Source organism: Oreochromis aureus, linkage group 6 (assembly GCF_013358895.1).
Source record: "Oreochromis aureus strain Israel breed Guangdong linkage group 6, ZZ_aureus, whole genome shotgun sequence".
Lineage (NCBI taxonomy): Eukaryota > Metazoa > Chordata > Actinopteri > Cichliformes > Cichlidae > Oreochromis > Oreochromis aureus.
Genome location: NC_052947.1, coordinates 25439988 through 25584166, shown reverse-complemented (window position 1 = coordinate 25584166; position 144179 = coordinate 25439988). Strand labels below are relative to the sequence as shown.

The following is a 144179-nucleotide window of genomic DNA, read 5'->3' as shown; positions in this document are numbered from 1 at the left end:
GACTCCAAGGTGTCCAGGTCCCATGGCTGCAAAATAAACCCAAAGTATACCCTCCATCATTGTGGTTAACAGTCGGTATTAGGTGTGTGTTCTGATATTCTTGGTTTGGTTTTCGCCAAAAATGGTGCTGTCCATGGTCAGACATCTCCAATTTGGTCTCATTCGTTTTTTCAGATGCAACATAACAAATCTAAGCTGTGCAGCCATGCCATGAAACCTTCCAAACAAGTCATATGTGCTAATTGAGACCTGTAGAAAACGTGGGTTTTAAGCTTTCTGTGGTCTGACCTTGGGGTGACTTTGCTGGGACTTCCACTGCTGGGAAAATTGTGTTAACATACTAGAATGCTCCACACAAAGTCAAAACTTCTGCTTTTATAGAGACAAGTTTTCACACCTATGAAGTTTGTTATAAATATGAATTATCTAATGCTTTAAATGGGATTTATTTACAAAATTAAAATACACTATACCATGTACTGCACAGTAAACCGATTCTTTAACTGTGGTAGACTTTGCAATAGCAAAACTTCATGCTAACCTTCACTGGGACACAGAAATAGGTCAGTTTAGACTCAGCTCTCTCTAATGCAGTTCTGTCTCTTTCTTTTGGAATTTCTGGTATTTCCAGGACTTTTTTGTTTCCGCTCTAGATTTACTCTGACAAACTACGGTAGACTTCATGAATCTGGCTGCTTTAAACACACACACACACACACACACACACACACACACACACACACACACACACACACACACACACACACACACACACACACACACACACACACACACACACACACACTATAACTAATCAACAAACACCCCCTCCCAAGCATGCTGTCACCTCAAACCCACACCTACAGTATTCCTCATTAGTGTTGTTACACTGTGTTTGAGCATGTGTTTCATTAGCTGCAATCACTTTCATTAATTAGCTTAATGAAGGGCTCTCATCAGGCTAAAGTCTCTCTCCAGGCTCTCGCTGATATGCGCCGCAGCCGTCTAAGAGGACAGAATGCGGCTGTCACCAGATGATGCAAAAAGTAACCAACCATTACCAAAAAGGAGATGTGTCTCCGTCTCATCCGCTTCTTGAGCAGCAGTAGTTTGATCAGGATTCAGAACTGATTTTTTTTTGTATTATATGTTGATTATGACTCATATTATTACACTCTGTTGCTGCACAACGAGACAGAGATGATTATTTCATGTTGGTCAGAATCCTCTGATGTGAAACTGTTTCATTAACTAAGGAGCTATGAGTCTGGAGTAGGGGAGGCCTGAAAGACAGAAATGAAACACAGAACTGCAACACAAGCAGCTTATCTGAAATATGTCTACGTTCCAAATTGTGAAAAAGGGAACTTTAATGTCATGGGATAGAACAAGTGACAAATAAGGAACAAGAGCTGTCCGAGCGCGCAAAACTCCACCAAGCCTGAACATTTCCTTCCACACCATGAGTTTAGCCCTGGGATTTAGGAGTATAACTGACGGAAAATTATGAAATCTCTAATATAACAGCGTGATATGTGCCTGTGAAATATATGACACAAAATTCACAATCTGGAAGTCTGATATAGACCGATTCTTAAGTCAGACACTTTGGTAAAATATTCATGTAAATCTGTCCTTATTTTTCGAGTTTCACTGTTAACAAGCAAACAAAGAGACAAATTAACAACCTTGGGGAAGGTAATGAAGATCACATTTAGAAGAGAAGATCAATGATTCTGTTAGTGCATTGTAAGAAAACAATACAATTTACACAGGATTTAAGAAAGTGCCAGACCACATATGAAGGTTTTTTGGAGGAATATATCTGGAGGAATGACTAATATAATATATGCCATTGTGAAACCACCTAAGGTGTCTGTTGTGCTGTTTTAGCCATCCTGACATGCTAAGTTGCTGGTAGCTCTGAGCAAACACGAAAATATATTTAGCAGTGAAAGCAGTAGATAGGATATGAACTATGCCACAGGAAATTACATCAAGCTTAGATCTTTAATAGGTTGTCTGTTGGTGTTTGTTTATGTGCAGGACTGGGTCAGCAGGGACACCGGAGCGACATCCAGAGCCCCTCTCTGGAACCCTCTTTCAACATTCACAACACAGATCCATTAGAAATGTTTGCCTCCCCCTTTTTCTCCGTGAGCGCGTGTGTGAGTGTGCCTGCGTGTGTGTGTTTGTTATCATAGTTATCAATGTAGCATCAGTTGAAGGTTACGCAGCAGGACAGGAAAGGCTATTTCCTCAGTTCCTATTTCACGTGCAGCAGTAATTGTACAATTAGACAGGATGTGATGCTTGTTTAATTTTTCTAATAACTGAGCCAGTCTAAATAGACATTTTATTATTGCTGTTATGAGGCTTGTTTTCTTCTGGAAGCATTTTCGAATTTTTTTTTAAATGTTTGGTTGTAAATAATTGTATTAAAATAAGAGCAAAACTGAAAAGATTTAAATGTGTCTTTTATTATCATAATGATAATAATGATAAAAGAAAGTATCTACAAAAACTGACGTCTCATGACTGTTTCACAAGCTGCGATGTGTTTACGTTGAAAGTTTAGCCTTGATCTTGGAAAAAAGCCGCTGACAGAAAACTCTCACGTCAAGGTCTGTTTGGGAAAGTGCTCTGGAGGTTTGAATGATTTTACAGGATCTTCACCATCAGATGGAGTTTACTCTAAAACTCAAGCTCCTCATATGAGATTGTTTTGACAGATGCCATGTCTCATGTGTATCTGTGTCATCTCATAATAATCTCCCGTGTCTGACTGCACAGGCTTCACGTTTATTATAATTTACAGCATTTCATAGTGCATTTGACAGGCTTACAGTATATGCCAGCACAATATTTACTTTCTCAAAAAAGGTGTATTTCACACGTTTATTTGTGTAGAGCTTACCAAATCCTCAAAACTTTTCTAAGTAAAAAAATCAAAGTAGGTTGCCTAATCTTGCAACCTTGGTTTGTTATATATCTGCATTTATAACTGGGTACAGGTCAGGACACAGACTAATGGTGCGTTGCATGTATTTATGATACATTGCATAATGAGTGTGAAGGAAAAGGCAACCAAAAAGACAGAACTTAACTGACCTGCTGTAGTTTTGTTAGATGTTCTGTAGAGGGCACTGTTTCTGTAACTTTTCAATGTTTAAATCACCTTGCAGGACAACCGAAGAACTGCAATTTGTCAAGCCGATCTCCTTTATGGTGACATAACAGGTCCCGTGTTCAGGGGACCAGTTATGTGACCGGTTATGAGCCCGACATGCATGAAGCCAAGCAGTCATGTAACTCGAGAACTACGAGTCTTACTTTTATGGCATGTGACGATAGGATGAGGGCTATAATCATTATGAGCCCTCATATATATGTTTGAGAGTGAGTGTGCTGAGAGTAAGTAAAAGCAAGAAAGTAAAAGGCCTCAGGAGGGAGCTACACCTCCCACCTGTTTATGCAGGTTTTATGGTGGACAATAATTTGGCCCAGACAAGCTGTCACCGTATCTCAGAAAGCGGCGAGAAGCCAACTCGGTCTTAGACCTTAGTTTTATTACATTTTTACCACAGCGTGCACAGAGCAGAGAATGCATCATTTCACTTCCCCTTCCTGCACCCTGGGAAACACACATGAGACGTGAGGATGGAAGGGCTGACAACGCCGTGTGTTTGTCCGGCTCATATTAATATCTGAGTCATACCTTACTCCTGTGTGGTCACAAGCAAGCGCGTGCATGTACAGCTTAGATACTCAGATCCAGACGACAGCATTAAGCAAATCTGTTCAAATGAGAGGCAAAATAACAATTCGATGCTTCAGTGATGCCAGTTCAACATGGTCATGAACTTAAGTGGCACCTGAAATTGCCCACACGCCTCACCTTGTTACCTTAAGTAACACTGTGAATTATGAGTCAGGCTGATATGAAATGACATCCTGAATCTTGATATTCTTGATACTGATGATATTTGTCTTTTCAGAGTTGCTGGACCAAATATGAGGCAGCTTTAGGTTCATATTTTCATTTCATGTGATGCAATGCACTTGATTTGTATTTGAGGTGTAAAGTAAGGGTAACCGGTGCATGATTACCTTCAATAGATTATTCCAAAACAATATGCTGTTGCTTCTGACATTTTCTGACTAATTCATATTAGCTCAAGGCCTGCTGATTGCCAGTTCACCCGTATCTTTCAGTGACTCATGGGAACACTCAAAAACACAACTTATTTAATGTTTTACAGTATGCTACAAATCCAAAGGCAAATGTGAGTCGCTAATCCTAACTATATTCCACGACCTTTAAAAATATTTTTAACTGACAGCACAGTGAACTTTATTAATTGATATTAATCAGTAACCCGTGAGTAATGAGCCTACTTGCTCATTCATTAGAAGACTATCTTATTTCAAGACTGAGATGTGTTTGCAGTGAACACACATTAAATAGGTCCACTCCTCCTCTCGGTACACAGAGTGAACGAAATCAAGTGGGTTTATGTAATATCAAGGTGTAAAATAAATGTTTATTCTCCGTGACTCAGCTATGCCATTTATCCCCTCCTCTCTCAAACATCAAAACAATAGAACACACCCACCCAAAGGCCCGCATGTAATGAAATCAAAAGAATGATTTCTGAAACCTCTGCATGTTCTATTCATGGTACACAAACGTATGACACATGGAGACTGTGCCTGGTGACTCCAGTATCTGTCATCAAACGCCCGCTATTGTGTTTGAATTGGGAATTGTATTAAACTGACTAATTGGTACACATGTAAGGTCCACACCCGGGTCATCGAGTTACACAAACCTGGCCAAAAATGTGTGGTGGGCCCACGCCAACATAGAATAGTTATAAATGTATTGCTCTCAAGAAGTAACAGATTCGCCTTCGTTGAACTCTTTAAAGTATTAATTAAGTATGCTTTAAAGTAGTCATTGATTGGATAATGAAGTAGCCTGAGCTGTAGTGGTTTACACAGTTGCCTAACAGGAAAAGTAGCTCTACTCTCCCTCAATCTGCTGATGTTCACATCCTCAAGTGTTGAAACAATTATTAATGTAGACCTCAGAGAGCTTTTCTCTTAAAAAGCACCCTTTTTGGATGGATCCACTTAGAAAGGGAATAAACATGTTTTTTCTTGAGCTAATAAGAAAATGCAAGCAAAGCAGAAATACTCCCTGTATATTTATTCCTTCAGCTGTGAAGGGCAGGCTGGCCTCTTCATTTCACTCCAACCAGAGTCATTACTTAGCAGCTCTTGCTCCAACCAAAGTCTCTGGTGATGTCCACAGTGACTGTGAGCTGCTGCTAAAGTGGTCAGCAGCTTTAAAGTAAACTGCAATTTTGCATCCTGATAAAAAAAATGTTGTTGTTTTATGGACAACAGATGGAAATTAGCCCTTGGCTATAATCTGGTATGTTTACATTCATGTAATTTTTTTTTACATGTATGTTCATTAACATGCACTGTCCTAAATAAAATAAAAAAAAAAAAATAAAAAATTTTCACAAAAGCTTTCATTTTTTTAGTTTGGAAATCTGATTTCTGCTTGTTTCTTTTATTTTCGTTATACTCTACCAGCCACGGCAAACTGAGTTTGGGAGAAACTATTCAGTGTAGTGTAGGGGAGAAAGAGGCAGATGAAGTACAAACAACTGTACCCATGATATAATTTTCTTATGATAAAGACATATATCTATGTTTTTTCTAATATATGATTTCAAGATCTCAAGTTTAAGAGAATTTGCTTATTGAGTGGGCCCAAACTGTGCATGGACCCATGCCCACTGGATAATCCCACCCAGGTAAGTTCATGTTTTCCATGAGCCACACAGATCTGTTAAGAAAAGACGAGGCAAAGGTGGAATCTATTATTGTTATTGTCAGTAAAATTACAATTTTTACTTTGATCTTAAGGGCAGTTTGGTTGAGAACCCATTTGGTGATCCTTGTGTGCATGTTTGATTAAATCCAGGGCTTCTATTAAATGCCTTGCTTTGGGATGAGCGTATGGGTCATTTGGCTGGATGAGCTAATAAAGAACTAAATAAATACATTTGCATTAAAACAGCTGGAATATTGTTGTTGCTAGTCTAGACTAAGCTCACTCCATGTAGTATTGGCTGGATTTATTTCAAACAGTTTTATAAGGTAATCGCATTTTGTATGAAAACTTGACATAGTTTAAAACTATGGATGGCAAAATGTAAAAACTATTGTTTAAAGGGCATAAAGCAGCAAATGTTGTCTTACAAGGTAAATAGCTCATAATGCCCTTCATGTCTTCTTGTAGTTTTGTCCTCCTGACAAAGAGAATTACAAGAGCAGTGACTAATCCTCTAAACATGCACTGTCTCACACAATGCTGCCGCAATGACTTTGTGCCAAGAGGACTTTGGAAGCCAGAGATAACGAAATATCATGGAAATGACTTGATAATGAACTTGTGATACACGGGTATGCAGCACAACTTTGAAAAAGTCAGATTACATATCAGAATGACTGATAGCATGTAAAATGAAACTTGCCCGGCCGGCTTTGACGCTTTCACATAACATAGAGAGAAACATCTTTGATGGTTTACTTTTTATTCTGAGGTAACAAAGCAAACTATGTTTTACAGATCTAATTATAGTGTTGATCTTTGATCTTGTAGGAGTTTTTCTCCTCACTTCAATACCATAGCCTTTGGTGATACGCCAGGACGGCTTGGCAACATGGCAAAACGAGGAAAGTTGCCAAAGCAAGGCAAGGTTTTATTTGTGGAGTGCCTTTTGTACACCAAGGCAGAATGAGCATACTGCAAAAAAAGAATTAATTCAACACACATGATGAGTCAATTCAAATATATGTTTATAAACCCTAAATCCTATAAAGAGTAAATAAGATTTACAATGATAATAAAAACTAGAATAAAGTATAAAGGTGAAAAAAATGAAAAAAATGTAGTGCATTGTGTAAATTAGAAATGTATAATTTTATACAATTATAATTAAAAATGACATATTATAACATAACATATTATAATAAAAAAGTTTGATAACTACATTTAAAAACAAGATAAGTAAACATAGATTAAAATAATAAGTAATAAAATGATGGCTATATAGCACCATCCAGATTTTAAAATATTACTGAAAAGCACTTGAGAACTTTTTTTAATGTTATGATTTAATAATGTACAGATGATTGAGACATTCCTAAGAACATCAGGTAGTTTCTTCCAGCGTTGTGCAGCACAGTGAGAAATTGAACTTATTAATAATTTTGAGCACTTTAGTTCCCGTGGCTCCACCATAATAATGTGCCCGCAATGTCACTGGGCTGCGTCCAGTCAGAATGAGGTGATAAATTATTTAAAGGAGACTGGAAGGTCACTAAAGCATGATCTCAGCTCATCTACACTCATATACACCCACAGGAAGGTCCACCAGGGCAGTCGTGCTGCTTAATTCAAAAAAAGATCTTCCAAACCCAGAAGTTCTGTGGCATTTATAAGAAGATGAACGCAGTAGAATAGAGGAGCAGTACAGAGATGTTAAAATTGTATTTTACAGATTTAAACATGCAAAGGATAATGAGGGTAATATGGGAAAGAAAAAGGCCTTTTAAATGAATAGAAAATTCCAAGAGTTCCTATAATACAGGTAAATTCTTAAACCAGCAGCTTCAACCGTGACACTTTACCAGTTAATCGCTTTAATTTGAACACTTTTTGTATGAAATATGGATTAATTTACATGCACATGTAGAACAATGAACACCTGTGTGTTTGAGCATCTATTTGAGTATTTTTCTTTCCACCGTTCTTTCATCAGTGAGTATCACGTCATAATTCAGCTCACAAACTCAGATCAACTTTCTACTTTTTATAAACATGCTTTTTTTGCCCTTGAATTCAGCTTCCAGTACTTATTCATGAATAGTAACAAGAAAAATAATATGCAAGAGTGAGATATTTGGTGCAATAAAATAGATCGCTGGAGGAATGTCGTAGATATTTTTACCCGTGGCCTAAGGGTCATTTTGGCCTTAAAAAGTTTCTGATGTCTGGACTTGTACATCTGTGTAGTGCGTGCTCTGTTTGATGTATTCCTGAGTGTTTAAAGGCTCATTAAAGGCTCAGCATACCTTAATTACTCAGTGTTGAGGTTTGTTAGTGCCAAATATTTGCTTTTGTAAACTGAATGACTTTTATCCTATGTAAATAGTGAACAAATAGCACCAAGGTTGTCGCTGTGTACCTGTATTGACAATAACTGTGAGATTTGACAGCTGGGATTCAGACCTAGGCTACACCTCCCTTCGCTTGTATCTTCAGCGCCATAAGATGATAAAGGACAATGACAATAATATCATTAGAGTCAAACCTGGCCACAATAATCACAAAATGATATTCTGATATTACAACAGCCCCATTCAAAACACAACATAGTGTTGAAATTAGCAGTCTGTTGGTTTGCAAGCACAGAGAGGCCTGGGGTCCGGGTAGGCTTATTGTTTCAGTCCACCTCTGACTCACATCACTGGTCTATGCACACTACATTTTTTAGTTAGCAATTTACTAGGAACCCTTTGGGTATATAATCAAATACTATAAACCTGTAGCAAATTATCACTGAGAGGTGGTAATTTATATTGCTTGCATGTTTTCGATCAAGGATTCAATTAAAAAAGATAAAAAGGAAATTAAAATCAATCTCATAAAAACAGAAAACTTGAGCACATTGAAACCAACGAGGTACAACTGGTACAAAATATGAAATCTAAGTTAGGAATAGCAGTTTGCACTCTTCGGTTACATAACATTTTATCAGTACTTTGAACTCGTCAAGGGTCGAGAGAATGATTAAGCTCCAGTGTTCTGAGGGGTATTGGATGACCATGGTAGAACTGGAAAATTCTGTTCTCAGCAAAAAATCCCAGTAAATCCTGAATTCCCAGTAGAGCGGCCGTGTAGATTAGCTCAAGATTGGTCATTGCAAATATATTGCTGAAGTAATTATTTTATAATGCAATCAAATATCACTGATCTCTAACTGCAATCTTCAAAACGGCCAAAGAGTTCAATAAAAAAAAAAAAAACCCTACAACATTCTGACAGAGTCAATAAAAAGTCAAAAGACTGAGCTAGGCAAAGATAGGGTTTATTACATGGCTGTTGCATCAGATTGCATAAGGTGTGTACAAGTGTGGTAAACGAAATTATTTCCTCTATGTAGATATTGTTAAGCACATAAGACTCTTGATGACACATTGTTTTTTCAAAACAAAAGAAATCCACAGATGAAGGAGTTCCTGATTGTTTGAAAATCTCCTTACAAAATCTAAATTCTTCTTTTCTCCCACATATTATTTTTTATTTTTATTGTCTTTTTACATTCATTAGTCTTAGGGTTTTTCAGCACCCGAAGCAGGCCAAGAGCTTATCTACTTATAGGTGCCCCACGTTCTCCATTCACATCTCTTCTTTGCTGAAGGACTCGTCAGGGTTTTTTTTAGTCCACCACAAATCATGTTCCTTGCTCCCAATTCTCCCGACCCCTTTTCTAGCCTCAATCCCTGACCTCTTTCTCACTCCACGTTCCCTCCTTCTTCCTCGTCATCGTTGTTCCTTATTCCCATCTGCAGATCTCTGTAAAAACACCTCAGTCCAAGTCCTTGTTGCGTCCATTGATCAGACCTGATTCCCAGCGCAGCACTAGAGGAGACTTCTGTCTAGGGGTCCGAGGACTCTGGGGGAGCTGAATGAAAAGGAGAACAAAAAGGTGAACAGGAGTAAATGGTGATTGCATGGTAAAAGAAGAGGCAGGCAGTAAGTTGGGAGAGTAGGAGCAGAAAAAGAAAGAGAATTCAAAAGTATGTTGGAGTGGGAGACCAAACCAAAAAGCCAACACGGGGGGGAAAAAGAGCGAAAAGATAAAAAGAAAAGGATGAATTTGCTTCCTCTTGAGGACATATCTTTGGATGAGCATCACTAGCTCTGTAAGTCAAAGGGAGGTGAATGCGACTGTGATCCAAGGCCATGTTCTGTATGACTAAGTCAACAAGTGAGGCCAATTTGCCCTGCAATCCTTCATGTATCCCTGAACTTTAATCAGGAACTAGGTCTGTGCATAAAACAGATAATCAACCAGCAGAGAGAGAAAGAGAGGGAGGGGCTATGAGGAAGTGAGAGGAAAGAGGGCAAAACGCTGCTAATGTCAGACTGAACCATGCAGCTAAACCCCAGCACATCAATGCCAAACTGAATTAAACAGCTCAAGCCACGAAGCAGCACTCCGCTTTAATCAGAGATACCAGAGTATCAAAGAGATGCAAGACCCACAAGGAAGGTAACAGAAATCAGTGGGATTGTCAATTGACTTTCCTCTTTGCCTGCTATTGACTGCTCAAGTGTACACACATACACACACTCTACAGACACTTTCCTTTCCTTCCCTCTCTCCCTGCTCTCTCTCTCTCTCTCAGTCTCAGGGCTGTTTGCCTTCATCCCTTATCTATAAAGATAAGAGCCTCACTGTGTGTTCAGTATGTTATCAGATATTTGCGTCCCATATTTGGTGCAAAAGAGATGCTGACATCCTCCCACAAGACTTTCTCCATTTGACACATTGCAGTCCAGAGCAGTTTTAAACAGACAGATGCGTGACAAATTAAAGGAAAATGGGAAAAAAGGGAAGCTGTTATGCTGTGGGAGGAATTTTGCTGGATTTATTTGACTCCACTTAGCCTCTCTGACGGAAATGATCACAGCTAATCAATAAAAAGTTGTTTTAAGATATCTTAATTTATTTCCTGATTGGATGTGGTGTAGCTGAGATCCTTAGGACATTTTATGACTTTAATTCTTGTGCAATACATTCCAAAACACACTGACACTGGTCCCGTGGCACTTGGTTGAACAGCATCGTACTACGACACTCTATGTTGGGTCTTCCTTTAATTCAGTTGCCTGAAAGCTCATCTTAATGCGACGTTGCAAGTCAAATGTAGAGACTTAGTTAACAAAGCATCATTATTTTGGAACCTGATATCTTCTTGTCTGCATTCCAGGGACACTCAGGATGGTGATTTGCCTACATTTTCATGTCCTATGCCAAGTGTACTAGACGGGTGAGGTTAAAATTTAGAGTTGAAAGTACTTAATAAAACTCACTGCGAAGTTTTTTTAAGTACCACATGGTAAAATTTATACAAACTCTAAAAATCAATAGTGTGACGGATGAGCTGTAACACTGACACACCTCTGGCCGGTTAATCTTCTCATCTTCAGCCTGGACCGGGGGCCACACAAATGACTTGCTGACTGACAGGCGTGCTGGAAGAGAAAAGAAAAGCAGATGAAGAAAGAACAGCAGTGAGGGAGAAGTGCCCCTGTGATGTTGTTTGAGCGCCGCAGTGTGAACACTGAATCAAATTAAGATTGAACATCGTGAGGCAGCAGAGAGAAATGAGAAGAGACACAGAGGATTGCAGAGGGAACAGACGGAAAGAAATCTGTACATGAACGTGGAGAAACAGAAACTAAAAGCAGGCAGCGGTAATTAAGAAACAGAAGGGCAATAAAGCCTGACGTGTAAAGCAATATGCAGCTGCACTTTGCACGACCTTCAGTTACTGTCCGGCGTGCTTTGTGGGCACACCCTGGTCAGTTTATGTCACTCATTGTTAAACCAACAATGTTTTAACTCATTCATTCTGACGTAATTACAAATCAGCCTTCATGGCAACACAACACAGACAAAAAAAACACACTGAAACATACTGTAGAGCAACGCCTCCCAGTCTTTTTTTTTCTGATGTATCACAGCCAAGCACTCCTTCAAAATGCCCTTCAAAATCATGTATCAAATGTTTGTAATTTGAATTATTTAGCACTGTTTTTTAAATCTCAGCTTGTGTTATTCATATTTTTATTCTTGGACTCTACTGGAGTAGCTTTGCATCATTCACAGTTCAAAATAATCCTTATTCTCTATCTTGATCTTTGCCCCAACAGAAGGTTTGAGCCTTCGGTTAGCAGGGCGATGCTCACTGCCAGAGCTGGGTTTGAAATGACCACATAATAGTATCCCGTTTTTAACATCATGCAGAGCTGGAGAAGGAAAAACAGAAGTTTGAACTCAAGCGTTCAGAGGAGCCTGAGATTTTGGCTCAAGTGGAAAAGCTTTAAGCTAACCTTAGCTTTTATCTTAGCTAAAGCTATAAGCTAACGTTATTAACTCAAACTATGTTTAATATGAATATCCACCAATCTAATAGTATAGATGTACGTTACAGACATATATATAGCTCAAAACTAAACTTTCTACCGAAACCCATATCTTTAAAAATATTAAAAAATACAAATATGTATAAATATATGTTTCATCTTTATTGTAACTACTGATTTCAGCTTTTTATCTGTAGCTAACTTAGCTATTTAGCAGTTGTTTTTCTCCCTTTATTTAAGCTCACTAACTTATTATTTAAACTATTTATCCCATTTTCTTAGCTGACTATTTAAACCAAGCTTATAAAGATCCCTGGATTGCTGACACAATAGCAAGTACCCCACCTGGGAATCTCTGCTGTATAATACAGGCAAACATAATTTCCCAGAGATACACTATAGCCAGCAATAGTCTACACACACGCACAAACTCTGTATCAGATTATATCCACCTTTTGAATGCTTTCGGACTTAATTCCCAGATTGGACTCTTTCAGCCAGCTCCTTTCTTCCCTGACACAATAGCGTTGAAATATGAGCCAGGTTTTTCCCTGCCTCAGCTTTTCACAATTAATATGACAGGTTAGGTGCTACATTTTTTGTGGAGTTAGAGAATTTTATTTTCTGGCTGGCCAGCTTATGGGCTCCAGTGCAAAGTTATTGCTCATAATAGCTAACAGTAGATTCGAAAGCTGTTTTGAGGTTTTCCACTGACCATAAGGAAAATGAAATAATGTGCTCACTGAGCTGTTTCAGGGGGTTTTCATCATCTAGCTGCGGATATAAAAATGACACACACACCCACGCGCAACCAGTCATACACACACACCAGCCTATGTGAGCTGGCGGGCACAAACAGAATCAATTACACCCTTACACACATGCTCATCCAGAGACCAACACAGGCCTGCACTAACCTGCTGAGGGTCCAGTTTCTCCTTTGGATGATGACCCAGGTGTGTCAGCAACGGCCAGTCCATTTAATGACAGCACAGGACTCTTTAACTCCATGCTGACTGGCCTTCCTCCCGCTCTTTCTCCCCCTCCTTGTCCTTGTGTACCACCAACACCACTACTTCCCCCATACAGACTAATCCTCTGCTTGCGAAGCTCCTTCTCCCTCTTCTGGGCCTCCTGGATATCCTCCTTCACTTTCACTAAATTGTTTGAAGAGCGCAGCTTGAAAAAGGGGTTCTCCTTGGGTACTAAATCCTCCACCTCCTCTTCCTCCTTTTCTTGTCTTTTTTCTGTAACTTTTTCATTCCCTCCTTTCTGTGACGATAAGATGTAAGGACTTCCAGAGTCGACAACAGTAATACCCTCTGGTTTGTCTTGGTGTTTCTTCTGTGTTGTGTTCTTCAGGTTGTTCTCTAAGATTATGACTTGTCGACTTGTCCCCTGTGAGATACCCGGTCCTTGAAGACTGTTTTTGGTTACACCCCGTCCTATGGGAGAGTTTGGGGTCTGTGTCGGGCTAAGTAGATCTAAACTGTGTCTCTTCTCGACACGTGTGTCTTCTGTGGTGGACACCTGTGATGAGATGTCTTCCTGCTTCTTGGGAGTTGAACCATTGCTGACAGAAGAAACCGATGGGGCCCTGCGACTGGTTGAGGCTGTAAAAGTTGAGTCACTGGGTGCCTGAAAGGTCTCAAAGATCTGTTTCTTCTCCCTTATTTGTCGGACTGTGCCTTTATCATAAAAACCTGGAATTTTCCCAAGCTTGACCAGATCCTGCTCCCTCTGGGTCTCCGTTTGAATCTCATACAGCATCTTTTTGCCAGCAAACTCTCTATCTTTGTCTTGACACCACTCAGTCTTCACAGCTACTGAATTGGAAAGAACAGTTTTTCTTAAGGGAACCTCTACATACTCTGGAGTGATGCGTAGATTTGGAAGCCCTCTGGATCTTCTCAGGCTATGTTCCCGCTCTATAGACCTTCGGATCTCCCTCTCAATGGGAGTCTCTCTGGTTACAGTTGATGGAGAGCTCTCCAAAGTGTTGGACGGGGAGAAATCAGCTGATACTCCACTGTCACTCTGGCTATCGTCACATGGGTCATTCTCCATCCTGGTGTGTTTGCTGTGCTTCAGAGACACACCACAGCTATATTTTTCTATCTCTGGCTCTTGTATTTGGACTGTTCGTGAATATCTTAACAGTCCCCCGCTGTGTTGCTGCCCAGCTGGCTTGTTCCTTTTAAGTCCGCTCTCTTTCTGCCCTTCCTCCCCACCTGTTTGCTCATTTTCTCCCTCTGTTCTTTCCCCCGCCCTGCTGTGCCTTTCTCTCACAGCAACAACGCAAGCAAAGCCTGTAGCAGGAGCAGCCCCACCCGGATTGGACGGCTCCATGGCAACGGTCGACAAAGGTGGAGATCCCTGGCCAGGCACCTGTTGTCCTGCTTCCTGGTTTACACCTCTGAGGGCAGGTTCACGTTGGTTCTTTAACAACAGCCCCTCCTGGTGTTTATCTGAGGGTTTTGCATGCAAAGCTGAGTCTGGCTCTTGATTAGTGGAAGCTAAATATAAAGGTTGGAAAGACTTGCTGTTGATATTTAATGTGTTCAGTTCCATAATATCAGTGCCCGCTTCCTCTTCTTCCTCACTTTCATCTGCAAAAGGAGGGGAACTCACAGTATGCGCGTCATCTGTAGTGTTAATGTCAGAGGGAGAAGGGTGAGCAGGTCGTAACACATTATTTTCCACTATACCGGTACTTATTCCATCTGTTACAGACGGTTTATATGTCTTCTGATCAGCTGGTTCAGTCATCTGAGATGCCTTTAGCCATTCTTGACTATTCTGGCTGTCGAAAGAAGTAATGTCTTCTGTTGGGTCTGAAATGACATCAACATCACTGATACACTCTGCCACCTCACCCTCAGGGGTGCAAAAGCCCTCGTTGTCACACTGTACTCCTGCTGATAAGGCACTCAAGGAAGGTGTAGGCGGGAAAGCTTCCTCGCATAACTCAACTTCAGGTTCCTCCTGAGTCTTTAGTCCTCCCGATAGGTTTTTAGGAACTTGCTCTGATCCCATCACTGCTTCCTCTGTCTCCCTAATTCTCGCGGCTCCTTCATTTTCCATTTTAGTCGCATCAGCCGTTTTGATTTTTGAGATAGTCTCTTTCTCCCGCCGAGTTTTGACCTGAGCGTCAGGCTCCAGGATGTCTATGTCCTCCTCGGGTTCTGCCTTGGGTGCCTTTAAGCCTTTCAGAGGGACGTTGTCACCCCTCGCCCGAGACTCATTGACCAACTCGTCAAGTAAGTTGACAGGGCACTGCTCCTGCCAGGCCGTGGGTTTTGTTGCCATGGTGACAGGTCTGCTGATGTAGAAGTGTTTGGAGCAGTCAGGTTGTTTGGCCTCCAGCCAGTCAGTCTGAAAGAACGCAAAAGAGCACAGACGGAGGAGAGGGGAATAGCAGAGTGATTAACATTGTATAGCATTGTTTATTTTATACGCTAATATTTTAGTGCATTTCAAACAACTCCTTCATATTACTGCTGCAATGAATCATTGTCTGTTTTCACTGTGCGAAACGCTAAGGGCTATACTGACATGTTTTCATTTGTATTTTCATAACTCTTTCAATCTCTGTTGAAATGCTACAGCGAACAGACAAGAAAGAACATTTTTAAATAATTGTTAAGAGGGAAAAAAACATGTTAGGACACTTGGCATTTGCATAGCAGGATTTGTTGTTTTTAAAAGAAAATGTCAGCTTCTGTTTTCCTTTCAGCCATCAGAGGTTTAAAAAAATAATGGTATAAAGGTTGTTTTTTCTTTAAAATAAATATATGTTCATTGTTATGCAAGTGGGAAACAAATGAAAGGAAAAATGGAATATACTTGAAGTGATGACATCTAAAAACAGGCCATACGAGTATGAAAATGAGGATGAATCAGACGACGCTGCAGTCCTCAGAACTCATTGCACCCATCTGCTCTCAGATTTATAGTTTTGCACAACGAATAATAAATGAAGACCATCTTTATATCATTTATGTGCACTGGAAGTTTTTATTGTATGAATCCGGACATCTGAGCAAAGATCACTAAAGCTGTTATGGGGCGCATGGCGGACCAGTATCTCTTTTAATTTGTCACTTTCTTCTGTATATGCTTAAATAACTGTGTTGGATTAGAGCACTGCAAATCCAGTTAAAGTGTACTGCATTCCTTTTCTCTCTCTTTAACGGCAGCTTTACTGCGCTTATGTTATTATATGACACGCAGGGTGTTTATAAAGCTGTGCCTGGCTTTGGCTGTAAGGTGGCAACTACTCTACTCCATGTGTAGAGCCTAACTCAAGTTTTCTGCTGAGCACACCTTTTCTTTAATCAGCTTACAGGCTGGGAAATGGCTCAGTAACACACACACACACACACACACACACACACACACACACACACACACACACACACACACACACACACACACACACACACACACACACACACACACACACAGACAATAGGATTGTCTGGAGGATATACTGACTAAAGGGGAGTCCAACTCATCCAATATCTCTTTTTCTTTAATACACACTCCTATATTTCAAACTTGCCCTGAATCAGTATTATTGCTCTTTCTTTCTTTCTTTCTTTCTTTCTTTCTTTCTTTCTTTCTTTCTTTCTTTCTTTCTTTCTTTCTTTCCCTTACACACACACACACACACACACACACACACACACACTCTGTCATCTCCTGTTCAGCTTGCGTTCTGAAAAACTCCCTTTCCCATCACTATTACCACTTCCAAGCCATTCTGACTAGGCGGGACTCCAACTGTGACTGATCATTAGGGGAATGTAGACCACAGCACTGGGGATCACTGGTCTTTGATGAACTGGGACGGACGGACAAATGAGGTACACCCCCTTCGTGTACAGATTATAAGGAGTGACAGCGTGACACGGTGGGAAGAATGGGGATCGCTGTGGCATACTGGCTGAACATGTGGATGCAACAGCAGAACAATGTAGCCTAGTGCGGGTAAATTAGGATGAGATCAGGGAGAGGAAACAGTGAGATATGAGAGATAAGACAGAAACTGGTTTGGGAAGCCAATCTCCAGCTGCGTTTGATGTATCTGGGCTAACATTATTATCAGCTTCCAGCTAAGACACACATACTAACTCAAGGTTTCTTTCTTGGTTCCGAAATGTAAAAAGATTTCAAGCCAGAACATTATTTGTTTTGTTTCATATACCAGTTTAACAAGCAGCTTATTAGCGTGTTCACTGAATGCCCTATTCAGTGCCCATTATGAAATGTACCCTGGCTGACGTCAGACCGGGTGTTTTGTAATGAGGGGGCAGTGGGATTTGGGTAACTGGCATTCCCACGGAGTTATTACTGTGCCTAAATGAGCAATAACCTCAGTCATTAACTCAGTTTATGCATGCTGCTTTTTAACTGATCAGACACAGAAACACAGGCTCAGCTGTTACCTGCACACACGACTACCAGCCTTGTTCTAGAATAACTGACAGACACTCATGAAATTCATAAAGTCAAAATAATAAGTCGCTTACTAACAGAGAGTTCCCAACACTAAGCTTCATTGTGAAATTGAGCATGAAAAGGAACATTTTGCCACGGTGAGGAAGCAATTTCTTATAATGGTTTAAACTTTGTTGCAAATCACTGCTTTAATAGTTTTATGCACCGCCAGTGTCCACTGATTTTGTTAAAACTCCAGCTGAATACCAGAAATACCGGTAGTAAAACAAGCTGCTCATTCATTCTGGGGCACGCTGATGTAATCGAACTACTCCAAGCATAAACTCTGACAATTGATTATTGGATTCTTTTTTTATTTTCAGAGGAGTCTGGCAGAATTTAACCACAGGTAAGGTTGCACATTAAACTTCATTACATAACAGACTTATGTTTTGCTCATTATATCCACAAAGGCTCTCAGAATAATCATTATCATCACTGGAAAAAAAACATCTGTGTCAGCTCAAACAAATAAACCTCCTTTTCGTGGTCAGCAGTGTCCTAAAACTGTTTAAGATCTAACGACTTTAGACAAAAATAATTTAAATGAATTTGAATAAATGCAGCCAACTTCATCCCTAGTGTTGTTGCTGTCTAATAGTTGCTGACTATGTTCTTTTAACATTTTCCAGGCATAAGTGTCACATTTGAGAAATTGATCCCAATAGGCTCAGCTGCTCCAAACTTGTGTACTATGCTTGTTTGTTTTTCCCAGTGGTAATTACTTACCCTAGAAAATATTTCATGTATGTATTTAGAGCAGTTTCCTCCTCAACAAAAAAGTACTACAGGAACTGAATATACAGCTACACATACCTGTTGCACATACCTGCCTTGAAGAAGCCCTCCAAATGCTAGATTCCTGTGTAATACACACTTCTCTTGCTTCTATTCACTGATGTGTAATCAGCAGAACAGGACTCGGTCTGCTCTCGGCTCTCACAATGCCTCCTCGTTTGTGCACACCAACACCATCAGTGCAACAATTGTGCACGCCTACATTTGTATTTCATTCACCCACATTCACTAATACGTGGACAAATATGCATGAGAGTCTGCTCAAACACATGTGCTCCAGGCTTACTCTACTGTCATGGATTTGAAAATATGTAGTAATAATCCTATTGGACTGGATTGGAGTTGGATCGCATTTGGACAATAGTGTTAAGCTATTAGCTAACAAGAGTAGGGTTGGTTAGCCTTATGAATAAATAGACTGTGGTTTGCAGAGACAGACATTTGATTCAGTTTATATAGTGCAAAATCACAACAAGAGTGGCCACAAGGTAAAGATCCTACTATAACTAATCTTTATCTTTCCATGAAGCCAGATGGCACACACCAATTAGTTAAACTGCAGGAATGACTTAAAGACAGACATTACATTTGTGCATATTGATTACATGCTGTGTGGCCAAATTTTTATGCATATTGAAGGTTTTTCCTTTCTTTGTTGTGTTGTGTTGGCTTCATTACTCAAAACAATATAAACCTATAGTTTACAGTCCCAGAAACCAATAAAACTAAGTCCCTGTCCTAATGAGGACACACATACAATCTTTCTCTCAGTATTTAGGTATGAACACACAGCAAATATCAAACCAGCACAAAGAGACTTTAAAGTGACGGCCGCAGTGATTCTGCTTTAGAAACACGAACAAGTATAAACAGAGGCTCCAGCCTGACTGCCCATCACTGCATTTGTCACCTGCTGAAGTTCAGGGTCTGGCTGCTGGGCTGGGGTCAGCATTCACTGAGCTTTATTATTGCTCTGGGTTCTGACCAAATAAGGTCGTATTGTACTGTACGTACAAAAACTCTGAGGTTACTGGATTCAGCAATAGGGAATTTAATTGTGCATCAGTTTAACTTTTCATGAAAGAACATGAAGTGACAAGCTTGTTTTAGCACTTTGCAATCTTGACAGCACACTATTATACCCTCTAGATGCTCTAAATCACTTTACCTTTAGAAATCTAAAAAAAGAGCAAGTCAAATTCTTAAAAAAGCTTCAACTGAGAGTTAATAGGCAATAAATAATAATACCAAGGTGTCCATAATAAAACAAATATTTAATCTAATCGCAACATCTCCCTCAAATGAAAAATATAACTTTTGTTTAAAGTATAACTTTTGATTAAGTTAAAAACATCCAGTCTGTAAGAAGCACTTACTAACACTGTAAGAGTAATTCCCCGTGTAACTGAATATAATGTGTCAGTGTCCTTTATGTCTTTTGAGCCACTGTCTCCTCAGCCTGAGGAGCTGCTGCTGCTGTTGGTTGGTTCTCAGGCTGTTCTGGACAAAGCTCTTTGGTAGGATCCATCACAACAGGCTCAGGCAATTGATAACACTTCAGCTGAGCTCTGAACTCTTCCAGCTCTTTCTGCTCCACCTCCCTCCTTCTGCTCAGCAGGTACAAGTCCGTAGAAATCCTCCTGCTTGACTTCACAACCCACTTCATTACCACACAGTCTGGGCAGGACGTGTGGAGGAAATACATGCTGAGGCTGAAACGACTCTGCACATCAAAGGTAAAAGTGCTGCCTTCAGCTGAGATGTTGTACCGCAGGTATTGGCATTGATCACCAAAGCGGTTGATCTGGGTGTAAGACAATGTTGAAGCTTCGCTGGAGTTGGAGAAGTACATCGTGATGCTGTCTCGACGTCTCAGAGCCTCCATAGATGGTGAGTGATTGAGACTGCCTGCGACTAGAGCCCAGCTGCCCTCGAAATGATGAGGAGCCAGCTGATCCAGAGGGTGAACCAATCTTTCACAGACTGGAGGAGCTGCCTGGCTCACACACATCAAATAGATGAGAGTGACTGCACACACAGCAACCAAGCTGTTTCTTGAAGGTTTACCCATTCTCTGGTTAAATCTTTTCTTATTTTCTTACCAAGACTGGAATTCAATTAGCAGGCTTGTCTTTTTATAACAAAAACCTGCATCAAAAAATTCCAAATTTTCAACACCGGACAGGTTCATTATCTGTTATCTAACTGTGGATTCCATTATTGTGAAATCAAAGACATTTTGAACTAGTGGAAAGTTTTGTGATTCTTATCCACATTAAATTGAATTTTGAGTGGCTATTTTTCTTGGAACATCATGTCCAGACTTGAACTTTCCACCCTTTGTCTTTGTTTGCTGTAGATATTGAGCTGAGGCTAAACATTAAAAGCAATATGCGCCAGACTGTCGGTGCTGACGAACTCTTTCACCAATTTTAAAATGCTATAAATACACATTAACAGCAGCGGTGCATGCAATCATTGGTTGGAACTTAAGATAAAAAGGGCACCACTCCTGGCACTGAGCTGAAAGTTTTTTTTAGTAACATCGACTTTTCTGTCTTCACCTTTGTGGAAGATTTTAGAAACACATGTTTGAGCGGCACAGTAAATCTTATCTACCAAAGAAAAACACATAAATATGGAAACATTAAAGAGTAAATGTTGCTAATGACGATGTTACTTTAAGTCATTGTGTTAATGTTGACAAAATAAAAAAAGATGCCTGAAAAAAAATCTGAATGTTCCACTTCTTGGTGCGTGTTGTTTTACATTCATTATTAACTAGATTATTGTGATGAATTGTGTTTTAATTATTGCATTATGCTAATGAATGAACAAATGCACCAGATGGAGAAGATGTACTGTAGGAAGTACTGAAGTTGGTGATCGCTTCATTAATTTGACAGTAGTACAAGAGGCACAAATTGTTACCAACAAAATTACCTATTTTAAGTTAAAGCGATCCTCTGTTCATGTCTGTGACTTATATGTGATCAAATCAATTTTTTTTTTTCTATTTTTAGTAATATTACATATTGCCACACAAAAGTTTGGTTAAAAATAACACTCAGATGGTTTCAGTGTAGCTGAACAGATTGGGCAGACGAACGATAGCCATAAGGCTATTGCAGAGACCTGGTTTTAAATCTGCCTGAGGCTATTTACTGCATGCCTTCCCCTGCTCTTTCTCCCAGCTTTCCTGTCTTATTTCCTTTGCCTTTTCTAAATCAAAGTTAAACAGCTCCTTCAAAGATTATTCAAACACTTGGAGTAGTTTTAAGATTTATTTTTTCTCAGCAGAGGTCATTAGAGATTCTAATAGATGCTGATGTAATTTGCCACATTTTTGTCACTGTTTCACTCTTAACCATGCAGTAGGTGAGGGATTCTCAGATCTTCATATAGTTTTTGGTGTTAAATTTTAATAAGAAGAAATGACCAAAAGTCAGATACTTATACAAATACAATATTCATTCAAAAGTGAAGTACAAGCATAAAATACCATATGACAAAAGTTAGGTAAAGGTATACTTATAGAGCCCAAGTAAATATGTCTTATATGAAAATAGCTATGATGATTAAACCAGTTTATAATAGTTTGACATGCTTACTTAACTTGTAGCCTGTTAGCGTAGCTTAGCTTAGCTTAAGAGGCAGGGACCAGTTAGCTTAACTCTGAATGAAGCTGGAATGATCTGATTACGTATTAGCAGGGATTATTATATGGAGTCTTTGCTAGTTGGGTGGAAACAAAACCCCAGCCACATAATCCCAATGTAAACATTTATTTTTAAAACACATCATTTTTTTGTACAGATTTAATTAACAAACTAAGTTATTTATTGTTCTGGTTTGCACAGTTCATTATTGAGCTACTAAACAGAGCTATGCTAGCTAGTGGGTTTCTTCTGTTTCTTTATGCTAAGCTAAACTACTACTTCATACTGTAGTTTAGGGTTTTTTTTTTTGTTGTTGTTGATTTTTAAAGGCGATGGAGATTAATAAAATATAAAACATTGTGCGGGGGAGGTTAGAAACCAGAAATGGCATATGTCATGGTCCTGGGTCAGTGACCCAGTGTTTTGAGTTTCTTGTGTCTCTGAGTTTTGTATTATGATCTCAGTTCCCTTTGTTCCCCAGTTTATTCTTTAGTCTAGTGTCTTAGTTTGGCTCTCTTGTATTCTCTTTTGTTCTCTGAGTATTTAATAGCTCCCCTCTGTGTCTTTGTTGTTGTTCTGTGTTTCTTAGTTGCTCTGTCTCCCCTAGTCTAGTTTGCGTCTGTGCTACTTCCTGTTTTACTTTGAAGGTCAATGTCTCTTGTGAGTGTATTCTACTTTGCTCCCTCGTCTCGTCAGTTCTGATTTCTCCCAGCTGTGCTCCCCTTCTGTGTCTCATTCCCCTCGTTACTTCCCAGTGTATTTTAGCCCTGTGTTTCCCTGTGTCAGTGTCGCGTTCTCCCTCATGCTGTGTGTTTCTACCTGTAGCTCCCTGTGTGTTTTGTTAGAGTCTTCCCAGTTTAGATTTTGTAGAGTTTTTGTGTTCAGCAATAAAAGCTGCCATTTTGAGTTCAGTCCAGTCTCCAGTGAGTTTGCGTTTGGGTCCAATTCCTGCCGGCACACAGCCGAATCATGACAGCATATGAAGATCTCAATATCACCAATCTAAACAACAACTGTTGCACTAAGCCCGGATTTAAATTAGTAAAATAAAAACAGGGAGTTCAACAAGTCCAACAAGATGGAAGATAAAGGTCCTTAGAATGTTTTGTATAATATGTGTGAATCTCTGTGGACAGCTTAAAAGATTCAGGAAAATGCTGGGCATTCAAGTAAAAAAACATAAAAACAACTGATAAAAGTTTGAACTTTCTGAAGAGACAGGCAAGGTAAACCTTGTTCCCTTGTTTTCTTCTCTTTTTAATTCTTGTCAAGAGAGCCAAGTATCACTAGTTATAGCTGCTTATCCTTTAGGGTCAGAGGGTAAAAAACAAATAAATACTCTTGAAATATTGTTATAGTCCACCTTGCATGCAAGAAGGCACCAGTTAAGGCTGCGAGTCCTGACATGTTTTTATAAAGACCTTAAAACTGACTTTTTAAACTCATTCCTTCTTTTATTTGGGATACGTCAGCATAATTAGAAGAAAGTACAAAAGGGTAGTCAAACAAACTAAATAAATAGTCCAAAGAGTGGTTTAGGAGTGGGGTTTCTGTTATAGCAGCAGAATTATGAGGAGTAAAAGAGCATTTGTTGTCTTGCAAATGCAAAAATACTACATTTGAAAAAATAGCATCAAGTCAAGTTTTTCCCTCTCCAGAAAAGAGCAAATCAACAGTCTTGACAGGATGTGTAGAGGAAGGACCAGGTCAAATTCAAGTACCACCTTTCTGCTGTGAAGCTGTAAGACAGATAATAGCATTTGTCATCTAAATGGCTGACATGGGTGTAGGTATAGAGTGAAGTTTCACTAGAGTTGGAGAAGTACACAATCATGCTGCTTCTGTGTTTCAGGTCTTCCAGGTCATGTGGGAGATCCATGCTAGCTGTGGTTAAAGCCCATCTTCCTGGTAGATGATGAGAATCCAGCTGATCCAAAGGCTATTCCAAGACTTCCCAGGACAGAGGAGCTGAGATGCTCACAGACATCAAACAGAGAGTGATGGAAAACAGAGGAAACATGTCTGTGTGTGCAGAAATTATACTTTTAGGTGACAATTTCTCATTTAACTGCTTTATTGTTGCCCTTAATTTTTAAGCTTTACTAATAGTGACACTGCTTTTTTTTTTCAGTTTGATATTTGCACTGCCATGTCCCGTCACACTGCTTTGTTTATCCTGGATTTAAGTAAGTACAGCTACAGATTGACAAAGTAAATAATCGTCATGTGTTCTTGGAATCTCGGGTGCAGCAACTGTGGGTTTTGTCAGAAGGGTTGGGGTTGCAAATGGACAAATGAACATAGACTTCCAGAAAATAAAGTAACGTAATAAAGTAACACCTTGCCAGTGGAGCTGTCTCCTCTTACTAATGTTATATCCTTGATGATGTATAATTATTATAAACTGTGGACACCAATCTTTGAACCTCTGGAAACTTTTTGTACCTTCATATAACATAATATTCCTTCAAAAAGGACAGTGGGTACCCATTAATTTACTTTATATTATATATTATTAACATTGTTTTTTCGTGCTACTGGAAATGGACTGGCATTAATAAAGCACATTTTGTAGTCATACTAAAAGCTTCACCTAATTCACATCTGTGCCTAAAGCTAAATTAGAATCACATATTCACCTCACATGGATGTTTTTGCATTGTGGGAAGAAATCGGAGCACCCGAGCAAGCCCATCAAGCAAGAGGAGAACAAAAGTCCTTAAAAGGTTCTGCGGCACGGCACCGTCATGCTGTTGATATACACTATATATGCAAAAATACTGGGCCACCTGCACATTACACCTGCAGAAGTTTGCAGCTAAACTACTTCCTCTTTCCCAGGATGGCCTTCTATAAGATTTTGGAGTTTGGAAATTTTTTGCCAGTTCATCTAGAAGAGCAGAAAAGCCGGGCAGTGATGTTGGTTATGGGTTTGATTTAAGAGTTATTTGTGTGCCACACACCTTCTTCCACACCAAACACATCCAACCATGCTTTTATGGACAGAAACCAAGAGGCCCAGACCAACCCCACTGTTAATATGGCCAAACGCTTTTGTACAGAGTACAAGACAGTTACACAATAAAACTTTAACTTTTAGAAAACAGGAAAACTCTAAAACTGGGTAAAAGATTAAAATTGATATTTTACCTAATTTATTATTGTATTTGTCTAAAATGTATCAGTTATGCATCATTTTTGTATCTTTTTGGCTCTCAGAAAGTAGACTTTATAATTAGTCCAACAATTAACCCTACATTCATAGAAAAACCAATGCTGTACCCTATAGTGTAAAGGCCTATTAAAAGATGAAATAGGAGAAAAAACTTCATGTGTGTGTGTTTTATTCAGATTTAATTTGTCTGATTATCAGTACAAAACTGTTGCTGCAGATTATATTTTGTGTTTGATTAAATTAAATCTACAAATGTTTTTGTCTTCCAATCAAAATGTTAAGAAATAAAAACATCACCATAGACATTAAATGATTGAAAATGCTGATTTTTACTGTAAAACTTGAACCTGTTTGCAGTTTAAAGAGTTTCACTTTAATGCCATACAGAAACACCGATAAAGAGACATTTAAAAACATATTCATACAGTGCATCATCAATTTTATCTCGACAATCTCAAATTTGAGAACAAAAATATGATAACTAATTAAAGATATCAAAAACTGCATTGGAGATTTATGCAAAGGTTCAGGAAGTATTTATCCACAAATTGATCTCATCTCAAGCTTGTTGTTCACGTTCAGTCTGAGCGCTCTGGTCTTGACAAAGCTCCTTGGTAGGGTCCAGCACAGCAGGTGGAAGCAGATTCAGGCACCTCACCTGAACTCTGTATTCCTCCAGCTCTTCTGGCTCGGCCGCCCTTCTCTTGCTGAACAGGAGCAAGCGTGCTATTTTCTTTGACTCATTGTCAAAGCGCATCACCAGACAGTCTGGACAGGATGTGAAGAGGAAGGTCAGGGTGAGGTTCACCTGCTCTCTTTCATCAAAGTTCAACGTGCTGCCTTCCAGTGCGACGCTGTAAGTCTTATGATGACACTCTCCACCGTAATAAACGCTGGGTGTATAGGAAACGTTCGAGGTGACATTAGTATTTGAGAAGTGAATGCTGCTGCTGTCTCTGAGTTTGAAGAACTTCAGGTGTGCTGGGTCACTGAAACTGCCTGCAAGTAGAGCCCATCTGCCCTCCAGATGATGAGGATCCAGGTCATTTAAAGGCCTGACCAATTCTTCGCAGGTCAGAAGAGCCGAATAGCTCACAGGCATCAACCACAGGAGAATGACAGCACACGCAGCAAGCATGGTTGTCTTTGTAGACACCTTTAGTGGTCACAGACTTGAGTTTCAATCTTGTATGCGACTGAAAGAAATGCTGCTAAAAAAGCCTGTCTTAGTTTATAATTAACCGCAAGTGACATAATACTGGAAATGTAAGAGAGCAGAGTCCTCTTTTATTTTCTGAAATTTCCTTTAAAAAAAAAATAAAAAAATTTCAGCCCACTCATGGACTCATACAATAAAGATAAAAATGAGGATAACCCAAAAACTCCTCTGTTGTTTTGTCATTGCTGTGTCTTGATAAAAAAAAAATCTGTTGGTTGTCCTGAAATAATTGCCAAAAGTTTGTCATAGTATAAAATAATGTACATGTATATATGTATATAGCCAAAAGGGTACAAAATGTGTGGTTTGAAAAATAACAGTTATTCAAAGCTTCCTTTATATACTTGTGTAAATGAAAAAGTTGGTATTTATTGGTAATATGCTTTAAAAATGCAGTTTTGACAGCTGTATTTCGTTACTCTTCCCTAAGTAAACTTGAACTGTGAGAGGATGTGGATTTGGAAACTGTTGGCAGACATTCAGGGATTAAAGAAATCCGAGTTTTCTCCGCCATGTGTTTTCCATAGTTGCATCTCCGTGCTGTTTAAATAAATAATGGTTGAAGAGAAATAGAGCCAGACACATGAGACAAAAAAAGCCAAATAAAAGACACTTAAAAATCATTTAGCAAATGCAAATATTAGGCCAGATTCCACATAATTGTTTTTTTTTTAAATTTTATTTAGGTGGTTCATTATTTTTACAGAATAAGCAAATCAAGTTCAAACATGTGCTTTTAAATGGACGACTCTCAGTGCAGATCATTTCACTCGTTTGATGGTTGGTTACGTTTTCTTTTGAGGAAGTAATTGAAAAATATCGAGACATTAACATTAACAAGATCATTAAAGAGTACAGAGTGATGCATTCCCCTTTCTTACACTTTGTCTGTCTAATCTTAGGATGTTTTACTCTGTTTTCAATGGCAACCAATGAAACCATGAAACTCTAAAGTAATCCAGTCAGTCATGAGTTTGCAGTCTGAAGGGTGATTTAAGGATTCATGTCCATAAGTAACAAGAAAAATACAGACAATCTGCATCAATTTAGTTTTTGCACATTATGTCCACATTTGTATTCATACAGCTCTTTGTCACAAGCCAGAGTGTCTTAGGCATTTTGACCTTCAGCTGGATTGCCGGATATCTTTTCAGGGCAAAGTTCCTTGGAAGGATCCATCGCGAACGGTGCAGTAATGTTCAGACATGCCGCCTGGGCCTTAAACTCCTCCATCTCCGTCTGTCCCACCTCCCTCCTCCTGCTGAACAGGTACAAACGCTGGACTTGCTTTGACTTGTCAAAACGCATCACTGCACAGTCTGAACAAGATGTATTGAGGGCAGTCACAGTGATGTTAAACTGTTCAAAGGTAAAGCCGCTGCCTTGTAGTGTGATATTAGAATGCATGTATTGACAGCTGTCGTCAGAACTGAAAACGCGCGTGAAGGATATTTTGGAGGCGTCACTGTTACCGGCAAAAATAATCCTGGCACTGTCTCTGCTCTTCAAGCTTTCCAGGTGCGCCGGATCACTCACGCTTCCTGCAACCAAGGCCCAGCTGCCCTCCAAATGGTGAAAATCCAGTTGTTCCAAAGGATGGAGCAATTTTTCACAGGCGGAAGGAGCTGCATGGCTCACAGACACCCAGCAGAGGAAAAGGATGCTATAAACAGCAAACATGTCTTATGTGTGATATGTGGCCCTCTTTATGTTGGCAGTGTTCAGATATTAACTGTCACAAGTTAGCGTCGGACTGAAAATGAGCCTGGGAAAGCAGCTCAGCTGGTTTTCATCCAGTTTTTTTTTTTGCCAGCTCTGAAGAGCAGAGTCCTTTTCTTTTGTGTGTCTGTTTATTTTGTGATTGTGAAATGAGAGTTCTGGGACTGTCTAATATTAACAGTGCTCGCCTCTCTCATGCATTACATGTGATGCAGCATTTGGTTCACTGTTGGGTCAACTGTGACTCGGCTGTTCTAGGGTTTATACATTGTGGGGAAATTCAGGGGTTTTAATGCATTTATTTTATAAAATGCAAAGATTTAAATACAATACTTGTACTATTTTCATCAGACACACTTCTCTTTTTAAACCCTCTCTTTGGGTTGATTGTCAGTACAGTTAAATACACTTTTACTCACAGCACAACTCTGGTTCCTGTCATAAATTATCCAATTTCTGTGATTAAAGATCAAAGTTAAGGCAAAAATAAAAGAAAAAAGAAAAAGAAAAAGTCCCCAAACAGCTCACCTTCTCTTTTATTGTGTGAGAATTTGCTAGCTTGCAGAAACAAGATGAAATATTGGAGCAAAATGAATCCACTCATATAAATAGACTTATAAAACAAGCATTTGAACATACATAAATTAAATTCAGTGTTAAGAATTGACAAATAATCAGATGCCTGGGGTGAGAGAAAGACCAAACCACATTTCAAACAGCTGCCAACAAAACCAAGACTTAAGACTTTTGCAGTTTAAAATTAAAAAATTTAACATAAAAATGAATATTAGCAGGTTGGGATCATGGTGGTATTGCCATCGTTTGTTGTGTAATTTTATTATTATTTTGTTATTATGTGTATTTGAAGTTAAAAGCCCCTGAAAAAAATGTTTTAAAATGATGAATGTGCCGTAACATTACTGGCTCTGAACACAATCTGTACGTGTGTTATAGCGCTGCCTTTTACCGTGTTAGACGACAGTTGATTCATGTAAATACAGAGAAGAAACAAATCAGGCTCTGAAGAGTTTTACTGATTATTCGCAGCAACTTTTGAAAAAAAAAAATCAGTCAAATATGCTGTGATGAGCTTTTACAGATGTTGGCGCTTATTTTCGGTGATGTTTTCAGTCATTGTTTTCTCCTATTGCGGATTATTAGCAGCACGGTTCCTGTTGTCACGAAGCTTAAATTAAAAGCTTAAGACGTTGCAAGAGAAAGTTTTCTTTGAAGACAGAGGCTTAAAAATGAATATACTTCTAGTTACAGATTGGTTGAAGAAAACAGATATTAACGAGATGGTTTCCATCAGTGACAGTTTAATTTGACCAAACTATTATCTCATTGTCTTTCAGTCCTTCTTTTCCTCCGCTTTTCTAGCATCTTTAGCTGTTTTCTCTTCAGGACAAAGCTCTTTGGTGGGATCCATCACAACAGGTGGAGGCATGTTCAGACACTCCACCTGAGCTCTGAACTCCTCGATCTCCCTTTGCTCCAACTGTCTCCTCCTGCTGTATAGGTAAAAATGTTGCCGGGTCCCCGATTTTACATCAAAACTCAGTAGTATGCAGTCATGACAGGATGTCTGGATGAAGGTTGTGTTGACTCTGCCGTTGTCAAAGGTGAAGGTGCTGCCCTCCAGCGAGATGTTGAAGGACATATAAGAGCATGTATCATTTAAACTCATGCTACGTCTAAAGGAGATGTTGGTTTCACTGGCGCTGGAAAACTTAGCAGTAGCACTGTCTCTAAGTCTTAAATGCTCAATCAGGGGTAGTTCACTCAGGCTGCCAGCAATCATAGCCCATGTGCCCTCCAAATGATGGTGGTCCAGCTCATTCAAAGGCCGGAGCAAAAGTTCACATGCTAGAGGCGCAGCATGGCTCACAGACATCAAGTAGACGACAGCAATGGCACACACAGCTAACATGGCTCTTTCTGACACGGTGCCGTCTCTCTGCAGGATCGTGTCGATTTGTTAAGTCTCAGTTTGTATCTAAAAAATCAGGTTGGTTAATAAATATATATCGGTTTTATAGTTGCTTAACAAACATTTACTTTCACAATACTGAAAATACCAGGGAGCAGAGTCCCTTTTTCATCTGTGGTTTCTTTGATTACACAATAAATAAAGGGGACACTAACACAGGACATTTGTCCACTGCTTTGTAAATAAGTACACCACGCTGATCTTATACAATTCATCCATCAATCAGTAATCTGTTAAAAGAAGCACAACAAGTACAATCTGTAATAACCCCCCCACCCACGATATTTATTTAGGGACATTAAATTAACATTAAGTAATAGTTGCAAATTACACAAACAGGTTTATCCAGTACCAACAAAATTACATACACTCACCAGTTACTTGATCATGCACAGGTGTTCGGCTGCTTGTACCTGCAAATATCTAATCAGCAAATCACAAGGCAGCAACATAATGCATTTAGGCATGTAGACATGGTTGAGATGAACTGCTGAAGTTCAAACTGAGCATCGTAATGGGGAAGAAAGGTGATTTAAGTGACTTTGAACATGGCGTGGTTGTTAAGAACCAGACAGGCTGGTCAAAGTATTCCACAAACTGCTTATCTGCTGGGATTTTCTCACAAAACCATTACTAACGTTATTTAGTTCTCTCAGCCAAAGTGCCTTATTGATGTTACGGAGGTCAGGGGAGGATGGCTAGACCATTTTGAAATAATAGGAAGGAAACAGTAATTCAGCAAACCACTTGTTGCAAAAAAGGTATGCAGAAGCATCTGAAGCAGGTGGCAGAAGAGCATCTTTCAACGTGCAACACATTGATAATGGGCTACAGCAGCAGAAGACCACACCAGGTCCAATCCCTGAGAGTTAAGAGCAGGAAACCGAGGCTACAATTCACAAGGGCTCACCAACACTGCAGCAACTGTGTGAGGCTTTGTTGTCACCTTGGACCAAAATCTCTGAGGAATGTTTCCAGCACCTTGCTGATCCTTTATGTGACTGTTTTTGTTGTTAATTAGCAATATATAAGTAAAACTGAGTTGAACTGAACTGAATCTATGCCACGAAGAATTAAAGCAGTTTGGGTCCTTTTTACTAGCAAAGTACTTCTAATATGTTTGTTTGGCAAACTAAATTTTATTTGATAATATTACAGGCACTTATGATGAAATGAGTCTTATGTGCTCAAAGCATCTAATTTTTCCCTTTCAAGAATGTCTTAAAGGCCCTCTGATGAAATTTTAATTTTCAGCCTTGTTAAGATCTGCATGTTTTTTTTTATATGCCAGAAAACACACCATGACCAATAAAAGTTTTTACCTTCTGTGTTAAGCACATTGAGTTTGCATGTAATGAAATGTGCTGTATGAATAAAATGAAACAAAAAAGTTAGCAGACCCAACCACGGACTGTCTCAATGACAAAATATACCATCTTGCAGTGGTACATTTTCCATCGTTTCACACACTGTCTCCACAGCGGGTGTTTCGGCTACATTATTCAACTGTCCATCTCAAACGGAAAGACAATGAAGACACAAAAATGCCTCTATGACACTGTCTTCATACAGTTCACATCACAGAAGTTGGCAAGCTTTTTTAAATTCATTTTTTATGGGCTATTTCACCTTTATTAGATAACACAGTGAAGAGTGACGGGAAAGCAGGGAAAAGAGCACGTGGGAAAACATGCAGCAAGGGCCCGAGGTTGGAATCGACACCCTTGTGACAAATGGATGCTTGCAAACGAAGCCAAACAAGGTCAAACTTTATAATAATGGCACACTATTAAACATTAATAAGAAATAAGTAAGTGCTCAATTCATCATTTATAGAGCAATACTCCTCCTTAGTATGCAGTTTATAAATACAGATATAAAAGCTTATTCTGGTTTAATAAGCTCACATATAACATGTTCATTTTATCATTTATAAAGTCTAAGTAAGCATTTATATATATTATGATTAAGGTATGATCATTTGATTAATAATAATTGATTAATTAATAGTGTGTCATTATTAAAACAAAAAAATGTCAACTCACTGTTTGATGGGAACTCCTGAGGTAAAAGTTAAGAAATGCTAGTTTTTGTGTTTTAACAGTTTTCATGTTTTTAATTAATTAATTTATTTGGGTTTTGAATTTAGAATTAAAATTTGCACCTTAAAATATCTCCTCAAACATGCCTGAGATACACCAACCTATGAATAAGAGAATAATATAGTGGTGAAGGTGATACATCTTCCAATGAGCTGAAAAACAAACACTGTATCATAGAAATAACAATCATTTATTTCAAGTTACAAAATCAAATATCAGACTTACAGCAGGTGTAATGGTTTACAATGCATGACTGTTTATTTCTCTACATTAAGGAGCATGTGTAACAGACAGAATCACTGGAATAAAGATTTTTTTAATTTTATGTTCATCCACTAAATCAGAGCGAGAATTTTCACTTTCTCTTATTCCTTCTGTCCCTCTGTTTTTTCTTCAGGCTGTGCTGCCGGATCGCTGGCAGTCTCTTCGGGACAAAGCGCCTTGGTGGGATCCATCACAGCAGGTGCAGGCATGTTGAGACACTCCACCTGAGCCCTGAACTCCTCCATCTCCTTCTGCTCCAGCTGTCTCCTCCGACTGAACAGGTAAAAATGCTGCCTTTCCCCCGACTCCATTCTCATGTGCATCAGCATGCAGTCATGGCAAGACGTATGGGCAAAGTTTGCACTGAAGTTGTCATTCTCTGTCCCGTCAAAGGTGTAACTGCTGCCATTCAGAGTGATGTTGTAGGTGTTATACTGGCACTCGTTGTGTAAGCTGATGCTGCGGGTGTAGGAAATATGAGTTTCACTGGTGTTGCTGTAGAAGTTCACAGAGGCACTGTCTCTTTGTTTAAATCGCTCCAGGAAAGGTAGGTGGCTCAAACTGCCAGCAACTAAAGCCCATTTCCCCTTCAAATGATGAAGATTGAGTCGGTCTAATGGACGGACCAACTCCTCGCAGGTCAGAGGAGCTGAATGACTCACAGCCACCAAACAAAGAAGAGAAAGCGCAGCAAAAATCATGTCGAGCTATTAGTAGGCAGTCAGTGAAATATTGTCAGTCACACTGCAGTTTCAAACCTCCTTTGGAGACGGTGATGTGTGCCGGATGGTTTTATAGTTGTTTCAGAAACATGTAGTTTCACAATACAGGAGAAAAAAGCACGGTAATTTTTCACCTGTGGTTTCCGTGATTGGAAAACTAAACAATATTTTGAAGTCCTGCCTGTGACTATTGATTGTTCACAGTGAAGTTTTACCCGCTGACTGGTTTCTCTATTCCAGTACCTGTGGTGTAACACTGTGAAGTCAAATTGTTTTTATTTACTGTTCCCAGATTCAGGCTGTCCAAACATATTGTAAGGCATGAAATGCCAGGAGTTGAATAAACAGCACATATTAACAACAGGTGGTGTGCTAATGAAAGCTGCAAACCCTTATCCTTTTTTATTGTACTTTGGCAAACTTATTCAGGTTGGGAGAGGATAAAAATCAGCTTGGTGTTGCATATTTTCTACAATTAATTGCATGCTGAAATATGGAGTTTGGAGTACATAAAAGATTCCAAATGAATAAAATTCAAAATAAGTTTGAATCTGTAAAGTCAAATTATTCAATCTTATTTCTGATTTAAAATCTAATTATTCTTGTTATGATAAATTAAGATGCTAAACTTTATTGTTTAATTTACTGAAATAAAGCACCTATTCATAATATTCTGTTACGGTACAATAAACTATGAATGATTAAAAACATGGGTGGAGGTAATGGTGCAGATATTTACTTACCCTCTGCTGCACTTCGTGTGCAACTATTTGATTTGGTCAGAAACCCCACAGTTATGCAACACTATCAGAGCCAGAGGGCAGAGTCCTCCCTCTACACGCAGATTCTCCGACATTTTTCTGAAACCGTTTCGAATTCTGATGTAATTACATAACTGGGATTTGCTTTTATTTCATCATAAAAAAAGAAAAATCCATAATTTCAGAGAATGAGCACACTGCCATCATTAACTTGTCTTTATAGGCAACATCGTTATATTCTTATGATATCTTTATTTTGTTTAAATTCAAATGTTTGTATTTATCAACAAGATGAAGAAGATGAAGCAGGTACAAACAACCCAGTGACTACGACATGGCATGCATATTTTTGTGTCTGACTGCATCACGTCTGTTTAAAGTTCTCTATTCAGTTCATGATTTGTAGGAGTTTATTTAATAAAACCTTTTTAGTTTGTAAGCATCAAAAAATGTGGGATATTCTTGTGTGTTTTGGTATCTGTAACCCAAAAATATAAGTGGTTGAACTATCCATCTAAATGAACAGACTAAGATAATAAATTATTAATGTTATCTAAAGCTGTAAGATTCTATATTTGATTTATTAAAGGCCTATTATTTCTAATTAAAATGTTTAAAATTATATACTAAATTCCCATAACTTAACAAATTAAATTAAGTATTTAATCAAAAATGACAGTCAGACCCAACAATATGAGCCAATATCAATGATCTCTGTAACACAACAAATGTTCTTTGTTAATCATTAATGATAGCCAGAGCTTTTTTTTTTTTTTTTAAGTAGTAGACTTTATTTAAGTATACTGATAATTGGTTTAGTTTTAGTTTTTAAGTTGTTCTTCTTGGGATCAAAAAAGTAACATATGTCACACAGAACAACTATACTAAAGGTATAATATCATAAAAGAACCTCATAATTTTAGTACATCCAAAGATGTACTGAAATACAACTAAGTACATGCACTTAGAATTAATTGTATAGTTATCTTGAGGTACAAGACTCATATATACTAGTTATGAAGCAAGAGTAGGATGATAATAATGTGAGGAAAAAACATTCCAAGATTGAAGTTTATTAAAATACTGTCAGTTTAATGAATGACAGTGTGTGGGCGTTTGTATATTTTTCGGTGTAGTATATTATGTCCGAGATATAAATAATGTAAGTCAGAATTAGCAATGCATATGCAATCAGTAAAAAAAGTTGCGTCATATAAATGAATATCACTAGGTGCAGTGACTCCCAAGCCAGGCGAGTGGCTCCAGCAGATCCCAGACACAACATCGGAGCTCTCTGTCCAGGAGAGCGCAGCCCTAGAAACAGCGAAGATACTGCGCAGGACCCTCAAGCTCCCAGGCCTCTGGTAGAGGACCAAGAGTGGATTTTCGCTTATTTAATATACATATATAAAGAAATGAAAGCCTGTTAGGGTTTCCAACACACAACCTTCATTTGGTTCACTTAGACAGATTTCTGTGTAGCAACAGAGCTCCTTGGTAGGATCTGTCACAGTAGGTGGAGGCACCCCACTTGAGCACTGAATTCCTCCATCTCCTTCTGCTCCAGCTCTCCTCTGGTTGAAAAAGTTAACTGACTTGTAAGTGGAGGACATGATGCCAGCAGCACAGTTTGGACAGGATGTATGAAAGAATGTTAGACTAATGATGAAGCTGTTCAGTTTCATGACGAAGAGCGGCGGCGTGTATTGTGCTCTCTGTACTGTGTTTCTCACTGAAACTTTGTCTGGTAAAGATGTTCTGGTTTTGTAGTTCAGTTTCACATATTTACCTTTGGAATACAAAAGATCCTGGATATGTTGATTTGGGAATTGTGAAACCAAAGAACCTGGATTGGGCGTTGTTTACACCGGCTGTGTTGGTCTTGGTCTTGTTTATGAATTAAAATAAACTTACACACAAAAACATAAGTGTAATGTTTTTGTGAGATTTAGTAAATTCAGTATTTAGTGTGATATTTGTAATATTTGGGGAAGAAACTGAAAATCAACATGAGTTGGACTCTTATGATTAATACGTGGATGGATGGATATATTTGCATGCATACTAATGAAAAAGCTCATTTGCACAAAATGTGCATACATTTTGGAAACATGCAGTGTGAGCAGTTAGACTTAAATGAAATTAAACTTATTAAGTAGATCAAACGCACTTCCACAGAGAAATCTACTTTTTATGATATATCTTGTGTTTATTTGTTGAGGCACCAGGTCTATGTTGTTGTGTCTCACACCTTTGCTTATTAAAAACTCTGACAGTGATCTCTTGTGTGAGCAGAGATTCTAACAAAGCAAAATTAGCTCCATCAAGCAGTAAAATAAACTGTATAAAAACTCTTAAAATGGTAAAACACTAAACCTTCATGTTGAACCTAGGCCACTATAAGTAGTTTATATTTATTCGCCCTTTCTGCAGCTTCAGTTTCACTTGACTTGATTTTGTTCTAGTTTCTGCATTTAATGTCTTACTAATTTTTATCCAGCCTGACAGATTTGGTCATAGCCCTAATTGTACAATACTTTGTACTGAGGCAAATGTAAACAAACACAACAAAAAAACAATAAGAAAGGCAGTGGAAGCAAATCTGTCTGTTGTTTTATAATAAATTACAGTCTGAGTAGGAAAAAAGTAATGTTATTTGGTTTTTCTCTACCAGGTTCACTAAAATTAAACCACAACCTGAATCTAGATGTAGAAGAAAATTCAATTCAATTAAAAAATGACTATTCAAAATGCTGCTGCCCGCCTCTTGACTGGTACCCACAGGCATGAACATGTAACACCTGTCCTGTCTTCTCTTCATTGGCTTCCTGTTCATTTCAAAGTCCTAACACTGGTTTATAAATGCCTTAATGGTCTTGCTCCCCCATACCTTTCCGAGTTACTTCAGCCTTACATTCCTTCACAGACCCTCAGATCAGCTGACCAGCTGCTGTTGGTTGTCCCAAAATCAAGGCTCAAACGTAGAGGAGAATGAGCCTTTTCAATTATGGCCATCAAACTATGAATACGCTGCCTTTAAATATTAGACAGGCATCTTCGTTTCCTGTTTTTAAAACACCTTTTTTCAATAGCGTTCAGACTGGCGTGAGTTGATGTGTTTTTTTTATGTGTTTTATTATGTTTTTATGTGAGTGTCAGTGGTTTTATCTTGTGTTTTACCCTTTTGTTTCTGTACAGCACTTTGGGCAAACCTTTTGTTTTTAAATGTGCTATATAAATAAATTGGATTTGGATTTGGATTCACCGCCATCTTCCTTGGAAACTGGGCTTCTAATCTCTGCTGAACACTTTCGTATAAAGCAGCAGGTTGACCACAATCCAGCTCCTGGCGCAGGATCCATATGTAATTGCTCTTTGAAATCCAGTCGTCAGGCAGGACAGACGTCCTGGGAGTTCTCAGCTCAGCAAGAGTTATTTTCACGTAGAAGACATGTTGCATTCCCTTACTCCAGGCGAGTCCAGAGCCTCTGACTTTGGTTTGATCCACATAAGGACCCTGCTGTTATCCATGGGACAATCCCAGGAGCTGGTACAGACACATGCAGTGAGACATGCTGAAGGGAACAAAAGGCACAGACACCGAAAAACAACAAAGACACTCTGGGCCTTCCAATTTTCTGTCCTGATTCAGTTTTTATCTCTCAATCGTCATCTTGATTTGTCTTAATGCTACCATCTATGCCTGTGAGTGACTCACTCTTCTCTGTAAAAGTTTCTGTTTTTACTTCCTCCCACACAGCCTTACCCCCCTTTCCTCACTCCCTCGTCGCCTACTTCTGGATTTAGCAGAAGGATTTAATCTGACTGCGTGGACTCCTGTTGATCTGCCTGCTACATAACCTCTCCAGAAACATCATACCCATCATCATCTGCTCTCATCACCACAGTGCCCCTTTTCTTCCTCCCACTCTTTAACATTGTCATTTGAAACCCGAGCAGGATCTGCCTCAGGAAGACCCAAATCCATTTCCATCCTCATGCTAAGAACAGTGGGTGTGATTGGCCTGTTAGCAACTGACTGATTATTCTGCCCTCGAGCAAGGTTTTCCCTACCATTGGTTAGGATGAGTTCATTCTGCTGTTTAACAAAGTGTATCAACCATTTCAAAAACAGCAACAAATAAACAAAATAAAAAGAGAAGAATTATAAAATGTTCTAAACCTTTATGCTACGTCACAAAGCAAAGAAGCAATGGCTGATTGAAGAGTTGAACACAACTCTTGGTGAATTTTGCAGTCTGAACAGAAAATTCTAGACACTGGATGATATAAATATAAATGAAAGGGTTCAATTTATTTAGCAGACTGCATTTATTGATAATATGTAGTGTGCTACTGAAAGCTGCAGCACTCATTGTTTATTGGTATTTAAGGAAGCTTCTGAAGGGCTAAAAATATTTTCAGTTTGGCACATTTTTGCAATTAGCTGGATGTTATGTTAGAACAGTTCACAGCATGTAAAAGCTTCAAACTAAATAAGAGAAGTTTACTGAATAAGAACGTCAATATTTCTTTAAAATCATATAAACTGTTATAAAATAGTGCTGAAGCCAGTTACCCTCTTCTGTACTGTGTACAACTATTTAGTTGGATCAGAACCCCCCAGTTATGCAACACTGGCAATAACAGAGGGCAGAGTCCACTCTACGGGTTCTGTGATTTTGAAATAGCAGAAATTTCTGTGAACTGTAGCAAAATCAGATTCAGTTACAGAATAGGGATACACTTTTATTCTATCATCAATAAAATAATGAAAAAGTCAAACAGTGAACTAATTTTTGTCATGAATTGATGCTGATTGAAAGCTATATTTTCACATTCTTATTCTGTCTATCTTAAAGATAAGCACACATTTTAAAAGGTGTGACCTATTGCTTACCAAATATGCGACATGAAGAACATGAAATATCATGAAACCATGTGAGAATAGACATTTTTGTTAAACTGGATGTCATTAATCTCAAGTTTCACAATTTCCCACTGCAAAACAAAACAAAACAGACTTTATCTTTGTTTGCACACTGTGCCATGTTCTGCAGGAATGATATCACTGGGAATCCACCCACTGGGAATACTGACAGGAGACTGTGAATACTTCCATGTGAACCCATAATTGCTTTAGTTTGGTTTATTTAGCTGATGCTACAGTTTCCCTCTGACTTTTTGCTCTTCCTTCTATTTACTTCTGTGTAGGACAAGGAAAAAATGATGGTATCATCATAATATGCAACATAGGTTAATTTAATTAACAGCATATGAAAATGTACTAGCGTGCTACATTTGATGCACTAGCAGTTTCAGTAGGTTAATAATATAACATTAGTACATCCAAAGATATGGAGAAATACCATTAGCTAAAGCTACTATTTTGATGCTCTTGGTTAAACAAAATACTTTGGTTAACCTCTGAGTATACTGTATATTTGTATATTTGAATACATTTTTCAGAGAGCTTCTATTTACTTCTGTGTAAAAAAAGGGCTTATCAAGGTGATTTAAAAATGATGAAGTGGTATCGTGGAGTATATGCAGAGAAAAGACTGAGAACTTCTGAGATTAAAGTTATACATTTACAATAGTGCAGTGTAAGTTCATCCCTGATATGAAAATCATTTTACAGTCTTGGTCCAGCATGGTAATTTACAAGCAAAACACAGACATTTTTTGATATGCAGTATGTCATTTGCAAGATATGAATAAATGCACTATATAATGGATCACATAGAACTCATAGCAGCATCCCCTACAAGTTTGCAACAGGTTCAACAAGCTGTTGTTGGACCTGAACTAAAATATTTTGGGTGCATACATACAAAACAGATTAAAAAAACTTGGAGAATTAGAACTATTAAAAAACAGTTTTATTGATAGCTTCCGGCAACATCATGATCATCACATTGTTATTCTTTTACAAGCAAAACACAGTCACATTTGCTATGAATAAATGCACTATATAATGGATCATTCATAGCAGCATTGAACAAGCTACCTTAAACTGATTAAAAAAAGGAGAATTAGAACTCTTTTATAGCTTCCAACCATGATCATCTTCTTCTTCTTTTTGTCCACTATTGCATTCCTTTATGGGGCTTCTTCTTGTTCTCTCCCTTTATGGGGCTTCGTTCTCTCTCGTTTGTTGGTTGGTTGTCTCTATAGGACAAAGCTCCGTTTTAGGATCCATCACAACAGGTGGAGGCATGCTGAGACACATCACTTGAGTACTGAACTCCTCTATCTCCTTCTGCTCCAGCTGTCTCCTCCGGCTAAGCAGGTAGAAGTCCACTGTGCGGTAAGTGGGGGACTTGATGTGCGTGGTGAGCACCATACAGTCTGCACAGGATGTATAAAACAAGGTTCCAGTGAGGTTGACGTTTCCCGCCTTCATGGTTAAGACGTTGCCTTCCAAAGTAAAGTCAAGGAAAAAATACTGGCATCTGCCAGCAACTCGTTGAGCTTGGATGTACGAGGAGTTCCGGATATCAACAGCTATACTGTAGTGTCTTCTTACACTGTTCTCACGTGCCCGATCTTTCAGACTGACAGCGACGAAAGACCACCTTCCGGTCAAATTTTGAATATCAAACTGTTCCAAAGGCTTGACCAACTTTTCACAGGCCAGAGGAGCTGAACGGCTCACAGACACCAAACAGAGAACTGTGAGAAGTACCGCAAACATGATGTCCGTTGCACCATGGGGTCTCACTGAAAATGTGTCTGGTAAAGAGGTTCTCCTTCTAGTTCAATTCTTTCACATTCTCAATTTTGTAGTTCTGGAAATTCCAGGATGAGTGAAAGGATTGTGTGTTGTTTACACCATGTTTGGTAAATTCAACATTCAGTCTAATGCAATATTTGAGTAACAAATGGTCAATGACCTCAAGTTGCATGCACTCTTCATTTTATCAATTGTGATAAATCTGTTTTAAATTGAGAAGAAATGGAAAAATATTAAAACCTCACTTTTGCTTTATTTAGCAGAGACTTTTGAAAGCTGTTGGGTTGGTTTAAGTACCTTTGCCAGCGTAGCTGCTTCAAGCGTAAAATTCATCATCTGCTCTCCCCATAGAGAGAATCTTAAATATGAAAATCTAGTAATAATGTTAACACGATAGAGGCTGTTCTCATATATATTGTGCAAGTTTTTTAATTGTTCAGGTTTCAGGTTATTAAAGCATAAATGAGAAGTTCTTTCTCAGATGCTCCCCTACATATTACCAAATCTAACACTGAGCTCTTGTGATTTGTGGTTTGCACCAAGTAACTGAACAACTTTGCTTTTTAAGTCATTCTTGAGTCCTCTTTACCACAGTTGGCTATAGCCAAGTAATAACACCGGTTGGGCAATATCTCGCACTGAGGAAAGTCTGTTTGAAAACATTGTGAGGAAAGAGCAATGGCGATGGAGGACTGACTGTTTTGCAATGCTATGCACAAAAGCAGTGACTAGCACTGTTACCTCCCAGCAGGAATTTCCTGGGTTTGAACGCAGCAGTTGGCTGGCTCATGTCTGTCTGGGGGTCATATGTTCTCCCTGTGCCTGAGTGGGCTCTCTCCAGGTACTCTGGCTTCTTTCTGAAGTCCAGACATGTGCATATTAGCTCAACCAATAATTCTAAATTGGCTGTAGGTGGGAATTTATTGTCTGTCTCTCTTTGTTAGCTCTGCAACTGACTAGCAACCTGTCCTAGGTGTGACATGGATGTCAAACTCATTTTATATCAATGGCCACATACAGCTCACACTGATCTAAAGTGGGCCGGACCAGTGAAACTTTGTCTTCTGCCAGTGTGAAGACTTTAAACTGCTCATTTAATCCCTGAGATATCTCTGTATAAAATGATGATACATGGTAAAGAAATGCTATAATAATAAATGAAAGAACTCTTAAATTGAAAGAAATAAGCGTGTAGGTCAGTAGACTTAATCTTGGTGTTGAAAGAAAGGGTTGGCTATAATAACAAATTATATGTAATTTATAGCTTGGACAAATGTATCCATGCACAGCACATCTGCACAGTGATGTTTGCACCTAGTTTAGAGAGGTACAGGATCCCCATGCAATAATTCTTTGAAATGTCTTTGTTGTCAGATGGAGCAGAGATTCTGGGAGCTCTCAGCTCAGCAGGACTTCTTTTCAGTTCGAGGACATGCTGCAGTCCTTTATCCAAAGACTCCAGCTTCAGTCTGGTCCATAAGAGGACCCTGCTGTCATCCATGGGACTATCCCAAGACCTGGGAGAAGCGCATGCAGTGAGACATGTTGAAGGGAACAACAGCTACTGCCAAAAGGTGATGACTAGTTCCCTTATTTCTTTCATAATAAAAAACTTCATGTGCATATATTTGGAAGACTGGTCCAGTGTGCACTCACTGTTTTGTATCCAAAATAAAAATCAATAAATACAATGTAAAAGTAAACTGTATGTAGTAATACATGCAAAGTTAAGTTTTGTGTCTTGGGATTTCTCAACCTGAATCTTAAATTCTGTTTCCTAGTGGTGTCTATATAACTAAATAAAAAACCATGAACAGAGAAAAAATGTAATACAGTCGTTTGTATTTCTTTTGCATGAAGCATTGATGATGTTTTGGGACAAATCCAGTATTTGAAGAAAAAAAAAAACTCTGAATGCAGACCAGGTTATGTTAAGAAGAGTATTGCAAATGACAGTTTAATCATTAAATCATTTAAAAAAAAAAAAAAAAAATTATACACGCTTTCTGTATACAGTATGTACATTTTCTGTTGTTATTTAAGGAAGCTTCTGAACGGTTAAAATATTTTCAGTTTGGCATATTTTTGCAATTAGCTGGATGTTATGTTAGAACAGTTCACAGCATGTAAAAGCTTCAAACTAAATAAGAGAAGTTTACTGAATAAGAACGTCAATATAGACGTACATATATTTCTTTAAAATCATATAAACTGCTATAAAATAGTGCTGAAGCCAGTTACCCTCTTCTGTACTGTGTACAACTATTTAGTTGGATCAGAACCCCCCAGTTATGCAACACTGGCAATAACAGAGGGCAGAGTCCACTCTACGGGTTCTGGGATTTTGAAATAGCAGAAATTTCTGTGAACTGTAGCAAAATCAGGTTCAGTTACAGAATAGGGATACACTTTTATTCTATCATCAATAAAATAATGAAAAAGTCAAGCATTGAACTAATTTTTGTCATGAATTGATGCTGATTGAAAGCTATATTTTCACATTCTTATTCTATCTATCTTAAAGATAAGCACACATTTTAAAAGGTGTGACCTATTGCTTACCAAATATGCGACATGAAGAACATGAAATATCATGAAACCATGTGTGGATAGACATTTTTATTAAACTGGATGTCATTAATCTCAAGTTTCACAATTTCCCACTGCAAAACAAAACAAAACAGACTTTATCTTTGTTTGCACACTGTGCCATGTTCTGCAGGAATGATATCCACACTGGGAATACTGAAGCAGACTGTGAATACTTCCATGTGAACCCATAATTGCTTTAGTTTGGTTTATTATGATGCTACAGTTTCCCACTTTGCTCTTCCCGAGGACAAGGAAAAAAAAGGTATCATCATAATACGCAACATAGGAATTTAATTAACAGCATATGAAAATGTACTAGCGTGCTACATTTGATGCACTAGCAATTTCAGTAGGTTAATAATATAACATTAGTACATCCAAAGATATGGAGAAATACCGTTAGCTAAAGCTACTATTTTGATGCTCTTGGTTAAACAAAATACTTTGATTAACCTCTGAGTATACTGTATATTTGTATATTTGAATACATTTTTCAGAGAGCTTCTATTAACTTCTGTGTAAAAGGGCTTATCAAGGTGATTTAAAAATGATGAAGTGGTATAGTGGGGTATATGCAGAGAAAAGACTGAGAACTTCTGAGATTAAAGTTATACATTTACAATAAAAATCATTTTACAGTCTTGGTCTAGCATGGTAATTTACAAACAAAAACACAGACATTTTTTGATATGCAGTATGTCATTTGCAAGATATGAATAAATGCACTATATAATGGATCACATAGAACTCATAGCAGCATCCAACAACAACAGGTTCAACAAGCTGTTGTTGGACCTTAAACATAAAAAAACAGATTAAAAAAAAGGAGAATTAGAACTCGTTTTTATAGCTTCCAACACATGATCATCAATTGTTATTCTTTTTGTCACACTATACGCTGACATTCAGCACATTGAAGCTAACTGCCTTCTTCGTCTCCTTCTTCTTCTTTCCCCTTGCTCCCTTTATGGGGCTTCTATTGTTCTCTCGTCGGTTTGTTGGTTGGTTGTCTCTATAGGACAAAGCTCCATTTTAGGATCCATCACAATAGGTGGAGGCATGCTGAGACACAGAACTTGAGCACTGAACTCCTCCATCTCCTTCTTCTCCAGCTGTCTCCTCCGGCTAAGCAGGTAGAACTCCACTGTGCGGTAAGTGGGGGACTTGATGTGCATGGTGAGCACCATACAGTCTGCACAGGATGTATAAAACAAAGTTCCAGTGAGGTTGACGTTTCCCGCCTTCATGGTTAAGATGTGGCCTTCCAAAGTAAAGTCAAGGAGATCATACTGGCATCTGCCAGCAACTCGTTCGGCTTCGATGTACGAGGAGTTGCGGATATCAACAACTATACTGTCTTTTCTTCTTACAATGTTCTCATGTGCCCGATCTTCCAGACTGACAGCGACTAAAGACCACCTTCCCGTCACATTTTGAATATCAAACTGTTCCAAAGGCTTGACCAACTTTTCACAGGCCAGAGGAGCTGAACGGCTCACAGACACCAAACAGAGAACTGTGAGAAGTATCGCAAACATGATGTCCGTTGCACCATGGGGTCTCACTGAAAATGTGTCTGGTAAAGAGGTTCTCCTTCTAGTTCAATTCTTTCACATTCTCAGTTTTGTAGTTCTGGAAATTCCAGGATGGGTGAAAGGATTGTGTGTTGTTTACACCATGTTTGGTAAATTCAATATTCAGTCTAATGCAATATTTGAGTAACAAATGGTCAATGACCTCAAGTTGCATGCACTCTTTATTTTATCAATTGTGATAAATCTGTTTTAAATTGAGAAGAAATGGAAAAATATTAAAACCTCACTTTTGCTTTATTTAGCAGAGACTTTTGAAAGCTTTTGGGTTTAAGTACCTTTGCCAGCGTAGCTGCTTCAAGCGTAAAATTCATCATCTGCTCTCCCCATAGAGAGAAAATCTTAAATATGAAAATCTAGTAATAATGTTAACACGATAGAGGCTGTTCCAATATATTGTGTGCAAGTTTTTTAATTGTTCAGGTTTCAGGTTATTAAAGCATAAATGAGAAGTTCTTTCTCAGATGCTCCCCTACATATTACCAAATCTAACACTGAGCTCTTGTGATTTGTGGTTTGCACCAAGTAACTGAACAACTTTGCTTTTTAAGTCATTCTTGAGTCCTCTTTACCAGAGTTGGCTATAGCCAAATAATAACACCGGTTGGGCAATATCTCGCACTGAGGAAAAAGTCTGTTTGAAAACATTGTGAGGAAAGAGCAATGGCGATGGAGGACTGACTGTTTCGCAATGCTATGCACAAAAGCAGTGACTAGCACTGTTACCTCCCAGCAGGAATTTCCTGGGTTTGAATGCAGCAGTTGGCTGGCTCATGTCTGTCTGGAGGTCATATGTTCTCCCTGTGCCTGAGTGGGCTCTCTCCAGGTACTCTGGCTTCTTTCTGAAGTCCAGACATGTGCATATTAGCTCAACCAATAATTCTAAATTGGCTGTAGGTGGGAATTCATTGTCTGTCTCTCTCTGTTAGCTCTGCAACTGACTAGCAACCTGTCCTAGGTGTGACATAGATGTCAAACTCATTTTATATCAATGGCCACATACAGCTCACACTGATCTAAAGTGGGCCGGACCAGTGAAACTTTGCCTTCTGCCAGTGTGAAGACTTTAAACTGCTCATTTAATCCCTGAGATATCTCTGTATAAAATGATGATACATGGTAAAGAAATGCTATAATAATAAATGAAAGAACTCTTAAATTGAAAGAAATAAGCGTGTAGGTCAGTAGACTTAATCTTGGTGTTGAAAGAAAGGGTTGGCTATAATAACAAATTATATGTAATTTATAGCTTGGACAAATGTATCCATGCACAGCACATCTGCACAGTGATGTTGTTTGCACCTAGTTTAGAGGGTACAGGATCCCCATGCAATAATTCTTTGAAATGTCTTTGTTGTCAGATGGAGCAGAGATTCTGGGAGCTCTCAGCTCAGCAGGACTTCTTTTCAGTTCGAGGACATGCTGCAGTCCTTTCTCCAAAGACTCCAGCTTCAGTCTGGTCCATAAGAGGACCCTGCTGTCATCCATGGGACTATCCCAAGACCTGGGAGAAGCGCATGCAGTGAGACATGTTGAAGGGAACAACAGCTACTGCCAAAAGGTGATGACTAGTTCCCTTATTTCTTTCATAATAAAAAGCTTCATGTGCATATATTTGGAAGACTGGTCCAGTGTGCACTCACTGTTTTGTGTCCAAAATAAAAATCAATAAATACAATGTAAAAGTAAACTGTATGTAGTAATACATGCAAAGTTAAGTTTTGTGTCTTGGGATTTCTCAACCTGAATCTTAAATTCTGTTTCCTAGTGGTGTCTATATAACTAGATAAAAAACCATGAACAGAGAAAAAATGTAATACAGTCGTTTTTGTATTTCTTTTGCATGAAGCATTGATGATGTTTTGGGACAAATCCAGTATTTGAAGAAAAAAAAAACTCTGAATGCAGACCAGGTTATGTTAAGAAGAGTATTGCAAATGACAGTTTAATCATTAAATCATTTCAAAAAATTATACACGCTTTCTGTATACAGTATGTACATTTGTAACAGAGTCATCTCAGGAATTCCAGGCCTTCCATGTTAAGAATTAAAAAAAAAAAAACCCATATGTATCATACTTTTAGGTAATATTTTTTTAACTATCAATGGAGCACACTGTTTATAAATGACACAATTTAACCAAATAGTCAGTTGGTTAAACCTGTTTAGGCTACTGTAGTGGGATTAAAAACATTTATTAAAAGGCCTAAAGCATTAACAGTCCAGCTTCAAGTCAGTAAAACAGAATATCTCCAGAACTTTATGAACCTTTCCATATCATTGCAATTTTCTAGTTACAACTCAGATTTTTAAAACTACAAAATGACTTCAGCAAATAATGTAAAATACATGAAATTGTTTTTTTTCTCTGAAGAGAATTATATCAAACTCAAAACAGTGTGGCCCAAAAAACTGTTTTTTTTTTCTTTTTAAAACTGTAGTTCCACTTTAAAACTAGTTCAGTCCATATGATTCCTCTCCTCATGTTGGAGCGAGCACACTTCCTGTTGCAGCATCAAAGCTTGAGACTGGGGATGAGGAAATTTCAAGAGGAATACTAGGAATGTTGGCAGTGGACAGTGGAGGAAAGGGAAGCAGCTTCCAGGCATTCTTATTAAACAAAAATGGATGGATGCACAAAACAAAGAGATGAGGGAAGTAATTGTTATGAACTGAGCAGCCAATGCACAGGCTGAAGGATACTGGCAGAGTGAAGAGGTTGAGAGCAAATGCATGTACACAGAGGGCATTTACATGACAGAGCAGCAGTCGCATTTTTTGGGCTTGGGTGACTCAGACGCCGCTCCCTGGCTAGCTGCGTTTGGGCTCTGTGCCTCTGCATTGGCTGGGCTGTCAGCGCCTGCTGGCTCTACCATAGTGCTGGGGGCTTTGGCGTTCAACAGAAGGGGTTCCTGTTCCCCAGGCCCTGCCTCTGTTCTTTGGTTTTCTTGGGCATCAGACAGAGGCACCTCCTGGAACTGATCAGTAAGACAGGTAGCCTCTTGTGCTTTTGATGCTGCCTCAGTTTCCTCTGGTACTGCTGCTGATTCTTCAGCTTGAACCTGTAGATCAGGACTAAGATTAGAAGGTTGTGCCTCAGTATAGACAGGCAACAAAGCCACCGCAGTGCTCTCTGGAGGACTGATTAGGGACTGCGACTGCACACAGGCTGGATCTTTCAAATCGTTGTCCTGGCCCTCAGTTTTTACATCTCTATCTTCATCTTCACCTGGATTTGCCTTTATGCTATCATCTATGTCTCCCAATGGCTCACTCTCTGGCTCTGTAAAAGTTTCTGTTTGTACATCCACCTCTGCAGCCTCCCCTCCCTCTTTTCTGGCTTCTCCTTCTGGATTTGGCAGAAGGATCTGGTCTGACTGCACGGATTCCTGTTGATCTGCCTGCGACACAACCTCTCCAGAAACATCATCCCCATCATCTGTGATGAAGATGCATTCTGCTCTCATCACCAGAGTCCCTTCTTCTTCCTCCTCTTCTTTAACATTGGTATTTGGAACCTGGACCGGATCTTCCTCAGAAACATCCAAATTCTTTCCCATCTCCACACTAACATCACTGGTTGGCCCATTAGTGAGTGACTGATTATTTTCATCTGAAGCACTAACTTCAGTGTTTTCCACACCATTGGTTACAATGACCCAATTTTCATCCAGTGGTGCCTCTTGGTTTTCCTCCGTATCATCTTCAGTTGTTTCTGAAGAAACCAACAAATACATATCAATAAAGGTCAACAAAATTCATTAAAAATGTTCTTCATTCATTAATATTGAACTGAACCTTTTACACTGATTATAAACTTTCATAATGGCTGGTGTAGAAGCAGCTTTTCAATACAATTAGAGGTTGCTTTTTACATCATTAGCTCAGTGCAGCCAATTCATGTACAACAATTAACCAAACGGTTTTCTATCCATGAATGATCCATTAGATGGAAAAATTATTGACCTGCTCCATGAAGTGCATACTAATGAAGAGAGGTATCCATTTGAATGAAGCAGAACATATTGACCATTTCAACATCAGATAAAAATACATTAAAAAAGAAAAATAATAATAATATAGATATATTTTTTTAGCTGATGTTGAAATGTCTCAACATCATTTAGATATGTGTATATATCTAAATAATAAAGGAAAATAAATATATGCTAAACCTTTTAGGCTCGGCCCTGAGGTAAAGAAGTATTAGCTTAATACAGAGTTGGACACACGAGAAAGTAAACTGAGGACTGGACTTAAACTAGATACAGTATGCCAACTAATGTTTTTGAAGCCATTTAAATTCTGCAGTCTGGACAAGAAAGTTCTAGGCACTGGATGATTTCAATATAAATGGATGGGTTGATTACATTTCACCAACTCTTTTGTCTACTTTAACAGCTTGAGTAGCATCCCAACGGACATGTCCACAAACCTGCTGAACTATAAAAATGCAAGTTATGCACTTAGGTTTCTATTAGCATATATTTAAATTCAAACCCTTATCCAACATGTGTAATTATTCATAACAGAACATATGATCTTCCTGTGCAGCATAGGTACGCGCGTGCCACTCTGTCCTTTATAATGCAAATTTCTATCAGTGTATACAACTCATATAGACAAGCACATCTGCAGGGAATTACGTGGTCTTTGAGGTGAGATAAACAGGGTCAGCACAAGCTGGTGATTAGATAAGAATTAACAAGAGGAAGAACAAAGAAAGGATAAGATTTTATCAGGCTCAGGATGATGATGGAGATTTTAATAAAAGCCTGGATGTTTCTGGATGATATTCTGTTGAGGTGAATGTCCTATGCCCACCTGATCCAGTTGAATTGTTTTCTCCATTCTGTGCAACATCACTGACCACTTCTAAGGACAAAATAATTAGTTATTAACAGACATGTAATGTGTAACTCGAGCATGCTGAACATGATGGAGCAATAATTAATCAGAATTTACAGTATAAGGTGTACTGCATCAGTTATTACACCTGTGCTTCGGATAAGCTGTCGTGTCCTGACTAAATAACGTTATTCTTTCTATAGGATGAAATCCATTCACAATCCACTGCAAGTAAAGAAAGAAAAGCTGGAAGAAGTCCCAGAATTAAAGAAATGAAATCTAACCAGTATGGACTGATGCAATTAAGTAAAAGCAGAATTAGTAGCGCAGCTGTTGACTGACAGTTGGTAGGTGCCAGAAAAGTGTGCACGCACACATTGAAAGGCTTTGGACAGAATACCATGTGAGTTAAGTGAAGGAGGCAGATGGATGACAGCAATGCCTAACTCTACATTTATACATACAAATTCTCTATGAATTTAAAATGTAACTATTTTTCAGGGTTAATTTACTGAATTTATCACTTTCTTTGATTAAAGAAGACAATGAAAAGCAAAGCACCAAATTTTAACATTTCTTAATTCCCAAAGAAATGTTCATCTACTTACCTTCTCCAGCATGTGACATTTTTACCTGTTGGGTAAAAAGGAACAGGGGACAAATTAAATGTATTGTACTCAAATGGTGACATTGTGAAGTGTTGACTTTCCAAAGTTTGCTCATTTCTACCCAACACTATAATCAGTTGAGACAAGTGCAGCTTAAACTGATCTAAACTGATTAAACTTTCCCCTTCAAATGGGCGAGATATGATGAGATTGAGACAGATGATCCGCTGTGGCAACCCCTAAAGGGAGCAGCCAAAAAAAGACGATGCACATTTTAAGTGTACTTAAAGTCAATGCTCTGTCATAAAATACAAACATTAAAAAAGCAACAACCACAATAGCGTGATAGAAAGAAATGAAGCTTTATTGCTGAACAGACTGTGGCTGTAGCCAGCAGCTGCCTGCTGGCGTCACCTCTGCTAATTCGAGTCACTGACTCTCTCAACCGTTATTGTGATGTTGATGCCCTTTGGGGCATTTCTAATGCAATTACCTAATTGCAGACCATCCAAGAAGCTCATTCTCCACTTTTAGTGACTGAAATTTTGGCATTTTAGCCTAAAACTTAGCTCTACAGCCTCATATCCAAACATAGTCACTTCTGATTCAAAAAATCTAAACGTGGCAGTAACTATAATGCTGAAGTTTATGCTGTTTAAAACCAGTGGGTGAAGTCACAGTGGCTGTTTTATATATGTAGATTATCTGTGGGAATTAAGTTTTTCATGTCACCATTTTGTGTGTCATGTTATTTTGGTTGGTTTTTTTTTGTAAGTCGAGTTTTTTTGAAGGTCACCACATGTTATTTTCTGTGGTGTGTGAACGTGCTTGTAGAATGATTGCAGTGTTAATGGCATTTATTCACATACTGACTAACTTATCATCTACTTGTTGCTGTGGCTTGAGCTTTCACCCCTGCTGAGGTGAGTCAGCACCACTCAGTCAGTGTAAAGCTAGCACAGCACTGCTGTGGGTTCAGATGTTTTGGGCCAACGTAATCATGCTGACGTGACACGGGTGGAGAGACTAGCTGATGATTTGCACTGAGATAATGATTTTATGTTTGCTGGATGAGTCATTAATAAGCTACGTCCCAGTCCTCCTCCTTTAGATTTAGCGCTCAACACAATTTATTTAGCCAGCTCCCCATAAACAAGCTGCTGCTGCAGCTGATGAGCAAAATTTATGTGGTTTCACTGTAACCAGTGAAAGTTGACCCCATCTAAAGTGCTTAACCACATCAAACATGCAAGAAGTGAAGAAAAAGTGTGAATTTGGTTTATCAGATGTACTGTACCTTTCACTCACTCCCAGTCTGGCCCACTAAAATCAAAGCCTTATTGCCTGAGCTTGTTTATAACATTTAATTTTCACAGAAGATAAGGTCAAGCATTCAAAGGTTCCTCTCCACAGCCAACATGGCTAATAGGCTGTACAAGCTAATAAAAGTGGAATCTTCTGTTTACGTCTCCTACTGATTTTAGTTGAGCTCCAAAAGCCAAGGTTAAGATATGCAAGTATGACAAACTTTACTAAAAGACCCTGGAGCAGACGGTAGACGAGGACAGACGACTTTTGTTCGACTATAAAGGCCTTCGGACGTGAGGTACACATACGCGGTCTTGGCTTGAGCTGAAACAATAATTCAAGAGTGGATCTAGTGTCGTATTGTTTACATAACGGGGTTGCTTGCATTTATAAAGTTCCTGCTTTTGAACAAGAGGTGCTACATCAAAGGTACATTAAGAGTGGAATGCATTATGCATGGCAAAAAGCCACAGACAGAGGTTGTGGGAAATTTTCTGCTTAATGGAAGATGATGGAGCAAGCTTGTTCAACACATATTCCAACCCCTTTTGTGTCCACATAGTGACTGGGTGGGTGGGTGAGTGTGTGAGTGTGTATGTGAGCACACAACTACCGCACCGTTTCACCGTCCTCTGTCCTTTTCTCCAGCTTTTCTTGCTCTTCTGCCAACTGCTTATTCTCTGACTGCGACCTGAGACGGACACAAACGTACAAAGAAAGAAGAAACACAATCAAACCTATGATAACAACATCCTCATACTCGGTAGGTCTAAAAGAACTTGGGTAAATATTACATTACCCTAACTGAATAATAGTAGGCATCACTACTACAAGCACTTTTCCCCCACATTTTAGTTTAAGGCCATGTACAACATGTGCTGGAAGACTTATTGGAAAGTGACAGAAAGCTGTGGACCTTTGGAATAATTAGAGTGGGATCTTTGTAATTTTCAGAGCTTTGACAACTTTGTCCACTACAGTTCAGAAAAATCTCTTCATGTGTGGCTCCTTCTCTGCGTGAGTTCAGTACTGGCAGGATTAAAATTCAGTTTTGCCAAAGAATACATTGTGTACAACAAAAGCAAAAAAAAGAGAGAAGAAAACTACTAGAAGTGAAACAGAAGAGGGTATTCTGTAATATACATGAAGTTTCAACTATGCAAATACAACTGAATTGTGACACTTCTCTCATTCTCTGCTTTGCCAACTGTCTCAGACAAACACAAAATGTCTTCCTTGTCTTCTAGCACTAACACACAGATGCACACACACAAAATCCCACAAACTGTGGATGTACTTTTCAATGTGCTCTTCTATATCCCCGGCCTGGTCGCTCCATGGAGGGGAGTGAAGGCTCTCAGTGTCCAGAGAGGTCGGGGACAAGGGAGCTCCTTCCATTAACCACTGCTCTCTCAGCGACTTCCTCTATGGGAACAAAGAAGGGGTGAAGGAGATGAAGGGGGAAAGAAACAGTGAACCAACTTTCATTAGTATTGTAGTTCATTAATGTAATTATATTATTGATGTGTTTAGAGGGTAATAATATGGAGAAATAGACTGCAAATATGATTATATCTCAGATCATTTTCAGTCATATTTTTAAGCAGCATTGCAAATCAATAGGTAAACTGGCTTATTAGCAGCACTGGAGGCCTGCCAACACTCAGTTTTTTCATGTTTTCTCCTGTATTTTACGACTTCCAGCATTATCATGCACTTTGCCAAACCATCCATGAAACACAGTCTACACCACAGACATAATAAAAGAGGGACGTGGCTCCAAGACTTATCGTTGCATAGAGGTTTATGGGAAAACAGCCCTCTGCCCCCTTGGTCTGTGACCTCAGTAAACACTTTCCTGATGACTTTACTGGACTCAAACACTGTTTCAGGTCACATTAAATAGAACATTATTCATTTTATAAATTATAGTAATTTTAAGACTCAGACAGGAGGATTATAAAGGGTACTGCTGATTAGTTAACAATATGTCACTCTCAAGTGGTTAGCCAGTAAACATGCAGCTTCATATCCATCGTGTCTAATTTCAAAATCCCACAATGAAAATGGTCAGGTTTCGTAACAGGACAAACCAGCAGCTGAAATCATGGTGACTACATCCTTTAAAAAAACAAACTGTCTATTGTCTATGCACACAATCAACACACTGTATATAATTTCAACTCTTCTGCCACCTTAAGCTACCAACACAAGACTTGACGCAAGAGGTGTGTGCACAACTACTAACTGTGTAGGAAGATCTTTTAGATGCTTAACAACTTTTACTTCAAAGGTACGGTAACAAAATGATGAAACAAATAAATGTGACTTGGGGCAAATGTTTGAATCAGTAAAGTTGAAAAGCTTTCTAATACTGTACTACTGGATTTTTAGCATGATTTTTAAAGAAAACATGGTATCCAAACAGTCAAATTATTGACAGGTTTGAAGAGCTCTGTGATATTTTTGTGCATTTGTTGACTATTTCATTTGGTAGAAACCAAGAGATTTTTTTCTTTTTTGCTATTTGTTAGCACAGGGGAACAGAGCTGTATGAATTTGTCTTCTGTCTTTTATTTTTAATTATTCTGATTTATTATGTTTTGTATACATATAGATATGAAAAAATATTCTTACTAATGTGATTATATATCAAAGCTGTTATAAAAGAGGTCTTTTGTTGATTTTGTTTATGTCTGGCGTGTTACCATTAAGGTGTATAAACATTGCGTGTGAAATATTAAATATATAAATTAAACAGAAAGTGCAGCTGATCAATCCCTTCAGCAACTAAATATCAACAGCAGTCCACATATAAGTTTAACAGCACAGTCAGAATGTTTAACAAATGAGTTAGCACACAGCTACTAGCCTACTTAGCACGAGGCTAACCTGGGCTAGTAGAAATTAACCATAAATAGATTAATAGACTAAAAGAACATTAAGAAAACAGCTTCAGAAAATGAAATATCTGCAGATAGCGGTTCAGCAAGGTTATTTAGAGTAGATAAATTATATCTGGAATGTAGTAAAAGCAATAGAGTTAAGCTAGCTTACTGTTAGGTTACTCTTACCGTGCTGTAGAGTTATGGAACCGAGCTAGCATATTGCTAGTAGTGGTTGCTACCAGCAACAAAATGTTTAACTGAAACTCAAGACCTCTGAACTAACTGCAGGTAGCAGTATAATAAAACAGGAAAACAGTGCAGTAATATTTCATTAACACTTGGGGCAATATATTTACTCTTGTGCAATTTATTTGAGTATCTAAATGCTCTACAATACCATATAATAGGATATTAATATAATAATATTTATAAACGTAGCGGTATGCTACATTAATCCTTGAAGGAAAAAAAAGAGGGCAGTGAGGGGTGGATGTAAGCCAATATGCCTACCCATATTGTATTTGCTAAACAGAGAATAGCAGATTTTACACATTATACACCTTGCCTTTAAAAAAGCTAACCAAGGAGCTCAGAGCCAGCCACAAGTCAGTAGCCTCAGTATGAGAATTTGTTTTTCATTTTAAAAAAAGTGCTGTGCTGGTTTTGTTTGCTTAGGTGGAATATGTCAGTTAATTATTTATGCCTCTGTACAGTAGCATAGCGCTTTATTTTCAGTTGTCTAAGTCAGAGAAGATCCTGTAACTTACTGCAGTTTGGGGACATTTAAAATGTAATCTTTTTTTTTCTACTAAAACTAACATTTCGATAATAAACAGATTTTGTTGATATATATACTATATATTTTGAAATCGGCAAAGTCAATATTGCCATATTATACTTAGAGAGAAAAAAAGGAAATCCCAGTTGGCCAAGAAAATTGCAATTTGTGAATCTCTGCTTAACATGCCTCCAGGCACCTGCTTGAGCAGTTAATCGAAGCATTACATCAAATAACCTTAATTTGAAAGCACATATCTGATAAAAACTGCTCAAACCTAACCTCGAAATAAAGCATGGCATATAGAAGGCATAGATTTCTATTCAGTGTCATGTCTCTCTATTAAAATGTCTGGTCAGATCAATTCCCGCTGACACCAGTTGAGCTCTTTCTCAGCGATATCTCTCACTCTGTAATACGAGGTGATGTCTGCAAGCTTCTCAGAAACCACTCTGTTTCAGATTATTGGCCCATGTGTTCAAAATTTGGCCACCGTTGGCCAGTAGTTTCCTACTCAAAAGCAAACGTCACAATCCCATCTCTGTGTTTTCTCCTGCTGCGCAGGACAAGCCTGGCTCTGTTTCCCTCCCTGTGCCTTTGGCTAGCTGGGCAGGCCCCTCTAAACTTCTCTGCAGGTCAGGAACTGCATATAAGCTGCTGCTCCCACTTATCACATCCTTGCATCTAACCAGAGGTTAGAGTCAATGTCAAAGCTAATGAATGTGCTAAAAGCTGTAACGATAATAACTCCTGCGAGACGGCAATACAATCATGTAAGATTAATCGCTGAAGCCTCTTGCAAATAGACTTTTGATCTCAAAAACGCACATTTGGAGCACTCTGCACAAATTCACAGGCACACGCAATAGTCTGTTACAGGATTTCTACTGGCACACACATGCATACCTGCATGCACACAAACGCTTTCTGCACAAATTTCACAAAATTTGAGGAATGTGCCCCAGGGCAGCATAACACAGTGGAGTAGGAAGTTGGAACACCAGTGTGGAAATGATGTGAAAACAATAGAGCAGCTCTGTAACTATGTGAGTGTGTAAACACACACATAAAAACTGATTTCAACAAAGGAAGGCTTGCCGCTAACCCTGTGAGAGAGTGGCAGGGCGAGGAAATGTGCAAGTCTGTACTTACAGCTCATCCGTGTGTCTATGTGTGAGATACTGAATGTGAAAAGGAAATAAATTTGGAGGCAATCTGCTTGTTAACAAGCTGGAATGAGCCTACGGAGGATTTTAGCTGAGTGAAATTAAGGCTGTGTCTCTCTGTGTGAGTAAGTGTGTAAATGAATGAGACAGGTTAGCTCATTCCGAATATGTGTGTGTCAGACCTTGAACTGCCGTAGTCTGAGCTTCTCATCCTCCTTCTCTCTTCTGGATCTGTCCTGCTCTTCCTGCAACCGACGCTTCTCCTGCAAAAAAGAAGAGGAGGAATGCGAAATATGGCAAGGAAAGAGAATAAATATGGACATACTTAGAGAGTTTAGAAGAACTGACGTGCAGGAAGATGATTTGGAGAAACATGCAACAAAAACTAAAAGGTATGAAGAAAGAGTAAATAACACATCAGAAATAAAGAAAGGTGAGAAGCAGCCATGAAGAAGAAGTTAATGGAGAGGAGAAGTGAAATGAGGACACCTGTCTAACCACCCATCATGTCACAGGACACTGTCACTGTGAACATTAGGTGTACTCTATTTTACATAACGCTCAAAGCAGCTGTTCCCTGGCAAACTGGTGTTGTTTTCGTGGGACCGGGGACAGACTGGCTCAGCACGCAGCACACTCATTAAAATATTTAAGAGTTAAGGACAGCTCTAAGAGCACGGTCTCTTCACCCTCTTTTTTTCTGTGTATGCAGAGAGATGTGGATATGTGTGTCTGGACTCACAGCAATGGCCTCAATGCGCTGTTTGTATTTCTCAGCCTCATCCATCTCGGCACCTGGGACAAAAACAAGACGGGATAGGATCGAAGGTTAAAAATCAGAGGTTAAACAAATATGAGGCGAGTCAGCTGGACGCATTTATGCTCAAAATGTACCTTATTCACTGAATTGAGAGAATGAGCTTCAGCACTTATTTTGGACGAATGCTCTGGATTCCTATTATGCGTTTCCTTTTGTTGAGATGTCCATTTTATGCAGTTTTTGGCGAGTTTTTTGTGTTCTTGCAAAAAATGTCTCTGGCCTGAAGCAGTATTTCATAAACTTTTTTCAAACTTTTCTCAATAATGTTCCCCCTTTGAATTGTCTTCTCTTAGGGAAGTAAGCTCTCAGCAGCTCAAAGCATTTTCTAGTAGAAAAAAAGAAGACGCCTGCATAATATGTCTGTCTCCTTAAATGTCATCGAACATAAAAAGACTTAAAATACAACTCATTAGCTGTTTAAATCCATCACTAAGTTAATGATAAACAGCATTTTGATGACTTTATTTTCGCTGTGTTGTAACATTAGAACCATAAAAACCATTTGTTTTTCTTCCCCTATCTGGTTTAGAAACTGGCTGGCTAATGACAGTTACAAAGTGCATCGGAAACAGAAATACTGAATATAAAAATGTGGTTTATCAAACATTTTTCTATCAACTTACAACATTTTTGTTCATTTTTGTTTAAAAAAGCATGCATAGCTGATAGATTTTAAATCAACAGAAAAAATCAGAAGACCCCTTGGCTCTATTTAAACTAACACTAGGGGTTCTAGTACCCCCAGTTGAGAAACACTGGTTTGAAGAGTGTATAAAGATGAGAATCAAACAACATTTCTGCATTGGTCCCCAACTCTTGGAGTGCAGTTGAGTCTTCTACATCAGAGGACACAGCAGCAGCTAATGAGCGGTAACAAAAATCAAAGGCAGGAATTTAGCCTTTGCTATTTGTGAAGTATGCAGCTGGACTAGCATTGGTATGTATCCTCATTAACAGACCCAATATGACTCACGATCATCCCCCAAAAATGTCTTTCCAGTACCCCCATTAAGCTTTTTGTTTTTGTCATGACGCAGCCTCAGGCATCTGCAAGAAGATAAGCACAGACAATATTTGTTTTCCCTTGCAGCTGACACTCTGTGGGACAATATTTGAGTTACCCCAAACTAGGAGCAGAGCCACACATAGCAACCAGCTCACGGCAACTCAGTCATTACTGACTTCCTGCCATCACAAGCCTTAACTCTCCATATTTTGCTCTCCACAGAGTGAAACTCTTAAAATAAAATTTAAAAATAAAGTTACCTTCCTAGGAGAAAAACAACACGTATTTCTGACCCGCATGTAATTCAGCACTGACTAGGTTCCATAAAAATATAGAAAACATAATTAAAACAGTTATTGGAAATTGACGTTTTTTTTCCCCACACAACGACAGCAACATTTTGCCTGTCACCGTCAATCCTGTGTGGTATGCTAGGAGTGCTGTCCTACACCAGTAAACATTTAGCCACCAGGGTAACTGAGATGTCACATTGGGACAGATCTGACTAATGCAGGGAGCCGTTTCTATACCAAATGCCACGCTGTCACAACTACTGCTGCTAATCGCCATCACAGCGCTTTGAAGCGCAAAATATGTGCTTACCAATGCACAACATGCACTCGCAAAACACTTTCCAGATGCATAACCTGTAAAACCTCATAAAGATGGTAATAAGCACACCAACAGGAAGGTTACATTTCAGAGATGATGCCAGATTTTAGACTAAAATACAACTTTATCCTGGCACATCAAATTCAATAAAATGAAAGAAGCTGCCAGAATAAGCCTTGACACATCAACTCTTGGATGCATTGCTTGTTTTTCCCCCAAATGCCCTCCCCATCCTGATGCACGCACACTGCAAACGAGGCCTCTGTTTTTTTCTTCCCAGAAGGCAACCTAGCGCTTTAGCTTATGTTGCTCCTAAAATATGGTAGATCTTTCAGGGCTTATCATAGCAAGAAACTTTCTCTTACCAACACCTGAAGGATTCCTTTTGGCACCCTCCAGGTGTGGGGAAGGTAGTGGTGGTGGAGGGGGGGACTCAAATAAAACATATGAAAATGTGCATGCACTTTGTATGGAGAGGGGAAACAGAGAAAGATTAAAAAAAAAGGAGGAAGGAGAAAAATTTTGATGAGGAGACGACCTCTAGCATGGCTCTCATTATTCTGCAGTTCTCTAAAATATGCACAAAGTAAAAGCATCAGCAGAAAGACATGTGAAAATATATACATATGCTATATATACAGAGACAACATAGAATGCAGCCTTCAAGAGCAAAAGAGCAAAAGAGGTAGAAAGCGACAAAATCTTATTGTGCCAGGGTTTTGAATGACTGAAGGTGCAGTGACAGCTTACAGTATAACCCTCCGTGGGGAGCGGCGGCTTGTGTCTCATCAGGGCTCCAGGAGAGCGCCTAGAATAGCAGCCAGAGATAAACAAGCAAACACAAACAAGAGCTTTGATGAGGAGGTATTGAGGAGCTCCCCGTAGACACACAGACTTCGATAATTAGACATGATACAAGAGGGTAGAGAAGGGAAGGCTGACAAAGTCAAAAAGTTAAGAGACTGGGAAAGTCAAGCTGGCTGAAGCAACAGAAAGATGAAAGGGGACTGAGGTGCAAATGTAGCAACTGCTTAAGGATTGTGATTTCCTTTTGTCACTGCTAAATGTGACTGACCTGTAACACAAAGAGGCAGAGAGCAAACACTGTAGGAGTCTGAGAGAAAACAAAGGATTTAGGAGAACAGATCCTGATTGTCATCAAACTCAGGTCAGTCGGTTTGCAGCTAAACCAAAGAATCAATTTGTAATCTGGAATTTTAAAGGCCTGGAAACATCCAACATCTGGAGAACTGATTTCCATGCCCTCTGGTGAGGAGCATTTCAAAACCAATCAGTCAACCTAAGTCAATTTTGTTAATACAGCTCCAAATCAAATCCAAAGTGCAAACACTGACACTGTCTAACTCTAGAACCTTAAAGCAAATGTGCTACAAGCATATTTTAAAAGGATAAAAAACAGCACAATGTGCATGATGGGAAGATGTGTAGGTGATGTTAGAACAGACAGAAATGGTCAAACAAAAACAAAAATCAGGTTTGTGGGGACAGCAGTCTAAGCAGAAACAACCTGACTTCCTCCTCCCTTGCCATCTCTTCCAGGAGGACACCAAAGGTTTTTCCAAGTAGGCTGAGAGACATAATCTCTCCAGCAAGTCCTGGGCCTGCCCCAGGGCCTCCTCCTTGTAGGAAATGCCTGAAGCATTTCACCCAGGAGGTGGCCAGGAGTCATCCTAGTCAGATGCTTGAAGCTCCACATGGGGGATATTGGCTCGAACCCCTCTTGAATGACCAAGCTCCTCACCATGTCTCTAAGGGACACCCTGCCACCTTTGGGAGGAAACTCATTTCTGCCACTTGTATCTATTATCTCATTCTTTCAGTCTGACCCAGAGCTCATGGCCATAGGTGAATGTAGGGACATAGATCGACCAGCAAATCAACAGCTTCACTTCACCACAGCTACAGCGTCCACATCACTGCTAACACCAAACCAATTTTCAGTCTCCAGTTCCACTCTCTACTCACTTATGACCAAGACCCCAAGATACTGAAACTCCTCCACTTGGTAGAGCTATTTATTACCAACCCCTAACTGGGTAATCCACTCTTTTCTGACTGAGAACCATGGCTTCAGACTTGGAGGTGCTAATCTTTATCCCGTCCTCATTCACACTCGAATGCAGACCATCCAAGTACAAACTGAAAAGTCAAGTCAACAAAACTTTAGATGCCATAATTCACTCGAAGTTCCTCAGCAATAACCCACACCCCCCAAATTAGGAGTCATATGAATATGAAATCTTTTTTTTTTTTAAAAACTATGAATCTTTTCACCTCAACTGTGAATATTAACACAACTCCCACAATCATATTCTGGCATTAAGAAAGCCCAGCAGCGCATAAATGTGTGGGACTTCAGGGCCTTTGTTAATTCAGCCTAAATCCAATACATCCCAGAAGCAGACAGCGGCAATTAAATCATGTGGTCATAATCATAGTTTTGCCACTACAGCATTTAATTACAGATAATGCTTCACCTGTAACACCTGTTACATGCCAGCTTAGATCAGTCCCATTAAACCAGATTTGGTTTTGAATGCTGTAATTTGCGTCCAACACAAAGCTTGCCAATTGAAGCTATCTGCTGTCAGTGGTATGACCCTCTACCACACACACACACACACACACACACACACACACACACACACACACACACTCACACACAGTAGTCTGTGTGTGTCTAGCAATGCTGAGATATCATTAACAATAACACTTTGGCCAGTGAGCCAAGGCAGTGTGAATGTGAGCCGACATAAACAATACAAGGACAGATTGAGGAGCAGAATTCAGCCATCAATAACTTTGTTCTTCAAAGTTCTAGATGTCGTAGTGCTTTCCCCTCTGTGACATATAAAAATGGCTGGTATAGAAAAGATCTCTCTTGAGAAATTTAAGGGTCAACTATCCACTATCAGAAATAAACGGCAGCTTCAAGGGATGCAACCATATATTTGCTTAGCGCCAGTTGACACATTCATGCTGCCTTCCATCAGCCTGTTGGCAAAAAAACCCCATTCACATAGGGATGCAGATCATTTTTATCCATTACTTTCTGGTTTTATATGTCCTGTGCATTTCACAGTCTGTGAAAGCATCAATTCATAAACTGAATTGTTTAGTTTAAATGTAATATCTTTGGATTTTTCAACCTTAAGTCAAGTATTAAAATGTCACAGTGGCCTTTAGGAAAGTGGGAAGGCCCTTCTTGGACACTTCAATGAACTGTTAATTGATGTGTTCATTGGAAGGCTGAGGAAGTCGAGTTGCGTCACCGTCATTCAGCATTACCCCAGCAGGGTTTCTTTACAAACATTCCTCCTGCCCTGGTGCAAAAGAATGCGGCGCATATTTGCCGTGCATGCATGTGTATGTAACAATGTATATTTGCCTAGTGGGGAGTCATGAAGTCTGTATACCAAGTGCTTGTGTAGTGACATTAGCTCTGTGGGAACAGATGGAGGAACAGTAGGGTGTCTGCAATGCAAACTATAAGTATTATAGAATTACAGCTCGCAGTTTGTGCTGTTCTCTGATCCACACCGACGGGGAGTGCACAATTGACTGCATATGAGACTGAAAAATGGGAAAGTTGGGTAGTGTTATTTCTAAAAGGCAAGGCACTTAATCAAAAGACCAGAACAACTTCCCTACAAACTTTGATGTTCAGCTAAATCACAGGGCGAATGTAAAGAAAAGTCTGAGAAAATACCACAAAAACCGAAACATTAGCATTTTATTTTTCGACCGCTTTAAAAAGAAAGTCTCTAAAAAATCTGCGTGGGATGCAATCAGCACAGTCAGTGTTACCTGATAGTCAGTCCTCACATACATCAATGCCTCATGTTGGTCTCTATTAGGTGTAATACAACCTATAGTGGTAGGAAAGATGCAATGTCTATATGAGCTTGCTACACAGGTGTCATAGAAATCTAAAGGATGTTTTTGAACTGAGAACCTCATTTAAAAATAATAAATGTCTCAAACACGAGAGCAGCAACTGCAGTGAAGCATGAAAACTGAACTTTTGGTATGAGACTAATAAGATTGTGACATGGTGCACTTTGAGTCCAGACATTGCTACATTGGGATAAATGATTGACAAAGCTCCTGTGATGAACAACTGGCTTAAACAGGAGCACTCTAACACCCTAAATATATTGTGGGGAAATTGCATCAATTTAGTCAAAAACTGAGATTGGGCTTTAGGTTAGGAAGCCTAAAATACTTTCACACATATAGGGGAGGACAGTGAGCAGAGGGAGTCACTGAAAGGCCACCCATTTACATTTTGATTGTGGGTGAGGATGAAATCATGCTGCTGACAGAAATGCAGAGAAGCAGGGTGGCCAGCACCGCAAGTTTCTGCTCCATTTTTTTTAAAGCTCCTTTCACAGTTCATGTTATAATGACGCTAAGAATACCCCCTCATTAAACTGCTTTTCCTGGTTCAACCCGAAGCAAACAAAGAGGGTTGACGACTAACACAGCAGTGTAGGTGTGCAGGATGGCGTCCTGCTATGCTGGTTCCCTGTTTCACACAGATGTTGAATCAGCTCTGTGACTGGCTCTGTTACAGGCTTAAAGGCAACAATAACCACATAAAAAATGCATAATGGCAATGTATGACTACGTGAAAGGGGCTTTGAAGAGATGTGGGGATGGAGGTGGGAGATCAAAAAAATAAAAATGATATAAAAGAAGGCGCCGACTGAGAGGAGTGGGGAGCAGATAAGCGTGCGGTATCGTGTGTCCTCAATTACTATAAGCTTATCTAAGTACTAACAGTGTTAGCTTTTTTTCTTTCATAAAAGAAAAGATTTCATACACTGAAATCAAGTATAAAGTTTATTGCATCAGCTTGAGGCTCATTTACAATATTGCTTCTAAATGTCCTGTTTGTGTTTCTGTTCAGTATTGCTGTAGTTCTTTTCAGCCTTGGGGAACAGAGTATTCAACTGTAGCATTTAAACTGCAGAAACGAATAGTCAAAGGGGACAGGAGCAAAAAAAGGTTCAAAAACACACTGGGACTAAAAGTTCAATCTGGAAAGTTTCACATTTTCTAATCTGTGAAACAAAGAGAGACAAACAAAGTATTTCAAGGCCACCACAAGTTCAAAATATCCTTCCACCAAAGTGCTTGGGAACAGGAAGAGTGAAAACATCATCCTTCGGCAGGAGAGCATGCAATCTCACCGACCCTGATCTCTGAACCGATGCATCCTCTGCTTTCGTCACCGGCTCTTGCTCAGGAAGAGGCAGATTTAAAGAGCCTGGAAACTTACTGTAAAACAAATTAGCAGACTGAACTTCATTTGGAGACGAGTCAGTCAAAGAAGCAATTATTCTTTATCTTGAGGGATGGACAGAGCAAACTGTAGTAAAGTGCTTTTTCATCAGCTATTGACTTTTGGTTGCTTTACAGACCCAGCAGCAGAAATTACTTATTGGAGATGGACATCCTGCATATCTAGATGGAAATAAATCTGACACGCAGTGGGAAGGTGTATTTATGTGGGTAATGTGTGTGTGTGTGTGTGTGTGTGCTGTACATGAGTGGGTGGTATGAGTGGAATTTGTGTAGCTTGGATGGTTCTGCCTCAAAAGCACACGGCCAACATCCTCTGATTGACAGTCCAGGTCAGGAAAATGAAAACACCACATTCCACTGCTCTGTGTGCGTGCACGCGTGTGTGTCATTGTGTGTGTGTGTCTGTGTGTGTGTGTGTGTGTGTGTGTGTGTGTGTGTGTGTGTGTGTGTGTCTGCACATCACAAAAACCAAAAAAAATTTAATGTGCAATTTGTGTGTTCATTCTAAATCACAGAGCTAACAGTGTAGTAGACATTGGAGCATGTTGAGGATTATCAGAATCAACAGCAGACATCACAGAACCACTCCTAGTCATTCATCCACTTCATAACTCCAACTACAACCTAGCATCTACGTAACAAAGAGGATAAAACAATTTGTGAATATAAAAGCACAGAGAAAATCATCCACCTACGAATCTCAGATTTATCAGAGGGTTACCTTTGCAGATGCGAACAGTAAGCTTGCACAAGTCATCACAAGGGAACGCATTTGCTTGAAAGCATCAAAGGACTCACTGCAGGAGGATATCAAAAGACATGTTCCAGTGGCTAAGACTAAAGTGAGTTTAATGCACTGACAATCTGACTAAACAGTGTTGAGAGAGGAGACAGTGATGGAACAAAAGCACCTCCAAGGAGCAAATCTCTTTGCTCTCATTTGGTCTCGTAAGTTTTACAGCAGTGAAAAAGATTCAGCGGGATCAATAGGATCCTGTCAGGTGATACACTCACAAGTGCATGTGTGCGCACAAACACACACACACACACACACACACACATAATAGAGTCTCTGTTGAGCAGGTAGTGGGCTGGTCTTCGTCCTGCCCGCAGTATCCTGCTCCAACATAGCACACACCCACAGAACTCCATTTGGGGTTGTACCTCAAAGCAAGTTCAAAGATATGTTTTTGTGATCTTGCTTCACTAAACCTCATTTCTGCAGTAAGGGCTAATAGAAACGTGCTTATAACATTTGAATGAGTGAAGTTGTCAGCTTACAAATAGTCACAAGTCAGGACAGGTCTACTGGCAGCAGAGCAGACACATTTTACAAAGTGCAAACTATATATATATATATGTGTGTGTGTGTGTATATATTAAAATATGACAAGGTTAAACACGTTACATGCTAAAAACAGCAGCATTGCTCCAGCCCTAGCAGCACTGTGTGAATGTGTGTGTTTTAGGAAAAGTGTTCAGAGCATGATTGTAATATTAAACTGTCTGGAAGCAGGTAAAGAACAAATAAACAATTCTAACCAGCAAGAAAACCTACGCTTATACAAAAGGTCAACAACTACAAAGTGTTGGACATGAAAAGATGGAAACAGATAAGCCACATCTGTGAGAAGAAGAACAACGGCAAGGGTTTAAAAATACTTGCAGTGAGTGGTTAAAAAGAAATTTATAGATTGCATGAAAAAAGGGCTGACTCTGCTGGAATCTATATTTCTCATTGATGCTCACCAGGAAAGACAAAGATTTTAAACAGCCTCTGAAATCTATACACCTCACTGTCTCACATGCAGGGCTGCAGGATATTCTCAGAAGAAATGAATGATGATGTAATTTTCAGAGAGGTAACTGGTCAATTGGAAGTGATTTTCATATGTGCTGGTCTCTTATCTTGAACGTAACCTGTTCCCGGGCAGATTAGGTGGGCAGAAAGTGAATCACATTCCTAATCCTAGGCTGAATCATGAACTCCGGCTGTGATTCTCTTTCACAACTGGAGTTTGGTTCATTTGGTCTGAAGCAGGGAGAAAAAGTTACACACTGTAACCTATTAGACCTGGAATGTCAGTGCTACATGGATCCATGTACAGAAATGAAGCCAACGCGAATGATGGCAGGCTCTTTCTTTGTGGAAGGGTTAGTTTCTTTTGTGTCACCAATAGCTCAGAAAGGTACAGGAATTACTTATTGGGAACAATTTTAGTCAAGACTGCAGCTTGACTGAATAGTGTCATCCTGTATCTACCAAAATTATCTACCAGGTCTGCCTTGCTGTGCCTACTGACATATTCTGTGCTGTTAAACTACAGTTTGTGCAGCCATTATGTCTTCGGGCAAACACACAGATGGCTGAAAGAATACTAAATACCGTATATGGCTACCTACTGCTTGATGCTGCCCTCTGAGTGGTTCTCAAGATGGGCAAGCTTCTGATCACTAGCTGTGTCAAACTCACCATCTGCCACACACATTTAAAATATTAAGTCTAGATGGATTTGGGGTGAGAAAAATCAGTTCCACAGCCATTAGGCTGAGCAACTGATCAAAAGCGACAGCATGGCGAGGCCTTTGTTAAGACCTTGTCATCCACTCATCAAATCAGCAGAGGGGCTGCAGAGATTAACACGGTCATCCAGAACATACATATGTATGACGAAGCTGAAGAATAATGCACGACGCAGCTCGGATGAGTCATCGTGGCTTACTGAGTATGATTAACATGCAGGATTATCTGTTTTATCCAAACGTGAAGAAGTCAGATTGCTGTAAGAGTCTAACTGTACGCACTTTAGAGAATGGCTCAGTTTTAGAAGTGTCAGTGTGTGGAAACACCTCTGTGATCTGAAGGTTTGTGTGAAGTCAGCTCAGGCAGTCTTAATGTAATTAAGAGCTAACACGGGATTATTATTTTGTACTGAAGATTCCGTAATGTTCACAAAGATTATATTTAAATTTGGACTAGATTAAGGGAAAATTTCAGTATTTTTTTAGGTCTTCTGTAAAATCACTGAATCTCTTCATGCCTTAAATTATGGTATGTTGGGTTGGACATCTCTAAGGAAAGATAACATTATACAGTGGATCGACTTTGTGATTGGGTTTTTAAAAAAATAAAATAACTGCATTTTATTTATCATCCATGATACACTCAACACTTCCCCTAAGCCACCACTGACAGTCATTAACTTTTGAGAACGGTGACTATATGAATGAAAACTGAACTGAACCTAAACTAAGCTAAAAATGTTAAATTTGACCTTTTGAACATTGAACAAATTATGTTTAATATACAGTTTTTGCTACTATTTGTGCCAATGACAGAAAAGGTGTTAGCGTTTTCATCTCAATGAATGAAGGCTTGCTTAAGTTTGAGTGATGTGAAATTTGTCATCAGAGGATCACTGCCTTCAAATTTGTTGTGCTACCATTGCAGCAAGTACTCCAGATGTACTCCTAAGGGACTTGAAAAAGTGAACAATGGTAACTGCTCATCCGTGGTGCCTGTAGCTGTTTGTGTGCATCCACAAGTGAGCATAATCCCAGCCTCAAGCTTCAATTAAAACAAAACCAGTAGTTAAACTTTTAGTTTTACAGCTGGTTTTGTTTGGTTTAATGTAGTCGATGACAGTGCAACTTAGTCACTGCTTTGAAAAACACAGCTATGAGAGCATGATGAGTTTAAGTAGCAAAAGTGGCCATCTAAAACCACCCAAGGTGTGCCTTTATCCACATCTTCTTAGCTGTGTGACAGCTTGCAATTAAGCCCACGCACTTCCAAACACTACAGCCACTGTCCCACTGCAGGGCCAGCAGAAACTGCAAAGAAATGCAACACGCTGTACAGCATGTGGATCTACTAAAATATCCTCATTAATATCACTAAAGGTTTCAGCCGTGTTTCCCCGGCCTAGGTGAAACCTATCGAATTGACACGGAAGATGTTTGCACTTTACCAAAATTACCATCATGAAAGCACTGGCTAATAGCTGGGTTACCACCCAGCTTCTTGTTTGCATATAGACTAAGTCATGACCCTGCATGACAGTTATAAAGTGTCACCCTTAAACTGTAAGATGCGTAATCACTGTGCTTTCAGTGTTTTGGTATGCACAAATTCTGTGCACAGGTAGTCAAGGTACATATTAGTTTTCCCGATAAGTAGGAAACCACTGGTTTTTAACCCTGAGGTGGAATGCACCGAGTGGGTGGTGTTACACTCAGATGAGTGAAGATTATATGTTAGATGAGGCTTCACAGGAAAGCGAGAGAGGGTAACTCAATGTCATTACAGTCATTATAACCTTTTACAGTATATTTCACTTTGGTACATGGTGCCACTGTCATTGCAAGACGTATACTGTCTACATAATAGCTCTAGAAGTGTAAACTTGAAATGAATCTGTAATTTTAAAAGGACTAAAACCTCCTAACTTGGAGGAGCAGGGCGAGCTTCAGAAATGAAAAAAGTAAGGGGAGATTAAAGAAAGCATAAAAGAGAGATGAGACGGAGACATAAAAAGAAGTAGAGAGGTTAAAACAAGCGGGAGAACAAGAATTAGAGGAAGTGAAGTTAAGAGGGGGATCAGAGTTTCAGACACCTGTTCTGACAAGTCCTGACAAGACACTTGAGGCAGTAACACCACTTTTAACAGTCTACCCGCACACATTAAGTTCACACTAAGACTCTTTATAACGCCCCTGTCTTCATTCTGTGCAGACACATTCACAACAAAGCTAGAATAAAACTAGGAATGTGATAGTAATTTCACCTGCAATAGTGCACTAACAGTTAAAACTGCAAAACTGTCATTTTTCCTAGAAATACAAAAGTGACATTCACATTGTAAGTACATTATTGAATATCCTGAAATAACCTTTGATGATATCCTGTGATAACCGCTCTATTCCATAATAAATATTGTACTAAAACTGAGTTTTAAACTTGACACAAGCTTATATACTGAAACTGTTCACCAAGCATAAATTTAGTTTGGAAAACATACTGGGTACTTTTGACTATTCATTCATTAGAACCTGATAAAACCACATTGGGTTTGAAAATACAATTACTCTTGTTTTGTTTAGACTTTATTTAGGAGCTGATGTGAAAAGGAGGCTTCAACAAGGCTTGGACAGACTGGGCTTGTTCTTTTCAAAGAGCACTTTAGAAGCCTAGTGCACTGGCAAAATGTCACCAAAATGAAGGAGAAGACTCTTTTCTCCCCAGCCCAAAGTGGCTCTGCTTCCTCTGCTCAATGATGCACGCAGGCAGTGAGGATGTTCATTTATATTGCTGCCTTCAGGTTATCTGTTCGCGCCGCTTTGTGGTTTAATCATTCACCACTCTGTGCATTAGGAAACTGTCGACTGTGTTAACGGAAAGCAGGTTGTGACAGGTGGCATTCATGCAGCAGAATCTAATAAACAAAGGCTGCGAACAAATTCTGAATTAAATACTAATCAATTTTAAAATGTATTTCTTGGCTAGCGTACTGATGATGCAGACTGGCACAGGACTTAGTTTATTTTCAAGTCAGCACAGAAAAGTCTGGGAGTAGGACTGAGCGAGTACAGTGAAACACATCTAATGAGAGTTATCAATGATTTGACCTCTTTTTGGTTACTAAGACTTATGATTGTGTTATTTTAGGATGTTCTACTCAAGTATTTTCAGACTTTCTATTCCCACACAATTCTTGTCCTAAGTACTCTCTTTGCACTTTAGGCAAGAGTGTGTTAGACATGTATTGGCTTGCTTCTGTGATCTGTCTGCCTGTGTGCCGGATTAGTGTGTGTGTGTGTCAGGCAGGTTTGGAGAGGAATGCAGGACTGTTGTAATCCAGTCTCGGTTCATTTTCGCTATTGTCACTGAGTCAAAAGCCTGTAGGCCTGTTTGCCACAGGGCCCCATAGCTCAGTCATGACTACAGACATATTCTCACATATTGTACTGCAGCCTAAATCGTTTTTAAAACAACAGCGGGACAACACATCATTAGAAAAGCAATCTGTACATACAGTGAAAAGAACTCTTAAAAGATCTTTACATTTCAAGTTTTGAAATAACCTAAGGATACAGTTCACTAAGGTAACAGAATGACCTTGCAGTGTCAAAGTGGGTTTGTTTAAATTTGTTCTGGAGGATATCCAGTCACCTTGCAAATGTCTAGTCAGGCAACTTAATGTTTAACTTCCCTCCTTCCTTGTAATCATTGTGGACAAGCAAACACAATTTCAACCAATCATTAAATACGTTAAAGACAATACACTGATCCTTCAACCCACAGCTGTCAACGCTCTCAGCTTACCATTATGTAAACACAATGGAAGAAATGTGACATGATTTTGCTGCATTTCATTTGGGTATTATCAATGCCAGACTTAGCTAGGCTGATTTAGTTATTATGGTATAGTTTATCCCAGGGGTGTCAAACTCGTTTTACACAGAGGGCCACATACAGCTTACTTTGATCTTAGGAGGGCCAGATGAGTCAAACTTGTAAAGAAGTTTAACTACACATTAAAATGCTGTGTCATGGTAGTAAATGAAAGACATCTCTCATTTGTGCTTAAAATGTAACAAACAAATGTGTAAAATTACAGGTGAAGTTCTGGTAGCATAGCTAGTTTTTGTTAATTCACAGAAAAAATTCTCTTCTTTTTCTTTTTTGTTCAATGGGGGCCCATTGTAGAAAACAAAACATTTACTATAGATAAATTCATATAGCAGATAGTGGGGAAAAAATGAAAAAGTCTACAATTTAAGCTTCACATTTTTCAAAGTGTCCTTGCCGGGCCGATTCTGGCCCCGGGGCATTATGTTTGGCAAACCTGGTTTACCCTACCAAAGAGTCTAACATTTTTAAACTCATATTTTTTAAACGTAGTCATAGACAGTTAGGGAATCTGTCACTTTAACAACCCTTTTCTACTGTTCACTGAGTGACTCTGCTCTGCTGACCTTTGGAGTTCCTCAGGGATGTGTTGTAGGACCTAATGTTTTCTCTAACATTCTCCTTTTAACAACATATTTTTCACCATTACGAAAAAAAGAAAAGAAAAATGCACATCTCACATATTCTCACAGACACACACTCATACTTGTATAATTGTTATAAACAGCTGCATTCATGATGGTTCATAATGACTGTCCATAGAGATGGCTGCTCTGGCATTGTGGAATAGCTTATTAGGCTAAATAATTAACTGCCTTATTTATCTAAACCTTATCTGATAAAAACATTCAACAGTTTGTGCACCTGTGTCTCCGTCTTCATCTCGGGCTCTTAGAGCCACCCAAAGCTGTGTGGCTCTAAACAGAAGTGGAGTGAGCTATCACAGATAAAACAGGGTTTGCCGCTCCTCTTCATCTTGCCCTCAAGCTTTTTTTGTGCTGATATGCTTTTTTGCCTCACATTTGTAGTCTGACCACTTCTTCTTTTCTTTCTTTTTTTTTTTTTACCCCTGCCTGGTTCCTTTGCTATTGCATAGAGCTCTTTTCCTTCAGTAGTGTTTGTTCAGTCCTGATAGTAAGAACATCAAATAAAGCAGTTCTGCTTTTCTCCACTTCTCTGAGTTTCTTGATTTTTAATTTGGTGCTCGGGATTTCAATTAATGGGGCTTGTAGATGAAGATGAACAGATGTTTTGAAGAATCTATATACACATTTCTTCCTCTGTCCACACTTAGATGTGAATCTACACAGTTTTATACATCTGTCCCCTGGCCTTTGCTCCAAACCACTCCTTGGGTAGAGTACAATGTTGTTCATCTTGATTTTCTTTTCCACTTAAAGGGGATCTATTACAATTTCTCCAACTTTCTCTCATTCACACACACACTATTAATATGTTGGGTGCTCATATTTAAAGCTCGGTGTATGTGTAAGACATCCCATTGAGCCAAAGGTTCATGCTTGAAATGCTTGAGCTTGGATACTCTTAGATTCAATTCAATTCATTTTTATCTATATAGCGCCAAATCACAACAAAAGTCGCCTCAAGGCGCTTTATATTGTACAGTAGATAGCACAATAATAAATACAGAGAAAAACCCAACAATCATATGACCCCCTATGAGCAAGCACTTTGGCGACAGTGGGAAGGAAAAACTCCCTTTTAACAGGAAGAAACCTCCGGCAGAACCAGGCTCAGGGAGGGGCGGCCATCTGCTGCGACCGGTTGGGGTGATGTATGATGTTGGACTGGGAAAACTCATAATATAATCATCTTGGCTTAAGGAGAGGTTCAAGAGCTAAAACTGCTCATTTTAGACAAAAGATGATGCTGCACCAGTACACCAAAATGAAATAAAAGGGATTATTTTGTAAATCACATAATGCTTATTATTTGAAATACAATGAAGCTTAAGAATTAAGAGGTAGATAAGAAACCACGTTAAGAAACCATGACCTTATTCACTCATATACTCCAAAATGTTGAACAAGTTATCAAAATATTACCTCCTTGGTTCAGGATCCCACTCATAATACGAGGTACATAAAACTCCACAGGTCATGCTGTCTCAATTTCTCGTACACCTCAGACTTTCAGTACAACCGATGCTGCAGTGGTTGGATGCATTAGTTATGGGCATGAGGAGGAGTACACAACACTAGAGGGTGATTTTGTGGAGTGGTCTGGGAGAAATAATCTGCTTATGAATGTGAATAAGGCCAGAGAGATGACCTCAGAAGGAAGAGGACAGCTACACAACCCATGTCTATCCTGGCGCAGGATGTTGATATGGTGGAAGAGTACAAGTACCTGGGCGTCCACATCAACAACGGACTAAACTGGAAGACCAGCGCTGTATACAAGTTAAGGCTGCATACAAGGAGATGAGCGGGCTCTGTTTCTTAAGGAAGTTCAGATCCTTTAACAAGAGCAGCTAATGTTGGAGATTTCTCCAGAAGTCCTTTAGTGAGTGCACTATACTTTGCTGTGATCTGCTGGGAGTGCAGCATCAGACCTGCTGACACCAACAGACATAATCGACTGATTAGGGAGGACGCCTCTATGACTGGCTGCAAACTAGATGGAGGTCAACAAATAAATAGTTTTCCATCACTGACTCATTTTTTCCCCGTTGTTTGTTAATTTAGTGGCAGCAAGTTGTGAAATGATTTTTTTTTCTTTGTTAAGGTCCCTTAGCTTGTCAGTTTGTGGACTGAGCCTAGCTGGTTGGAAAATTTTTAAATACAGCCAACACTTAATCTACACCATTATATTCTGTACAAGAATGTTTGGTTCTTTACAGTACTGAAATCTATCAAAATGATGTAAATTAATATTATTTCCAGCCATATATGCTTGAAAAGTCTTTTGTAGCAGGAGTATAGGCTTAGCGAGGTTCTCAGCACTCAACATAGCAGGGTTTCAATAGCAGCTCAGTCAATAACACTTTACCACACTAAACAGGCTAGACAAGCTCTGTGTCTAGTTAGACTTATTGATAGAAATCCAATTAGAGTGAAGAGTCCAGTAAGAACAAAACCTTTCAGAGCAGGTATGATACACACGTTTCTTCAAATAACCAAAAAAGTACCAGCTTACAATCTCTCATGGTTACCATTAGACACAGAAAAGGGGTTTAATGCAACTTCAAAAGTCCATGTTGAACATTAACTGGTATAAAAACTCGTGACTGCAAACAATTATACAAAGTAAACTTCAATAATAAGGGAACAAGTAATATGGAAGGGTTTCCAGGTACAGACATCATCATGTGTTCTGGACCTTTCTTTACTGGGAGGGGCAGACACAAGAGCATAGGACCTTTCTTGACCGAGCACTGTAACAGTAGTTGTACTAATTATATTTTACTGAATAGCGGACAAGGACATATACCTCTAGGCAGCAAAAGAAAGCAACACATGTCAACCCCCTCTGATGATGGAAATACCGTGTTTATGCTGTGATTGCAATAAGCATTTCTGCCAGGACTACACCACAGCCACCAAGCCCCTACAGACAAACTAAGCCTGGTACATCAGTTAAATTTTCAGTGTGGGATGTAGATCTGTCACTGGCAGTTTGTGCAATTCAGCTACAGGTGAGGTTCTTCCAAATTAGTTGTGAAGTGCCAGTGATAAGATGTGGTTTACCATATAATTGACTAGACAAGAGCATCACACATTGGCTGCAGCTATGGAAGGATGCCTAACATTAGACAGATTTCTGGCATCACAAAAATGTGAGAACACTTCAGCTTCTCCCACCACAAAGACACAGACTCACCAAAAATGTGGACACAGTCCTTTCAGTTTTGTTTTTTTTAAATGGGCTGTTTTGTTAAACCACTTTAGTGCACATAATCAAAAACATATCCAGTTCCTATTTTGCAACCATGCAATTCCAGTGTTTTAAACATCCAATACTTCAGATAAAGATTACCACATTGTTTTAATTGTTATGGTGCTGTTACCGATACTTGGATCTGAGTACTTGCCGATACCGAGTACAAAAACCGATACTTCTACCACACACACAAGTTAAACTTAACCAGTAGTAAAGAAACGACCCCAGACAACTCTTTAACAAACGAAACGTTTACTGAACGTGGGGCAGAGACAAATACTGTACAACACATCCCTTTTTAAACTCAAATGATATTCCAACTCCTTAACCAAATGAAATACACTGTATAAATGACATAATTCCCTTTCAAATTATATTAAAAACCCAACTTATGTTATCACCTTTTGGTAAGTGACTCACTAATATACACTCCAAAACACGTTATATAAATCACTAAACACACAATATTCACACATGGGCTCCACACACTCACATTCACACTTGTTGCAGGCCTGTTTGCTGCTCACGCCGGACGATGGAGAAAAATCCTCTTCTCCCCAGTAAGAGCACAAAGTCTGACTTACAGTTCCGTTGCCCGGTAGATCGCCGTTCACCAGTCCCACAATAAATCCACTCCTTGCGGGACCCGATGCTGTCTCTGCTACAGCACGTTAGCGAGTCACTGTCCAGCTCTCCGACAGTCCATAGCGGCTGCCTCCTGGCGAAAAGCAGCCTTTAGCCTCGGCGGTCGTGGCTGGAAACAGTTTTCCACGGTGGTGCGACCGTTGAAACAAAAAGTCACTTCACCCACACTCTGTTGTGAAGCTCTCCACACGGTCAGCTTTCTAGTCACACACTCTTTTGTGCTGGTTAACCTCAGTAAAACTAGCCGGGTCTCTCACTTTGGTTCAGCTAACCTCGTTCATCTCTCCATGCCGTTCTCTTCTCCTCCTCCATTGCAACAGATACACAGGTCCCGTTTATGCTACCTTCACGGGCCTCCAGAAAATGAGAACTCTGAAAAATATTTTAACTCCTTCAGAGTTACATACCATAAAATAATACTTTTATGATTAACATAACAGTTTGATTGCTCTAATTACCTGTATTTACCTTGCGACATATTACAGGGCAAATTACATTCAGGGTAGAGTTACATCACATAACATCAACTGTGAACACCTTATGTTACCGTGGCGTTTAAGTCCATGGGAATTATGAGTATCCACTCCCAAATTCCCATCCGGGCTACATTAGTATCGGTTCATGGTATCGGTTAACTTTTACGAGTACGATGCACGCACACATTTTACAGTATCGGCCCGATACCCGATACCAGTATCGGTATCGGTGCATCCCTACTTTTGTTACATCTGTGCTTTGCTTGATGGCCAACCTGACTTTGTAACCTAGTAACCACAACTGTGGGGGTTTTTTGTTTTGTTTTTTCTGATATCTTGTGGTTTTATTACTTATGTTATCATCTTTGCTTCATTTGCAGATGAATAGAAACACCAAATCCTTCTAGTTTCTGGAACAGAGCTGCAGCTAGCAGTTACTTTCATTGCTCTCCATTATTGATCAGTTGGTTGGTTCGTATCACCCTCCCACATTTCCAAAAGCACAAGGTTTGTCATGGAGCGCTTGTGTTGTTAATTTATTATCACATAAAGAGTAACACAAAGAAAAATCACAACTGAGACACTGATTCAGATAACCTTTTTGGATTTTTGCTTGAAAATGTACTTAAATGATCAACAGTTTTGCACAAGCAGCAGCTTAATTTGCTGTTAATTAATAGTTACCATTTTATGTCCATCAGAAAGGCCAGATTATCCTGTGGTGGTTCATTAACATTCCTTTTCTATGTATAAATTTGAATTTTACAAGTTTACTTTCCTCTAACGTTTGACATATGATAAAAGCCACAAAGGCACAGGCGACATGTTAATGAAGACTGCAATCTTACACCACAATTTAAAAAGAAATGCATTAGAGGGATGTTTTAAATGCTGGCAGGCTAAGAAGCTAAAGTATTCAGACAGCTTTCACGCAGCTCTGATATTTCTTGTTATCTCCTCAGACTCCTTCGCTGCCATAACACATTACTTAACTCCCTAATCCTTGACCGCTTGATTAATACTTCTCTTGTGCAGACAAAAGAAAGAAATCTTTACTCTTTACCCAGTAAACTGAAGATAGTAAATGTTTTTCCATCCACCCCCTCCCTGTTCGTACTGTCAGCGAGGATTTTCTGAGGCTTTAAGTCAACAAATTATTGCAAATGAAAGGAATACCACACACAGGCGTTGATTTGAAGAGAAAAACAGTCGTCTGTGCCTGAACAAGACAAGCTAAAGAGACCTGACAAAAAGATGAATCTTATACCACTGTTGATAGCTCAGTATTAGGGTATGGCTGCCATGTGAGGCATGTTCAGAGTGACACGGTGACATATTGCTGAAACATCCTAGAAGGTCATATAAGCAAACTAGGAAACAATATTCTATGATTAACTCTTCTTAAAGGGAGAATCCATCCTTTTCACACAAATCAATGTCTTTACTCCTAAAATCTGAAAAGTTAAACTAGGTTATATCTTGAAGGTTATGCTGGCTTGGGCAAAAAGATTTCTAACAAGAAAGCCTGTGTTACAAACAGGGCATGTCAAGTTTTAAAAACATAGCTGTGCAAAAAGCTGGAAGGCTCTAACCGAAGACGCTTTTAAGTTCTGTTTTAAAGCTTGGCCCATATTAGGAACTAAGTAAGAATCTCTCCATTTATGATGTCTTTGATGCAATAACTAATTGGTGGAGGAACTGCAGTATGAGTCATAAAGTCATAGTGGGAATAACCACAACAGCTTTGCCTAAAATTCGAATTCTAGTTGCTAAAATTAAAATACTGGCAAATGAAACCTAAACTAAATGATAGTAGAATGCTGAGACCTTTCAGTCGCAATAGGAAAGACTAAAAAAAAAGCTTTACATGTGACCATTATCATAGTAATCTGTTGTTTGCACAGGAACCAGCTCTGCCCATGCTCTGCAATCTGAGTCTAATTCTCTGTTTAGCCAAAATAATAACCTGAAGCAAGATGTGCATTTTGCACACCGAGATAGAAACATGAGGCACAGAGTGTGTGTGAGGTAGCACGCCCAAGCACTGGCAGTACCACACAGTGAGCAGGCGGAATCATTAATCAGGCAAAGCTCCACAGAACATACTTTTAATGGAAAAAGTTGCACTTGTGTAAAAAGCTCAGCTAAAATTTGACAATGTGCTAACAATCATGGAGGAGTTGGTTTCTGGTGTCAATGCTTCAGTGAGGGGCAAAGAAATGTGTAAATCCAATCTCACTTAAACCAGGGATGGACAGACTTTCACAGAGAAATGCTGGAGGCGATTTGACAGTGAGGAATTTCCCTCCTGCTGGAAATTCATCCATCACCCCAGTTTGCCAAGCAAAGAAGTGGTGGGTTTCATCACTCCCAGCTACACTTTTGTCTCCTCCCCTTTATCTTTCTGTTTTTTAATCTCCCTCTGCCTTGTCAGAGTCTAACTCTCCACTGCTCTTTTCAACAGGATTTGAAAAGATAAAACTCTTGATTGGTGGTGCTGACGACCACACAGTCTCTCCTGCCCTTTTATCTGCCTTTAACAGCCCGCTCTCTCTTCCTTTTTGCACATTTGTGTAGCCTTTCTGCAGATTCATATAAAATCTAAATGCTCTGCAAGCGACGTGCATGCCGATCTGGCTGCTATGGTATATTGTTTGTGCATCAAAGATAAAACTTTTCAGCTGAACAACAACAAACAGGCCATCACTTTTTGCTACACAGGAGTTGGCTTTATTACTATGGCACAAAGCAAGAGAGACTGCTGTGACAGCCAAAATGCCACAAAGACATCCACACCATTAAAAGCATGAAACTAAAAAATACCCTTCATGCATGTTTCATTTGTGTCCACATAATGTGGAACATTTTGAGGCTATCTTAGACAGATGTGCTGTCTGGCTTCTCACAGAAGACATTAGCGAGTTTAATGGTTATTTAAGATAAAAATAAAACTGTCACTGTACAAGAGCAGAATAACACAAGTTGGAATCAAACAGATGAAAATGTGACAGCAGCTGAATGCAGCGCAACTTGCTCGTGGTTGACATTTCAGTCTAAATCTCATTTCGCTGCAAGCCACGACTCACATAACAATAAATGCAAATACAATAAAATGTTAGGAACGTTTTCTGATCAGTTATAGCAGCATAACTAATATAAAGCGCAGTACATTAGGAGATTTATAGATTACACCTTTGGTTTCTTTGTGAGTGACAACAGTTTAAGTTAATGTCACAATTTCCCAGGACAGAAACTGAAAACTAAATCAGGATTTCTTTATAGTTGTGTTAAAAAAGCAGTGCTTATCCATACTCTTTGGCTGATAACATTATATTTCCATACATCCCACATAGAGATTCTTATTTTAAATCAAAAAGCAGGCTTGACGAAAGCTCTTTCCAGAGAGCCAAATGAAGCCAGAGGTGAGCAACACCCTTTGGAAATGGCCTCAAGGCCCTCAGTTCTTCAACCTGACAGAAGACGAGCCATGTCAGGAGCTCCTGCTGGGCGCTCGGCTTGTAAATCAGTATACTCAGCTGCATGCTAAGCAGCCTTTGTTTGATAGGCTGCAAGTTAAATACTGGCTGTTTAAAAGCGAAACTCAGAACACAGATCCTGCATGGCTGTTGGTGAAAATGATGAAACAGCAATGTTGTTGTTGGTGAGTCATGAGAGCGAGAAAAAACAAATGTGTGGTTGATCTGATACGCACACCTTAAAATCTGCCTGCTGTGTATCCGTGTGCGGGGTGTCTGCGAGCACCGCTGGTGACATGCAGCTGCAACAATAACTACAAACATGCAAAAAGATGGAGCCTCTATCTCAAACCACATTTCTTGAAGCTACTCTAAATGAACTGCAGACTTGTGCCTCATGGGTGTAATTAGCCTAGCCCACAAAACTGATAGAAAGATATTGGAGAACAGAGACGCAACTACTCTGATACTTAACTGTGAAAAGTTTTTGTTTTTTTAAGTTTTTTAAATGATAAAGAAGTCCTAATATGCAGGACCAACATTTTCTCTGTGAGTTGTATTAATGTTTCTGGATCAGGATAAAAGAAACTAAAGAGTGTCCGAAAATAACACAAGCGACCCCTTTAAATTATTTCTTAATGGCTTTAATCAAAAGGTAACTCATTAATGTGCAATGCTTAACAGAGGTCAGACAAGTCAACAGCAGCATGGGCTGTCCCAACACTCTGGCTGGGCTCACTTCCACCTCTTGGCTCAGGCTCAAAAGGTGTCAACCGACCACGTACACCAAACTCTTGTTGCAAATCATGCAAAGAATATTCACGGGGAAAATGAAAATATTACGCTGTTACTCACCAGCTCAGGCTTGCCCGCTTGATATTATAAGTCCAACACAGTGGGAAAGCTGAATTACACAAAATAGAAAAGTTTAAAAAAAAATGCGGGGAGAAAAAAAGCGACCCTTCTTCCGGCTCAATAAATTTTAAGAAGAGAGCAAGAAGAGTTAAAAAAAAAATGCGACACAAACTTCCCCGGGTAGTGTAACTGAACACCTGAGTAGCTTCAGCGCGGAGCTGGCCCCAAAATGTGACACTCGTCACATGAAGGCTGGACGACGCGTCGTCAAATGTGTGAAACTTTTTACTTTGAAAGCGAATAAAGTCCTCGTCGAACAGAAAGTCGCAGCATCGCTCGAAAAAGTGAAAGAGTCCTGCCTTTCGGCGCTCTCCTGCGCTTCCAAACCCGCTTTTTTTGGAGTGTATGCGTGTGTGAGGAGGACCAGAGTCGGTCTGTCCGGCGGTTACCTGACTCCAGTCATTACCGTGAGGCCAGCCCTCCTCACAACAGCAGCTGCCGCCTCATGTTTCCTGGTATTGTCGCTCTGAGTGGCTGCAAAACCGACAAACAGCTTTCCTCAAAAGCAACAGGTTGAGATGCTTTCCTCTTTTATTTGACGAGGAGTGAGCTGTGACCTGCGGTTCTGGCTCTGATCCGTTACATTAACATAAGAGTAACGGCGAAAACTCCAGTTACTGTAGTATTTACTTTTCTATGTGTTTTCTATGTAGATATGTAGCTGCACTGCATTTAACCAAGTCTCAGTGCTTGTTTCCCGTAGGCGTGCAAGGCCAAGTCGTTTAAAAGGTAGGACTATCACGAAAGTCTAACCAGGGTATGGATAAAAAATATAATTATCATTATTAGCATCCCTTTCAGTTTCAGTTTCATTGGTGGCAAAATGAATATGCATGATTTTTTCTCTCTCACTTATGTGTGCAGAGGTGGATGCTATCTGATTTGAACCCGCTGTTAGATCTGCAATACATTTACCCAGTGGCAGCCCCATCTAACACAGCTAGCCCAGCTTCCTGTCTGTTTTCAAAGGAAAAGAAGCTTATTAAAAATAACCGAGCTCAGAGCAATTATAACACTTCAGAGGACTGAGCAGTAAAAGTGCAGCTAATTGCACGTAATTAGGTAGCCTATATATTGTGATTCAGCTTTATGATTATTTGTGATGCTGTTCAGCTCCTTTGTGTTATGCTGACAGGTGTTTATATTATTTTGACCAGTCTTTATATTAATCACACCTCTAGCTGTGAGCTAAGTGGGTGGTATATATTGGATTGCCCAATATGTAGCAGTAAAATTAATAGACTGTAACTGCTCAGGGCTGCATTAAGCTATGCGTGTATTTATTATTTATATAGGACGGGAGCCAGGGATTAGTTTATGGCGTGTGACCCGTGGGTCATCTGCCTAAATGCTCCTGAGTGTCGGATGTAAACAGGTGCCTGAAATCAACTAATTCAGCTGCATTCTGGTTGCTTGATGGAAACAGAAGAGGCTGTGTGGAATATTAATAAGCAAATGAGACAAGGGTAATGTAGGAGTGGGTTGCACATTTATTTGGAATAGCTAATGTGTCATGTTCCTAACCTTTATTTTTATGTTTGCAATATTTTAAAAAGCAGGGGCAAAAGATACAAAGAAGAATTTCTTGTTGCCTTTGGTAGTAATCTTGTTAGTTTTGTGAGTTTATTAAAGCTTAACAAACTCTGCATCTACTTTTAAATTACTCTTCAAAGCTTACTTTAACCAAAAGTTGTTTTTAAATAAATAATACAGTAGTCTCTATTATTTCTTTATCATCCTTTTCTTCTTATTGTTAATTATTCATTACTTATCTTGCCTCTCATAGTCTTGCCACTGTCTGTCCAGGTTTTATGCCATGCTTTCATATATTGTTATTTTAACTGTGTTTACTTTTCTTTTTGAGTTTGGATTGTGATCTATTTTACTGCTTTCTGTACAGCACTTTGTAACCACACTATGTTTTGAACAGTGCCCCACAAACAAAGCTTCATTGCTACTGGTAATCATTCAGGCTCTTGTGCAGAAAAATGAATGTTGAGATGCAGATGAATAGTAGAGAATATAGATGCGTGTATTATGATATATCGCCTCATATCATGGAAAAATGGTGAAAAGCAGGCACGGTTATACCATTCTGAAGTCCTAATCTCAGACAGTGTAACATACCCCTTCGTATATCAGCTTTCCAGATAAAGAAGCTCAGTATGTCTCTGCACTATCGGCAAGCAGCTAGGCTGTCCTTGTGTCTATCAATGAGCCAAAACAACAGGCACCACAAGAAAGCCAAGGTCATCATATTCTTAAAAGCTCCATTAAGACTAATTTCGTTTAACCCCGAAAAGTCTAATGCACTATCATCTTCACAGTCACCAGATCTGTGTCATTTTGGACAGAATCAATTTCAAGGTGTACTGTTGGTGAGCTAAAGTTGTTTTCACATGTGCCCTGCAGCAGATCTTTCTAGACATTATTAAGAGGAGGTGCATGGGAAAATACTAATGTCTGACTCAGTGAGACTCACCATTAAGCAATCTTTAACCTGCCAGTTCCCTAGTACAAAATACATGTGAGTCCAATTGTGCAAAGTTGGGCCGATAGTGCCTTAAGTCCAGTAAATTTACAGCTACTGAGTAGTTGCCGGGCTCCTGTACTCCCATTGCTCACTGCAACCCAACGATGTATTCCCATTAGTGAGATAGTGGCTGACGCAATCTAGCTCCGGCTCTTTGTTACATGTGAGAAAGGACAGCTTCCGACAGTGTCTTGACCTGATTCACATGACATTATCTATGGTTCACGTGTGAAAAAGTCTTAGGGCACTTTATATCAGTGATAAAATAATTTTATGAGTGACAGAAAGGACAGACCAAAGGCGCTATTCAGCTACTCTATAGACCCATGAAATAAAACTAGGCCAAGCTATTTTTATGTATCATTACAGCTTAGTCATATTTCATTTATACTACATATACTTCATCCTCATTTTCCCGCCATTAATTGCTTTTTTAATTTTCCCAAATGTAGGGTATGAACCCCTGACGTCCAAGCGTAACAAGTTCTTTAGAGATGTATTTTAGCCTCATGAATCACAGCTTAGCTGACCTGTGCTGTCTCTTCTTTATAATCCCATTTTGCTTAAAATCTGATTAATTCTTTATATCTGAAAGTCCCTACCATGGCAATTTGAAGTAAGAATGTCCTTGGCTGTGATCCCCCACAGTGATATTATATGAAATGAGCGCATCCACTGACTCGGCCTACTTCTGATTCCCCAAGACACAGTCTTCACACCACACCAGAGAGAGAGGGAGCATGCAGGCTAAAATCATATAGATAACAATACAGCAACTAGTCCTTTGTCTGTGTTTGTAGGGGAGGCATTTGGCAGGGTAGCAGCGTTTCTTTAACAATACTGCATGCACAGGCTTTTTGTACCTTTGTGTTCACGTGTAGAAGTACCAGCACGGCTCTTTGTTTGCCTGCATCTGTTTTAATAGCATAGTGCAGAAAAAGCGCTGTATTTGTCTACGCGCTTATGTACACACAATACAAATGTAAAGAGGAAGTGGGAACACTGGTTTCTAATGGGCGGTTTACTGACAGGGTTTTGTGGTTTTTAAGAGACAGAATTATCTCAGTGAGGTTCAGTCAGGTTGTTTGCCGTGTAGGTGTTCTCATACATAAACAGGTAAACAGATACTTTCCACAGTCGTAGCAAACAGCAGGAAATAATACACTTGATTCATACATTTTTGGCAATCCAGCATCACACAAACAACTGACAGGATAAAGACCGGCTAGCTTCCATTTGACTGAGCAGGAGACTTGTGTTTTTACATGTACCTTGGTCATCAGATGCTCTGTATCTAGAAAACATCAGGGTTGCGGTTCATTGGTGAAAACACCTTATGTCTTCTAACAAACCAGTGTGAGCACAGTTGTTAAGGAAAACATTAACAGGGCAGATGCTTGTCAGCACAAAGGTATAACCTGGGGCTGAAAACAGTGCTGACATAAGATGCAACAGTAAAGGAGTAAAACTTTGGACTTCAGCTGGTGATTACAAAAAAGGTGTGTGTGTGTTTATGTGTGTGTTTTCAGGCATTTAAGTAATGTTGAGCTTCACCTTTATTCACCATCACCTGTATTCAAACAGTCATGTGATCCACTTGTGATGTAAATGCTGATTAGGCTATCAGCATTAACATCACAAGTGGATCACATGACTGTTTTTACATTACTTTCATGCCTGAAAAGTCCTTTCTAGTGCAAACCTGTGACCTGTGAATCTTTAGATTTAGATTCTGCCACACTCTAATAAAACATTAGCTGCAATCTTAATAAAGATTTGTAAGGTCTATTGTAAACACAAAGTTGTAGTTCCTATAGATGGGGCTATAAGGAGTGTGTTCAAAATGACTTTAAGATGATAAGTGTACTGCATGTGTTTCTGTTTGTGTGCATGTCCACTGCACTTGTGTGTATCAGTGTTTGCAGGCTACGCACGCCCACCTCTGTGTGCTTGCTCTATTTAAAGAGCTCTGCAGTGTCTTACCTTGCTTGTTTTGCCCTTGACTTTGTCAACTTTTTGTGCTTTTTCTGTTCTTAGAAAGCCTGATGCTATCTAAGTATTTTATCAGAAATACATCGCCCTATTAGACCAGACGGGCATATCTAAAAGTATCAGCTGTCATAGAAGAGATATTACAGAAAAATGTACACCTGCAGTGAAAAAGTGCAGCTCTCCTTTGGGAGGTTATAAAAGACAGATATTAATGTAGTCACAAAAAAAATACTGCAGTTCTAATGATGTCCTCGCAGGAAGCAGGTGCTGTGGTGACAGGAAATTTGTATCGGTGCAAAAAAAAAAAAATCCACTTATCCACTTATCCTTATTTTTTTATTCAAATTTATTAGCTGTGCAGTTATTGATATGATTTTCTTTTATGTTTTTCATGCCCAACACTTTTTTGTTGCTTCTGAGAGCAGCGAGTTAGGCTAGTTACTAAAGTTTTTTTTCTGAGATCTTTTTCATGTGTGTGTTTTACGAGTGGTGTCATTAAGACAAGGTCATTATTAAGTGGCACTTGTTGAATCTACATTGTGTTTGTGCTGTAAAGCGTACACGTTTCTGCGTATTCACATTTCTTTCCTTGATGTACCACTCAATGAATGTATTAAGTTACCATGGGAACCATGACATCTGTGACACCACGTGATATTATCTGTGATTTTCAGAAAAAAAGAAACACACTTTACCACATGTGGTCCGTTGTCCCTCTCCAGCTGTGAATGATTCGTTTGAGTGCATTAGAAAGGTGGGTGGCTTCCCGTTAACAGCAGAGATGTATTCAAAAAACTGTCTTAGCAATAGGGATGCCAAACACCTTTACTTATTCATTTATTCTCTTTAGATTTTATTCATCATAATGCTATAGTCTGAAGATGCAATTTGCTTTTACTGCCTCGCTTTTATAGATTTAAGAGGGATGCAGATGTGATAAACAACGTTGGTTTCAGCTCGCTATCTAAGGGTGGGGTTTTGGAAGTAGTGGGTGAAAATTTAAAAGGAAGAGGTTTGAAAAATGGATTGGTAATTTCAGATCAAAAGCTCTCTCAATCTCTCTGAGATTATGTTTTTGTTTTGCATGTGTGTGTGTGTGTGTGCCTGACAAGGAATAAAAACACGTACATATATCTATCAGTGTTTTGTTTTGTTTGAGTGGGTTGGAGCCCCAGAGGAAGCCGACGTAGCCACAACAAAATCAGCAAATTCTGTACAAAAACCCTTCCAGTCGACAAAACTAACCTTAGAACACAAATTTGTTACAGTGCATTTTAACAAGTTAGAAAAAGTTATGATTTGAGGTGTTTTTTTGTTGTTTGGTTTTGTATGTGCATGTGTGTGTTTGCTAGTATGTATGATGGAAATATGAGATATCGGAGTTCCTTCTGTTTCAGAGCTCTGTGCGTCTGTGAATGCAACAGCAATTTATTTCTTTTCTTTGTCAATTTTTTCTTTGCAGTCAATGTGAAGCCGCAGCTGTATGATGTACCAGTAGTCCGAATGCATCTTCAGTGGACGTCACGTCCTCTGTCAGTGTGAACAGCCAGCCAAGACAAGACACTACAGCATAAAGAAGTAAAGTACAAGCTCACACAATATAATCTGTGCAGGCTAAGAACTTTATAGTCCACTCATTGATGAATGTAATTGCGATGCCTAAATGAGACAAATGTCTGTCCACACCACACCAAGTACAGACCTGTGCAACAGTGCTGCCTGGTTATTTCACAGTGGTCCAACAGTTCAGCCACTGCAGCATGTCTAAATATTTACCAAAGATTACCAGCACATCAACATGTATATGCATGCGCGGCCACAGAAATGCACAAGGTTTTGTTTGAGCCCTAAGGGAGGCAGAATTTATTAAAAATTATGCAGTGTGCTCTTACATATGCACAATAGCCCAGAAAGCTGCCCGTGAACTTTCACCTGAAGGCCCGTGACCTACATTGAAGCGTGTGGGGGATGTATCCCACTTTTCCGCTTGACGATGCATCATTAACCTACTTCTGACTGTCCAAAGTCAAGTCCCTGCAGCTCACCTGAACCCACATTCCCGTTGAATTCAGAGACATAGGCACACACACACGCGCACACACATAAGAAATGGCACCATACCATTAGTTTATTTTTTTTCTCCATTGCTTTGGCTTTCCACTTTACCATAATTACACAACACACAATGGTACACTCGCTCTCACAGAGTGCATGATGTCTTCCTGTGTCACAGTGGTTTCCTAGGGTACTAAAGTGCACAGCATCTACCATTTTAGCCACTGTGTTGCTTGACACACATACAGTCCCTCCTTCCCTCTTTATCTAATGCTCTCTCTCTCTCTCTCTCTCTCTCTCTCTCTCTCTTGCTCTCTCTCTCTCTCTCTCTCTCTTGCTCTCTCTCTTGCTCCCTCTCTCTCTCTTATACACATTCTGGCTGCTTTCTACTCTCAGTCTCCACTCCTGCTTCCTCATTCTCTTGTTCCCTCTTCCAACTCTGTTTTTTCTTCTTCTCCTCTTTGCTTCTCCTCCTCCTCCTCTTCCTCTTCCACACACATACAGATGCACACACACATTTTCTCTCTCTTTCTCTCTCTCTCCCTCTCCCTCTCCTCATATCCACCGGCAACTGAGCAGGCTCCCTCAACAAGCCCGTGGATCCCTTCACTTGACTAATTAGCCTTGAAGTGCTGTTGAAGATCATCATATTTAGCTTAGTGACCTAGCGGCAGAGTGCAGACAGATATAGACTTGGCTGGCTGGAGGCAGAGTGCCTGGCAGCGGGCAAGCTCTCTATCTCTCTCTTTTCACACTCACCGCCGAGGGCTTCTCAGTGGCGGAGCGGCGGAAGTGAGGGGCGTTTTTGCTTTGAAAGAGACGAGAAGGGGAAAAGAGAAAGAAGCGGAGCTGAGACCACAACAAAACCTCAGAATGGAAGTCCGCTGCAGGAGCAAATCCTCCTAGAGACAGAAACTGTGAGGTGGCAGCCGTTACTTTGCAGCAGCACTGCTTCCAACAAACAGACATAGAAGGTGAGACTTTTTCAAACCAGTTACTGCCGTGGTTTTTTCTTCTGGTTGTTTTGGGAAACATTTTGTTCCTAAATTTGCATGAGTGTGGGTGTGTGTGCGTGCAAGAGAGAGCGAAAGGGAGAAAGTGTGAGTGCAGATGTGCATCAGTGTGACCCACATTGTTGAACCTGAGGAGCAGCACAGCAGGAATTCTCTGTAGGATGTCTCTCTCCCCTCTCTCTCCTTCTCTCTCCTCTTATCTCTCTTCTCCTCTCTTTCTCTCACACACACACACACAGACTCAGACTCGCACGCAGCTGTGTGACACCACTTGTTGGACTGGCATCCAAACTGACATGCTATGAATATTGAAATACTGGTCAGTTGTATGCGTGCACGCATTAGCCCGTGCACACATTTGCATGAATATCTGCCAGCGTAAATGTGTGAATGCACCTGTGCATGTGTGAGATAGTGACTAACTCTTTTTGTGCTGTGCTACCAATGCAAGGCTTAAGGGTGAAAAAATCATTGTGAGCAACATGGACAGCAACACAGAAGACAATCAGACACAGCTGCCTTATGCCTGATTGCTTCTCACTGCTTTAGAAGATGGGAACATAAAAGAAGACCCAAATACAGTATTTACAGCCACAGCCCCCTGTGTGAGAATGTATGCATATACAATACACAGTCCTTTGATCTCCTGCCATAACCTAAACAATCTTGTCTTTCATGCTCTGAACCTTATAGTGGAATAGTGTTTTATTAATGAAGCAGACAGTTGGCCTTGAAATTAAAGAATCTAATACATTTATATGAACCACAGCACGAATACTTATGTTCGTTTCTTAGTTAAGCGTACATGTCTGAAGGAAATTCTTGAATATTATAAGAATTTTTGGTGATTAACAAGCCTCATTCAGGTCTATAAATAGCGGGACATGATGTTAGATAAATGCAGAGGAACCACTGATTATTTAAGTTTGTGCACAATGTCACCTGAGGGTGATTTTTGCCCAAATTGGGATTTTTAATTGAGAAATCTTCCATGTTTAAAGTGACGAAAATATAATATATTCACTCCTTTCACAGCATAAGACGAACATATAAAAAAATAAGTTCTCTAAATCTTATCTTGTTGCTGCCTCAGAAGTCTGAAAAGCTTTGATAGCATATATGTATGAGCTTAAATTTTCTGCTAGGAAAAAAAAAGCTGTTAAAGATGAGAGAAGATCTAAATGAATTCCGGGTTGTCAGAGTATTACATCTTTAATTCTTTCTTTATTAATGCATATATTGTATCTCTTTCTAAAGCACACTATGACAGTGTTTAACCGTCGTGCTCCCGTTCCTCATGCAAATGTGCACTTTGAATCGCCGTCACGAATAACAAGATGGTGTATTTTTAGTGTTTGTGTAAACAGGAATGAATCATTTACCTTGTTTTTACTCTTATTTTATTTTTAATCTGGCTTCTATCATTTTAGGATATGACTGATAGGTGATCAAGTGCACAATGAATGCATGGACACACTCCAAACTTGTGAAGTGCCTTCCTTCTCCTCTCACCCATAATGACCATTGATTGGGGAAAGGGCTGACAAGGCAGCAGAGACTCTCACTAAGCCATAAAGTCAGCAAGATAATTGTTGTCAAGGAGATCGGGGAGGGGGCTAAGCTCGATATCTGGGAGGAAAACCAATTGGTTTGCGAGTGAGTAAAATTATATTGAAGATTCCTGAAGCCTTTTGCTTTATGATTGATAATATCAGGATTTCACAGTTCTTGAAAAATGCATTTACTGTGTTAATCAGAGGATATATTGGAAAGCCTTTTGAGGCTCTCCTAAACTTAAAAGAGTAGTAGCTGACATTATTTAGCATGAGCACAGTCATTTGCATGTCACAAACCCCTGAGCAACTCATAAGCTACTCTTCTTACTCTGACTTTTATCATCATCTTTCCCCCCCCTTACCACCTCTTCTCAGTTTGGGGACTGGATCTGTTTTTCTTCAGCGTGTACCTGTTATCCCTCAGTCACTATAATTTCCCATTGCTGAGTCTGCTGGCTTTCACCCCACCCGCTTTATTTCTGAAGAGTTTCCGAACGTCTGCATCAGGACTTTGTCTCGCTCTTATCTCTTACTGTCAGGCTTTTGTTTTTGATCATCGCTCCTCTGTTTCCACTCTACTTCTCCTCCTTTCAACCTCATTTCCCCTCCAATTCTTTTGATTGCCTACCCATACTGGTTTGTGTGCGTGTGTGTACCTGTGTGCATTTTTGATGTGTCATGCAGAGTGTCTTTACAGGCATCCTGACAATTTGGTGAGTGAGCTGGTGTGGATGTATACAACTGTGGTTGTGTGTTTGCTTTGGAATAATCTTTTTGTATTCTTACTGATGTTAGATAATAAATGGTTTCCCTCTTTGTGCTGAGACATGATTATCTATGAAAATATGAAGCACAGGGGTTATCAGCTGTTTCAAAGGGGCCAATTTATTAATGGATGGATGGCACATTGTGAGCATCAGGCAAAAAGTGTCCTCATTATAGTTAATGATCTTAAGTAGTACAACACTTGGTGCCTCTATTGTTCACCGTGAAGATTTAGTCCCAGAAAAGCGTTACCACATCTTTAAAGAAACACATCACCGAGCTGATGAAGTGATAGTGAGTGAAGCTTTCTCTTATGGTAGGAGAAGCGGTGCTCTCACAAGATGAGTTGTGAGAAAACCTTTCCTCAATTATATTTTGGAATTTTCAGGTCCACTTTTTTCATTATTAAATAAAGAAGAATATACTTTAAAAAAATCCCCCCTAAAAACTCACCATGGGAAATGTCGGGGGGTTTTGTGTTTTAGGCCAAATGAAAAATTACTAGTCTGGAGAAGGAGACAAGGAGATGATTGGTGATTGTTTTCCAGTTTGTAATCAAGATTATTCAAAACTGCATGAAAATTTTAGAAGAGGCGGGGCTGGGATCGACAACAAAGTGATTTCTGGAGTTGATTAATGATTTATTATCTTTACAAGACAGGGCAGCTTATATATTTTCATGTGATGTATATTTTCTCAAATAAATATCATAATTAAATAAGAGAAATTAGAAGGCACTTTCTTGTATGTCTTCAAGAAAACATCATACTCTTATCACAGTCCAAATATCCTTCTGGACCCAGGGTCTCAATTCATGCATGGTGCAGAGGGCATTTTCAGCCTTGACTGTAAGCAGTCAAGACTCAGACTGCTCTTGTTGCAGAAGAAGATGTGTGTAAAAAAACCACTTTGACTTGGTAAAGGTAGGTTCAATCTACTTTATATACCACAGAGTTAATCCACAATTTTATATCTTAATTTTTTAGTTATATATTCTACAAAAGAAGTACTCATTTTTATATAAGAAAGTGTCCACCTATCCATTTTTTATCTGTTTATCCAATTCAGGGTTGCATGGGGGCAACAACCTGGGAGCCTATCCCAGGGTGAGAGGCAGGGTGCAACTTGAGTAGGTCACCCGTCTATCACAAGGCTAACACATAACCATTCCCACTCACATTTACATCCATGGCCAAGTTAGAAACACCTGTTAACCTAACCACATGCATGTCTTTAGACCGTGGCAGCAGCCAGAGATAACCCACAGAGACATGGGGCGAACACAGAAACTCCACACAGAAATCCCCAGACTGGATTTGATCTTTCTCACTGTGAGATGACAGTTTAATCACCACTCTAGTAACTGAAGGAAATTTAAAAGCAACTAAACATCCTATCTCTCAGAACTATAAAGCAGCATAAAATGAAAATCAATAGATCATGCAAATACACCACTGTATAAAAGTCTTGTGCCGCTTGTCATTTGTTTATATTTTGCCAGGAAAATAGAAAATGGTGCATTTATTCAAATGTAGAAATATAAATGAAATACAGTAAATGGTACAAAACAGAGTTTCTACAATTCTAATGAGCTTGAAAGTCAATATTTAATATGAATACAGCCTGATCTCTTTTTTTTTTTTTTTTTTTTTTTTTTTTTTTTTTAAACCTGTCCCGTTTGGTTCTTTTGCCATATTTAATATGAATACAGCCTGAACTGTCTTAAACAAGCTTTCCCTGAGACTATTTAAAGAAATAAGAAGAAAGTTCTTGAGGCTTCTTTAAGGACATTCAAAGCTTTTCTTTGGATGCTGGCTGCCTTTTGTTCTGCTCTCTGTCAAGGCGATCCCACGCTGATTCAATAATGTTGAGGTCCGGGCTCTGGGGAGACCAGTCCATGACTGATAGTGTTCCAGTGTGTGGTTTTCTATCCAGTATGTGTTCGGGATCATTGACATGCTGAAAGATGATGTCAAGCAGGCACTTTTCAGATGGTATTTCATGGCAGATCACAATCTGACAGTACTTTCTTCAATTTTGACAAGACCAACACCACTGGCTTAAATGCAGCCCCTAACCTTAACAGAGTCTCCACCATGTTTTGCAGATGGCTATAGACAGTCACTGCTGTATCTTTCTCCTAACCTCCTCCATACAACAATGATTTAAAACAACAAGTTTAAATTTGGATCCATCACTTCATAGGATGCCACTGATTTTCAGTCCAGTTTGTGTTTAATTTGGCATCCCTCAGCCATTCACCCTGTTTCACTTTCTTAAGAATGGCTTCTTGACAGCCACCTCGCCACTAAGACCTTTTCTGATGATATGCCAGGCTTTCAGCTAATAGCTATTTCAGAATCACCTTGTTGGTGCAAAAATACTGTTTATGCCTGTTTTATCCCAGGTATTTTTGTAGAATCAATTAGAAACTTTTTTTTTTTTTTTGCAAAGAAACATAATAAAGTGTCTTAACAGTAAAATGTTAAGGACATTTGTTTCTTTGCAAAGTTGTCTGTTATCTGTAGACACAACACAGGTTCATATTCTGATATGCCTTTTTAAAGCTTGAAGGTGAGTGTAAGTAGCTTAGCAAAAAAGGGTCAGTTACAAAGTTATAAAATGCACGAGAACTATTGTTATTAGAAGTAAAGTAAAGAGAAATGAGGGGTAGCTCAAAAGGTTTGCACAACACTGGATCTGAACTGAACTTCAGCAGCATGCAGTACTTTTTTAATGTATTTTGTTGTGTTTGAACATTGCTTTATTGTAAAGTTTATTGCAGTCTGATTATTCTGCATTCTCTGAACAAAAACAGCATAAAATGATTTTTTTAGCATGCTGACCTCTTTCTCTATGAGTAAGGCCTTACAGAGGTTTTCCTCCAGCATATTTTAAAACAATATATTTGAAACCATCAAAGGATGTAGTGATACATAAAAAACTGTACAACAATCCTCTATACAGTCTTTTCCTCAACAGTCCACTCTATGATTGGCACTATGTTAACTACCGCTTACAGACTTTTATCGCCCAGAACTATTTAGTGACTCATTTTAGTTACAAAGTTGAAAAAAGTGACCAAACTGAAGTGTCAGTCTCTTTGATGGGTTTCTTTTGTGCAAATACAACATTTCAAACCAATTATTAACCACTGTGAAAGCTTAATATTGACTCTGACTCTGTCCAAAATTTCCTCAATACACGTGAGACAACGTGAGGTCAGTGTGTATACAAATAGTCAGTGTAAGCCAAACATTCAGGCTTCAAACTGCTCTAAACACTCAGTTTCAGATCATTTTCTCTACTCTTGGTTCTGTATGATGACAGTGAGAGGCAATATTGCCACAGTGCTCAGAGCCACAGTCCTGGCTATAGAGCACTGGCCCCCCACCTACCTGCTGTTCAAACCTATTTGTTTGCAGGGGGCAGCCAGTCAGTGGAAAGCAGTGAGGTGAGGAGCTAAAGCAGCTTCTTTCAGACAGTGGATGAAGCGAGTAGCTGCACAAAGGCTCAGTATAAGGATTAGTTCAACACCATAAATCCAGTAGACTGAAGCTATACAGAGACTTTTTCTTTTCCCCAACAGATGATGGACAGTCGCCTGTCAGCACAGGAGAGGACGATGAGGAACCTTCCTGAAGACAGAGGCTTTCAGAAAACCAGCACCTACATTGTGCCCTGCTTCCTCTTTGTGGAGGTGAGTGTGACTGTTAAGGCACGTTTTCTTCAACATTTCAGCACTTTGGTCTCCTGCTGTGCTCATCAGGCTTAACTCACAACAGGCCATTTCAGCTTGATTTGGCCTGAACATCATTTGGAAGCTATAACTGAAAGAAATCTACAGCAATCTAAAGTCTCCGAGGTTTAATGTGTTTTATGCTGTGGAACAAAATGATGTGCTGTGTACCAAGCGCAGTAGAAATAAAAAAAAAATGTAAAAAAAGGTCAGCTGTGTATTTAGGTCTTGTTGGAGATTTTAGAAACCTCTGGAAGTTGGAGTCACACAGAGGAAACGGATGGAGACATAAAAGCACATTTTACAGACGTCTGCTGGTGGATGTTCTCTTCGCTTGCTATTCCCTCACCCCTGCATCGCTTTCTTCAGTCTCTTCCTGTGTTTCTCATGGTGGATTAAGAGCAAAATGTGTCCCTTGGGAAAAACGCATGAATTGGCTGAACCACTTTTCAATTCAGTGACTCTCGAAAGAAGTGATTGATTTTGATTAAACTGTCACAAATGGATAATTACCCCCTCGTCCATGAGTCCGTTTAGTGATAACATTCAGCACGATGGTGAGGGGATCTGTCACAAAGACCTTTTCCCTCATATGTTCCTACTCTTCCCACAACTCTTCTTCTTTCCCTGTAATCCCTAAATGACCCGGTGAAGCGCTCATGGATCAAGCTGCATTTCCTAATTAATTGGCCTGATTAAGAACGGAAACCCAATTAGCCTGTGCTACTGTTAACATGCTCCAAGCCTGAGGATTCTCAGACTTACAGCAGAAATAGCAAAATATGCTAAATTAGCACTTTTTAGCATTAAAATAAGGGTCTTTGCATTTAAATTCAGCCTAAAAATATAATTTCTTACTCTTACATGAGATCAAATATTAATGTTTAAGGTTGATGAAAGCTGTTTAGTCAAATAGTGCCATAGAGAGCTAACTAGAAATTGAGGTTTTCCAATTGACAATAGAGTCTCCAGTACGGCCCTGTATCCTAAAAATGATATTCCTAAACAAGTAATGTGCATTTTTAAATTGAGGAAAGCATTTTTTTGTGTGTGCGTGTGTGTCACCAACATATCTTTGATCTTTGTGTTCTTGCTTTCATACTGTCTCCCCTTTTAAGGAAGCTAACACGAAATTGGGACAGTGTCGGGAAAATCAGGCCCAGACATTGTCCACAGGTTCCCTCTCTCATATGCATCACACAGTAGGCGCTTCGCTGTGTCAGATGTGCTCTCACTACTGGAAATACTCAATTTGGATTTGGCAAGGGGTAGCGCCTGGAGCAAAAGCAAAAGCTGTTTAATGTCTGATCCAACTGATGGCTACTTACATACAGCTTTTTGTGCCTAAACGTAATCAAACGGCGAGCGAAAATGAAAGTAAACAGCAAATTAAAACAGACTTAAGTTAAAGACACTAAAGTAAGTGAAATAATGACAGCCCCTTTAAATGAACCCTAGTCTCACGGATTATGTTGCCACCATTCTGCTTAACCGCCCCCTCATGCAGTCTTTATTGATCTTTTAAATTATAAGGTGTTTTGCCGGAGAGAAAATTGGTTTCTCTTGAAACATCACTGAGAAAGCAGTTTAGTTATATGGGAACGTATTTTTATTTTTATTTTTTTGGAGACTGCTTGGCTGTTCAGTCAAGCAAAGAGCTGATGATGTATACGGCCATTTTTCTGAATTACCAACTGAGACAAACTTAAACTATCACTAATGTTGTGAAAAGGTGGTCTCTTTATGGTATCCATCCATCCATCCATCCATCCATCCATCCATCCAACCATCCAACCATCCTTTTTCTTCCGGTTAGCCAGCTGTCATTGGTTGAGAGGTGGGGTATACCTTAAACAGGTCGCCAGTCTATTTCAGGGCTGTGGATTTGTAGTTTAAAAAAAATTAAGTTCAAGCTGACTCTTTCTTTTCTACACGACCCAACCTCTTCACCTGAATCTCCAAAAGGATTTTCCTCAGCCTTGTGTTTCTTCTCTCTCTATGTTCCAAAACACAACAACCTCTTGAGATGTGACTATAACTTTTTTTTTTATCTGGTCTTTGTGCCTCAGCCAACACACGGAGCCTGCACTGTTTCTACGCACACACCTCAGTTACCTCTGCATCTCTTTATAGCTCAAATATCTCGCGATCCCTGCAGGTTTACACGCGGCCTTAAGCTTGCTTTTATTTTTCATTCATTGCGCTTTAGCATTCGCTCATTCTCGGGATCCTCCTGAGGACATGTTATAATGATTTTCCGCCTTTTTTAATTTTTATATAGTGCGTTTGTAATATCTCTAGGCTTGAATCTGTCACAGGTGCTCTTCGCCTCCTTCTATATTCTCTTTGATGGTCTCCTGAGTACTGCCCAGTCATTCTTTACCTCTCTGCATTACTCCTATTCAGCACTCAGTCCCTCGAGTAATTACTGTACGTTGTTTGTACCATAGATCTCTCCATTATTCCCCTTTGATTGTAAAGCTTCAAGTCTCCTCCTCCCACTCAAAAGCCTGTCTGCTATCACAAAGTCTCTATTCTCCTCATTTTTCACCAACACTCTGTCCGTGTTTTCCCGTGAGTCTCCATCGTTTCTTGGTATTTCTTTGTGTCGCTCCTCTTGGTTTTGTTCGTCTGCTCCTCCTCAGGATAGATTTTTGTTTTTGTAGACCTTGTCCCCAACCTTACCTCGTATCAGAATGGAGACAGGAGGGCATTACGTACCAGGGGGTGAGCACTTCTTCCCATTTTTGCCACCTTATTACCCCATTTCTGAGGATTCCTCTTTTTTTCAGCTCAGAGATGGATCTGGAGATGGAGATTTGGTCTGACTTTAATGACTGTATATGCACCTGAATGAATCTGCGTGCATTACAGTAGTTTAATAAAGAGCGTTTTAAAATTAAATTCCCCCCTCTGCTGCATTCAGACTAAAGCAGCTTGCTGTAGCATAGCTCCCCCCGGAGGGCACACTCTCCTTTGTTGTTACATTAGCATCTCATTACCCATTTCTTTTCAATCCAAACGCCCAGTCTTATTTCCCTTCCGCTCTTGTGATCGTGTTGCCGATTCCCTCTCTCATTTCACCGTTTTCCCCCACAATCTAACTGTCTGTCTATCACTGTCTGCCGCTCTATCTCGTTTATTCCTTCCTTATAATTTTATTTATGACGATGGCCCTTTTCCTCTTACTCAGTCAGTCTCTCTGTCAGTTCGTCACTCCTTTTTTTGTTTTTTTAAAGGCCTGTCTACCACATCTCACCGCACTTGTCTGTATTTCTCTTCCCCTGTGATCGTGCTCGTGTCGCCCCCCCTTTAGTGATTGTTTTTTCCCTCTCTCTCTCCCTCTGCTTGATTAAAATGTGAGAACTGGCCCTATCACTTTCCTGTTAAAACAAGAAAGCGTTTACACCATTTTCCTTTAAACTGCATGTGATGAAAACAACATAATGGACAGCAGATTAGTCGTCCTCACTCGCCGCTCTATCTCTCCGTCCTTGTTGCTCTCTTTTGTTTTTGCTTCATGCTGCTTCTGCAGCTGTGAAGCCACACAAGAGGCTGGTCTGGGGCCTAACAGAGGCACGGCTTCAAAGGATCCTCTTTAAAAAGTCATTTTGATACGACTGGCTCCTGACTTGCTTTAGACACTGGTGGGTGGGAGGAGGGCTGTTCTTTGGTGTGATCTAGGCCAGGCGGGCCTACTGTGAAAATCTGTACTGAAGTCGAGTTACATAGTATCGAAGTGGGAGTGACTACAAATTGACTGTTCTCACTGCAGCCGTCAAATAGCAGTGTTGTATCAGCTGCAACAATAGTAAAATATGATAATTATTACTGTCAACTGTTAATGTGCTGTGGTTATTAATTCGTGGCACACAGCTTGTGAAGCGTGCGCGCAGGCTTTCCAGCTTTACTTTTCGGCCAGCTCGGGCTCGCTAAGCTTCCTCCTCTTCGCTCCTTCCTCACGCCTCGTTGGCTGCATCCTCCTGTGGCATAGCAAGTTCTGTAAAATAAACAGACTGCTCAGCATCAGACCACATAATATTTCAGGTCTGCAGCTTATGCTGTCTGATGATACTCTGAGGTGTTAGTTCATGTCAGCTTGCAGCTCTCATAGCTGAGCTTTTCTGTAGATACCCCAGTATGTGCTCGCATAGTAATTTTTTAATAGTCAGTAATAGATTCACTGGCCATCTAGTTATATACATCTTACTTGCACCCGGTTGAACCTCTATTGCTTTCAAATTTGCCTTAATTCTTCATGGAATAGATTCAACAAGGTGTTGGAAATATCCCTCAGAGGCATTGGTCCATGTCGACATGACAGCATCATAGCTGGCTACACACCCACGATGATCTCCTGTTCTACCATATCCCAAGGTCTTCTGTTTGATTGAGATCTGGCGACTGTGGAGGTCTTTTGAGTACAGGGAAATTATTGTTGTGTTCAAGAAACCAGTTTGAGAAGCTCAGTCCATCAGTACATGGACATAGTTTGATGTGTAAGAAAAAATATCCCCCACACCATTACACCATCACCATCCTGAACCACTGATACAAGACATGTTTTAATGTGGTTTACATCAAATTCTGACCCAACGATTTAAATGTTCCAGCAGAAATTTGGTCTGGACAAGGCAACATTTTTCCGGCTTTCTATTGTCCAATTTTGGTGACCTCATGTGAATTGTAGCCTCAGCTCATAGGAGTGACATGCGGTGTGGTCTTCTGCTGCTGTAGCCCATCTCCTTCGAGGTTTGACATTCTGTGTTGATTCTCATCTGGACGCCGTGTTTGTAACGAGTTACCGTTGCCTTCTTGTCAACTCAAAGAAGTCTGCTAATTGTCCTCTGGCATAATCAAAGCATCTGTGCCCAGAGAACTGATTTCTCTTTTTTGGACCATTCTCATTAAACTACAAATTCAAAGTCAAATTTAAAGTGGTCAGAGAGGCTATTTATTAAAAGTTTTAATAAATAGGTGCATTTATATGCAACTGTGCTAATTTACATCCTTAATCCTAAAACATACTGAGGATATCTGGCAAGTCACAAATTTGTTGATATTGAAAGTTCAAAACATTCACAGGCGCCTTTGCTTTTTCTTTCTAGTGAAACAGTTTTCACTTGTAGCATCCAAAGCAAGACAAAAGTTTTAATATTTAGGCTCTTGGTTGGTTAAACACTGCTGTTTTTACGCATCAGTTTGTTTACATGCATTGGGGAGTGTTCGTGCATATGTAAAAAAGTTGTGCAAAGCCTTTTTGTGTCTCAGAGGGAGCTGCGTGAAATGACTTGTCTGAAGCGATGTCACTGAGCCGGTTGTTATTTGAGTGCGACAAGAATGAAAAATTTAAATCTCTGATTCTGCTGCATCTGTTTTGATCCTTTGTCCATCTGTGACAGTGTTACAATGCGGTGCTAAAACAGTGGAGTGCTCGCCTAATCATAATTTAGATCTCTGAAAAAGACTAGCTCCTTCTGATATTTTCAGTATTCAGAAAAATAGAGACGCTGAACTCATTCCAAAAAGATGGTTTCATCCCTTTTAGAAAAACAGAGCATAAATATCACCATCATTTCTGGGGGCAGTACTGATCCTGACAAATACAGAGCAAACTTCTCTTTTGTTTCATCCATGTTGTTGAATTCAGCCCCGGCATCAGTTTGCTTGTTAATATGTTATGTTACTCAGGACAGACACAAATCTAGCATCGTTTTACCATTTCAGTTTTTAAAAACAAATTCTCTAGCCTAGCCTAGTTTGCTTTAATAATAAACAGTGTTGCTAATACATCAGACCGACACTTGCCTCCACCAAAGCCTTCTCCTTACATGCGCTCACTTCATCCACAGTCCCTGCTGCGTATGACATCATCTCAGTACATCTTCTACCTTCAGGCAATGTGCTTGATATATCTTTTGCTTTTTTGTAAATATTTCTTTTTGGTTCATTTGTGCTAGGAAGAAGAAACACAATATTTTCTCAGATACAAAGTAATAAACATGACTAGGCTACTTGTTGCCTGCTTCATTTTTAGTCTCTATTGCAGCAGCTTTGCATGATTCCCAGTTCAAAACAATCCCTGTTTAACCTGTACTGAAGTCTTGCCTGAAACAAGCCACTTTAGCTTCTCTTCTTTTAAGGCTTCCATTAATGACAGGTTGATCATTGGCTGATGGAAGGCAACCTTTCTTTAAAGAGTTGTTGTCTGACTCAGACTGAACGCAATCGCTCTGAGATTGGCAATGGTTGGCAAATAATTGCCTTCTAATTTATAAATGCAGACAGATTGCCCACCCTTTGCAACTGATCTAATCCAGTCTGCGCCAGTGAGTGCAAATCATCTGTGACGTGCATCTGCGTAAAAGGGGACCTGACTCAATTTGTTGCCAGCTGGTTTTCCTCCTATGTCAAACCATGTCGTTCACTATGTCATTTTGCAGTTAAACTATTTGTGGAGGAACTTCTCCACAAATAGAAGTTTTCAGCTATGTGAGGTTCTGTCTGACTCTCTTTGTGTATGTAGACGGAAACAGATTTGGAACAGACAGCAACAAATTTGCAATTTTTAACCATTTCTCATAGTTATTCACTGTATTTCACAAACAGATTGCAAGTAATTGCCATCTTGACCCATTTTAATTGGAAACTGACAGCAGACTGACTCCGTGTTATCGCTGTCATCACCAAAGCTGCTTTGTAGACCGCATTTCAAAGGTAACAATGAGTCAGAGCTGTGTGCTTGAGATGACCATCTCATCTCATCTATTGCTGTCAGTTTATATATGACAGAAATTAAGAAAAAGCATAAAGTGTCCCCATTACCTGTTCCATTAGTGTTCCTTTTCATACATGCTTTTAGTCCAGCTTTACTTAAATTAAAACGCTCCAGTAGATTAAACGTTATTGCTAAAGTACTGTACATCCCCGTAAGTCGTTTTGTAATAGTGCTAATGATTGCCATTAACTTCTTTTTAACTTTGTTATGATCCATTTATTCACAATCAACATTTCCTCATGCCACAAAGGAAAGAGAAGAAAAAAATTAATTCAGTTTCGTAACATCCCTGAGCACATTAACTTTACACTAGAGCGTCATACTTTCCTGGTAATTTTTGGGTGCCTGCACAGATTCATTTTTCTACGTCCCCTCCCTCCTCAAGACACACACATACTCCCATGAAGACACTGTAACAGTTCATTGGCACATCATTCTCTCCCTAGTTTTCTCCTCATTATCTCCATGAATAGCACCTGCCCGCCTGTCTGCTGCTCTGGGATTTCTCAATATTCTGGGTGGATGTTTGAAACACTTGTTAGCTGTGCTGCTTCCCACCTTTTATCCCTTTAGGGAGGGAGGAAGAAAGGGATGGGAGGAATAGAGATCCTGTACTGTATGGATATCTCAGTATACTGTAGGTCCCTGTCATCTGCAGGTAATCAGTAGAGTAGCTGAATATCTGCAGCAGCATCAGAGCTAACTGTTTTAGAAATAGAACAACAAGATGCTGGAAAAAGACTTTCAATAAAATCTGTGTCTAAGATATAATCTTTACAAACTCTTCCTTCTATTCTGAGCTACACGTCATTACAGGAGTCAGATATAGAGGTTGGCTCTCAGTGCTGGTTATCCTACATGTAGCTCTAAATAAGGTCAGCTTAATTCCTAAATTGTACACTCTTTTTCCAGAACACATTAAAATCAAGTTAGATTTAAATTATTCTGCAAAAGTGCTGTTTTTTTAAAGGCTGAAATTCTAATAGAAAAGGGGGATGCATGTCAACTAACTGTTTATTTTTAAAAAAGCAAATACATGTGTATATTCATAAGCAAGATAGCGTTGGCATAAAAACCTTTAACTGCACTGTAGGCTTTTATTCTGGCGGCGTGTTTGTGCGAGTGAGCCTCTTCCTTTTATTCCTCCCTGTTTGTAAGATGCGGGGGCATGTGTGCTTGAGGACTGGGGATTTTATAGAATTATGTGATTGTTCTTTGGTGTGTAGCAGTGAACATTTAAATGCACTATTCATGGATATGTAGTCCACTGGCACGAGGAAGCTCTAAATGCATTTGTTTGCTATGGGGAGAGAAAGAGAGAGAGCGAGACAGAGAGCTGAAAGAAAAAAAAGGGGTGAGGGAGCCAGTGAGAGACTGTGGACACAGAGAGACAAAGATATTCTGACAGTGAGGATGATTGAGAGACATAAAAGGAAATGCAGCGAGAAGGGGAGACACAGAAAGCGTGGGTTTGAAAATTATTGAGGAAAGATGTTTTTGACAGATAACGGGAAAAGGGGGGGAGGGAAGGATGGGTGATTTTAAGATAAATAAACCCATCAGAGAAACAAAAGCACTGGGAGAAAAGAGAGAGAGAGAGAGACGGGGAAAAGAGTGGAGGACATGTGGGTGCCCCCCGCCCAAAAATAAAATAAAATGATTTGATCCTCTTCATTTCCCTTGTTCCCTTTTTTTATTTTACCTCACTCTCCACTTCACCCTCTTTCACTCTCATATATCCTCATTTACTCTCTTGTACCTCCTCTCCCCTGTTTTCCCCTCCTCCCTGCTTCCACTCCTAGTTTTATTTCCCAGTGGCTTTGCCCGGCCGCACTCTGTGATGTACTAATGTCTCATTAACTCTTTTATCTGTCTGTTTATCTTCTTCCACTTCCACTAACCCTAACCCTCTGCTGCTTCTCCCAGTGCTCTGTTAAAGGCTCTATCCCTCTGGCTTGACCAAGGTTTTCCATCTAATCCATCTTGTAGTCCTCTTGCTCAGTGTGTTGTAATACAACCCAGTGACACCAGGCGGCAGTCAAGCCCATTCATTTGCTAGTTATCAATGCTGATTATGATTTCCTTTAGTGAGGTTTTTTTGACTTTGTTATCACATATAATCACACTCATCTATTTAACAAATATGTTTTTAAGGCTCAGTGTCTCAGTGATGTATCGTATTGGTGCTCTGCTTGAGCCGTTTCTGTCCCAGAGGCTGCATGCGCACGACACCTTTGCTTCTTTTTATCTGGAAATCTGCTGAAACTCATAGAGACGCACAGATCGAGATCTCAGCTGCTGTAAAATATTTAGTGGCTCCAATCACGTGAGCGAGTAATCATGTGGCTCATCAGGAAAAGAGGAGAGGTGTTGCTGCCTCGTCTCACTCTAATTTAGGTGAAATGTTTTCAGTGAAGCTCTGTGAGTGTTGTAACTCTGAAGTCATCTGAAGCCGTGCAAATATAAAAAGCGTTTCAGCTGAAGATGCCAGCTTTTGGTTTAGAGGTTAATTTGTTTGGATGTGTTTTTAATTGTGGCTGATTAATGTTGGCACATTAAAAAAAACAGACCATTTAGGTGTTTAGTAGCATATAATGAGAAGAAGGTTAAACTTTATGAGAAACACCTTCACAAGCTAATGTGTGCCAGATATTTTTGCAGAGATCATAATGATTTGTTTTTGGTGACATTATTAAAATATGTTCATTCAGTTATATTATGTATACAACTGTGGTCGAGGTTAAAGGAGGTATTATTGAGGACCTAATGTATTTAACAATTCAATGAAAGATTAAAGGGACAGGACAACAAAATATCAAGCTAATAATTTCCTTATGAACTAAATTTACATATTTTTCTTCTGCCCTGTTGTGATGTTCATTCACATAGACTGTTTCGGTGTGGGTTGTCTGGTTTTGGAGTTATCTGCTGCAAAAATGTTTGCTTTCTCTTTAATATAATAGAACTAAATGATACTTGTAACGTGATATGTATCATCTAGAAACAATTATCTTTCTGCTGTTTGCATCCGCCAGTTAAAAGAAGCGTGTAACAAGCCAATATTACCAGTCAGCTGAGGGAGGCAGTCAGAGGAAGAATGTAAGTAAATTTGATTATGGGTTGAACTGTCCCTTTAAAAGCATAAAGCATGCTTAGATACATACTTTATATTAGACAAAAACAGAGTTTGTATAGTTTTAACAAGCTTGAAATTAAATATTTGATATGTCTTTTTTCTCCAACACAGCCTTAACTCTACTGGGAAAGCTTTCTTCTCATTTCTTTAAGTAGTCTTCAGGAATAATTCTCCACGTTTCTTGGAGGTGATTCAAAGCTCTTCTTTGGATGTTGGCTGCTGTTCTGTTCTCTGTCAAGATGATCTCACACTGCTTCAGTAATGTTGAGGTCTGGGCTCTGGGAAGGCCAATCCATGATTGATAGTGTTTCATTGTGTCTGTTGGATCATTGTCATGCTAACAAATGAAGCTGTTGCCAGTCAGATGCTTTTCAGATGGTATTGCATAATGGATCAAGATCTGCTTGTACTTTTCTGCATTCATAATTCATCAATTTTTAATAACATCTCCAACAACACTGTCTGAGAAGCAGCCAGAAACTATGACAGAGCCTCCACTGTGTTTTACAGACAGCTGTAGATACTCACGTCTGGCATCTTCTGTATATATTGTTATATACAGCCTTTTCTCCCTGCCTCCCTTCCTTAACAAGGGAAGCCCACCCTTCCACTAAAACCATTTCTGATGAGGCTTCAGTCAACAATAGAGATAAATGTTTCAGGTCTTGTGTCAGGTCTTTGCTGGATTTTTTTTCCTATTTCTTAAGGACATGACTTCCAGATGCTGTTTATCTGCTGCAGATAGCTTTTTAGGCCTGCCAAGGACACACTGCACGCTGCGCTGAGATATGCCAAGTTTTCAGCTAATAGCTATTTGGGAATCACCTTGTTGGTGCAAAAATACTATTATATGCCTGTCTAACTGTGTTATGTTTGGCATTTTTTGTAGATTTGTTTAAATAATTGGGAACAAATTCTGTGTTTTTGCAACAGGCTGCTAAGTTTTCTGTTATTTGTAGATCCAATACTAGTTCGTCCCTTGAGTTAGGGGGCTTTTTCATGCTTGAATGATTCATGGGTCAGTGATAAATGACAAAAAAACTACAGCCTGGACTGAAAATTAGTGGGAAAAAAAGCATTCAGTTAGAAAACCTGGAGAACTAAGAGCAGATTAAAAAAATTACAATAAAGTCTGGCTCCTTGGAAGCAATGAATTGAGACTTTTCCAAAGTAGATTTTATTGCAGAACATTTACATCCAGTTACTCAGGTGCACCTAATATGCATGAGTCAAAAAAAAAAAAAAAACCAACATAACTAATTTATATAAATGAAGTTTCAAATGTGCAAAACCATATTTAAAATATAGAAAATTATCTCTTAAATGTAGGCTTACTCAGCTTCACTCGTGCTCATTATGACTCAGTTATAGTATAGAGTGTATATTCATTTAAAAACATTGCAGACCTGCTGTTAGCAAAAAGCAGCAGCATGCCTCCAGTTCATCCTGAGCGCTGTGACATTTGTCGTCTTGCAGCAGGACGCTGTCATCTCGTCACCAGCCTCCATCCACACATTCTCACCTTCTGTAAACATGTTTGACTTTAGCAGTTGACTTTTCTGCCATCTGGCTGCTCCACACAGGCCGACGGTAGACATGCAGCAGTTATGTGCGAACTCACAGTTTGGCCCCAGGAGACATTAGTGATGCCCACTCTATTTTCACCTCTAGTTTCCCTACCCATAATGCACCATTATTGTCACATTTCATTTTCCCCCTTTCCAGTTAAAGGGCTTTTAGGGGAAGGAGATTTTCCTCATTTTCTGTCACATGAGTCCTGTATTAGTCTCTTTGATTTCTTGCTTTTACTCCCTTTGAAGTGCAGAGGTGTAAGCATTAAGTCTTAATTACATGGTCTGATAAGTGATTTCAGTTTACTGGGTCAGATGGAAAGAGGTCAAGCTCTTGAATCTTTTGCAATTTACAAATCTGATTTAATCCCATGGCTAAATTTATCCTGACAGATTTTAGTATCTAAGTCAAATTGGGTTTTATTGCATAACAGTGTAATCCCTTTTTTTCATCATCGTTTCTGCTGGCAACATTGTTCCAGATTCTGAAGCAGCAGGCTAGAAATAACAAATCTATGTGATTCATAAACAGGGATGCCTATTCCTGGCTGTGCTATGATATTTACTGTACAGTACAGTACGGCTGCTTGGATCTTTCTTATTTCAAAGATTTACAAGCATATAGTTGTGTTTGCATGACAGTAGGCCTTTCAAACCTCACTGTCCACCAAGACTTGAAAAATGCATGAAATATTTAGTTTCTTCATATTTGATTTTTTTAATCTTTTTAAATATGTGAACAGAAGCCATTGTCTTATTTCCTGTCGTTGAACTGGCATTCAACGTTTCAAGGCTTTAGTGTTTTATCCATTATAGTCTCTGAAAGATTAATTTCCCATCTCTTGAAACAGACTGACAGAGCACTGAAAGGAACACGCTTTGTGGCATAAAACCAACTGCTAATTTTCACATTCAGAGAAGATAACAAGCAAATTTATTTAGACCTTTTTTTTGTGATAACATATGTGATAGCCACAGACTTTCTCTGCCCTCTTGACACTATAATTATGTGGATCCATTTCTTATAGAATATATATAATAGTAATAGTAAACCAACAACTTGTCACTCTACACTTGGCACACTATCATTATCCTCCATATCCATGATTGTTAACAAGTAATAACACTGAAAGTGAAGTAAGTCAGCAGTTAGTGATCACTCACTAGTCGGTATGATGGCTGATTGGCTCTAAGGTGTGTGAGCGACACAGTTTGTGTACAGATTTAACTGACCGTGATTAACTTTAGCAAGTATTACAACCAACAAAGCTCGTCTAATCTTAAAAATTGGTATTTTACCCAACACGACGATCCTTCCCTAAATATAATTTGGTTGTTTTGTGCCTTGAAACCAAGTTTGGTGCCAAATCATTCTACTGCTCCTCATGCATCACTCTTAATTATCACCTGAGCGATGTTGGTTTGCTTAGCAATTCATAATATTAACATTAAACCTTACGTATGGCTAAATATCCGCACAAATACTTGTACACAAATACTCTGAAAATAAGACGGGCATACACAAGGTCATTCTTTTAGTGTTATACTGCTGAGCCACCAGCAGAATTGGTAAAAGCAAACACAAGGAGCACTTCAAAATGTTGTGTCAGCAGCGCTTGTATTGAAGAAAAGGGCAACATTTACTCTACTATTTTCAGTTCCGCAAGCCTGTTCATCTGTGCTTCGGTGACCTGTTGAAAATCAGGTTCTGGCTGCTTGGTTGGGGCTGGCACACATTTGAGCATCTCTTTGGGCTTTGAGGTCGATCATTACTGGCTTCGTGTTGTCATGTATTTGCAGGTTTTTGGAGACATTTGATGTTTACAGCAGTGAGTTGTCGTTGCTCACCCATTCTGCACTCTACCATCACATTTCTTAAAATGAAAGTGAATTAATTTGAATTTTTGTCTTATCCTCCACATGATAGTTGTTGCTCTTGAAGGCGTGCAGAAATTACATATTTATTGTTTGATTAGGAGGACTTTTGTGTGAATGCAGGCTGGTTCATTACAATTTTACCATGCTTTGTTTCTGTTTCCAGGCGAGTTTCCCAAATAGCCTCTGAAGAATTTAACAAAGAGCTGATAAATTACTAAGAGAAACATTGAACATTTACAAGTGCCAGATATAAAGCCAGTGCAAGATACATTTTAATAACATTTAATTATGCTAAGTTTAAAAAAAAAAAAAAAGAAAGAAAGAAAGAAAAGATTTTGCTTTATTTTGTATGTGAGAATTAGGCGGAGGTCTTATGTGTGTACACCCTGAACAAAAATGAGGACAGAATTGAAAGGGGAAGGTGTGGACCATCTGGTGAGCAGTCCTTTAAGTGGGACAAACAGGTGGACCGACTGGATTCAAAGGGTGCCAGAGTCAGGACTTATGGGGGCAATAAAGAAGAAATTTATTTTCAGTGGCTGTGAGGAAGACTTACTGTGTAAAAATTCAAAATTTAAGCACTTCTGCTGGTTACTATTGTAGCAAAGATGTTAATGAATCTACAACGGCAGTATCCTGGTTAAAGAGCATGTGTGAAGATGACTTGTGACAGAATGACATTTGGCCTGCCATAGCCCTTCATTACCACCCTGCAACTTTAATTCATCAGTGCTTTTCATGATGCTTTAGAAATAATTTTATGCAAATTAATATTCCAAGGTGACTTGTGCAGGATGTTCCTCGATGCTAATTAGAAACCATCAACTTGAAGTTGCTTTGACCTTTACAGATATTAAGGCAAACTGGCAGTGCCTGCAGAATATGCAGGGATTTGGTTTCTTGTTTGTGTGTAATAAAGATGGATTAAATGTTATATATCAGCTCTAAATTTGTAATCAGTAGGGATGCTATGTATATTTGCTGGTTTTACCAAGTTAAAGAACTTTAATTACTCAAGAATATCAATCTGTCCAAATGGAGAAGTTTTAGCCAGTTTTAGCAACTGGGGAGTGGTTTAGCAAAGACCAAGAGCTTTTGACACCAACCCAGTCCACAAAGCGCATGAGCTCTTTGGCTGCTCTTGCTGCTGGTGGGGCCCAGAGGAGGATGGACCTATGCAGGTAGCTCTGGCTTAGTCCTTAAAGGGCCCCATTGGCCAGCCGGTGGTCGTGAATGAGCTCCTCCCTAATACCCAGGGTGGGTATTAGGTATCATTGTCAAAGGGCTCTTTTGAAATGCACTTAGTCTGGCTTCTCAATCAGGATACATTATGTCTTGGGAAATCTTACCAGGGGCAAGTTGCCTTAGACAGCATAGCTGCTTGGATTACTTGGGCTTCAAACCCTCTTACATCATGCCTCCTAGGTGAGATGCTTCAGGCTTCAGTCATATTCAGGACCAAGGACAGTGGAGAGACTGGCTTGCGAACACCTTGATAACCCCCCCAAAAAGCCAGGAAAGTGACTTGGGGATAGGCAGGTCCTGTAAAAGTGTTGAAGTGTTAAAATCCCGTAAGGCTCACTATGATCTACTTTGACTTTCTTGTGAAAATTTGAATCTTCTGACTACAAGCAAACATGATACTTAATTCTAAGGCTTATGCAGAACAAAAAAGGAAAATGTACTGAGTAAATCATAGTACAAGATGTATAAGTCTGATGGGACATATAGTACACAGACACTGACGGTTGCGCAGAGCAAAAGTAGATACCAAAATGACGCGTAATCTCCCAGGAAGGTTTTTTTGCAGTTGTTTTCAAACGTTGTTTAAACTTTGATGGTTGTTCGCAGACCTCCCTCGCTCTCTTCCTCCCACTATCTACACCTCCCTCCCTCAAGCCTTCTGTAGCTCGGGCAGAAGAGAGAAATGGATGATGGCAAGAAATGTTCAACACAGTGTATCTGTGTCAGAGTTCCTGCTCAGACATGGGAATGCACCCACATGCCTACAGACACTCACGGAAACACACCCACATACTGAAACACAAAAACACACACAAAGCTCATGTAAAGGGAAACGAAGATGGAGAAAAAAAAACATGGAAGAATGAGTTGCTTGACATTATTAGTCTATATAGAAACTACAGGCTGTGGGTGCCTGTACGTGTGTGTTTTTTAAAGATCTCGCTCGAAGGGCCTACATGATGATGCTCTCTTCATTTGGGACCTTCAGTGAGACGTCTCCCAAAAACAGAGTTATGTAGATTACTTCTGCATATTGCCACGGGGAACAGATCAATTATTTGATCTTGTTGCTCATGTAGGGAATCCATTCATTGAAATTCAATAACTGTTTACAAAAACACTGCAGAGAAACGTGTAGACTTGCAGATCAGACAGCAAAGTGTAATGAATGGAGTTTAAATTAGGTCACCCTCTCCATCCCATCTTCAGTGCTCCTTTATGTGTAATAAAGCAGAATAGTATCTAAGCCTCCCCTTCCCCTCCCTATAGCATTAATCCATGTGGGCTCTCTGTTTGCTGAAGAGCATAAACATGTTGGAGGACGTTTCTCAGTGTTATGTCACTTTTCCAGCCATCTGCCACTGTGAAACCTTTCTCTTTTGGTGCTGTAAAGGAAGATGAAGCTCCTCCAGCACATCTCTTTATTTCAAATGAATGAATACAAGTCTGCTTGGCATTATCGCATAAACTAAAATAGCATTTTAGAAGCTTTCGGTTAAAAGCACTCAACATGTTAAGCATCTTTTGCTCTGTGTGTAGTTGAAGTTACATTATATACAGGAAGTTAAAGCAAGAGTTTTGTAGATGGCATGTTTGCCTTGCCAGGTGACTCCCTGAAGTCTTTTCACAACAGTGAGTTTGCTCAACAGTCAGCTGAGACCGCGGGAATCCACAGCACTCATTAACTGGTCTCCAAGATGTTGTTACAGCCAGCACATTTACAAGTGACTAAATTCTCAAAGACATGTGCAAGGTGCCCACCAGTGTCTATGGCATGATGCATGGGGCTATATCAACAGTGAAGCATGTTGCACTTCCACCTTTGTTGAGGATTTCATGATGTTTCACTGGAATGCAGTGAGTAGTGCTAAGTATCAATTTTCAGCTTTTAGGGTTTATGTTTATGTGAGGTAAAACTAAATAAGCGAATCAGAAAGTAAAAATAAAGGACTTTGTGTAAAATCCAGTATTTTGTCAACCCATCTGTCCACCACAGCGTCCTGTCTACATGTTACTCTTGTGTGAAAGTCACACTTTATGTGAGTTTCTCCTTTTCTCTGAGTTGCAAGGACCGTGAAGATGAAACATATATGAACTATATGAAGTATAAGTTGTAATAAAACAGCTTTTCTTGAAATGGCAGAGAGCTGTTCACTTATTAATCCCATTGCACCAAATTTGGCTGCATTTTACCTTCAGGAAAGATTTATTAACTGGAGCTCCATAAAGCCCCATTTATTATGGACTATCTCCATATTAAATAAATAAATAAATGAATTTGACATTTGGGCTTCCTGCCTGATTTTCTTTTAAAGCTACACTAACTATTGATATCACTAATATGACAGCAGTTCAGCAGTTTACTACTACTGCAACATAAGGTGTATCCAGACCCCATTTTGGTCATTAACAACACCTGATAGATGAATGAAAGAAGGCATGCCTTTTTTCTTTTAAGCACACCAAATGATTGTGCTCCATTTGATCACTTACGTGCATTTAAAACCTCTGCTAGTAGATCTCATGGTAAGCTAGAAACCTGAGCTTTGTAACATGTTTTATGCTGCGAGAAAAGAGAAACATGAGAAAAGTCCAGTAATTCAAACAGAGATGCAATGGAGAAACACAGTGAAACTTAACAGTTCGACACAACAAGGAACATGGGAAAACTGAGGGCTTAAATATGTAAGGAGGGAAGGTCCTTTTCCATCAGGTGGAGAGCAGCTAAAAATAAGAGGGCAGTGGTAGCCAAGGAGTACAAAACTCAAGTGTAGTAGTTAACATAATTTATTTACAATAACACAAGAGCAGAGCATTTCAAAAAATGAAATGAAATGAGATGTCCCACTTATACAGACGACATGTACAGGTGCAGCAGTCTTGAATCACATGCTTTAGCACCAACCATCACAGAAGTCACTCTTCACCAGTCGGCCTTCTTACCGGGTCCAACTCCTCCACCACATCCAGCACCAGTTCCACAGACAATTCCACAGCCAATCTCATTGGCATCCATCTGGCCAATCCATCCTGTTGCTCTTGTGAAGCTCTGCCATCTTCATGCTTGTGCCACCTCTGCATATGCTCTGTGCCTCCTCTGTGTCACTGCCCTCACCTCCCATCTTTTATGCAGCACGAGCAGGTGCGAATAATTTTTTTGATTAAGGTGTGGGTATGAAGTAAAAGAAAAACTTCAAAATAAAAGCATGCAGGCAAAATATATATAAAAAACATAGTATAAACTGAACCACTAAAAAACACAGAATAAAACATTAAAACTACTCCTACCCTAAACCAAATACAGATGAGGTAACAGGGATAGAGGACACAGCGGGGGGAAACAAGACATGGGTTAATAGAATATAAAAAACAACACAAGGGGAAAAAAAACTGATAACATCCCGCTGGGGTTCACAAGACTAGCAAACCCCCCCCCCCCAAAAAACAGGAAGTAACTAAACACCAAGCACACATAGAGACTTAACAAGACATAGTTGAGGCAGCAAAACTGAAATGTAACCAACCGGAAAACTCTGAAGTCCAGCACATAATCAGAAACAAACAAACCTAGGAAATCATTAATAAGCTGTAATAATTATTAGCTCTCAGCTGGGGTCCTCTCTTAAGATCTGCTTTGATTTATGATGTAGCACTCTGTTGTTGTGGTTGAAAAACAAGGATCTCATCACATGATTAATTTGTTCATTTATATTTTGTTAATGTGCAAATGTTAAATAGTAAAACCTCCTTCAAGTAAAAGAAGAAATTGTCGGTGACAGCCACAAAAACTGCTACAGTTTGCTCCTTGTCTCACTGTCCCTGAAGCTGTGAAGCAGCTCAGCCTGCCAGCAGAGGCTCCTCATGTTTTGCTGCTGATAAATTTGTCCTTCGCATACAATGCAAGTCCATCTAGCAAGCATTTAGGCTGCAGCTTAAGAGGAAACTAATCAGCAGCTCATTATATTTAAACTCACATTTTCCTTATTCATTTGCAGTTTTTTTGTTTCAGGCCGATCTGCGAGGGCAAGCTAATATTGCACAAACCTCCAGTTCTCAGTTGCAGATTTGCAGGAGCTCGCACTGCAGTCGCTTTTTTTTTTCCTGCAAAGAGCGTCTGTGCGCTGTTTACTGGAGTATAAATGAATAATTAGAACTTGTGCATCTGTCTCATCTAGGGAGAATATCTTGCATTTTTTGATGTGTTCTATGTTTATCATCGCCTCTTCCTGTCTTCTCCCTCACATACATACAATCTGCTTTGAAATGCTTATTTATTATTTATGTTTTAACAGCGATGAAGGTCATATTTTATGCTTCACAGCTCCTGCTTTGCATAAATCTGATATTTTATAAATGTCAGAATAGCACAAAGTTATGCAGAGATCCACACTCATGTACACTGGTTATGATTCTTCTTGTTCTCATACTCTCTGCTCTTGCCCGGGTTCTTCCTTTCCCTGTTGCCTGCTCCTTCCTCACTGTTCTGCTCTTTTTCACCTCTCTGTGTCTCACCCTCCACTCTCTCTCCTGCCCTTCTTCAGCTCTTCTTCTGTTCCTCCATACAGCTTTTTTTTCTTTGATCGCTCTCCATTTGTTTCTTTACCCTCCCACTCTACATACTGACACAGCTGAAGGGATCTCTCTCTCTCTCTCTCTCTCACTCTGTCTCCCTCATTGCTCTCATTCTTCTCTCTATCTGTCTTTCTCCTTATTTGCCTCCCTCCGTCTCTATCTTTACCTCCCTCCCTCACTCTCCCTCCTTTCCTCCCTCCCTGTCATCCTCCTCCCTCGCTATCTCTCCATGCACACTTGATTCATTTTACACATTACGGAAGCATCCATCATTTTGCTCTGTGGAGGAAAAATCTCTTCTTTTTTTCCCCTTTTCTTTTTTTTTTTTTTTTTAAAAACCGCAACAATATTTTCCACTTCTCTTCTTTACGGCTGTCTTCTCTTTCCCAACTCCTACACTCTCCTGTGGATCCAATCCTAAAGCTGGAACCAATATGTTTTATTTTCAGCTGGTCATCATGGCAGGGACCGTTCTGTTGGCGTACTACTTTGAGTACACAGACACGTTCCCCGTGCACATCCAGGGCTTCTTCTGCTTTGACAAAGCTTACTCCAAGCCGTACCCAGGACCAGAAGAAAACAGCAAGGCTCCACCTGTCCTCGTCTACTCTCTCGTCACCGCCATACCCACTGTGACGGTGAGTCTGTTTTCAACTTTAAAAAAAAAATACTTCCACATGTGATCATCATGTACGCACACACACATATCTTACATGAATACACATGACAGTCATGCACACAACATTTACCCACAGCATGTGAAATAAGCACGCACACGCACACGGACGGTACCTCCTCATCTACACGTGGTGTTTATGGATTAAAACAGGGTAGCGATGCGTAGGTGTGCATCCTCGTGGACTCGCAGCTCTGTTTGTGTGGTTGCGTTCTCTGTCATAACCATGGCAACGGGCACTATATTTGTCCTCCACAGAGCAGTCAGAGATAGCTACAGTGTACAGAAAGTCTGTCCTTATTTCCACACTGCATTAAAACAGAATAAAACATCACCTCTGAGTGGTGTGCCTTATTTAGGTCTGCACAGTTTCATTATTTTCACCTGTTACTTCAATATGCATATAGAAGCATCTTCAGTAACTGAGAGAAATGTATACTGTCAGTCATAATACAGCAGATCAGACCAATCAGTGTTAAAGTGCTTTCTTTTAGTAATTATCTAGGATTTTATCCATTTTCATTGGCACTCAATCAGTTTATAGTGACTATAATTCATGTAATTACCCTAAGTTAATCACAGCATGCACAGTTTCTCATCAGTACATTTGAATATCATTAATAATGAAACATTCACATCCTCATCAAAGCTGTGCATCCATGACTTCTGCCTTGTCTCTTAGGGATTGCCTCTTTGATGCCCTACAATTAATTGGCAGTAGGACATGTCTGTCTCAGAAACACATATTAGGGCAGTGCACACATAAAAAAATCCTCCACACATACTTTATAAACTTACATATATCATTAGTTGGCCTGTTTTACTTATGTATCACTTGCACATTATTGTGTGTAAGTGATGTTTAGGTTGTGTGAGACTTTACCACCAGTTTAGGAATCATCCAAAGTTGACATTTTGGACTACAGCTTCATCGTGTTTGTGTATGTAGCGTGCATATCACAGATGCACAGGTGGAGCCTAGATGCGCTCTAATGCTTGCAGGCTCCAAGCGTCGGGGTACAGAGTGGGAGCAGAGTGGTGTGATTTTGCCTGGAGAAGGGAAGCGGCTTTTTTAAAAGTCAGAGCATCTGTGTTCTCTTTTTCTGGAAGATAACGCTCCATCCCACAAGTCTTTCTTTAGTAACAATGAAAAGGCAGACATTCGGCTAACTTTTCCCTCAAATTTGACTCAGACTTTTAGCTACAAACACAACATGGACTAATTCTTTCAAGTGACCGTGCAAACACTTGTTTTAACAAAGTATCCATATCTCGTGTGTGTGGATTGTATCTTTAATAGCTGAAGATTATTTTCAAATTCACCAGAAATTGCACAGATTTTTCTTTTTTCCCTTTAGGCCCTCTTCTTTTTTGCTGCTCTCTCTTTTCATGTACACTTGCTGCTTTGTCTTGCCCAAGTTAAAATATTTAAAACAGAACTCTGGAGATTTACGTTTAGTACCTCCATTAAATGAGGACTGAGATATTCTGACATCGAGTCCTTAGTGTGACTGAATCTCCAGAAATGCTGACACCTACACTTCCCATGATGCATCTAGGAAGGGTTTTTTGTTCCATTAGAGTCCATTTATTTATTAGACTAACCCAAGTGAAAGCCCCATATTCAAATTTTCTGACTGCACAACACTCCTTCCAGAGCCACTGAAGACATTTTACTGCAGTTTTTGCGAGATGAGAGATACTCCCTCTGATAAATAGTGAAATAGCTTGAGTGCCCCTAGAAATGTCTTTGCATAACTTTGTACAACCTTTAAATGAATCTGTCACATGCAGGAATGTGTTTAGTTAAGTTCTCTCTAAGATAAGGCATGTGTTGCACTGACACTCAGGGCAGGTGCTCCTCTGGCTGACACAGCGTTTAAGCAGCAAAACAAAATAGCGCATTACTGTAATGAGATTAAATATGTCTGTAATGTAACAAAGAAATGCATTAGTCTTCTTAAATTCGGAGTTTTCCTCCTACTTTCTAATCCAAAAATTATGCCACTTGTGTTGCATAACTTCTTCAATTATCTGCATAATGAGGAGATAAGAAAGAGAGAAAGAAAAGAGAGAAAGAAAACATCATGAGATGCATCAACGTGCGTGAAAAGGCTCTCTCAAGAATGCGATGGCAAAGTGCGAAGCTCTTTGGTGTGTCTTTGTTTTCAGGAAAGCGTATGTGTTGATATGTAAGGCTGGCAATTATGTAATAATGGATTTCAGGCGACGTTGCAGAGCCATGCTAAATAAGGTAATGAGTATAAAAAGATATTTTCTACAGGATTAGTAAAGTCATACCTTACATGTCTTTTACAAACTAAAAAGTGATGTTTTATATATATTGTATTGTATTTTGTATCACATATAAAGCCAAATTCTGTTCAGACGAGGACATCACCATTCAAAGTGATATAAAGTTCTGAAATGATGTTAACATCACATTTCCAAGTGCTACATGCTTAATATAATACACTTTAACTAAACAACTCAGCTGAAGTGAAGTGAGGACCTGCTCAGCTGAATACATTTTTCTTCATCTACAGAGATATGTGAGGTCAGACAGTGTCAGAGGCATGACTCAGGAATTCAAGTTTCATTTAAATTTCCTCTTACTGGCAATATGCTGAACATTATATAATTCATCTTACCGTTAACATTTCAAGGAATGTGTACCCTACCCTTCAGTACACGTTCCTGGAAACGGCTCTGTACTTTTCTACTGATCTACTGGAGACTGTAACGCAGGAACATACACTCACCCAGTACTTTATTAGGTACACCTCTTTAACTGACTGTTATCTAATCAGCTAATCACATAGTAGGAACTCAATGCATTTAGACGTGTAGACATGGTTGAAACGACCGAGCGGATGATGGTTGTTGGTGCCAGACTGGTTGGTCTGAATATTTCAGAAGTTGATGAGTTACTGGGATTTTCCCACACAAATATTTCTTGAGTTTTATGGGGAATTATCTGAAAAAAAAGTTCTCTGTGTGAAAATGCCATGTTGCTATGAGAGGTGAATGGCCAGATTAATTTGAGCTGATAGAAAGGCAACAGTAACCGCCATGTTAACCAGCAGGATTACACAGCATGTCACAAAGCTCACATCATCTCGAACTGATTTCTTGAACATGACAGCGAGTTCACTGGCCTCAACTCTGCAACTGTGTGATGCTATTGTGTCATTATGAACCAAAGTCTCTGAGGAATGTCTCCAGCGCTTTGTTCAGACTACGCTGCGAAGAATTAAGACAAATAAAATATTTCAAGTTTTCAGCTGTTTTAAGATTAAGCAGTTCTATTCAACACATCTGTCAGACCTCTGCACTGGTGTGTGACCATGATTTTTTTTTTTTTTAAGTCAGTTGGGTGCATTACAGTTTCAGTATCCATTTACTTTTTTAAAATTAAGCCTTGCCTTTTCTTTTTATCTGTTTATTTAAGCTTGTTTTTTCACCCTGGAATAAATTTTGGCTTCCATTATGGTTTTCTGCAATCTCACCCAAGCAAGGGTGATTGAATGACTAAGGCACTGGACTACAATCAAAAGCTCCATGAGGGTTTTTTTCATAATATAATTATTTATTTTCCATTTGTTTTTCCATCAAGTCCTTCACATATTTTTGTTAGAAAAAATGGTAAGCAATAGCTAATAGCACACATTAGCCTTAGTGCAAATTTGATTTGCACTGGTTAAAACAGAATCCACTCCATCTCTTTGACCCAAAAGTCTGTCCTGAAGCTGACGGCGCTGAAAAGCAGTGCAAATCTCGTTCATCTCAAACAACCTGTAAGAACTGAATAACACGCACACACACCAGATTGTGTGTGAGTGTGTGCGGTACGTGAATGCTACACAATGCTAAAGGGACACACAGAGAGGAAGTGAGAGGGTGAGTGAAGTAAAGGCACTTGTGTGGTACTTGGCAAAAATGCTGTAGGTTTCAGTGCATCAGCGAAGGTAAGTGTGTGGGAGGATGACGGCACACATCTCCTCCGCGGCCACTGAAAACCATTTTCGTGTGTGAAGATAGAAAACGGCGCGTGCGTGTGTGTGTGCACGCACGCAGTAGTGCTCGGATCTAAGTACTAGTCAGAGTAGCCACAGGCGATCTCTATGACTTTCCACAACTGCAGATAATTCTGTTTTTACACACACAGTATTCAGTGCAAAGCATGTAGCATCCCGCGTGTGCACTACATGTACCAAATGCATTACAGGTGACATTTCAGCACTCATTTTAATCATCACTCAAAGCTGAAAGAGCAAGGTGAAGTGCTATTTGAACCATTTGCTAATTACGTGCATGTGTGTGTGTGTATTTGAGTGCATGGTTTGCGTAATGGAGAGCTTATGTGCACATGTTGATATCACACTGCAATCCATCCAGTGGTAATTGCAGGCTTGGTGTGAGCTTTCACAGCACGTGGACACACACACGCTCACACAAATGAATGAAGTTTTGAATGCAGAGGTTTATTTCTCCACCTTTTTTATGTGGGTCAGAGGCATAATGCTAAATACTTTTGCCCTTGAGAGCTCCGTTCTAATGCTGCTAAATATAAGCCTCTCAAACTGTGCGAGAAGGCACAGCGAGGGCGCTCTTTGAGAGGAGAGACAGAACGAGTTCAAAACGCAGCAAATACAAACTACAACATCGAGGTAGAGAAATGGCGAAATGAAAGAAAAGACAATGATAAAGAAGTGTTAGGGCAGCCAAAAAGGGAGGAGGGGTAGTGAAGGAGAGGGAAAGAAGAAACAAGAGGTTCTGTTCCAAGTTTGTTTTCTGCTGTCTGTTAAACCTTGGGAAAAAACCTTCATGCATTATGCAATTCCATGAGACGGAAAGATGGGGATTGGGGCAAACCATGGATACAGACCACATTATCCAGTCATGCCAGAGTTTATCAAGGGAGAGCTCTTGATGCATGAAAATCTGTATGGTGCTGTTTTTGTCATCACAGGGTCTGAAGTGATGAAGGGGAACAATAGTGGGAGTGGAAGAGGACCGGCGAAAGCAAAGTAGCTTTGAATAAATGCAGCATTCGGAGGAGGGAGATGCTCCTGCTTGTCAGATGTCTGGGTGTTTGCAGATCAGCGTGATGAAGCTGGAGAGACAGGATACAGTGCTTTATTTTTTAATTGTCAATTTCCTTTCTTTTGCTGTTTGGTAATTATCTTTTTGTCACAATGAGTTATTTTGAGATATTAAAAGAGCTCAATCAGTGGAGCTTAACACCATAAAATGAAGAAAAGGCATAAAAACTTAAATGGCTTTCAAGTCTTTTAGTGTCAACTCTTTTGTTTTTGCCACTGGTTGCAATAAAAACAGGAAATTGTTCACAAAATTAAACCTGGATTGTACAGAAAACATCAAATCGCCAGTGCTTATATTTCCAGTCTGTTTGCTGGGACGTATCAGATTAGGACATTTGACAGATGACATCGTGACTACTGGTTAGTATTCTCAGTGGCAAGGCGGCTATAAAAAAACCCTGCTGCTTATCATTTCAGAGAACATGATTTTGCCAAATGTAATGTTCTCACACCTCTAATAAGATAGCTTCTCCCTCAGGAAACTATCTTATTAGAGTTATTTCTGTCAAAGGTGTCGGACACAAAAGCTGAACTCCTTTCCTGCTGATCTTTTTGGGCTCAAAGTCATTAAATATGCTCTAACCTGTGAATTCTTTAGAAGAAGTTTGGTCTCTGTAACCACAAACCAAACTCTTCCTCCTGTAGTAACATGCGGCTACATCACAACAGCCAATCTGCTCGATTAGATGTCAGAAATGAGATGGAAATGTCAGCTGTAACTGCAGCCGGCAACAACTAGTCCTCTGTTTCTCTGTCGTAAACACTTGTGGATGTGGAAATTGGTTTCCCTCTTTACTCCCAGCTCAGGTGTAGACATGCAGATTAAAATGGTGGAAGGCTGTGGGTGAGCCCAGCAACAGTGGAGTTCTCATGTATGAAAATGGTCCCCATCATACTCCTTGACAGAGCCTTTGTTATGCTAATGTTTCGAAAATTATGATGTTCAGAAAATCCGGGCTTTTCCTGTTCCCATTTATTGCCTTTCTCTATTCTATATTTACCTCCTATTGTTATTCTAATCAGACCTGTCATCTTTGACAAGCAGCCCAAAAGAAATCTGCTCGCACACATGCACACGATGCACAAAAACATACAACTGCATACTCATAAACTGTAAAGGAAAGCTGAAACGAGCGTCTTTCGTGGATCATGACGGCTCTGAACTCGTCCTTTTGTTCAGACATTTCGACTTGATTGCAGTTAACATCTGTATTTTTGGGACACTCGTGCACACATAAACCTAACTTAACAAAATGATCATATACAAATTGACCAGAAGTTTGCATACTGATAAGCCTGGGCACAATCCCTCGTGAATAATGGAGTCACATATGAAAGACAGAAGAAGACTGAGCAGAGCCACTGAGTGAGAGGACACATTTGAGTGTGACACTGAAACTCTTCCAGTATTTTCGTTCCAAAACCATGGATGTTGTAGTTGCTGTGAAAAGGTGCTTGTAATGCTGCCGTCACTGTATTTTCAGTGCTTATTGTTTGCACTCTGTAGTTTACTTGATTATGTTTGATTAATCCTGTGTGTTTCAGTGCTACCTACTGTGTCTGTTGCCATGGTTTGCTGAATTGCATTGCACGAGAGCTTTAAACTGTATATAACACATGGATGTGGACACTATGATGTCACCTATTTTTTGTTTGTTAACTTTTGAAGCCTGTGGTTGTTGATTTTTCAGAGCTAGAGGTCACCACATTTTAATGACTGAGTGCATGTGAAGTTTTCAGCAAACTTGGTTAGCGCTTTGCCACAGACTGCAAGAGTGTGCATGTCAGATAAGTATAATAAAGATGCTTTAAATTGAATCAACACTACAAACACTGCAGAGAGTCCCAGACTTGAACTACTGGAGGTGAAGCCTAGCTGACAACTATCAGTGGCCTGTGTCAGCATCCACCTGTCAGTCAAAGCAGTCAGACCCAGATAATACATCACGTTAAGCCTTCATTTAAACAGGTGCATTTAAATTAAGGTCCCACCTAACGATTTTTGTTCCTAAAAACAGGCTATAAACCTGTTTATTTATTTTACATAGGAATCTATGGGGATTGCATTTAGAGTCAGCCTCAAGTGGCCATTCAAATAATGTAGTTTTTGGCATTGCTGTCTTGGCTTCATTTTTCAGCCCCAGAGGTTAACAAAATGCTTTGACCAGTGTAATTTATGCCCTAATAGCTTCATTTGTGAGCGGGACCTTAAATATTTCTGGAGGCCCTGAAAGGCAGCACCGTTTCTGGTGTGATTTAATAGTCACACCAAGCGCACATAACAGCGTCTGTTTGCGAAAACAGTCATTTAGAGCTGAAAACGTGCTTATCAATGCTAAAACCAGGTTAAAGTGAAACAAAATGTCCTGCACGCAGTCCGGTATAAATATTTTTCTGGTTAAATTGACTCCACAGAGATAAGCAGAGAATGTGAAGGCAAAAGCACAGAAGACGTTCTTGCAGGGAACAGAGTGAAAATGGCTGCACACTGATTAGGGAAATGATGGGCAAATGTGTACTGTTGGCATGTGTAGATGAGGGGGCTGGGGAACATTGGGAAAAACTCAGGACAGCTGCTTGAGGGTGAGGAAATGGCATGGTCTGGAACTACCAGAAGGACAAGAAATAAGTAAAATCACTAAAAATTAGCCTACTACTTTCTCCTTTTCATAGATCAGTATTAGAGAATGTATTAAACTGAGAAAAGGTGACTGTAATTAGACAGGCATTAACAATTGTAAAAAAAGGAAATACAACCTTCTACATATCAGCACATAAAAAATTCGCCTGGTTCTCACCAGATCTTAAAATTAGGTAAGTACAGCCTCAGATGAACAGCAACAAATCTCGCTGTCATTATTTATTTAACAAAAAATAAGCCAAAATGCAGAAGCAATGAGGAAAAAACTAGGGACACCTGTGACTCTGTAGCTTGTAGAACCGGATTTAGCAGCACAACCTAAAATAATCACTTTCAGGGATATTTGTTTATGCATAGCGCTCTCATTGAGGTTTACATCTGATGACTCGGCCATTGCAAAACCTTGACGTAGATTTACTGCTGTGCTCGGGATCATCGTCCTGTTCCATGACACAGTTTTGGCCATGCTTTAGCTGTCGGACAGCGGCCTCACATTTTACTTTAGAACCCTTTGGCGTCATGGTTGACCCGTTGACTGCAAAGTGCTCAGGTCCTGTGGCTGTGAATCAATCTCAGATCATCCTCCCTCCATCACTGTGGTTAACAGTTGGTGTGAGCTGTTTGTGCTGATATTGTGTATTTGGATTTTTGCCAAACATGGTGCGGTGCATTATGGCCAAGCATCTCCACTTTGGTCTCGTCTGTCCAAAGGACATTGTTCCTGAGGTCTTGTGGCTTGTTCACTTGCAGCTCTGCAGCTGCTGCCATGTTCTTTTTCGAGAGAACAGTGTCTCCTGCCAACACTTCCAAACAACAGATTTTTTTTTCACATTTTTTCCAGTTGCCATGAATTTTAACATCTAACTAACTGAGGCTTGTAGCGTCTGAGAAGCAGCTCTTGTTTTGTTTCTGTTTATATCTTTGCAGTTTCTTTGAGCATTGCATGGTCAGACATTGGGGGTGAACTTTTTCCACTTGTGAATCATCTTTGTCACTCTAGAATGATAGGTATACAATTATTTTGAAATGCCCCTGTCTCAGATGTCCTTCCTCCTTTGCATTGTATTTACACATACCTTCATTTTTCAGATCTGCAAACATAATTAAATGACATTACTGTTTTATCTTAGTGGGGACGCATGAAACTACACATAACTACACAAATATTGGGGAAATCAGTTTATGTTTAATTTGTCTGGGGAAAAAATATCTGCCCATAAATCAAATTTGATATGTCTTTAAAATCCTGTATCAGTTGTGCAAACACTGCTTCTGCGTTTGGTTTAGTTTTTTTTGTTTAATAGATAATAACACATTTAACATGTCATGTGATGTTGTTCACCTGAGGATGTATTTACCTAATTTTAAGACTTGCGATGGGCCTGATGTTTTTTTTATCGTGTCCTGATCCTTAAAACCTTTGAACTGACAAAGACACATGTTTAGTTAGCAGTAGGGTCTCGAGGACACTTAGGCTACGTTCACACTGCAGGCGAAAGCGCATCAAATCCGACTTTTTTGACCCTATGCGACCCATATCCGATCATGGTATGACAGTGTGAACGGCACAAATCCGATATTTTCAAATCCGATCTGGGTCACTTTCGTATGTGGTACTGAATCCGATACATATCCGATGTTTCAGAAAGCGACTGCTGTTTGAACGGTCAGGTCGCATTAAATCTGTCTTTTACGTCACTGACACAAGACAGACGCCAATTATCAGTGCCGGAGAAGACATCGCGAACGCTTCCTGGCCATCCAGTGTAGATGTTAGTGAAACTGTTTGGAAGACAACGCTGGAGAAATGTGAACATTTTATTTGTACTGTATAATCTGCAGATTCTGACTGAAATCTGCAACTATCCTTTGAAGCACCGCTCCTCTAAAACAGCAGTAAGGATCATTATTAGGTTATTTACATTATTATGTAAATAACAAAATAACTTAAAGCAAAAATTGGGAAACATAAAGTCCGAAGTCTTTATATTAAGGGCCATCAGTCAAACAATATTGTTTGCTCTGGGTCTAAACAGAGCGCGTTGTGTGTGGCGTCTTCTTTTTTGCATGCGGGCCGCTTTGAGCGTTCACACTAGAGCGCGTTGCTGTCAAGCAGACAAAAAAAATCGGATTTGATCAAAAAATCGATTGAGCATCCTGCATTCGTAGCCTTATACGTGTGGATTGAACTTATAGAGAAGTCTTCCAGCTTGTAGATGATCCATTCTACTTCCTGTGCAACAGTTATTTGACTGTCACTGGTGAATTATTAGATTTATAAGCTACTTTTCATCATCTAAAGGGGGTTACACTTGTAAAAAAAGTTGTAAGCTGTTTGACCAGTGACCATCAAATCACGGTGTCTCGAGCCGTGTCTATCGCTCTTTACTTTGTATGTGTTTGTGAAGGAAAGACGGCGAGAAAACTAGACAGATGATTGCGTCATCATGTGTATGAGGTGGAGCAGTGAAAAAAGGGCAGGGATAATAAGGGATAATCACAGCTTTATCCTGTCACTGCCAGTCATACTCGGTTGAGGTCTGAGAAATGAAGACAGCAGGCCATGTAGCCCCATGCTGATACGCCTGACCAGCTATCTGCTCCCATTGTGATAGCCTGTAAGACATGGTCTAACCCGCAGATGAGAACCCTAATCCCCCAATATACTCGCACTCTGGTAGATTAGCTGCAAGGTCTCTTCCCACACTGAGCCAGGGTCCCTCAGTTTCTTCTTAAGAGGACACAGATGGAAGGAAACTTATATGGGGAGAAGATTATGAGGATATGGAAAGAGAAATAAATAGTAAAAATAGAGACAAAGCAGGAAGAGGACAGGGAGGGGGAGACTCAAAGAACGAGAGAGATGAAAATGCAAAAGAAACAATAGAGAAAATGGGAAAGGAAGAATATCGGGGTCATAGTTAAAATCTTACAGGATTGAGAGAAGCCAAGAAAGGACTTTTTTTATTTATATCAGAGAAAAACAGGGGAAAAGGGAGATGCTTCTGGTAGCCTACTTTCTCCTCCACAAAGACTGAGAAAGCTGGCCTATAAAAAAACACAAAAAAATAAAAACAGAGTAAAAGCAGAGCAAGAGATACAGAGAAGGATGGAGAGAGTGTGGGTGATGATGAAGCTAAATTGTCATGGTTACCATTGCTAGTCTGTGCGAAGGCTGGTCGTGTATCTGCGTGCGCGTGTGTTTAAAGTAGAGCACCGGGCTTGCAGTGTCAACAGATGTCATGTGATATTTGCAGAAGCCTTATGTAGATTCAGTGTAATCCTTATGAAGGCTTTTTTTCTTTCAATTTGCTTCTTTCCACATTAACCGATGAAGAGCCGTTTTCAGCATTACATCATTTTTAAACTGTGGATAATTGTAAAGGACATCTATCAAGACACGCGTTATAGACACAAACCGTAAATACATAGAGTAGGAATGTAACACTGCATCAAATGTGAGTCACTCTGAGCATTTCACGGTGTAAATGGATAGCTAAATTTACTGTTTTCTCATGGTGTGCCCGAGGTGTTAGCGAAGAAGTCCTCGCAAATCTGGAACCAAAAAAAAGGAAGGAATGGATGCATCGGTTTACATTTTCACACTCTGCCTCAAGCTTTACATGCTTTTTATACGTTGTGACGTCAAACCAACATTTAATGCTGCATCACTGATTCCTGATTGTTGTTACTCACAGTGCATCCTGCGAACGAGTGTGTGTGTCTGTTTTCTACATATATTGTGTGTCTGTGTCTGATCTGATGTCTTTTTTTTTTGAAGGAGCTCTCGTATATTTCTTTGTGGAGGAGCTGAGAAATTGAAAGTGACGCTTGACTGATCACCCTGGACTCATCTGATGTTACAGAAAAACATGAGTTTGCAGGTCTTGCCTTTACAGACAAAGCTGATGATTAGATGCCTGTTAACGGCTCTGTTCGTCTTACAATACATTCCTGAAAAACAGGCTGTTTTTCTCTGATGTTAAAATAATAATGATCACGCTTTCATCCTTTTCGATGCTCGCTCTCGGATTTTGTGAAACAAGACTGAGCGTGCAGAGTCATGCTTACAAAAGCAGGCAAAAGCACATCCCACAATCAACTGTCACTCAGACACAGGCAGTGTTTTGGTCGTTACTCACGAAAAGTAATGAAGTACGTTGCATAATTAAAAGCAGAGAAAGCCACAAGTACTCGTTACATTACGTTTTTGTTTCTCTTTAAAATGACCTGAAACACGTTGTTACATAATAACCAGCTAACAATAGAAATCTCAGGCTACAGGCTCACACACCAACACAAATTCCTATCCTAATGAGGACACACATACCATCTTTTCTTCAGTTTTTACATATGAACACAAAGCCGACAACACGAAGCAAAGTTGAAAACCAGCACAAAGACACTTCCTACAAAGCAAATTCCACAGTGATTCTTTAGAAACATGAACAAGTAGAAATGGAGGCTTCAAGCCTGACTGCTCGTCACTGCTTTTGTTACCTGTTGAAGTTCAGGCTCTAGCTGCTGGGCTGGGGTCAGCAAACTATGGAAGCCCGTTTCCGCCACTAAAAAAAACAAAAAAGAAACAAGTATCCATAACTCGAAATTACGACTTATTAACTCGAAATTTTGAGAAAAGTAACTCGAAATTTCGAGTTAGCTCTGCCAATTAGTAATCTACATGAATGAGGTCACTTTCTTGTTACCCGGAAGCATATGGCGCAGAGTAACGCGCACTCAAAACCAACAAATTGGTGCTTTCGCGAGTACGTTTGCTGATAGTAACGCCATGTGATTCAGCTAATAACACAAGGATTTCATCATTTTTGAAGCCACGGTTAAAATAATCAGCAATCTGTGCATTCATGACTGGATGTAATACCGGTAGCTTAGCTGTAGCATTTGTACCTGAGGGCTTCAGCTTCCGGGTAACAAGGAAATGATGTCATTCACGTAGATTACTGATTGGCAGCGCTAACTCGAAATTTCGAGTTACTTTTCTCAAAATTTCGAGTTAATTATATATATCTGTCTGGTGCACAGAAAACTGAAGAACCTTTGCAACACAAATAGTGATATTACTATAACGGCAATGTGATTACTGTATTTAGTACAGTAACTTGTTACAATATAGCCTTACTGAAAAATTTCATGTGATTAGAGCAATGTGTGACTGTGTATCATGTTACACCCAAAACCGGTCACAGGGAGCCCAAAAAACGCCAATTAAGATCAACTAAGATCAACTCAGTCTCTTGATTTTGTTCCCTCACTTCGAGCAAACACGTTCATGTTCTCTTTCCTGTGCCACCTCCGTTTCCCTGGATGTCCTTATAACTTTTTCAGTCTCTAGTTGTCAGGGCTGCACATCAAAGACTCCACAGCTACTCCCTGACTTGCAAAGTCACACTAACAGGTTTAACTGTGCACAGACACCTACACATTTGTGCACAACACATGAATAAATGTGCCTACTTTCTCAACAAAGAAAGTTATTTGATCTCTTTCACAGGAGAGGGCAGTTTGTGACACTCATTCATCATTTCTCTTTTTAGTACCCCTCTCTGCTACCCCATGTTCTGCCCTCCACTATCTCCGTGTCGTCTCATTCCCACACCCTGTTGCGTTATCTCTCTTCAGGTATTTTTCGCACAAATGCCTGCCTGTATCCTGCCATCTCCTCTCACTACCTGAGATCTCTTTTATCCCCCCCGAATAGTCCTACAAAAAATAAATATGGCCTAAAAAACACGGCAACTGCCTCCAGAAAACAGCCAACATCTGCTCAAAACTAACTGACTGCCAAGTCAGATTCTCACATTGCTTCAGTGGATTTCCAGTCCACCAAGACTGTGCGAATTAAAGTTAATGCTGGCAGGATTCAGACACCTGTCTTGTGTACTTACATTTTCATACTGTTACAGCCTAGCCTTGCTCATTTGGAGTCTCCTAAATCAAATCAAATCAGTGCATGTTGGAATTTGTTATACTATATCCCACTTTTGCATGAATACCTCAATGTTACCTCAAAAATACCTTTCAGATAGACCTCATGATGGCTTTGGAAGCAACCCATGAATGATCAGATTGATTTTCAATCAACATAATGGCACCAGACACCTAAAGCATGGAAAGCGGGTTGTGTTTTGCTTTGGGCTGCATGCTGGCAGTCTGGCAGCTCTCATCCACATTGTTCTGATCTTAACAAATTCATTGAACCTCACAAATACTTTCAAATTACCCAACCATGCTTAGCACCATTAGAGTCAGATTATTAGCTTGGAATCAGTTGCTTTGTAATTCCAAATGCTGTTTCACCTCATTACCTTGCTCTAACCTGGAACCTCCTCACAAATCTCGTCACCTGCTTTACGATTTGTTTGTCTGATAATAATATTTCACCCTTTTCATATTTGCACCCCTTCTTTTTTCTCTCTCTCTCTTTTGGCTTGGTTGACCATATGTGTGTCCTTGTGGTTGAGTATTTGCTATTGCTTAAAAGCAGAGATTATGAAATGGCAATGTCTTCTGTGGATTTAATTTGCATTGCTGCAAATGCGAGAGGGTATTTACTGTTGCTGCTTTAGCAGATTTATGAAGTTTCACAGAAATTCTGCTGACATGAAGTTGTTGTCAGAATCAAATCACGCAGACAGAAGACCTTGCTGCTTGATTATAAAGCATTTTCAGCATTTTCAAGCTTTCTTTATGTATTAATGTCATTTATACTGACAGCAAACTGTGTGTTTTCAGTATATTTTTCCATACATTAACTTTGTTTCAGCTGGTTTTTTTACATTACAACTGTTCAGTTGCATTTTACACACTCAGTACTGGCTGCTATCACTGGTCTGAGTGATACACTGGAAGCCTTGAAATACTTCTGTGTGACAAAAGTTAAATCTGGAGTGTGGTATTGTATATATGTAAATAAGCATCTGGTTTGTGCAAATCCTTGCCAAATAATTTCACACAATGTTGAGTAAGTCTATCAGCATCAGATACATCTCTCTGTATTTTTTTAATATAGTGCAGTTTTAAATTTGGTGTCTGTAGTTGCATTTCCGATGTGGTGCACCTGCCAAATACTGAGCAAGGATTTTTCTCCATACCGAGCCATCCTGTTCATACAAAGCACCAGACCGCTCATTCTTAGCTCAACTGGTTGATATAATAAGTGACAGACTAGTTATAAATATCAGTGATATGTTCATCTGTGTCTGTGTGTGTATGCTTTACGGTAGCTTGTATTTTTTCACCCTAAATGTTCCTAACTTGCAGCGTTTAGCTTTGTCTGGTTTAAGAGCCTTTTCTTTTTTTCATTGCTGATATAGAACAAATGCAACAGCCCATCGGGATATTTGTAAGTGGCCTGACTGTTCATTTCATGGCCACATTCATAGTCTGGCACCCTTTACATCAACAAGTAGGACTGCAAAATTAGTGGTCTGCTCGTTTGCATGAGCAGCCTGGGATGGAGGCATATTGCTGAATTAATGCTTCAGTGGTAGAGAAGCAGGCAGACAGTTGGTTTGTCCATCCATGTCCATCTTTAGCGTTCGCTCACTCTCTCGACTGGCTATGCAGCAAGCGACAAAGTCGTGTGCGTGTGTGGGTTCTGAAAGAGCTCTGAACTCCTGTTTGCAATGTGAAAGCTGGGCAAGGTGACCGGTCACACCTGGGCAAAACAACCCTCAGAACACAGTGCAATGAACCACCCAGTGCATCTTTTGTTAGCCAGCAAAGACTGGTTTGCCTGAGCTGAAGAGGAAAGGAATCCTATTGGTGAAGAAGGATTAGGGTGCAGCACTGCCAGATTTTTAGAGCCTATGGTGAAAAAAAACTTTTTTACTGATACAACAAGTAAAAAAAAGATATTTGTGAGTGAGAATTACAGTCTAAGAGAGAAAGTGATCGACTGCAAGGATAAGCAAAGACATGCACATGTGTTGCACACCACACATTTAAACCTGTGATAATATTATTAATCCTTTATTTATTAGTTAAAAATCTCATTTCCAAGTGAGACCTGGCATCACTGTTTCAGTGATTGTTTTTAACGTCGCTCTTCATGATCTGTTATTGTATATTTTTCACGTTTGTACGGAATATTGTATTTGTTTTAATTGTTATGTGGTGCATGTGCTTTTGAATTTTTGCTGCCATGATGCCAGGTCTCTCTTGGAAATTAGATTTTTAATCTCAGTGAGATTCAGTGAGACTTATAATATGGTAGTACTGTGTAAAAGCACAGGACTAGCATATTATCAACAACCAACAACAGGTGCCTATTTACACAGCTAGCAACTACCATTAAAAAAACAACATTAGCATTCATTTGAAGTAATATACTTGGCAATATTAATTCCATTATTCATTCTCTTTTATAACTGTTTAATCTGAAAGCATCCGGTCTCCATTAACTACTAAGGGAAATATGTGGCTCTGTTAAATGCTGCACTATGTAAATTGAGTGACATTTTTAACGCTTTTGCAATCCCCCCCAAAAAAAGTCACACAGCACTTTATTCTGCAGACTTTAAGCACTTTATCTATCACATACACATGCACAAACATCAAACTCATGGATGTATCTGAGGCAGTTTCGAGTGCAGTATCTTGCCTGGGGACTCTACAGAATACATACTGGATGAGTTGGGGATCAAACCACAGATTTACTGATTAGTCAACACCTCGCTGTCTCTCCTGAGCCCATAGCTGCTAACTGTGTGCCTGCAGTTTGTAGCTGAGCAGGCTGAATACGGGGAATTTTTTTGTATCATTGGAAATGTAGGAAATCCTGGAAAGCTATGAGAATGAGACAAATACAAATTAACTCTGTATTACTGAGGGGAGCCCTCTCAAACTGCAAACAATCCCCATGTTTTATTATTATTAAATATTTATAAGTGCAGCTTTGATATATGTGCTGTGATACAAAGGTACTGTATATTACTATGTTTCAAACATACCTTGTTCAACAAAATTAAGTGAATACTTGATCATCACAGTGTTACACGAAACTTCATGGATGTCAGTCTGTTCAGTTAGGAAGCATAAACCATTGTGAATCCATTTTATCTCCTCCCAGTGCGAATGAAAGTGACTGGAGAAACAACAAGACAAGCACCAAAAAGGAAGTGGTTTAGCAGGTGATCTTTTCCTGTTTCAATTTTCTCAAGTTTTGTGTTTTGCTTGTGTTCACGTCACAAGCAAAGAGATGGTACGTGCAACCCATTCAGGTTTTACAGGCAATCTAGCTCCTCCAGAATGGCACATCCATCCTTCACAAGAAGGTTTGCTCTGTCTCTTAACGCAGTCTCAAAAGTGTAGAGAAAATACAAGGAGATGTGCCATTACATGAGTAGAGCTGGGGTGACAGAATGGCATTAACCTGGTAGTAGGACCAGTTTCTGCTCCTTTGTGCGAGGAAGAAGAGGAGGCACAAAATTGCTTCCAGCAGGCTACTCATGTGCATGTTCCTAATCAGACTCTGAGAAATAGCCTTTATGAGGGTGGCTAACAAGTGCTAACATCCTTAGTGGGTCCCGTGCTCACACTTCGCAGCTCAATCAGCATTCACCAGAGAATCCCAAAACTGGTAAGTCTGCCACTGGTGCTCTGTCCTTGTGTTACAGCCTGTGTCCTGATAAAACTGCCACACTCTTGAGACTGTGCTGCAACAGTAGCAAACCTTCTTGCAATGCCACATATTGATGTGCAGCCCTGGTGGGGCTGGACTACCTACTGATTACTATAGAGAGACTTCTTTGTTAAAAGCTGGGAAAAACCAAGACTACTTTTTAAAATTTCCATTCAGAGGTTTCACTTTGATTAAAGTCAGGGTTTTGTGGAGCAGCAGGAAGTTACTTTCAGTGAGGTCAGTGTGGGGGAAAAAGGATTGAAACCACATAATTCTGATGACAGCAGGAGACATGTAGGGGATAACAATTCAGTTGGAAACCTTCCTGCGAATGTCAGTGTGAACACAGCTTTGGAGTAGCTGAAAAAATTAATGATAATGGAGTGGATATGGCAACCACTTCCCTAATTGGTGTGCAGTCTTGATTTTCTCACAGCGAGAATTAGGGGGAGAAAAACATGACAGAGGAAGGGTAACAAGCCCATTCAGTAACATGGAGTGTTGTTAGCTGTAGCTGCAGCTTTGTATGAAACACCACACTTCCTAAAGCACTGAACATTGCACCGCTATCACATCAGAAATGAATAATTTATTTAAGCGTAAACCTTCAAATACATGCTTCAACAAGTGTCCTCCACTCTGTCTTCCCACATGCCCTTCAGCCTAACTGTATTTTATTTTCCTTCAGTTTGATGTTGCCTTCAAGGGATCATCAAGAAACTTGAGTTCAATGCTGTGGAATATAAATAAGATAGCAAACACATAAATTCCTGAATTGTTTTTGTTGCTGTGCAATCTGAAAAGCTATGTAATGTTTTAAAAAATATAGAGGTGGGTCTGTAAGAGAGATTTTCTGAGGCGTATACTGACAAATCAGTATTCATTAAGTAACACTGTTGGTGTAACCTCGGTATGCTCTCTGAGGAAGCTGTGCAGGATTAATATTCCCTCAGTAGTTACACAAAATGCCATTTGCTGTTAGAAATAAGAAAGAATTAAACCAGGTGGTTGTTTGAGTGGAAATGTTTATTGTCTTAATTAGGATATTTGTTTGTGCACCTTCACTAAGTATTTAGTTGTGAGGTGGATTGTCTCGAACAGATTTAGTTGTCCTCTTACCAGAAATGATGGTTGTGCTAGTTTCTGCAGTTTGTGAGCGTTTGTGAAGTTAGAACTGAATTCTTCTGAAGTGAAGATGACAATTTAACATGAATGAATAAGGAAAAAACATGCGTAACATCAGTGGCTAAACATAAAATGCCAGCTGGATGCATGGATGGATATTTATTGTGTTACACTAGATTCCAGCATGGTGACCTTTAAAGACAACGAAAATACTATAATTGTGGATGTATAAGTGATCAAGATGATGGTATTCTAATTTATTTAATCCTTTCAGTGACTTGATAGCACTGTGATTTGATTTGATCTGTAATTGTAACTACTTGTTCTTATTTATATTTAAAAAACATCCATCCGTTAGGTTTACCAGCTTATTACTGACTGTCACAAACACACCTTTTAGAACAGGTCTGAATGTGCACATCACATCTGATGTTCTGTGAGCCAGCACAACCACCTTCAGTGTTATTTTTTACAGTTAGCTCAGTGTTAGATGCTCTTTCCTTGTATTTGTTTCCTCTATCCACCTTTCCTCTTTTCTCCTCTCCCTCACTTATTTCTTCTTTCTTTCACATGGCATAATTGATGACTGGGATGGAGGTCCTGGTAGTCTGTTTTTCTGCAGCTTTATTTGTTAGTTTAGTTTTATTTCTTCAGGGCAGGAGGTTCTGGGTCCAAGACCCCATTGTTCCTCTGGCTCAAACCCATTTCACCTTGTTTTTTCTTTTTTACGCTCTTTCTATCTCTCTATAAAAAAAAAAGAAGTCTTTTGGTCATGGCGATAAGTTGATGGCCGTAACAGCTGCTGTGTCCTGTTTCTACACGCTGAAAGTTTTTGCTACCTTGTCAAGCTGGCAACCATTAAGGATTAGAAATGTATACTGCTCCACTCTGACAATTAGTCAGTCCACCATTTGCGTTCTCATAGAGTACTTAATGTAGCCATATAATTGTCAGCGCGAATGCACGTACGCACTTAATGGTGTGAGCATAAGTATGGAATTATGAGATTCGAGACACAGTGTGTGTAATATGTACAAAAAGGGATGCAGCTGTCTTCTGCGGGTTTTGCTGAAGTTTAAAAACTGCCAAATAACGTGCTGCACCCAATTAGCGCATGCTGTTCTTTATAAGCTCTGTGTCACGCTGCTTACACATCCTGCTGCCCTGCAGAGATGTCTTCCTTTTTGTGGTCATGCTAGTGGCAGCCAGAGCACTCGTAAACCACACACGTGGCATGCTTCCTTGATTTGTTATAAAAACAAAAGCAAACAAAAGAAAATCTTTTTTGCACTCCACACTAGAAAGAAAGCTGCTAAAACTAATTTGAGAATTGTAGATTGAGCCTCTTGATAGCTTTAATTATGTTGTTATAGACCTCTTTAATCTGTAATCTCAGCTTCACAATGATTATTTGCCAGCACCATTTGCAAGTCTCTTTGCCTCCTGCCTTGTTGGCTGCTAGCTACTGTATCTATCATCAGTGGTGCTGTCTCCTCCAGTCTTCTACATATTCTCCCCACACTCACTTCACACAGCCAACTCACAGGAATACATTAGAAGAGTTTTATCGTGATGCTACTGTAGAAACACTACAAAGGTAGTTCCTTGTGATGGCTTAAATCTTTGTATTGCCTTGCATCCTCAGTAAATAATCACCTCACTACACATGTTCCTCTCAAAAAGATTTTTATAGCAACACCTAAGTCCAGTTCAAAGAATCAAAGGAAGACTGCTTTCATTTTCTCCTCTCTAAAGCTCTGCCACGGCCTCTGTGGGTTCTGACAGCTGTGGCAACCATATGTTTTAAACCAAATACAAGAACGCCTTTCCTTTGTAGTGTTGCTTTCTCAATGAAACTCACTGGGATCCAAGTTTTATGACCACCAACAGAGGCTTGATAGAGCTTTTTAAGTTTGGGCATCAGACTGAAATTTACATGTAACTGCTTCACCTGTTATACTTGTATTTCTTCATGTGAAAAAAGAGTTTTATATATCAAGTCAACATATCTGCCTCAGTAAAATGACAAGAAGCTTGCACTATGAGACAGGTGGGTGTCACCTCAATCTCTGCAGGAGACATCGCAGGATAGGATGAATGAGTACAAGTCTCTGCCTGAAAGCAACACAGCAGGGTGAAATCTGCCATGTGTACGCATTATTGGTGGAACATGTCAAGTCAGTGCACCAGAGAAGCTAGAGAAAATACAGACCCAAAGAATGACCGTAACACACTTACATACATAACAAAACTTTATAAATAAATAAATAAATACTGAATAAATGTGTCATACAGCCATCAAGTCCACAGAAATGATGTGCACATAAGGTCAGTAACTGACAAGCAGCTCCAGTCTGACACATAGCTCTACCTACCCACACCTGTCACTCACTCTAGCATCAGTACCAGTACTCAGTTCTGAAAAATCAAAACTTTAACATGCATCCCGTTAAACCTGATAAAATGTGTTTGTTGAGGGTACGGAGTTATTTTACCATATGTATAGGGTGATGAAACTCTGCCAAAGTGCTTGTCGTGATGTATTTAAGTATTAACTACCCACCAGCTCCAAGTTTTACAGCTGACAATCTACACAAACCGCAGCCACAAATAAGGCAGAGTCAGATTTATCTGATGATACTTGTTTTAAAAGATTTTTTTATTCTTTATCTATTATTCAGTCACACGCCAGCTCTTCTGATGTAGATCCAGGAAATCACTTGCACTTAGCACTATACAATATACTATCATTAAATGAATTTCCTCGGTAGCTCAGAGGGACGGGATAGCAAACATTAGGACTGCTTTGAAAGGGAAGAATTTCCACTAAGAAGAAAAATGCCTGGGACTAGAGCTCTCTTCGGGCAAAATGAATTCACACTTTTTGCTGAATTAATCTCGATAAATACTCTGTAGTAGGTCGTCTTCTTTTTCACGCTAAACTTTGAAGGTGATCGCAGGGATGCAGGAGCAACACTCACAACCTGCACACCCCTGTTGCATAGCTTTGCAGCACTCAGGTGACATTATGCTGCAAACAGATAATTTATGGTGGCACACACGCTATTACATGTCACACCGAGTCCTCTATTGGTAATTCTTACTCCGGAACACAAACCTCAGCCTTCATCTGCCACACTAAGGGCAATGAGCTTTGGTGCATTAGCATCGTCCCACGCTTTTGGCCCTGGGCCATGCATATTGTATGAGCAGGTAACCTACATATACCCATGCTTCTGTCAGCGGAGGTCCCCTGATCAGACAGGTTCAGTGTGCAGAGTTTAATGGTGTCCTGGAGTGTGTAGTATAGTGTTTAGTCAATTTATTCTCCTGTCAAAAGAGATCAAGGTCCTGCTGCTTTGACTTAAAAGTGCTTTTCAAACAGCTGCCAGATGCTTGGGGTGTGCGCTCTTCAAATGAGTATTGGAATGTAAAAATACTGATATATACAGTGATGGGTGATGGGGTGCGATCAGTGTGAGCTAAAGCGTTTGCTCATAAATTTTAAGCATTTCAAGAAAGTCATATAAAATGAGTTTGATTGATCTTATCTTTCAGACCGAGCTTGTTAACTTGTGTGACATAACCAGTCCATCCACGATTTTATGGAGTTGCAGTAAAATATGAACGGAAAAACCGGATAGACGCTGACAAACAAACTGTCGCTGATGACAAGGAATGGGAGGTGTTGGTGTCGGGATTTACTAGCAGTATAAAATCAGCCAAATGATGAGGGGAAATTTTAATCAAGGCTGAGGGAGAAACAGTCATGAATAATTTTGGCTTTGCACCATGTTTAACTGACAGAATATTCATCGAGGCTGATCAATACTTAAGCGTACAGTTTAAGCTTTCTGTTTGACAAAAATGTTTGTGGTGTCTCTCTCTTGGTGTGTGTGTGTGTGTCCCAGATTCTTATCGGGGAGGTGACCAGTTTTTTTGTGAAGACAGAAAGCGCTCAGGAGAAGACCATAGTGACGGCTGACTGCTGTTACTTCAACCCTCTCCTCCGTAGGATCGTACGTTTTCTGGGTCAGTCACAGTCTTAAAGATCAGAGCTTCTTCTGCTTTAACTAATAAAGCCTCTCTTCTCTGGGGTGAAGCCTCATTAAGGCTTACACCACTACATCTCCATCTTACAGTATGTAGACTAAACACAAAAAGCCCTTGTCCTTAATATGAGTCTCCTGTGGACTCATTTTCGTTAGCCTTATATTTATGTCCCATTCTGTTGATGCTCTGTGATCTACACCACATCTGTATGACAGACAGAGGTTCTGAAGCATAAAAGCAAAGACTGCTTCTGTCTAGTCTTTTGGTGCGAAACACATAAAATCAACAATAACAGCTGAAATCCCAGGTGAGTGCTTGTTTTCTTGTACACGATCCCTCACTTTCACTCTGTCTGTCTTTCGCTCAGGTGTGTACTCTTTCGGCCTCTTTACCACCACCATCTTCGCCAATGCCGGTCAGGTGGTGACAGGAAACCAGACGCCTCATTTCCTATCTGCCTGTAAGCCAAACTACACAGCTCTGGGCTGCCAGTCTCCACTGCAGTACATCGCAGAGCACCGAGCCTGCACAGGAAACCCGTATCTGGTGGTATCCGCCCGCAAATCCTTCCCCTCCAAAGATGCAGCGCTCAGCTTCTACTCAGCCATCTACACGGTGGTAGGAAACTTTCTTTGTTGAGCCTGGGTGAAGGGAGATGCACCGGATAAGATAACTGATGATCTGGTTTTACTTTATATTAAGGCAACTTTTATGAAGAGTCTTTAGAAGAGCTATAACACACAACAAAGCACCAGAAAAGTTTCTGATAAGTGGCTTAAAGCAGACTAATATTGTTTATATTGTTTAACATTAGCACATTTTTGTTATTATTCAAGTCTACCTAATGCTGAACGCTGAGTTATCAGCTGCTGAGCTTGGCAAGCCAGGTGCATCCACAGACTATATAGGTGAATTGCACAGACACACACACCTGCCAATTTGTGCCAGAAGAAATATAAATGAAATACTATAATTTTACTCATCAAATTTGGAGCATAGGCTACTTGGGCTGGCTGTGCAATTAATCATACATATCTGTCAAATAATTACAGTAAAAATGCTTCAAAAGGAAGTAAAATGAAAACATGGCTGGTTTCAGATAGTTGAGGTAAACGCTAGCAGACAGCTCGAGCCCTCAGCCACCTGTAATTCAGCAGTCTGTAATTTTAAAAAATAATAATAGAATAGATTACCCCCATATATTTGTATATGTATAGATGTCCAAACAGGTTTTTGTACCAGGTTGAAAACATGGTTATTTTTTTCCACTGTTAAGTATTTTTCAGCTGCTTGGATCTGACACACACTAAATCCTGGCAGCACATCAACCCTACTCTCCGCCTACACTGGCTCCCAATAAAGTGCACTGATATGATAAATATGAGATCTTCTACAAGTCCCTCCCCGTCTTGGCCCTATGTACCTCTATGAACTGGTCTTCATCTCGTGACAACCACCTCCACCCTTCCTTCCTTTCAACCTGTTTGTGTGGCAGGTCTTAACCACAGGCACTGAGGGCTGGTGTGGCTTGTTTCCCATCAGTGACACTGAAAAGAATTAAAGGTTCACACGCTGCAGAACTCCAGTTTTCTGATTTATTGCATCTAGAAGTGATGTTTTGAGCACACCAGCGCTCTATGAAATGCCTCTGAGCTGAGTTGCTGGGTGGCTCTGTGGTTTGGATTTTTACAGTAACACTGCATGAACCATTCCTTTACCCATGCTCTAACTTACACCACTGATTGTACTGTTTAAATACATCATAGTTAGTTTAAGTTCTTTCCTTCTTTAAAATAAACTGTATTTAAATTGCCATTTGTGTGCATCTTCCTTTTTGTCATGGCCATGTGGCTCTATATCCCATCCCAGAGTCACTTGCTCCTCAAACACGCAGCAGCTGTCCATTTCCATCTCCACGTTGGGGATCCTGGGGTACAGAATCATATGTGTCGGGATTCAAACACTAGCCAATGCTACCACTTTACATCAGTTATGACAAATATAAGGTTTAGCCTGGCAGTTCTTTCAACCACATGCCTCTTTTCTCTGTAGTTACATTAACTTGTTCCTGTCATTTTAGAACCTTTAAACCAGCTGTGGTGGTGTTATTATGCTGCTTTCTCTGCGGTTAAACCACTCAGCTGTTCAAAAATCCCTGCAGAGTGCGGCCTCTTGTGGTTTGCTCAAGCTGTTTGAACTATTAAGCTAGTCAGTGTCTAGAATATTTTGCATTATCTCAGCTTGCTGCTTGAGCTTTCAACACATTGTTCAACTCTTTACTTTGTTAAGATAACATAGCATTTTAAAAATGTGTCTAATTCAGTATATTGCTGCTTTCCAGATGTATGTGACTCTGGTGTTCAGGACAAAAGGGACTCGCCTGATGAAGCCCACATTATGCTTGGTGCTGCTGTCTCTGGCTGTGCTGGTTGGGGTGGTGAGGGTGACTGAACACAGGAACCACTGGAACGACGTTCTGGCTGGATTTGTAACGGGTGGTGCCATTGCTGCCTTTCTGGTAAGAAGGAGAAAGAGAGGGAGGAAACAATGGGAGGGGTAGTAAAAGAAAGTAGGTTGAAAGAGGCAAAGAGCATAGCCTATTTATACCTTCCCCCAGATAGGAACACAGTCACCTTATATGCTGTCAGTTGCTATAAGCTGCCTACAGCTGCTTCTTTCTCTGCAAGCTGCTCAGCAACCCGCCTACATCCTCCACCCTCCTTATTTTCATTCTGTGCCTGACTTAATCAATGCCATGTCTTCTGTCATCGATACCTGCCATCAGGCCTGGCTGTCAAATGTAAATTACTGTCAATGGTCATCACAATCTTCTCTGACTAAACCGACTGAATGTTCTGTTAATATTTGTATTCGTGTATTTAAATGTGTGATTTAAAGGTAGAATTTTAACTCACATTTATTGCATTTACTTTTTTCAGTTACAGAGAATAACTGTTGCAAAAATAAACAAATAATGTGGTCATGGCTGTGTCACCAGCGTGCTTTTCCTATGTCACTGTCCTTTGTCTGTTTGCATTTTAGCTCCATTTTCTTGTCACTCTCGAGTTTCCATGCTGTTTTTGTGGAAGTCGTACTTTCTGTGCCATCACCATCATAAAAACTCAAACTGTGATCTGTTCCACTACATTTTCTGTGTGTGGGACATGTTGAAGGGAGAAATGTGGTAAAATACGGTTACAGGAATGATAGTGGGAGGATTTACTGATGATTGAGGCTACAAAAAGGATGTACTTCCATACATGACTGTGAAAGAAAAAAAAAGCATGGACTGAACAGAGTCTTTCACATTGATAATTCAAATAGTGTTATTTAGTGTTGGACCTCTTGACCCAAATCTATTTTCCAGAAAGTACCTCTAGGATCAGTATTAACTTCAAAGATCAAAGTCGTTTCTGTTGTGTGTCCCTAAGAATATAAATTTCTTTCCATGCCTTCCCCCAAAATTCATTGCCTATCCCTCTTTCTTTTATCTCAGTCTCTCCCTCTCCCACTTCACTATCTGTTTCCATGCACACTTCAGCATTTCATGCAACAGAAAATCATCCATCTCTATAGTGGAGTGGAGCGAATTTCTCCCTTCCTTTTCCCTTTACACCTTTTTTGTCTGCTCTCTACCAGGTGTCATGTGTGATCAACAATTTCAGGCCAACCCAGATAGCAGCGCCAACTCCTCCACCTCCACACCGCTCAGAGCCCCCCGTTGGGCTGCCTCTTCTCAGCCTGCCCCGCGTGGAGAGTCCACTTGAAAAGTTAAGTGGCCTCCAGGTAAGGGGTGGGGGAAACGAAATGTAACAAAACAATCAAAACAATGCTTTAAATGTACATGTACTTGCTTTTTATCGAAAGGTTTGGGCATTTTCATTCCATGAAAAATCAGTGAGTGCCTCCAACCTGACCTCCTCAGAATCAGCTGTAGTGTCTTTGGAAAAACTATATACATTTTTAACGTGATAGAAAAAAAAATACTTAACATATTACAGGCCATCATATTACATATTTTCAGTGTTTGTGATCTTTTTTTGAGCTTCAGATCAATTTTACACCCACTTTGAGTGCTACAGTCTAAACCCCAGATCTTATCTATTGTTATGCATTTCTATAACCAGCTTTGAGCATCAATATCATGGGATGTAGTCTGTAATGTAGAAGTACAGAAAAAAAGCATTTACTTTAAAGGGTCATATCCACAAGTGATCGAGGTGGCTGGTCACAACAAGTGGAATATAAAAGGTCTTTTGTTTTGATACCAAGTTCATTTTCTAGCTCCAATTCCTTTGTGTTGAAATCCTTTACTAATCATTACTAATAAATTACCATTTTTTTAAATTGAACACCCATTTCCTTCAGAAATGCCTTAATTCTTCATCGCATAGATTCAACAAGGTGCTGGAAACACAGTTGCTGCAGATTTCTACTTGGCTGCACATCCACATCCTGAATCTCCCATTCCCCGCATCCCTAAGGTGCTTTATTGGATTGAGATCTGGTAACTATGGAGACCATTGGAGTACGGTGATGTCATTGTCATGTTCAAGCCATCAGAACGTAGCTGCTCGGCTCACAAAGGGATAGACGTGGTCAGCAACAATACTCAGGCAGGCTGTGGTAGTGAAACAATGCTCAGTTGGTTCTAAGGGAGCCAAAGTGTGCCAAGAAAATACTCCCCAAACCATTACACCAGCGGTCTGAACTGTTGATCAAAGGCAGGATGGATCAGTGCTTTCATGTTGTTGATATATTATTCTGATTACGTCTGAATGTCGCAGCAGGAATCAAGACTGATCAGACCGGGCAGCATTTTTCCAATCTTCTGTTTCCTGTGCAATTTATAGGAGTTGCACACTATGTGATCTTCTGCTGCTGTGGCTGATCTGCTTTGAGGTTTAACATGTGTTCAGATATGCTCTTCTGCACAGCTTGGTTATGATTAATGGTCATTGAAGTTACTGTTTACTTTCTGTCACCTCAAAGCAGTCTGACTATACTTCAGCACGTCGGCGTGACCATGTGTACATGGGTCTAAATGGACCCAGTTATTGCTATGTGATTAAATATTTGCATTAATGAACAATTGAACAGATGTACCAGTGATTGCCAGTGATTGTATGTGCAAAGGCTGGATTGCAATTTGACGTGAATATACAACAACCATAGTGACAAAACAACACCTGTGAAATTGATATTTTCATAAGCATATGTGCAACAAGACAACCTATTAGAGAGATCAGCCAGCTTGGACAATTTTCATACATCAGTATGAAGGAGCAACTTTGTAAGGCTTTGTTTTTCTATACTAAAAAAAGTCAGCTGATTTGAGGGGTCAGATGGGAACTTGTTTTTAGATTTTATGGATCTTTTATGGAATGATCCTCCTGTCTTGTCCTTGTTTGACTCATTATGTCTGAATGTGTACCAGATGCTCTGATCTCTGTCTGATATCTTGTCTAGACATCATCACTGTGCATTTTTTTTACTCTTATTATCTCAGTCTACTCAAGTTCATTTGCCCGTTTCTCTAAAATTTAACTTCCCAAATATTTTAAAATGTGTTCTGATATGAATTTTCTCTCTCCTCTTCCCCTCCCTTTCCTGTGTCCTCCCATTAGGCTCCAGGGCTACCGTATTCTGAGATCACATGACCATCAGCCAATCCCGTCCCCCGCCCCTCCCGATGTGCTCCTCCCCTCACGACGTTGCCTCACCAGCGCAGTCTAGACCTGCCCACTGAGTGCCCCCCGCCCTGCCTCGCCCACCCTGAAGGACGAAAGCCTCTCAGACGAGTCAAATCCACCCAGGTCTGAAGGTCCACCCGTCAAATGAGACAAACCAGCAAAAATCACACACGGCGAGCCTGGCCAAAATTCGCCATCTGCTAAGGACCAGACGGAGACAGAGACTTGCCCTCCTTACCTTGCACTGTCCTGTTTGTCATCCACGGTGGCCTACCTTCTCCTTTGGGTGAAAAAGACCCATTTCATGACTCGCCAAAGCCAGAGCTGTTAAAGCAATACTGTTTCCTGCTTTCTTGTCCAGTTTTTCCACAAAGACTATAAAGACTGTTGGCTGGTGATGACTTGATATTTCAAAAACAACAAAAAAAAACAATTAAAAAAACAACTCAGCAGCGCTGAGGGTTTGGGGATCGAAGAAAATCCCGGGCACAAGTGAATTGCCCTCAAGACCATTTTGTAACACTCAGGATGATTAAATAGAAACAAGCAGAGGACAGGAATAAGAACAAAGACCTTTATAATAAGAATACAGGTACCATCGAGAGTATTAACCTTTTCTTTTGTCCTCAAAGTCAATAAGAGATGCTGTCAAAGAGAAAGCACTTTTGTAAATTATAGCACAGATGAACTGACTCAGTGTTCACGAAACTGTGTTGTATCCTATTTTATTTTATTTTATATTGTGTGACGTGATAGAAGAGAGATTTATACACACTACAGCTGTGCTCGTGATGCCATATGTGTTTTGTGGCATCATTTAATTCATCCTCGAAGTGAACAGCATTTGATTTTCACCAACTTTCCAAATATCTTTATTCCTTTCTATTCAGGTGTGTGTTCTAAATGTACTGTAGGATTAATGTCCATCCTGTGAAACATTATGGAGAGCTCTGTGATTTGACATACTGCCTGTTCTAATGTGAAAGTCTGTAAAAAACTTTTGTCTGTTTCCCTCTCCCCCTTTTTTAACACTTCCATGCATCGTCTTTTATTCCAGAGTACATTTATCTAAATACTGGACACCTGTATGATGTTTCCTACATTTATATCAGCTGGTGTTTCCAAAACTAGTCTGTAATAAGAGTGGTTATGACATCAGTTTGCTGCAGTTCATGCATCTGTCCTGTCTAGTTGTTCCTAGCTCCATCAGTGTTTCCTCTCACCGATTCTCTAACAGTGATGGCACAGACCAGTGTGTAAGACAGAGGTAAGCCCTCTGAGCTGTGTATAGTTTTGTACAGTATATAGGTTTCTTTACACAGTATATACCACATTATGTTTTATTGTGTGAAAAATGTGAAGCTACCTGAAGCTGTCTTGTACGAACGTGAGTAGTAGCCTGATCTAAAGCAGGAATGTAGCGCAGTGGAGAAGTGTGTGAAATCTAAAAGCATAAAATTGGGGTGTTTGGCTCACAACTTGCTTGCTTCTGCTCAGTTCAAAAGGACACTCCAGGGAGGGTATACTACTCTACACACTGGGTTATATAAAGAAGACGTTGTTAAGGTTTTATTAAGCGTGTGTGCGCGTGCGTGCGTGTGCTTATTTGTGTGTATGTTTATAATGAGCACATTGTATGGCAGCATAACTGTTAATTTGGCAATCTGTTTTCTTAAGTTAAACTGTCAAAAGTAGCTGCTATAATTACACACTTGTGCATGTGTGTAACTGCAGGCCTTCGAAGGACCCCTGCCAAGGCTTCTTAACAATGCCTGTTATAGCAGGTGCTCATTATAGCTCTGTGATTACCTACGGTGAAACTTTTCAGTCAGAATTTTTTTTGTAAACAACTGAAGAGATAGAGAATACCATAACTGTCTAAATAATGTTATTTTCATGTTGAAATGTCACTGTTTTGTATTTATTTAACAAAATAAATCACAATTATAACACACCGCTTGGTGAATTACATTTTTCTAATTTTCACTTTGTTTTGTGTGTGATTTGGTTGAATTCCTTGCTACCATTAATGAGGATATAGATTTTATGTTTTACTCTTTTTTTTGTTACATGGTCTTATTTGAAATACCGGACATTCAGTAGTGGTGAATGCTGCACATGCAAGTGACGGTTTTTGGACACTTT

General features: G+C 39.6%; 4 protein-coding genes across 15 annotated transcripts in view; 2 read left to right on the top strand and 2 right to left on the bottom strand.

Annotated features, from left to right (window-relative positions):
• Positions 1-2462, top strand: part of LOC116320754 — a 6955-nt gene extending 4493 nt beyond the window's left edge. For both annotated transcript variants that reach the window (XM_031740470.2, XM_031740461.2), the window contains one exon: positions 2047-2462. In XM_031740470.2, the coding sequence (XP_031596330.1) occupies positions 2047-2130 (84 nt within the window). In that variant the 3' untranslated portion in view covers positions 2131-2462. The remainder of the gene's footprint in view (positions 1-2046) is intronic.
• A 6695-nt stretch (positions 2463-9157) lies between these two features.
• On the bottom strand, positions 9158-15605 carry si:ch211-207j7.2. Of its 2 annotated transcripts, XM_031740059.2 has the most exons (3): positions 13159-15605; positions 11274-11347; positions 9158-9770 (listed from the first exon to the last, which is right to left on the bottom strand). In XM_031740059.2, exons 1-3 carry the CDS (start codon positions 15548-15550, stop codon positions 9675-9677), a joined length of 2562 nt encoding a protein of 853 aa, XP_031595919.2. In that variant the 5' UTR covers positions 15551-15605; the 3' UTR covers positions 9158-9674. The 2 variants fall into 2 exon arrangements, with proteins under 2 accessions (XP_031595919.2, XP_039470058.1); XM_039614124.1 differs by lacking the exon at positions 11274-11347.
• Positions 15606-46986: 31381 nt separating this feature from the next.
• Positions 46987-80742, bottom strand: palm3 (paralemmin 3). Of its 6 annotated transcripts, XM_031741159.2 has the most exons (9): positions 80206-80648; positions 59858-59915; positions 57412-57464; positions 56852-56932; positions 53135-53262; positions 52456-52528; positions 50530-50554; positions 49898-49948; positions 46987-48788 (listed from the first exon to the last, which is right to left on the bottom strand). In XM_031741159.2, exons 3-9 carry the CDS (start codon positions 57454-57456, stop codon positions 47824-47826), a joined length of 1368 nt encoding a protein of 455 aa, XP_031597019.1. In that variant the 5' UTR covers positions 57457-57464; positions 59858-59915; positions 80206-80648; the 3' UTR covers positions 46987-47823. The 6 variants fall into 6 exon arrangements, with proteins under 6 accessions (XP_031597019.1, XP_031597020.1, XP_031597018.1 ...); XM_031741160.2 differs by lacking the exons at positions 59858-59915; positions 80206-80648 and adding an exon at positions 80655-80742; XM_031741158.2 differs by lacking the exon at positions 59858-59915.
• Positions 80743-80861: 119 nt separating this feature from the next.
• LOC116321410 (phospholipid phosphatase-related protein type 5-like) lies at positions 80862-143978 on the top strand. Of its 5 annotated transcripts, XM_031741250.2 has the most exons (10): positions 80862-80994; positions 85465-85544; positions 86253-86368; positions 93769-93879; positions 113548-113736; positions 136200-136320; positions 136709-136959; positions 138683-138859; positions 139981-140127; positions 141969-143978. In XM_031741250.2, the coding sequence occupies exons 4-10, from the start codon at positions 93769-93771 to the stop codon at positions 141999-142001; spliced, it is 1029 nt and encodes a 342-aa protein (XP_031597110.1). In that variant the 5' UTR covers positions 80862-80994; positions 85465-85544; positions 86253-86368; the 3' UTR covers positions 142002-143978. The 5 variants fall into 5 exon arrangements, with proteins under 5 accessions (XP_031597110.1, XP_039469688.1, XP_039469687.1 ...); XM_039613754.1 differs by lacking the exon at positions 85465-85544 and having other exon boundaries at positions 139981-140111; XM_039613753.1 differs by lacking the exon at positions 80862-80994 and having other exon boundaries at positions 85447-85544; positions 139981-140111.
• Positions 143979-144179: the final 201 nt, after the last annotated feature.

What these genes read in the sequence shown, in the direction of transcription:
- si:ch211-207j7.2 (XM_031740059.2), bottom strand. Translation starts at nt 15,550, where the DNA reads ATGGCAACAAAACCCACGGCCTGGCAGGAGCAGTGCCCTGTCAACTTA. An exon ending in AGAAACTGGACCCTCAGCAG is followed by an intron (nt 11,348 to 13,158) that starts GTTAGTGCAGGC and finishes TTTCTCTTCCAG; the next exon opens with CACGCCTGTCAGTCAGCAAG. An exon ending in AGAAGATTAACCGGCCAGAG is followed by an intron (nt 9,771 to 11,273) that starts GTGTGTCAGTGT and finishes CTTTTCATTCAG; the next exon opens with CTCCCCCAGAGTCCTCGGAC.
- palm3 (XM_031741160.2), bottom strand. Translation starts at nt 57,456, where the DNA reads ATGGATGAGGCTGAGAAATACAAACAGCGCATTGAGGCCATTGCT. An exon ending in AGCGCATTGAGGCCATTGCT is followed by an intron (nt 56,933 to 57,411) that starts GTGAGTCCAGAC and finishes TCTTTTTTGCAG; the next exon opens with GAGAAGCGTCGGTTGCAGGA. An exon ending in ATAGAAGAGCACATTGAAAA is followed by an intron (nt 52,529 to 53,134) that starts GTACATCCACAG and finishes TGTCCGTCTCAG; the next exon opens with GTCGCAGTCAGAGAATAAGC.
- LOC116321410 (XM_039613754.1), top strand. Translation starts at nt 93,769, where the DNA reads ATGATGGACAGTCGCCTGTCAGCACAGGAGAGGACGATGAGGAACCTT. An exon ending in CCGCCATACCCACTGTGACG is followed by an intron (nt 113,737 to 136,199) that starts GTGAGTCTGTTT and finishes TGTGTGTCCCAG; the next exon opens with ATTCTTATCGGGGAGGTGAC. An exon ending in ACTCAGCCATCTACACGGTG is followed by an intron (nt 136,960 to 138,682) that starts GTAGGAAACTTT and finishes GCTGCTTTCCAG; the next exon opens with ATGTATGTGACTCTGGTGTT.